A 143,550-nucleotide genomic window follows, 5' to 3' on the forward strand; every position below is an offset into this window, starting at 1 on the left:
CTTTGGAACAACTCTGTCCCCTGACCCACTATGCTATATGTGTATGTGAATCTGGAGCCAATTAGTTTTCTCACTCAGAGCTTTTTCCTTTCTCACATGTTCCAGAAATGGTAGAAGCAACCAACTAGAATCATTGTTTTCCTTTTTTCCACAAACATTTTAAGTGGTACTGAGATGTCTAAGTGGACAGGAGCACTTGGCACTCTGCAGGAGGGTTCAGAATGGATTCCCAGCTGCACACGGAGGCCCACAACCATCTGTAACTCCAGTTCCAGGTTGTCAAATGCCCTTTACTGGCATCTGCGGACAGCAGACACACACATGGTATATGAAATGCAGTTTTAAAATGTTTTAAAAGCATTATGTATAGGACCACAAAACTCATTGTTCCTCAAAAGAGGTGAGCCAGCAGCTACTAATGCATTAGCTTGGTAAGTGTTCTGGGTAGTCACACCAGGGAATTTCTCTTTGCAGAATATTTGTTTGTGCTATGAAGGGGTGACTTTGCCAGGGCACCTTCTGGTTGGTTTAATGAAGAGCTGAATGGCCAATAACTAGGCAGGAAGAGGTTAGGCAGGACTTCGGGGTTCAGAGAGGACACTGAGAAGAAAGCCAGAGTTGCCAGCCAGACGCAGAGGAAGCAGGAGGGGCAATATGAAAAGATGAGGTGACGAGTCGTGTGACAGAACACAGATTTAAATATATATATATATATACATATATATATATATGTATATATATATATATGGGTTAATTTAAGTTATAAGAACTAGATAAGAACAAGCCAATACTAAAATTGAGTTTCATAATTAGTAAGTCTACTATTTGTGCACTGTCTGCCCAAAGAAAAGTGCTGCTACATACTGCCACATGTGCTGCCTTGAATATCCAAACACAGAGCCTGAGAAAGCTAAGAAAAGTTCTGGACAAGGAGCTGGATACAGCTTCTGAGTCCTACAGTCTCTCAGGTGGACCAGTGCTAAGCATACAGAGATGGGGCTACTGGCTGCTGCCTGTGGGCCTGAGCCAGCCACCAGCACCATGTGGCAGTGCCATGTGCTAAGCTGAGCCTCAGGGTGGCAGTTCAAGATTTGTCTCACATGTTCAGAAAATGCTGCACTTAGTGAAGTGAGGTCCAAACACAGAAAACTTTAAAAAGGCAATAGTATATTTGAAAATGTGCTTAGATGCTAAAGGAAGAAATGAAAATGGGTATGAACTGTCACAGAAAAAAAAAAGTTTAAAAATAAGAAAGTCTTTAAAGGAAGAATAAAGTAACATAAAAAGAATAAGCTACATAAAGATGGGAACTATACAGGGCATCTGGATCCTATATGGCACTTCATTGACTTTGAATTTTTTAAATGCTAATATACAAAAAAATAGGTGCTGAGAGACATTGGATTGTGGAAACTGCTAAATTAAAACAACCTATATATTTTAAGAATGCCTTAATTTCAAAACGGAAGTCAGAAAATATATAATGTTGGGGGAGAGGTTATGCATTTGTTTCCACAGAAAACATAAAGCAATGGCTCTCTTCAAAATTAAAGAAGATCAGATTTGATTGCGGTGATCACCTGAAAATATTGGCTGCAGACATGAAAAGGGAAACTAAGAAAGACTATAGGACAGGTGATCCTATCCCTCTACTATGGGAACAGCCCTGAGACTGGATGAGTCATGATAAATCTTGCTGTCTCATGACTTATTATTACACAAGATCCTTTCATATGGCATGGATACAAGTTTGCTTACACAGTCCAAAAAAATTCACAAAGTTAACAGATGGTTTTTAACTGCTCAAACATAAAACAAAAAAATCATCTTTAAGTGACTTGTGCAAACCACACAAGTGGTGGGTGGATGGGGTGGGGGGTAGGTTGGGGGTGGGGGAGGAGGGATGGGGGTGAGGGGAGGGAGAGGGAGAGGGAGAGGGAGAAGGGACTTACATGTGAAACAAGCTTGTTCCCTAACTAGAACTAATACATAAATTTTTTTTAAAAATTGTGTTTTTAGGACCAGACATTAATGAAAACAAGTAGCCCAGGTGATCCAGCCTCTCAGAATGCTTCTGCTGCAGTTTTCACAAGATTCTGCATCCACATCTTTGGCATATAGGCCTAGAATATCTGACAGATTGATCTATGAAGCCTTCTCTTGGCAAAGCTTGACAGTCTTTTATTTGTGTATCTCGCTTGTCCAGTTTGTGCACCACCCTGTCAGGAGCCAAGGCAAAAAGAGTTTCTTTGACCAGTGGCTAACCATGCCACAATGAAGGCAAACTCCATATAGAGTTTCTTCGATGTGTGCTATGGGAATTCTGTCGCTGGTGTGATAGCCAACTGAGAAGAGCCTTTTGATCCAAGAGGCGGGGTTTTCATTGGGGATGGATGTGGCCAAGGAAGAGGTAGCCTTTTTAAGTAAGGAATGAGCAAAGGTGGGTGTAAGGGGTGGCTTGTGACTCTGTCCAGGTTCACCATTTATCCGTTAATATTTGTGCACAGATTTTGCTATATAATAAATGGTAAAGAGATCATTTATCATCTGGCACCCAATGTGGTCTTGCTGGAAATTGCTGGAGCATGTCCTTCCTGAACAACTACTCATTTGCATCCCGCTAGTCCAGTTTGGACAATAAACTATCAGCAACTGAGACAACGGCATTTTCTTTGCCCAAATGGCTGGCTTTTGCCATAAAGAAACAAACTCTATATGGAGTTTCTTTGATGCCCATCTTCTTTGAAGCAAACTGGTGCTGCCACGAGCAGACAAGTCTCACTGTCAAAAAAAGCTTTCTGTTATTAAAACATTTTAAATGTCATGTTCTGTAGGTCTTTGAAGTGTTTGAAGGTCACCTGTCTATCTAAAATATCTGTATGACCTTGAAAACATACCTAACATGACTATAAGTTCGATTATTATAGATGACTACTAATCTGTATTTCTTTAATACCCTAAATAACTTTCAAAGACTAAAACTTTACATAACCTTTTAAAAATGAGCTCTAAAAGTACAATGTCTTAAACAAGCATAGAAACATAGTGGCTGGAGAGAAGGCTCAGTGGTTAAGAGCACTGACTGCTCATCCAGAGGGCCCCGGTTCAATTCCTAGTATCCACATGGCAGCTCACAACTATCTCCAAATAGAGAAAGTTATGATATCCTGATACGGTGTTGCTGGTTCATAATATCAACGATTAGAGATTAGAGGCCGGGATTTCAATAATGCAAGATATTCAACTACACAGAGTTTGAGCTCCACCGGGGCTGTATGAAAATCTATCTTAAACACAGAAAAGGTTAGGTTCTTCCTACTTAAGGTACATCTGTTGAATTAATTTGTTTAATATTTTTCTATGGCAGATTTTCCAGTCTATATCTACATAAAATGTAACTCTGTGTAGTTTATTTATTTGTGTTTATGTGTTTATTTTGCTGAGTTATTTTAAAGTAGAATGGAGTCAATGTGAACTTTACACCTGGAAGTAAGATTCCATAATAAGCAGACTTTGAGCCACATACCGGCCAGAAGTAAATTGCAAACCCCTAATAAACATCACTGTCAAAGGCTGGACTCACACTCAAACATCTCCCGAAATGAAACCGGGAATTAAAACAAAACAGAAAAACAGCCCGACTCCTCGTGGCTGTTGGAGCTCAAGGCTTCTTGTTTCCTCCACTCTTCACTGGCGTGAGCTAAGAAAAGCAGAAGATACATCAATCCCCAGACCGCGTTTCCGGCGGCGCCCAGGTCTCCGCACAGACTTGTGGGAAACGTAGTCTTCCGCCGTTTCGCTCCGCCGGGAGTCATTGTGGCCAGGGCACTTCCGCATTGCGTCTGCACCAGCGCGTCTCCCAGCAAAGTTGGACGATCACCGGGTCCCGCTCGGCGCTCGGCTTGTGTCTGTGACATGGAGGTTGGTGCAGGGTGCAGCGCTGCTCTGCAGTTCGGAGGGACCGAGCGGGATGGGCGAGTTCGGCTTGGGGCGAGCGCGTGACGGGAAGACCCGACCTAGGCTGGGCCCCAGCGTCCGGACGCCCACTGGGGCTCGAGACAGGGCTTGCGGGAGGCGCTGGAAGCCAACGCTGTGCGAGCCGGGGGCAGCTGCCCGGGTCCACCGTGAGCTGCAGTTATCGCGGCTGGCTTGGCAGGGGAGGAATTAGTGTGCAACTTCCAGCATGGCCCAGGATTGCTCAGGCAGGGCGGGTCGCTGAGAGCTGCACCAGGAGGGGCCGGTGGGCGCACACACCCCCAGGTGAGCCAGGGACGCATTTTATCACCAGCTAGACCCACGCTTACCCGGCTGTGGTCAGTTTTCTCAGGAGCCCTGGGGCAAACGGAGGTCTGGCCCCTCCTGGACCTTATCACAGTCGGCCTTGTATTGTTAGAGATGATAGGAGTTCACCAAGTTAACTAGTTTCCAAGGACGGAGAGTTTTGCGCGAGAGATGTGGCCTATGGGGTGTTAATCTGGTTGTCTCTGGAATGCATCGTTAGGTTCACTAACTGCTATTTTGAACAGGAGTCCTTCGCGATCACCACTGTGACCTGACTCCTGAGACTGACACACCACTGTGACCTGACTCCTGAGACTGACACTCCACGTAGAGCCATAATAATCCCCTAAAGGGAGAGATCCGAGTTTTGCAAAAACAAATTACTGATCCTAAACTGTAGGGTGAAAAAATACTAGAGGATAATAATACTTCATCCAGTTCCACTGGGATTATGATGTCACTGGTTTGGACTCCTTTTCAGATTCACCGAATGAGTTGATGTGAGGATGTTAGTGTGTCTAGGGATTGCTAGCAAAGGGACATAGGTGCTTGAGTTTCTCTGGGAAGGAGAAATCGCCCTGCACACACAGCAAGCTGTTTATTTTGCTCTCTGCGTCACAGGCTTTTCTTCTGTCGTTGTCCACTGTCTAGTGTCTAATCTCCCTAAAACTGTCACCGAATGTGGTATTTGGGTTCCATGCTTCTCCCTGAGCAGTTCTTCTGGAAGGGTTTACCCAAGTGTTTGTACTGTGTCAAAAAGTGAAATGGGGATTTCACTCAGGGTCCTGCAATTTTTGCACAGTGGGCTCCGTGCCCTGTCTTTTGTGCTGTTTCCAATTTTGTCACGCTTCAATAAAACCAAGTGTCTATGTGCTAGAGACTGGCTTATGGCATTGAAGACTACTCAAATGAAACATGGTATTTCTTAGCTAGGCAGTGGTGGCACATGCCTTTAATCCCAGCACCTGGGAGACAGAGGCAGGTGGATCCCTGAGTTTGAGGCCAGCCTCATCTACAAAAGAGTTCCGGGACAGCCAGGGCTACCCAGAGAAACCCTGTCTCAAAAACCTAAAAAACAAAAGAACAGCAACAAAGGAGCAAGGTACTTTTTACAAAACAAATTTGAATAAGCTTTTCTATTCAAATTAGTAAATGAATGAGAAGCTCCACAGTGTCAGTTCCAATCTGCTGTTCTAACTGCAAAGAAGTTCACTGGGGTGTACCAGCTTTGGGTCTGGTTACTTTTAGTGTGTGATGTTTTATTTCTAAGTTTTGTATGAAAACATGGTCTTTAACTCACCTTGTTTTACATACCAGAATTCTCTGTGGATTTTGTAACTGTAATTAATGTACAGATACTTCTTAGATAATGTCACTGATCTGTAGGAAAATAACTATGTTTTCCCTGCTTTGTGCATCAAAGCTGTTTTCTTACAATGTAAAGGTGATGCAGCAGCATGCTCATTATAACTTTTAAATCCCTCATGTATTGATGGGAATCAAGATTCACTAGACTCAGTACAGGTTAAGTGAAGTTTATTCATAGCCAATAGGGAAGCAAGATAGCTGGGACTAGGAGAGATGGAGGATTCTGGGAAACATAGACACAGTGTGTCGCCATGTAGGAGGTCAGAGGAGTAACAGGTCCAGACCCTTTCTATGGTGTAAATACTTAGATTATTAGAAGTGGGTTAGTAATTTAGGCAGAGATAGCCAGTAAGAAGCCATAGACAGTGGCCAACAGTTTCATAATTAATATAGTGTCTGTGTGCTTCATTGGGGCAGAGAAAGGCGGAGGGACCTGCCAGCCCAAAAATACTCACGTTACACTCACGTATGTATCACCAAAAGTAAACACACCTGATTGAAGCATGTTTGAAGAATGTCCTGTGAGGTCATGAACATTGCCATCTGCATCTGGAAGGTGGAAGAAGAAAATCAGGGGTGCAAGGTTACCTACCCTCTGCTTAGAGAGTTTAAGGTCAGCCTAGGCTAATTTAGAGCCATGTCACAAAATACTTTACAAAAATAATTTATGATTGCACTAAATACTTTTTGTGGTTCCTGTCATCTGACTTAGCACCAGCAAGCAGACCGGAATTCATCCAATTGACATTTGCTAATTTTCATGTGGTTGAGAAGTTCTGTTGACTCTGTTTGACATGGAATTTAATACTTTTCTCGATAACACACTTTTATTGAAGTCATTAAGTTTTGGAGATTAGATACTTGTTTTTACTTGTTGTGTGAGGAAAAATTGTCTTCTCTGCCTTGCTTATTTGCAGAGAACATTCATTACCTTAGGATATTAATATTTGTTAGTTTCTGTTGTGACCTCATGGTGCTTGCTTCTGTTTTTTTCCTAATTTTTCCAGTCTCTGCTCCTTTCCATCTGTGCTGAGACTTCTATAATTTTCCCGTTTTTCTACTCTGCAATTGTGACTGATGCAGCCCTACATGATTTATGTTTTTCTTTCTATGCAGCTCGAATGACTTGCTGGGTTTACACAACAGGTTCAACTGCGTGTCGCATATTTCTTTATAGTTAGCCAGAACAAAACACCCGCTCTGTATGTGGACAGTGACAACCACGTCCTCCACTGTCCTTCACATCCAGCCAGTAAACTGCTAATGTGGGATTTCTTCCTCTTCTCAGGGAGGAGTTGGGTCTCCCACGGTGTGCATTCCTGCCCTTTTCCTTACAGGCTCTTGGCTTTGTATTCTAACATTTGTGTAAATAATGGTATGAGGGAAAGAGTTACTAAGGAGTTTTGCTCACTTTGGAAAAACATTTAGTGATGTTGTGTTAGACATGTTGTACTTGGGAAACTCCAGAGGGAAAGGTTGCAGGATGATGACATTCATTTTCTGGTGACCTTTGTGACATATGTTGGAGAGGAGATATAGCAGTTATTTGTGTAGATTTGAAGAGGAGACAGAAACATATGTAAGCAATGGAAATGAAAAGATTTTCATCATTTTCTCTTTGGTTTATATGCATTTCTGTCACTTGAGTCCTTCCATAGTTGTTTTCAAATTCAGTGACATACTTTGAGTTGAAAAGAAAAACTACATGTTAGATTGTCTGGCAGACTCTTTCAAATATATGTGATTACTATCGTCTTTGAGGTAGCTACATATAAATAAATGAGATGGATGAGAGTATGAAGCCCAACTGTTTACATGATGGACTGCACTTAGGGGGATCTCTGTGAGTTTGAGGCCAGCCTGGTCTCCAGAGTGAGTGCCAGGATAGGCTCCAAAGCTACACAGAGAAACTCTGTCTCGGAAAAACCAAAAAAGGGGGGGGGGATAATTTCAAAGCCGGGTGTTGGTGGTGCACGCCTTTAATCCCAGCACTCGGAAGGCAGAGGCAGGTGGATCACTGTTAGTTCAAGGCCAGCCTGGTCTCCATAGTGCCAGGATAGGCTCCAAAGCTACACAGAGAAACCCTGTCTTAAAAAACCAAAAATAAATAAACAAACAAATAAATAAATAAATAAACAAACAAGATGGACTGCACTTAATATTTCATTAGTGACAAGGAGTAACATTGTACTGTATATTTAAAATTACTGTTACCTTTGCACATTGAACTACAGAATAAAGTATGTGTTACTTCTTTAGAAGCTAATATGTTGGCTAGATATGCATTCCATGTTTCAAATAAAGACATTGGCTGTGGTCTCCCATACTATTTTCAGTGTTTCAAACATACGCTCTGAGTTGTAGTATTGTAAAAATTAATTAACAAGAATTAATGATACCTGAATGCCAAATGCATGTGGGTCAAGAGCTGGGCCAGAGATCTGTGGGTTGGCTACTTTATCATACTCCAGGTGTGTTTTAAACCTAGCATGTTCTCTAACACATAGACATTCTATGTCCAAAAATGGAATCACTAGTAGCTAGAAGTTAATTAGGAATCCAGCCCTCTCTTTGCATCTAGCTTTGACTTACCCATAAGCTCCTGGTACTGAAGATTGCTAGGTTTCCATGTCAAAATAACTCTGAGGGACACACACACACACACACACACACACACACACACACACACACACACACACACGACATGCAAAAGTTCTTATGTCTTCTTCTTCTATTCTATTCTATTGATCTAGGCATGTGTTTAGGGCCAGCCTCCATTCAAAAGAAGGAAAATTAAATTCACCTTCTGGCTGGTGACCATCCCAGAAGTAAAGAACAGTGGAGGATGAGTTTCTCATCTCTTGTGGAGATGCTTTCAAAGAGTGTCATTTTGTTTTCTTAATGACTGGGTTAGGTGACACATACCTTTAATCCCAGTGCTGGGGAGGTAGAGGCAGGGGGATTTCTGTGAGTTTAAGGCCAGCCTCATCTACATAATGAGTTCTAGGTCATGGAGAACTACATAGTGAGACCTTGTCTCAAAAAAAAAAAAAAAAAAAGAAAGGAAGAAAGAAAGAAAGAAAGAAAGAAAGAAAGAAAGAAAAAGATAAAGAAAAGAAAAAGACTGGCTTTTCAATCAACTGGTTATCTTTCATCATTCTGTTTGTGACTTAGGGGTCTGTTGGCCTCCTCATTGCTGTTCCCCTCTGCTCTTTTGCTAGAAGACTGTTTCCCATGGATAGGTTTCTCTTCCCTGCAGCTCCCCAACTGGGACAGTCCTTTTTTGACCTTCTCTGTTCCCCTGGTCTGTTAGCCAAGAAGCTTTGTTTATGTATTCATGCAGTTCTTTTCCATGCACCTTGTGCGAGGTGTCAGCTTCCCAGCTGCTGATTCTGCTGAGATAATCTAGTGAGGACTTGACTGAAGCACCTTCAGGGTGAGGAGCCAGTGTTTCACTTTCCTGTCAGAATTGTTGCTTACACCACCTGCGTAGCCTTCTGGCATTCTTCAGTGGTATCTAGACTGGAGTTGGGTGGGAGTCTTAGTTGGCGTCCATCACTTATCTCACATAATGTTAGCTTAAAAATCTCATCTCTCAAAAAATATTTTTCTCTTTTCTGCGTTTTTGGTTTTTTATAAGGGACACATTCACATATCACAAGCTAGCCATGAACTCCCTGTGTAGATGATGCTGGCCTTGAACACCTACGCCATCCAAGAACTAAGATGACAGTCATGTGGCATCATTCTGGTTTCCCCCTTTTCCTTTATTCTCTTTCTAGTGGTCCATAAATCCTTTACAGTCTCCTCAGGCTGGTTTTTCTTTTCTTTTCTTTTCTTTTTCCTGCCTATGTTTTCTTTTTCTTTCCTCATTGTGTCCGTGTGTCTGTTTAGGAGCACATGCCATGCTGTGCCTAAGCTGGAGGGAATTCAAGAACTGTTGAACCATGGTACCAGGTCCTTAGGCTGGGCTTCAGGTGCTTTTACCTGTTGAGTCATCCCACAGGCCTGCAGTATTGTTCATGTCTTTTCTTCATGCTCTTTAACCTCTGACAGGCTTCCTGTTTCCTGAGGCTTCCTTCCTGTCAGACCCTTTCTAGTGTTCTCTCCTTACTGTTTGCCACTTGATATGGCATTTGCAGCTCTGTCCTTGTGCATTTCATATTTTATTGCATGATTTCCTATTTTTCTGTGCATGCAGATATTATCTACCTTTTTGTTAGTTCTCTGAATTCTCCTTTAGATCATTAACACAAGTAGGGTGTTCATGGCATCTTTGGAATGTTTTGTTTTTCCTTTATCTGATTCATATTTCCAATTTGTATGTTTTATAATGCTTACTGATATTTGGCCTTTGGGAATAACAGTGACCTTGAGTGATCTTGAGCTTGAATTTATAGGACCTTCAACTGTGTTATAAGAAATTGAATGCCTTTCTATTCACCACCTGAGAAAGGAACCAGGAAATTGGAGGCTATCCTCCAAACCATGCCTTGCTGGTCCACACATGAGCAGTGTGTGGCAAGCAGAGCAAAATGGCTTTTCCTGAAAAATTAAGTTGGCTTCATACATGGAATCCATGCAGTAGAGGGAAATGATGAACAGAAAGTTTTCAAATTAACAAAATTGTAAAGTGAAGCTCAAAAGCAATCATAAGTAAGTAGAAGTAATACAGGAATCAATAACTATCTCATTCTTGTTCTTAAGTGCACATCTCACTGGTATCATTAAAATGAGCAAAAGTACCGTCCTCATATGATGCAGCCTCTACACAGCTGTACATTTTTCTCTTGTCAGGGCTGCCACACTTCTGGATGCTAAGGTTACTTCCTGCTTTTACTAATGCTGCAGCAAGCAAGCATAAATATTATTTCTAGGTTTGTTTTTCTGACCCCATAACAGTTTCCTGTGCTGGTTTTATTACAAAGCTGATCTCAATATTCTTTTAGCACGAATATTGAATTTTACTTTATATTCCTTTTTCTATAATTTCGAAGTCACTCAAACATGGCTGAAAACTAAGTTCTATAATTTACTTGCTTTTTTGTCAGTGAGACTGTGGTGCACATGTTTACAGTGTGAAACTGTTCAGTCACACAAAACAATGAAATCCTGTAATTTGGGTCAATATGGAAGAGTGTGTATTATTTCAGATATGGGAACACAAGTACCACATGATCTCAGACAAAGGTTAAGTTTAAGGAATTTTAACTTACAGAAGTTGGAGAAATAATGGCTTTTCTCATCAGTGACATCAGGAAAGCTAGGCTTTGGGAAACAGGGATCAGTCAGATTCTTATACAGTTGGATATAAGAAAGAAGTTTATGGGAAATGTTACCCAGAATGGTGACTGTAAGTAACCATTTTGTAATTTTATTACAGAAGACTAGAAAACAGGGTGTTTTTTAAATTTGTTTTGTTTTGTTCTATTTTTTTTTTTTTTGAGACAGGGTCTCTCTATATATCCTTGGCTGCCTAGAACTCACAGAGATCTACTTGCCTCTGCCTCTCAAGTGCTGGGATTAAAGGCACCCACCACCACACCTGGCCTAAGGACTTTGGACATTTTAACTTAAAAATTAAGTGTTGGAGGAAATGACCACTCTATAACTGATATAAAGTTACAAAATACTCCCTTTAAAATGCAAATCTCTGATTTTCTATTATTTAGCCATAAAAAGAAATATTAATGTACAGCTGTCATTGACCATTTGAGAACTTCATGCAATGAGATGGAAAGGAATAAAACATTAAAATGTAAAAAAAAATAAATAAAAATAAAAATAAGGGAAAATAGTAATTAGAATAACAAATTGTATCTCTTGAATTCCGCACACTAAGCTAATGTCATAAGTTAAACGACTGCTTATGAATATAGTAAGTACATGGATACATGTTTGATAAAGATAAACACAGACAGCAGGAAAGGGGGATATGAAAGAATGTTGGTGATATCTAATTGTTTTAAATATTAACAAAGTATTGTTATTGCTATACTTCCTAAGAATGTATTCATAAGCGCAGGATGCCTATTGGGATCTATGTTATTGATTTTAATTAACATAATCTATTATTCATTATTCTTTATTTCAGGAAATGCTGTCATTCAGGGATGTGGCCATTGATTTCTCTGCAGAGGAGTGGGAATGCCTGGGCCCTGCTCAGTGGAATCTGTACAGGGATGTGATGTTGGAGAATTACAGCAACCTTGTATTCCTGGGTGAGGATTGCATCTATAGTAAATTCTTTTTTTGTGTATGTATATGGGTTTGTTTGTTTGGTATTTTGAACCAGGGTCTCTCTATGTAGTCCTGGCTTCCTGGAACTCTGTGCAGACCAAATTGACCTTGAATACAGAGTTCTCCTGCCTGTACATCCCAAGTACTGCCACCCTGCCTGGCTCATATTGAATTCTTAATGCATAGTCAGCATTAAGTTGCTTTTATAAAACATCTCAAGGGAACTTGTACTTTCCAACAATGAGGCTCATGGGGCCTTCATCTAAGGAAGAGTTAAGGAGATTATTAATGTAACTAAGATAATTTATTTTATTTCTTCTTGTTTTTTTAACCTGGCTGTGTCTTAAAAGTATCCTTTACTCTGGTGGTAATGCTAGAAATTCATAGACATGAGGCATAACCTTAAGTTTTATTTTTTTTTCCAAATGAAGGAAATGAAGCTGAATATATCCTTTGTTTTCCCTAAGAGCACGATCCTGGAATAGACATGTTATTTCCCAGGTGAATAACACACAAAACATCTTGTTTCTTTTCCTACAAACAGGACTTGCTTTCTCTAAGCCATACCTGGTCACATTTCTAGAGCAGAGACAAGAGCCTTCAGATGTGAAGACACAAGATGCTGCCACCATGCACCCAGGTGTGTAGGAATGAGGGGTCAGAGGACAGAGTGGGCTTTCCAACAGAAAGCCAGGCCTTACCGTATGCACTGAGATGTTATGCTGTGATGGAAATCAATTTTTTGGTATCCCCATTCATTCATCTACTATATGATGCTCTAAGTGTCTAAGCTTTGTTGCCCCCCTCCCCCAGAGCTCTACTTGTGTTTACACTAACGAAAAAAGTTTGTCATTTTGCTGAGAGTCTGCATTGCAACAGACTTTTAACCTATGAAAATTTGCACATGTTTAAAAACTATGAAGCCATTATAATACAATATAATCACAATAAACTTCTTTCACATCATTTACATGTATGGTAATTTAAATCTTTTTATAATTGTTATGAATGATTGTAATGTATTCTCATAAAGTTTTTTCTCTTCATACACTCAAGTGTTACTGATTTAAAATACATGTCATTTGTGGATATGTTTTCAAAGATTAAAACCTTACATGTCTAGAATATTTTTAAAAGCTTATCAATTGTTTTTCGGAATCTAATAGGTTCAAGATTCTTTTTCTTATTTTACAACTTTATTTTCTATATTATTGAAGTCTGGGGTTGTCTAAAATCATTTGCTTACATATAAGTTATATGTTTTTTTGTGGATGGAGTATGCAATACTAAACACTTTAATAGGACAGTGTAAGATAAAAAATTGGTGAGCTCTGAAAAAAAATCAGTGAGCTTTGGTTCTGTGAACATCAGAGCTGTGTGTTTCCACTTTGGTGTACGAGTCTCATGTTTTCATGCCTTGTACATCATTCCTTCTCTGATTATTGTAAGATTGTGTTATCTTGTAAATGAATATTCTTAGAAAGTGGGCTAATTTTATCAGTTAGCCTTTGACTAATATGTGCCTCTAGCAGGTTCTATCATTATAGGTGAACTTGAGGATTTTTCTTTTTTTTTTTTTCTTTCTTTCTTTTTTTTTTTTTTCCGAGACAGGGTTTCTCTGTGTAGCTTTGGAGCCTGTCCTGGCACCCACTCTGGAGACCAGGCTGGCCTCGAACTCACAGAGATCCGCCTGCCTCTGCCTCCCAAGAGTGCTGGGACTAAAGGCGTGTGCCACCAACGCCCAGCAGGATTTTTCTCTTTTCATAATTTGATTCTTTCAGATACTTACTTGCTTGAGAAAAATACAACATATAGATTCCTGACTGAACACCCTGAAATATCATACTTAGTATTTGGGAGAATCTAATTGTTACGCAGTATGTATTTTGTGCCTTCCAAATTAAAACTATAGGATGCAAATTGTGTATTTCTACATTCTTCCAACCTTAGACAATCACTGTTATTGTAATGTTTTCCACATTTAGTTATTTATGTTTTTCATCTATGTTTGGTTATATAATTTATATATGTTTAATGGGTTCAGTTCTGTTAACATAATACCCTTCAGAGATCCCATTATTATTGATAGTATGCCTTTCTTTGCTATTTAACTGTTAATAGTATTCCATTATTTCTGTTTTCTATTTGGTCTTCCTCTTATTCTTCTTATTCCAATGGAAATATATATATATTGTTTCCATTACTGCATTTTCCATTACTGCATTTACCTATAAAAATGTGAGTAGAGGTCTCTCTATTAAAGCTAAGCATTGTAAATATAAAAATGTTACTCAGTTTTTATTCATATCTCAACTTTTACTCACCAGATATAAAGCCGTATAAATGTAAGGAATGTGGCAAAGCCTGTGATTGGAACTCACTCCTTGAAAACCAGAGAATTCATTCAGAAGAGAAAGCCTACATGTGTGAAGAATGTGGGAAGACTTCTGGTTCTTGTTCAGTACTTTCTGAACAGCAGATAATTGATACAGGAGAGAAAGCCTACAAGTGTGAAGAATGTGGCAAAGTCGTTTGCACTTGCTTAGGACATTCTAGCTACCAGGAAATTTGCATTGGCGAGAACACCTACAAGTATGAAGAATATGGAAAAGCCTTTTCTACTCATTCATGTCTTACACAGCATGAGGTAGAACACACTGAACAGAAATTCTATAACTGCGAAGAATGTGGGAAACTGTTTTATTGTCCTTCTGACCTTACAGAACATCAAATAATTCATTCTCAAGAGAATTCTTTTAAGATTGAAGTATGTAGTGAGGTCTTTTGTTCTCCCATAGAACTTTCTCAAGACCAGACATTTTGTACTGAAGAGAATCCCTACCAGTATGAAGAATGTGTTAAGGCCTTTAGTGCTTGCTCAGTGCTTTCTGAACACCCAGGAGTTCATCCAGGAGATGAAGCCTACAAGTGTGAAGAATGTGGTGATGCCTTTTGTGCACTTCATTCAGTATCTAACCACCTGAAAATTCATTGTGAAGTGAAATCCTACAAGTGTGAAGAATGTGGGAAAGCCTTCCCTAGTCATCTCTCCCTGATCCAACATAAGATAGGTCATACTAGAGAGAAACCTTACCAATGTGAAGAATGCGGCAAAATGTTTTACTGTTCTTCAAACCTTAAGCAACATCAAATAACTCATTCTCAAGAGAAACCTTACAAGTGTGAAGTATGTGGCAAGGTCTTTAGAACTTGCTGGCAACTTTCTAAACACCTGAGAATCCATTCTGGAGAGAAACCTTACAAGTGTGAAGAATGTGGCAAAGCCTTTTATACTCTCTCATACCTTACTCAGCACAAATTAGGTCACACTGGGGAGAAACCTTACAAATGTGAGGAATGTGGCAAAACCTTTTACTATCCTTCAGTTCTTAAGGAACACCAAGCAATCCATTCTGGACAGAAACCATACAGGTGTGAAGAATGTGGCAAAGACTTCTGCACTCGCTCAGGACGTTCCAGACACCAGCGAATACATACTGGAGAGAAACCTTACAAGTGTGAGCAATGTGGGAAGGCCTTCTCTACTCATTCATACCTTTCTCATCACAAGATAGTTCACACCGGCCATAAACCCTACAAGTGTGAGGAATGTGGCAAAAAGTTTTACTACCCTTCTCGCCTTAAGGAACATCAAAGGATTCACTCTCAAGAGAACCCTTACAAGTGTGAAATATGTGGCAAAGCCTTTTATACTCTCTCATACTTTACTCAGCACAAATTAGGTCACACTGGGGAGAAACCTTACAAATGTGAGGAATGTGGCAAAACCTTTTACTATCCTTCAATCCTTAGGGAACACCAAGCAGTCCATTCTGGAAAGAAACCATACAGGTGTGAAAAATGTGGCAAAGACTTCTGCACTCGCTCAGGACGTTCCAGACACCAAAGAATTCATACTGGAGAGAAACCCCACAAGTGTGAAGAATGTGGGAAGGTCTTCTCTACTCATTCATATCTTTCTCAGCACAAGGTAGTCCACTCTGGAGAGAAACCTTACAAGTGTGAGGAATGTGGCAAAAAGTTTTACTACCCTTCTCGCCTTAAGGAACATCAAAGAATTCACTCTCAAGAGAACCCTTACAAGTGTGAAATATGTGGCAATGTCTTTTGTACTCCCAAAGGACTTTCTAAACACCAGAGATTTCATACGGGAGAGAAACCCTACAAGTGTGAAGAATGTGGAAAAACGTTTTACTATCCTTCTCGCCTTAAGGAACATCAAAAAATTCACTCTCAAGAGAACCCTTACAAGTGTGAAATATGTGGCAAAGCCTTTTATACTCTCTCATACCTTACTCAGCACAAATTAGGTCACACTGGGGAGAAACCTTACAAATGTGAGGAATGTGGCAAAACCTTTTACTATCCTTCAATCCTTAGGGAACACCAAGCAATCCATTCTGGAAAGAAACCATACAGGTGTGAAGAATGTGGCAAAGACTTCTACACTCGCTCAGGACGTTCTAGACACCAGCGAATACATACTGGAGAGAAACCTTACAAGTGTGAGCAATGTGGGAAGACCTTCTCTACTCATTCATACCTTTCTCAGCACAAGGTAGTTCACTCTGGAGACAGACCTTACAAGTGTGAGAAGTGTGGCAAAATGTTTTACTACCCTTCTCGCCTTAAGGAACATCAAAGAATTCATTCTCAAGAGAATCCCTACAAGTGTGAAGTGTGTGGCAAAGTCTTTAGTGCTCACTTAGAACTTGCAACACACCTGAGTATTCATTCTGGATAAAACCCTGCAGGTGTGAAGGATGTGGGAAAGCTTTTAACTTATCCATCCTTACCTCAGGGCAAATTCCTGGAAAGAAATCTTACCCATGTGAGGAATGTGGCAAAAATGTGTTCTGTCCTCCAAACCTAAAGGAACACCAGCTAACTCATGCTGGAGAGAAATCACACAGGTGTGAGGACTGTAGGAAAGTCTTTTGTGCTCACTTAGAACTTTCTGGACATCAAAAGAATCATACTGGTGAGAAAGTCCACAAGTGTGGAAAAGCTTCTACTAAACTTTTTAATCTTACCCAGCACAAGGGAGTTCATTCTATTCAGAAACACTATTCATGGGAAAATGCTGGAAAAGTTTTTACTCTTCAATCTTTAAAAAATATCACAGAATTCATTCGGAAGAGAGACCCTACAAGTGTGAGGGATGTTTTAAAGCTTTTATCATTCAGTCTTATCAAACTCAAATGAATCCATCGTAGAGAGAAGCCAAGCCCTTGTGAAGAATGTGGCAAGGGCTTTACTAATAATTCAACACTTTGTAACTGCCATAAAATTTATACTGGGAAGAAACACTACAGATATGAACAAATTGACAAGACTTTTAAAGGTATTGGTACTGAAGAGAAACCTTACAACAGTAAAGTATATTATGAAGGTTTCATATCATTCAGCTCTATGATGAATGTCACAGAATTCACAAGTGGGAGAATCTACAAGTGTGCAGAATATAGCCAGGTGTTTAGCTGTAATTTGTCATTGCATAAGCATGAAAGAGTACCCCAGAAATGCAAAGAATATGGCAAGGCCTTTAGCTGTTTTTCTTACTTTAATTATCCTCAGAGACTTCATACTGGAGAGAATCTGCACATAAAAATAATGTGTCACATTTTAATAATATTTCAAATATTAGTCAACACCAAAGAATTCCGTAAGCATCACTGTTCAACTTCACACCTCTGCATTTTCTAAAGGAATCTCAGCTGTGTGGTTACCTAGATCTGACTGGCTTAGAGATGCGTCTATGGGATGTTGGATGGATGCTGATTAATTCCCAGTCCCACCCTTGGGTAGGTGGTCCTGGGTGAATGAGAATTCTGGCCAAGCAGAAATCCGAGGGAGCAAGCCAATAAGCAGAATTCTTCAATGGTTTCTTCTTTAGTTCCTGTCTCAAGGTTTCTCCTTGAGCTCTTGCCCTGGCTGAACTGCTTGATTAATTCCTAAATTGGAGTAAACCCTTTTCTCTCCTAAGTTGTGTTTTTAGTTATGGCATTTATCACAGCAACAGACATCAAAGTCAGACAGCATGGACATGCAAAGGCTTTTCAGTTTCTTTATACCTTGGTTATCATCAGTCTTCATACTGGAGAGAATGTCACAATGTCTTTTAGAGTGTAGAATCAGACCCCTAACCTCAGCTGAGAACATCTGAGTCCTATAGCAGAGACTCCCTTTGCTGTAATCTACAAACCTATTCTTTTAGACAATGTGTTTTCAAGGTATATCAGTTGATTGTTCTAACTATGAATGCATCCAGAAATTGTTGCCATGTTGTCAGACTGTACTTGGGTAACCTGAATCTGGATTCCCGAGCCATGATCTATATGCGGTTTCCCCTTTTGGGTCCCCCAATTGTAAGTAACCCTTCCCCTTTGGTCTGTAAGAAAACCCAATAAATTCACTTTTCTCATCAATTTGGACTGTGGTGACATCCTAGAATGGTTTCTTGTTGGGCCCCTTTGTAGTAACTAGGCATTTGTTTGTGTCTAGAGATAGATAACATAACACATGTCATTCATATATGGTTCCAAAATAAACAATGTCTCATTCCCTTTCAGGTGAGAACTGTGGTTTTTGTATAACAACACAATTCCTGTTTTCATGGAAATAGAACCATATTGAAGCAGGGACACAAGCCACACTCATTCAGTAGATAGGATGGATTTGGTTAACTGGCTACTTCTTCAAACATTAATCATGGAAGTTTCAGTTCTTTATATATATTGTCGGAAGTTGTGTTTGTGGGGCTGCATTCAGAGACAACTGAGCAGCCCAAGGTTCGTACTTGAGAGGGGAAGTGTAGACTAAAGAAAGGCTAGTTAAAGGAGTTAAAGGAAAAGATGAAGACACAGAATAGATGTCAAGAGAGCAGATTCAGTTAATACTGAATTGCCACTTTATTTTCAACACTCTTATATACCTTAACCAAAACGGGGAACATGGTGTCATGTATGCATAACAAACAGACTTTTCTTCCTCTTTTCTCCAAGGATTCAGTAACCACGACTTAGATTCAACTTCTCATTATCTGGCCTTGAGGGTCAGGAATAACCACACCTCAGACCAGATCTGTTGTTATTTAAAATAAGACAGCCAAGGCCAAGATCGAACATCCTACTGTAGCCATGCCTATGATCTTTAGGTCTTATGACCTACTGAGGACAGTTTTGAACTTTCTGCCCTTGAGCCAAGATGGAGTAGAGCCATCTTATGATCACTGACAAATTTCTCCTCCTCTGTTCAATAATACCTGCGCTTCTGCTATAGGACAGATTACTGTGTCTGTCTTAAGTTGTCTTCTTCCACCTTCCAGCCTTAACCCGTCATCGGAACACACATTCTGTCATGTGTGACCTGTCTTAGGTCGCCTGGATGCAAAAGGATCTTTCCCATCTTTGACCACCTCTGTAAATAAAAATGTTAGGGGATAGTGCATAACTCAATGCCACGTACCCCTGGGCCAACTTCTCATTGAGAGTTCACAAGCAAGCTTGACAATGCTAAGCAATGAATATACTTTTATGGCTACAGCATCTCCTGCAAGAGGAGAGGATCAATCAAGATTTAAAATTGGGATGTCCTAAGTGGCTTTAGCTGTATCAAAATCTAAATCTGCCTTTTAAATTATATTGTATCCAAAGACTCATAAGCTTCACGTAAAATTCCTGTTGGAGTGAGCTCTGACATTTTACACCCATAAACACATAGCACAGCAAAGGTTGCAAACATTAATGATTCCAGTATGATTAATAACAACAGACATACAATTGGCTGGGTTACAATTCTCATCATTTTAATTCAATCAAAGGACAATAAAATGTCATGGTGGGTAAGGTATGAATAACTCCACAATTCTGAACCTTTTCTTTTTCCCTCTCTTAAAGTCCAATGCATTGCTACTTGTAATTTCCAAAAATAAGTTTGAAATACCACAGTCCTTGAGTACTAAATATTAACTACAAAACCTTTGTCCATGTCCTGTTCAAATACTGCAGAGGGCCTTTAGCCACACATCACCTTCATTGTAGTGTTCAATTGTTCTAAATGAGTTCTTTTCCCCCCAAAGGGGAAAACTGCCAAAAAATAAGTTCTGTGTTTCAAGGTGTGGTGTGGATAACTGCTAGACATTCAGACCTTGGTTGGCTCCAGGATGAAAACTAACAGATTTGGGAAGTTGAAGCAGCAGGCTTGTTGAGAAACTGGGAATCTCCCACCAACAGTCTCCTTTCCTTCTCGGATTGTAGAATTGATGACATCAGAGGGTCAGAAACAGCTTCAGCAGATGTCACTGTAATTCGCTTGGGTGGGCTCCCGTAGTCACAGGTCTGACATTCCTCTGCTCCATACACCTCACCAGGCATTATGGCAGACATCGAGCATCGTTTTCTTCTTTTGAGAAACACAAACATGCCCTCGACCCCATATTAAAACAGGGTCGGGTCCTTTTCTGTAACCCAGTGCAAGGATCTTTCCATTTGGCTTGAGCGAAAGTCACTTGAGTTCCATCATGCCATCATCTGTCTGTGGCAGATTGCTCACAGGCATCCACATTCAGAAAATTTAAAATGAAGAGTGCATGATTTAATGCATTATATGGCAACTAGGGGTAAACTCCCCTTTACTTATATTTTGAAGTTGTGTTTTCAAGGAGCTACGAGGACACTCCACAGTTCCTTGTCTTTGAAGAGTATAGGGGATACCTGTTTTGTGTTCAATATTCCACTGGGAGCAAAATTTCTGAAATGCTTTACTAGTATAACAAGATCCATTGTCTGTTTTTATCACTTTTTTATGTGGAATTCCCACATAAACAAAACATTTTAAACAGTGACTTATTGTTAGACCCCCCGGAAAACTCAGGCCTCCAGGGTCCCAGCCCACAACCACGGTCACCCCAATCACCAGGCAGATTCGAAAACTTGCTGCAAACTGCATAAGGCTTTATTGTTGTTTAATGAGCTAACCCCATGTTAGCTCGGGTCTTTCACCCGCCCGCCATGGCAGATGGCTCGCCAAAGACAGCTCGAACCGGCTGCAGAGAGAGATCTTGTAGGGCAACGTAAGGGGAGTGTCTAGGGGTACGCACAGGCTCACGATTGGTGTGCCTCCAGGCTTGGAGGGCTTGCCCTGTGTTGATTGGCCAATTGGTTGTTATGGCCCATAGGCCCTCCCAAGGTGGTTTCTATGCTCTGTGAGTCATTGCTGTGCACTAGTCCGTAAAGCACACCCAGAGCCAGAAAGCATAGTGCCACCAGCTAACTTCTGATTGGTTCCTTGCCATTAGGCAGGCATCTGACTTCTAGTGACTAGGACAAGGTCAGACAAACGGGTGTTTATCATTATCACATGCCTAGTGACTTCTCCAGTTTGTGCAGTGTCCATTAAGAAGCCTGAGTATGTATCAACTGCTACATGCACATATTTTAATTTGCCCAACTGTGCAATGTGAGTAACATCCATTTGCCATAAATGATTAGGAAGCAGGCCTCATGGATTTACTTCTGAATTAGTTACAGGTAAATACATCACACTGTTTGACAATTTGGCAAGAAGTCTCTCTAGTTAAACAGAATTGCTTTCTTAGACTTCTGTTATTCTGATGATGAAAGTATGTGACTACTGAGCCAATTCTACCTGGGATAAAGCAACCATCATTAATCTATCAGCTAACTTACTACCTTCAGTCAGCAGGCCGGGAAGGTTTGAATGAGCTCTTTTTTTTTTTTTTTTTTTTTCAAGACAGGGTTTCTCTGTGTAGCTTTGGAGCCTATCCTGGCACTCGCTCTGGAGAACAGGCTCCCCTCGAACTCACAGAGATCCACCTGCCTCTGCCTCCCTAGTGCTGGGATTAAAGGCATGCACCACCAATGCCAGGCAGAAATTAATATATCTTTATGGTCAGTTATTGTTTAGCATCTATTACCTTGTGAGGTTCTTGTGAGATTTTGAAGTATTGAGCTATTTTTAACTATCTTAACTCTTGCTTATTAAAAGCTTTCATTACTAGACACTTACGCCCACTTTCAATGACACATGTATAGCAATGAAATTTTATTGATGGGAAAGTTTTTACTATTTGTACTTATGTGAATGATGTGAATGATTAGAAAGCTCTGTTTTTTTCCTGAGATGAGGTCATAGCTAGTGCAACCACAATACTGTTCCCCCTTGCCATAAGACAGAAGTAGGACTATGATGCATGGGACATATATAAGTGTGCCATGGTTTTGACAGTCAATATATTTGCTGATGTTGAGTCAAATTCTCCAACTATAGGAGAACATGCCTACCTTCTTTAGTTAGCTGTCTAGGTGAATTGGGATCACTATCTCCTTTTAGAATATCGCTTAAGCGTTTCAAATCACCAGTAGATGCCTTTTTAAAAAAGGTAGTAACCACTGAATATTTCCCAACAACTTCTGGAAATCATTCCTAATTTCCAATTTTTGAGGCTTAATTTCTTTAGTATATAACATATGTCCCAAAAACTTTTGAAAATCATGAAGTTTGTGAGTAGTCTTTTTTCTAATCCAACCTTTAAAGCTTTCATTAGCTGACATGATCTCATTTGCATCTTCACTGACACCTTTCTAGGTGGGGCCTAACAGGGTGGCAGCTCCCGAGGCATCTCAAAAACTATTCTCAAATCTTATATTAACCTCCATTCTCTAGATTTCTTTTTTTAACCACAAAAATGGGATTTCTGTATCTCCTCTGCTAAAGGCTATTGAACCACCCATACTGGATCTTTGGGCTCCCAGGTCATGAAATCTCTTGTAATGCAGCAACTATAGGTAATCCTTGAATTATGAGCATCCAAAATCTGAACCAATTTGAATAAAATCATTTATGTAACCTTTCTTTCTATAAGGCCTTAAAACAGTTTCTGACTGGCTGCATTAATTTTTCCATACACTTGGCTGGGCGTCAGCCATGCCAACCCCTCCCAAGGCTGTGGATGTCTAGGCTTGGCCTTCCTACCAGGGACTGGGCCATCTGGAGGCCTTGCCTTGTCTTTGTCCTCTGGGCTTGGGCTTGCCTGCTGCAGGTCATCTGTGGCTGCAGGTGCTTGAAAAGTCAAAGGCTACCATAGTAGCAACTCTGAGTTCTTGTCACCCACAGGTCCTGCTGACCTACCACATTTGTGGGGCCCCACCTTCACTTCCCCAAGCCCTGGCATAGCTCTGAGGCAGCTGTGGCAGTGACTTCTTCGAGAGGGAAGGGTCCTTACAAAATCTACAAAGTCTAAACCTTCTGTACTTGCTTCTGCTTTTCTCCAGCTCTCCTGGCTATTAGACTACACCCAAGTGAATATTCAATCATCTGGCTAATAATTTCTTTGTTTCATGTCTCCAGTTTATACATTACTCTCAATGGTTTACTCACTCACTTCTTTATCATCTGGCTAATATTTCTCTGTCTCATATCTACAATTATATATGCTTTTACTCTCAAGATTAATTCACTGCACTTCACTTCTTTGTTGTCTAATTTTTTTCTGTTTCATAACTACAATTATATACATTTTTCTTCTCAAGGATAACTAACCACATTTCACTTCTTTAGCATCTGACTAATATCTTTATGTTTCATATCCACTCATATACATTTTTACTCCTGACATTCACTCACCAGGCTTCACTTCTATTATCTGAGAGCTCTCTTCACACTTATACACCTGAAGTGTCTATTCCTCTGCAGCATCCATCACTTCTGTCACAGACACACACACACACACCCTGTGATCACTTCCACATTGCAGCTCCATATGTGGGAAGCCTGTGTTTTCAGGGCTGTGGTTGGAGCCAGATGAGCAGTCCAAGATTTATACCTGAGAGGGGGAATGTTTGGCTGGATTTATCTTGTACAGGTGTTGTGAATGTAGCTACAAGTGCTTTGAGCTAATTTGTCCAGTGACCTTGTTATCATAAGTAGATACAGTTTTACTGAAGACATCTAATAGCTCTGGATCTTACAGGCTTTCCAACCCATCTTCACTTACCCATTATCATAACAATAACTTATGGCTAGATAGCTCATAGACTCTAGGAGAGATCCAACTACTATTACTGTGTTAAGTGGACATAGTATTAAACCAACTCCTAATAACTGATAATTATGCCCGAAGATTAAGATATTTCATCCATCATCAAAGAAACTTCTGGTTGCAGTAGATCATGATCAGAACAGACCACCAATGGCCAACATGCAGAGAGAATAAATGACTGTAATTTCCAGTATTAACTGAACATGTATGCCCCAGCCTCTCCTCCAAAGACTTAGGAATCACTGTGGAGGAGGGGATGGGAAAAGTGTGAGAGCCAGAGTCACTGAATGACTAGAATGAAGCAGTGTCTTCTGGACACACAGAGCAGCTGCACATACAAACTCACAAGGGTTTTGATGCCATGCTAAGATTGCAACAGTAAACCAGACTAAATATGAGCATACACAGGGCAGTTGGCCATAAAATTCCACCACTAGCCAGGGTCCTATTGGAAATTGCTAACTACTGAGTGCCAGTGGAAGAAATACTTAGGTCAGAAGATTAAACACAGCCAAGAATGCACAGGGAACAAATAAACAATTCTTCAATATAGTGTTTAAGAAAGGTGAAATAACATATTACATAAGCAGTTTGATTAACAGATTAGAGCATAAAACAATCTCCATCTCTTTGCTGGGCTTGTTTCCCAGCTGTTGATGCACATGGACATGGAACTGACATTTCTCCTCTGAGTCAGTTTTCCCTTTCTACTTCAGCTGGACTCAGTGTTAATGCTTTGCCTCTCCCCTGGCCTCAGCTCTTTCTCTATATTTGTTTGGTTTCATTCTCAATACAGACTCTACCTGTATTTCTTTTAATTAATTTTTATTTAAATAAAAAACAATCTTATTTTACATACCAATCCCAGTTTCCTCTACCTCTCATCCTCCTGTGCCCCCAACAACTCCATCCCACTCCCATCCACTCCTCATGGAGGATGAGGCCTCTCATGGGGATGATCAAAGTCTGTCACATGATTTGGGGAAGGGCCTAGGACCACCCCCATGTATCAAGCCTAAGAGAGTATCCCTCCATAGGGAATGGGCTCCTAAAGTCCATTTGTGCACTAGGGATAAATACTGGTTTCACTGCCACAGGCCCCATAGACTGCCCAGGTCTGCCAATTGACACCCATGTTCAGGCGGACTAGTTCGGTCCTATGCTGGTTCCCCAGCTTGTAGACTGGGGTCTGTGAGCTCCCACTTGCTCAGGTCAGCTGTTTCTGTGGGTTTTCCACAGCCTGGTCTTGTCCCCTTTGATCATAAATTCCTTCCTTTCTACAACTGGATTCCAGGAGTTTGGCTCAGTGCTTAGCTGTAAATCTCTGCTTCTGGTTCCATCAGCTACTGGATGAAGGCTCTAGGATGGCATATAAGGTAGTCAGCAATCTCATTATAGGGGAAGGACATTTAAGGCAGCCTCTCCACTATTTCTTAGATTCTTAGTTGGGGGTTATCTTTGTGGATCCCTGGACAATTCCCAAGTGCCAGATAATGGCTCCCTCTATTATGGTACCTCTTTCCTTGCTCTTCTCTATTCTTCCCCCAGTTTGACCTTCCTGATCCCTCATGGTCTCCTCCCTCATCTCCTTCCCCCCTTCTCTTTCTCCTATCTCCATCCCCTTAACCCACATGCTCCCAATTTACTCAGGAGATCTTTTCCCTTTCCCCTTCTTGGGCGTCCATGTATGCCTCTCTTAGGTTCGTCCTTGTTTCCTAGCTTCTGTAGGGTTATAGATTGTAGGCTGGTTATCATTTGCTCTATGTCTAATATCCACGTATGAGTGAGTACATACCATGTTTTTCTTTCTGTGTCTGGGTTACCTCACTCAGGATGGTTTCTTCTACCTACCTGTTTTTCTGTCAGCTCACTACGAACAACTCTTTGTCTGCTTTACCCTCTTTAACTTGTATTAAATTCTTTAAAAAATGCACGTACTTAAAAATAGATATATAGAACATATGCTATGTACTATGGAATATGACATAAAATTAGAAATTAAGATAGAATAAAAGAACATATATTTACCTCAGCCAGACTGCCTAGGTAGTTTGCATTATCTGGCAAATTGATGCTTTGAAGGCATTGCTTATTGTGAATTAATGGTTCAATAAATTCTGACATAGTAGAATGACAAACATTTTCACATATGTTTCTTGCATGGTGCACTCATGACAGCACTTGTGTGAGGGTGCCTTTGAATAATGTCATTCTCAGTGTATAAAACTGCACTCCTGGGCTGGAGTGATGGCTCAGCGGTTAAGAGCATCGACTGCTCTTCCAGAGGTCCTGAGTTCAATTCCCAGCAACCACATGGTGGCTCACAACCATCGGTTATAAGATCTGGTGCCCTCTTCTGGTGTGCAGATATACATGGAAGCAGAATGTTGTATACATAAGTAAATAAATAATCTTAAAAAAACTGCACTCCAGGTATCATAACACTCAAACCCCAATTAGCAACACAATAGTAGCAAGCAACACCTCATCCCCTGATGAGGGAGGTCCTTCTGTGTATATGTTTGTCTTATTGGTTGATAAATAAAGTACTGTTGGCCAATAGGAAAACAAGATAGGTGGGACTAGGAGTCAAGGAGGATTCTGGGAAAGGTAAGAGAAGGCGCAGAGTCACCATGTGAGCCCGGGGAAGACAGGATGCTTCCTCTGGCATTCAATAAGTCTTATAAAATATATAGATTTATGATAATTAAGACTGAGCCAGCAGATGAGAAATCCTAGTCATTGGCCAAGCAGCATTTGTACCTAATATAAGTCTTTGTGTGTTACTTGGGACCATAACGTGGCGGCGGGCAGAACTTGGGTGGCCTGAAGGAAAGCGCCCACTTGGCAGCAGGACTCAGGCGGCTTGGTAGAAAGACTTATTGTTACAATCACCACTGTCCTGGAAATGTGTGGAAGCCCACAATGGAAATTCAAAGTCTCACTAGTGTTGAGGGTTTTCAGTGGTCTTCAGACCTAAACCATTCCATATCAGTATCTTCATCCCAACTATAAAATGAGGAATTCATCTGCTTCATGAGTACAAGATTCCTGTCTTCTCTGTGCCAATAACCAGATCATTTATGATGAAAAACAAGAAGCACCTATGGGCAGCTTGAACTCATTCACTTACAAAACTACTAAATGTTGGGCACATCCTGGGTCATTAAAGATACTGATATCAAAGATAGAGTTACAGTCTTCTTCAGCTGCCAGAAAATAAAGACAGGTAGTACAATTGATTGATTCCCTTATTTCTCCTAAAACAAGTAAAAAAAAAAAAAATGAAGTTCTCATTGACATCCATGCCCCTCATAAAATAATCCCACTTCCTTGAATGGCCTCTGCCAACAGCTGCTTAACTCCCCCACCACCACCATCCACATGTCACTCTATCCTCCCCATTTCTCAAACAGACTCAAGTTTATTGGCAACCGGGGCTTCTTCTGCCTATCCAAAATTCACATCTGTCCTTACTTTAGTGATGGCCCAGAAGCAGACCCTTGTGTTGAGCAGTCCCACCTTACAGTTTTCACTTTCTCAGTCAATGCTCAGCATAAATGCTACCTCCAGAAACTACAAGACTCTGGCCAGGCAAGCATGGGAGTCTCTGACACTCATCCCCACCGCTCCCCATTTGCATACACTGCATCAGCAGGTCATCACTTCACTGGGGATGCATTGCACCTACTGGATAGTTTGTTTCCTGCCTATCAGGACAGGGTGCCAGGCACAGAAAACAGGGCAGTTCCAGTGCGTGCTTCTATTTCCACTGCTTTAAAGGAACTGGACGCAATGAATATTTAACAAATCCTTGTGAGAAAACTAACTGTGAACCAGTTATTTTTAAGGGCCCATAGAATCTGTCATTGGTAATCGTGAGAGTGCCATAGGCACATAAACACAGTGAGTAGGGATTTTCTTGTAAAAGTTTGAAAGGGATGCAAGTCATTCCAAAGCAAGACGTTGAAGTAAAACACAATGAAGCAGAACACTGAGCCAGCATGGGAATCCAAAGAGTCACCTGGGACTTGATATCGGTACTCCCAGGGTTAGGAAAAATTAACGAAGAAATGGAACATTTCTGAAATATACTTTGTTATGTGAGACATGTGTAACCCTGCATTGCTTATAGATGACCTCTTATTTGTGCACGAGAAAATGAATAGATTTTCTTTACATTGGACAAAAACTGCTAGAATGATAAACGGGTATTAGTTTAACCACTGCATCAACTCTCAAAATGATCTATAGTGTTAAAATAACCAAACTACATGGGGTTATCGAAGAAATGAAAAGTGAGAAGCAATTTTGATACTAAACATCCTATTTATAAGAGCATGAACAAAATACAAAATGAAGATTGAAAACAAAATACTGAGGGACAGTGGATGGCTCAGTAGGAAAAGGTGCTGGCTAAATATGCCTTAAAGCATAGGTTTGGAAAAGGGACCGCACAGAAAGGTGGGAGGAGATGATTGACCCCACAAGGATGTCCTTTGCCTTCCACAGATGCATTGTTGCATGCCCACGTCCACATACAGTCGTGGACACTGACAAATAACATTTTTATATTCAAAACAACAAAATTAGGAAGGAATAGTAAGCATCTTACACTGGACTGGTTTCAGAAAAGGTACACTCAAACCTTGGAATGGTAAGTGAACATTCGGTACTTAAATTGATTTGCTCAGTGGGCATGCTTGGGAATGAAGTTTGTAGAATTCTGCACATTTCTGTCCATTGGGAACATGCAAAGGCCATTTCTAGGTTGGGGTACTCTAACAAATATAAGGAGTGTTACCAGGACTAGCTGCCAGGACACCTACAGCTGATGTGACCATCCCTGCTTTAGGGTGACTTTCAAACTAAATAGCCCAGAATGCATGGCTGCTCAGTTGATGAGAACTAGAATCACATTTCTGACAATGACTAGACAGAGTTTTTAGAGTCCGTTACTGAGTCAAGAAGACTCTGTAAATGTGGGTGGCACAGTGCTAGTTTTCGTTTTCACAGCTTGATAGGAGTTTTATCTGAGAAACTGTTGTGGGATATTTTTTACACCGTGTGAAGGTGCATATATCCCACAACAGTTTCTCAGATAAAACTGGTGTAATAAAAAGCTGAATGGCCAATAGCTAAGCAGGCGATATATGCAGGATTTCCATGAAGAGAAAGGAAGAGGAGGAGGAATCCAAGCACCCAGAAGATGCCAGGGACATGGAGAGGAAACAGGAAGTACAAGATGGAAGAGAGGTAATACCACATGATAGAATATAGATTAACATAAATAGGTTAATTTAAGTTATAAGTGCTAGTTAGTAGCAAGCCTAAGCTATAAGCTGAGCTTTCACAATTAATAAGAAGTCTCTGTGTTATTTTTTGTGAGCTGACAGCCCAAAGAAAAATCTTACCTCACGAAACACTCAACAGAGAGAATGTCCCTGTCAGATTAGCTTGTAGGCAAGCTAATTTGAGTGTTACCAAGCCTAGCTAAGTCATTGCGGGAGGTGTAAGAAAAGCACGTGAGCATGATCCTGGAGAGCAAGGCAGGAAGCAGCATTCCGTTATGTTTCTGCTTTAGTTCCTGCCTCCAGATTCCCAACCTGAGCTTGTGTTCTGATTTCCCTCAGTTACTGGCTGTCACCTGGGAGTGGTAAGATGAAATAGACCTTTTCTCTCATTTGCTCATGGTGTTTATCTCAGCTATAGAAAACAAAGTCCTAGAGAAACCATAATATGCAGTGGAACCTGAACTGGATTAAGAATAGAAAGGGAGCTGAACAGATGCATCCATTGCTCCCTCCATCATTACTGGAGATGGTAGACAGATCTTTTCATCAGGACTATTGTCTCCCTAATAATGACACAGAGACTTATCATTAATTATGAAAGCTCAGCAGATAAGTTAGGCTTGTTTCTAACTAGTTCTTATAACTTAAATTAACACATTCCTGCTAATTTGCATGATGCAACATGGCTCATGGCTCTTTTTTTTATTTTTTGAGACAGGGTTTCTCTGTGGCTTTGGAGGCTGTCCTGGAACTCACTCCGTAGACCTGGCTGGTCTCAAACCCACAGAGAACTGCCTGCCTCTGCCTCCCGGTGCTGGGATTAAATGCCAATGCCCACCCTAACTAAACCCTCTTATAAGAATTGTCTTCATATTTACCATACAGACTAGGTTCTTCATTCTCCACTTGCCTAATACTATACAAATGCTAGCATTCAGGGAAGTAAATATATACTTATATACTCATGCTTAAACATTGCCAGGAGAAAGACAAAACAGGAAAGAGTACATGAGTTCCTTACAGAAATGAAACAAAAAAATTACAGCAGTGAGAGCTACTGTGTCAACTCAAAAGTAGCTTCCTTGTGAGCTTCTTAAACTAGAGGTTTACACTTTGCTCTAAGGCATGATGAGTACAGGAATAAACATTCCTGAGACAAGAGAGTGACCTCATTACTCCAAGGTGACAATCTACCTTCTGCATTCCAATAAGCAAACCTAATGTTCCCTGATTGTATTTCTGACTTTCAAAATTCTGCCAGACAAAAACAATTCCAGAATCAGAGAAGAATGTAGTTGAACTTTGCTTTGGGCTGCCAGCTCACAAATAAAGACATGGAGACTTACCATTAATTATGAAAGCTGTGCCTAAGCTTAGGCTTGTCCCACTAGCTGTCCTAACTAATATTAACCCATTCATATTAATCTGCATTTTGCCTCACGGCTGTTTACCTTTTCTTCGTTCTGTATGCCCAACTCCCTCCATGTCTTGTTAGCATCTCCCTGGGCTTCAATAATCTAACCCCACACTTCCTCTCTCTGCTCAGAAGTCCCACCTATACCTCCTACCTAGCTATTGGCCATTTAGCTTCTTTATTGCAGCAATCACAGCAGTACACCTTCACACAGTGTAGAAATATCTCATGACAGAAGACAGAAGAAAACGAACCAGAAATCTCGGTGCCTAACGCAGAGAGAAATTGCACAATGGATGACCGGCCAGGTGTGGCATCAGTACACACACCACTGTGATACCATGAACTGTGTCTTCCTACTTGGGAGAGGAGCTGAGGAGGTGCCCACAGGTGCAGGAGACACCTGCTGGTGAATACTTCCCTGAGTTTGTGGTCAACCAGGAAGTGGGTGAAGTTCTGAAATGGGTGAAGTTACAGTTCTCATAAGATTAAATTAATGGACGAAAGTATAGACGACGGTCCTATGGACAGATGCAAAGATCCTCAGATGGATTCTGGGCATTCTTTACATGTAAATGTCAGGGAAAGACTTTTAACTTTGTTCAGTGACTTCTTCCTTCCTTCCTTCCTTCCTTCCTTCCTTCCTTCCTTCCTTCCTTCCTTCCTTTCTTTCTTTCTTTCTTTCTTTCTTTCTCGCCTATGTCCCTGACTTACCTCCCTTCACGGTATGGATTCCAGTGTGCGTAGGACAACTATTTTTCTTTGCAGCTGTGGAATCTGATGTTTGTATGGTTCACAAGGTTTGTCAACACAGGGGGACACGGGATATTTACCTGTTGTATTATTTACAGATGTTGGGTATTAAGCCAAGGCTTCCTTTATTTTAAGCATTTACTTTACCCCCAAGAGAGCTCCCCATTCCTCTGGGTACTTTGCATTTTTGAGACAAGGCCTCTATAAACTGCCCAGGGCCCCTTGGATTTATAATTCTTTCATGTCAAACCGGAAGAAAGGCGTGGACACCAAGACTGGTTTCCAAAATCATCTTCAAGGGATAGCCCTCCCACTTCAGCCTCTTGCTGCGTTAATTTGAAGACGCTCAACGAAGCGAATGCCACGTTTCCGTGCGGGGCGGTACGGTTTCATAACCAGTAGGCGACTTTTTAAGCGGCAGTGTGATCCGACGTAACTACTAAACTTCCCCGCGATCGACTGACTATCGAACGGGTCTTGTTTGCAACCGGACTTTAAAAGCAACCCTGAATGCCTGCAGTCGGTGCAGACTCGCCTGGTTTCTCTCCATCCTCCTCCGTAGACAGAAGCACAACACGGGATTCTGGGAAATGTAGTCCGCTTCATTGTGACGTCACGAGCGTTCGGGTCGCTTTGCGGACCGCACTTCCGCATCCCGTCTGCAGACGTCCGTCCTTTCCTAAGTTAGCTGGTGTCGAGTCCTGCTCCCTCGCCCTCGGTCGGATCTCTGACATGGAGGTTAGTGCCGAGTGCAGCGCAGCCCCAGGCTCTGTGCGGGGGGCGGGGGACTCCCGGGACAGGGCGGGCCTGGGCTGGGCCAGAGGCGGGGAGGGAAGTGGACCTGGAGATGCTGTGCTGACCTGGGCTGGGCCACTGAACCTGAATGCGGGTCTGGGCTGGGGAGGGAGAGTGGGGTGGGGGTGGAGCTGCGAGGGGAAGCTTTGTTCAAAGGACGCGCCTGTCAGAGTCCAGGGTGCGCCTCTGGGGTCGGGCAGCTGGCCCTGCAGCCCGGAGTGTGCAAGGCTGGCCCTGCAGCCCGGAGTGTGCAATGGTGCAAGGGGCAGTATTGCCCCCGGCGGGGTTGCCCAGCGCACTGCCTGCACCTGAGGTGTTACAGGAGCCCACTTGCAGCCTGCCCGGGGGAAACGTGCTCTCCCTAGCCGACCCACGCTCATTTGGCTGCTGGCAGGTGTCTCAGGACTTCTGGAACAAGTGGAGATCTGGACCCTGCTGGACTTTATGGCCGGCCTAGTACTCTGGGTTCGAGTTGATACAAGTTTCCAGGGACTGAGTTCTCTTCAGAAGATGGATGTGTGGGATGTTGGTCTCATTTTCTTTGGAATAAATAAATGATGAGATTTTTGGGCTGTTGTTTTGAAGGGGGGGGGCCTTGGTGACCGCCACTGTGATCGCAAGTCTGAGACTTAACACTCCTGTCTAGAGACTGTACAGTGTCCTAAAGGGGAAGGTTTGAGCTTCGCGTCGTTCTAGCGATCACGGATCCTATATCTCAGAGTGGAAAATAGTAGAAAATAGTACCTCATCCAATTATGTCAAGGATTGTGTGATGTCAGAAGTTTGAGCTACTTTTCAGAAACAAATGATGAGTTGATAGGAGGGTAGAAGTAGACCTAGTGACTTCAGGGAGGGGACTTGAGCGTCTCTGGGGAAGAGACGTGAACCTGCATACCTAACAGAGTCTTTACGTTGCTCTTTAGTCATGAGCTTTTCTTCTATATCAGGGTACGCTGCAGGCTCTAAACTGCCTTGAAGCTACCCTGTCACTGTCCCCCCCCCCCCCGAATGTGTCATCCAGGCTCCCTGATGCTCCCCAAACAGTCTTCTGGAAACATTTGCCCAAGTATTTATACAGGGTCAGAAAGATTGAAAGGTGAATTTGAAGAGCCATTGCTCACTCCCTGTTCTTTGATTTGTGGTAGACTCCCCAGCCTATCTTTTGTATAGTTTCATAGTTCACAACACTTTAAGTCAAACCAAGTGTTTGTGTGGCATTAAAGTCTAGTAAAAAGCAGCATGGACTTTAAAACCCATTTTATATTCAATACTAATATTTCTGTTGACTATGTAACTATGAGTAAAATACAGACACTTTTAGTTAACATCACTAGCCCCCAGGACAAGAATAGCATTGTGTTTTACATTATTTAAAATGGGAAGAGTACACTGCCGTGTGCATCAAAACTGGTTTCCTACAAGGTAGGGATGATGCAGCACTATGCGCTCACCAACTTAAGACCTTTCCGGTGTGTATAACTTAAACACACCTGTGAATGAAAACAAAAAACCAAACAAGCAAACAAAAAAAAACTGAAACCTGCTCTTGGTGCATCCTGGTCATCCCTGTATTGTGAACTGAAGTCAGGGAATTAGGAGTTCAGGGTCCTCCTTCATATCATAGATTATCCAAGATCAATTTATGCTAAATGAGATTATGTGTCAGAAAAACAAAGGTTTTTTTTTTAACATAGTTTATGGATGTACTAACTACTTATGGCTCCAGTCACTTGGCCTAGCCCCATTTAACTGATAGAAATCTGTCTAATTGACACTGACTTTCAAAGTGTATACTTGAGACGCTCTTGGCTGTATTTGAGGTGTAATTTAAAATTCTCCAAAAAACATGCTTTAGTTAGAGCCACTTAATTTTGGTGATTAGATTATTGTATTTACTTTGTGAGGGAGAATTTTGTTCTTGCTTTGCTTAAATATCCGTCCATATTTGCAGGGGATGTTAATTATCTTTGATTGTTAATTTGTTTTAGTTTATGTGAGCATCTCATGGTGTTCTCTTCTGCTTTTCCCTGAACTATTCCCATCTGAGCTCCTTAAACATCTAATGGGAAGTTTCAATCATTTCCCATTTCTCTCTTCAACTCTGGCTGATGCAGCTCTCCATGGTTGGCAGTCTTCTTTCTGTGTTACTTGGATCCTGCCCCAGTCTTTACACACCACAGGGTTAGTTGTGTATGGAATGCCTCATTACATTTAGCCGGAACAGATCTCCAGTTCAGCTTGTGGAAATGACAACTACAACTTCCACTGTCCTTCACACGTTATTGCCACAGCCAGACAGGAAACCAAACTGCTAATGTGAGATTTTTTTTCCCTCCAATATCTCATGCTGTCCTTTCCCTATCCCTTAACTTAGACTGTTTATTTTTGTTCTTAATGTTGTGAGTGACCACCCACCTGAGGGAAAGAATTGCTTCCCCCCCCCCAACTCAAGTAGTAACTTTGTTATTTTAGGCATGAAGCAAAATTATGCTGGGTGATAACATTCAGTTAGATCTCTGGGACATGTGTCAGAGGCCATAGAAAGAAGCAATAGAAGGTGTCTAGAAAGATTTAAATAGGAGTCAGTCAAAAACATATATACAAAGAATAAGAATGAGAAGTACAGGTTTTCATCATTTTCTCCATTTCCGTTGTAAATGTTTCTGTCAGTGAGCCCCTCCATAGTTGTTTTCAAATGCAGTACTGTATTGTGAGTTGAGAAATTATGTGTGTTTGTCTAGACTCCTTCAAAGACTGTAATTGTGCCCTTTGAGTTAAGTACATAAAAATCATATGGATGAGGGTATGAACCACAACTGTTTACAGGATAGACTGCACTTGATATTTCATTAGGAACATGCAATAACAGTATACTGGGTATTTTAAACATCAGTCACACTGAGGCATCTGTCATTGATATTAGAAGTCATAGTCTAAATAAATTTACAGTCAGTGTTTCTAATAAAGATATGCCATTTGGTCTCCCCTGTCTTTTTTCAGGGTTCCAGTTATATACTCTGAGTCATAGTATTGCAAACTGTGTTGAATAAAAACAAAAATTAGTGATTGCTGTGTGACACATTTATGTCATTCAGTAGCAGGAGAAAGAGAGGCCTAAGCAGCCACTCGTGAATGAATGCTTGTGTGAAGTTAAATAGGAGGAAGATGCTTATGGAGCTGTAGCCCAGAGTAGTGGTTGTAAGTAAAGTATATTTCAGATGCTTGGGAAACATTGTAAGTAGAAGAAAAAAAAAGTGTTTGACCAGATGAGCATCTGAAACTGGTTTGAAGACTATGCAAAGTACACCTGTAACAATTACTACAAAATTAAAATCAACAGTTCTCATGTTTTTGATATTTAATCATAGAAAGAAAAAAAAGGTTATCATTGCTCTCATAGATCATTTTAAGGATTCTATGTGATAAGAAAAAAACACAGAAGTGAGGAAATTTTAACATAAGAGAAAATAGCAAATAGCATAACAAATTATAATTCTTGACCTCCAGTTACCAAGGCATAGCTATCATGAACTCAAAGCCTGTTGTAGGGTTACATCAAATATACAAACACTCTCTGAAAAAGGAAAGCAAAAAAAGAGGAAAGGGGAGGCGAGACAAGTTAGAGTGTTGTCTAGTGTGTTTTCAATCACTAAGCTGACTAATTTGTAATTTTTTGAAATACATGTGATTCCATTTTGTCTGTGAGTTTGTCCTTTACTGCTTTGCCTCATGGCTGTTCCATCCCATGTCTTCTTGATGTCCTGGCTTTAGCATCACTATTGAACTCTCTACAAATTCAATAACCCAGACCTCTCCCAGAGCTGCCCCGTCAGAATCTTCGTTTTCCTTGCATTTCATATTCATGATTGATAAGTATCTTCTCCCTCACCATGACTTTCCTGGGAGAAATGTATACATGTGTGGTTATAAAACATGCACAAGACAAATGTAACATGTTCCTGTGAATGCATTTATTTCCATTTTATATTTGTTAAAAGTCAAATATCCACATGAGATAATAGGATCTTTGCATTTTGTTTGCTAGAAGATTGGTCAAGGGTGACCATTATATGACCAAAGATAAGATCCTATGACCATATCAGACAGCTCATAGGACTGTTACTTGTAGGCAGAGTTTCTCCATGTCCAGCTGCCTCTCCCAAATAACCAGTCTGAGACTTGAATTATAAATGCTTGTCTGATAGCTTAGGCTTGTCTCCAGCCAGCTCTTATAATGTAAATTCACACTTTTCTATTAATCTATGTGCTACCCAAGACTTACTCACTTCATCTATGAACTTCTTCCCATGATGCTTCTTCCAAGTTTGGCTCAAGACTCGTGAAACTCTGCCCTTCTTCCCAGCGAAAATCCTACCTAGCTATCGGCCATTCAGCTTTTTATTAATCCAATCCAAGTGGCAATTCTTCACAGTGTACAAAAGGATTATTCCACAGCAGTTACTTACCTGTGTGTGAAGCACTTCTACCTTTTGTCTTATCCTGAGCAAAATTTAGAATTGTACTCATAAGCATAAGATGGTGGTGTTTTGTATTATTATTATGGTTTTAATACATATAGTAATCATTTATTTTCATTTCAGGAAATGCTGTCATTCAGGGATGTGGCCATTGATTTTTCCGCAGAAGAATGGGAATGCCTGGACCTTGCTCAGTGGAATCTGTACAGGGATGTGATGTTGGAGAATTACAGCAACCTCGTGTTCCTTGGTGAGGACTGCATCCTTAAGTGAATTCTTATTTCACCAATCTGTGACTTCCTCCCCTTGTAGAATAACCCAAGGGAATTTGTGCCTTCCAGCAGTAACTTTTGAATACCTGCTTTAATGGAAAAATTAGGGGAATTGCTGATAGTCTTAGAAATATTATATTTCTTCTTGTGTTTTTAATGTGGCTTTTTATTGTTTTTGTTTTTTAATATGCTTCCTTCATTCTGGTTGTATTTCTGTAAACTCAGTATTGTGAGGCATGGAGCACACATGTTGAAGAGAATGTTCCACCCTTCAGATTTCATATGTACTTCGTAATTGAAGCTAAGGATCATCCGATTATAAATTATTCCTACATATTCTGTATATGTTTCTCAGGAAGCATTTAATAAACTAATTTTCTGCAATTCTTTAATCTCTTCGTGTAAGCTTAATAATGGAATAGTATGCTAATTCCCAGTAGAAAACACTAACAGTGATGTTCCCTTTTCCCATAAACAGGTCTTGCCTCCTGTAAGCCATACCTGGTCACATTTCTAGAGCAAAGACAAGGGCCTTCAGATGTGAAGAGACAAGCAGCTACGGCTATGCACCCAGGTACGTAGGAATGAGGGGGACAGAGGACAGAGTGGGAGGTCAGATGTCCAACAAAATCCAGGCTTTATCCTAAGCATTGGTGGAATCTTTTTTGAAGGATCTCCTTCTGTCTTTTGCTATCTCAGAAGGGCATCTGCCAGATGTCTATGGTAGTTTAAGTCTCTACGCTTTGGTCTTCCCCTCCAGTGAGCACTACTTGTATTTATAGTGAGTCAGAGTCCTTAATTTTGCTGAGTTTATATCGTAACTGACTTTTTTCTGTCTTCCAACCCTCTGAAAATTCCCACACATTTCCAAAGACCTGTTAAGTGCAGTAACTTTAAACATGAATTTCTTCCGTGTCATGTATATCCTTGTAAATTACAAACTTCTCATCAAGCTGTGAACGACTGTGCTGTATTCTAATGATTTCTTCCTATAACATAACTCAGTGTCAAATTAAAATGCATCCCCTTTGTGAGTATAGCATCCTAAATAAAAACTGCACATCTAGAAGCATATTTTTAATGACCATAGTAGGTTTTCAGAACTTTGTGGACTCACTAATCTTTTTCTCATTTTCAGTTCTGTTTTCTGTGTTCCTATTTTGTACTCTAAGTTCCCTTAAATTATTTCTTCACAGGCAGCCTATATATTTTTGTAAGTGGGTTGCCCAATGCTAAGCGCCTGAAGACAGTGTAAATATGTGAGCATTAGTCCTGTGAATATCAGTATTGTATACTTCCACTTCATGGGCAAATACGAGTCTTGTGTTTTCATGTCTTGGACATTGTTATTCAGTTGTTTTATCTCCTAAATGAGTACAAATTGTCTAGCTTTAAGAAATACTCATTGACGCAATGTTGCCTCTAGCAAAAGTCTGTCATTTAAACACAAACTTCAAAGTTTTTCACAATTCTGTATCAGGAATTTATTTCCTGGTTAGGCAAATGTAACATAAAATACAATCTTAGCTCTTAAACTCTATTATTTCACAGTGTTATAGATAGTAAACTTCTTAGGAAACAAATCTTTTCAAACTTCTGAAACTAAAACTCTGTTCTTAAGAAAAAACAAAAACTGTTTCTACAGCCATTCAATTGAAGACAATATTAACACACAAATACTCAAGTTTGGCTGCCATGGTTGAATGAGACTGTCTCCCCATGGATTCTTATCTTTGAATCCCTGGTCCCTAGTTGGTGGTGTAGCCTTGCTGGATGCAATACATGACTGGGAGTCATGGTAAAATCCTTTCAGAGTGAAAAGCCTCTCTCTACTGTAGGCTTGTTCTTCTGCTTCATGGTTTGAGCACACCATGAGCCACGGATTCTGCTCCAGCCACCATGCCTGCTGTTTGCTTTCATCCAGTCCCCCATGATGGACTTGTATTGTTCCAGAACCATAAGCCCAAGTTAAGTCTTCCATCTGTAAACTGCCTTGGCCATGGTACTTTTATCATAGCAACAGAAAATTACCCAATATAGACACATTAATTTTTTTTGGTCTTGTCAAACACTTTGTCTAGTGGAATTATTTCTCTTAGTATAATCCCTTAAGAAGTTTTTATTATTATTGATGGTACAACTTCCTTAGCCATTTAACTTTGGATAATGGCTTCAATATTTCAATATTCTTTGTCGCCTTCATCTTTTCAGTAGAAGTGTATATTGTTTCCATCTACAGTATTTTCTGAATTTCATTACAGTGAATATAGGGTTGGAAATGTATATTATAGTTTCTCATTTGCCTATAAAATAAGCATGAGTAACAGTCTCCATATTAAAGATAAGCACTACAAATATAAAGAATGTTACTTGGATTTTATTCATATCTCAACCTTTACTCACTAGGGGGAACACCCTATAAATGTCAAGAATTTGACAAGGCCTTTGATTGGAACTCACTCCTTCTTCAACACCAGAGAATTCATCCTGTGGAGAAACCCTACAAATGTGAAGAATGTGGCAAGGTCTTTAGTGCTCACTCAGCACTTTCTATACACCAGAGAATTCATACGGGAGAGAAACCCTACAAGTGTGAGGAGTGTGGCAAGGCCTTTAGTACTCGCTCAGCACTTTATATACACAAGAAAATTCATTCTGGAGAAAAACCCTACAAGTGTGAGGAATGTGCAAAAGCATTTTATTTCCCTTCGTTACTTAAGCAACATCAAAGAACTCATTCTGCAGAGAATCTCTGTAAGTGTGAAGAGTGTGGCAAAGCATTTTATTTACCTTCATTCCTTAAGCAACATCAAAGAATTCATTCTGCAGAAAATCCTTACAGGTGTGAAGAATGTGGTAAAGCCTTTTCATATCCCTCAACCCTAAAGCAACATCAAAGAATTCATTCTGGAGAGAAACCGTACCGTTGTGAAGAATGTGGCAAAGCCTTCCGGAGATCTACATACTTTCACCAACACCAAAGAATTCATACTGGAGAGAAACCTTACCAGTGTGAAGAATGTGGGAAAACATTTTACTATCGTTCAAACCTGAAGGGACATCAAATTATTCACTCTGGGGTGAAACCCTTCAAGTGTGAAGCATGTGGCAGCATGTTTAGAACTAGCTCGGACCTTTCAAAGCACCAGAGAATTCACGCAGAAGTGAAGCTCTACAGTTGTGAGGAATGTGGAAAAGCCTTTTCTACTCATTCATACCTCATTCGGCACAAATTAGGCCACTCTAGAGAGAAACCATACAAATGTGAAGAATGTGGCAAAACATTTTGTTATCCTTCCATCCTGAAGGAACATCAAAGAATTCATTCTGGGGTGAAGCCCTACAGCTGTGAAATATGTGGCAGTATGTTTAGAACTCGCTCAGAACTTTCTAAACACCAAAGGATTCATGCTGAAGTGAAGCTCTACAATTGTGAGGAATGTGGAAAAGCTTTTTCTACTCACTCATACCTTATGCGGCATAGACTTGGTCATTCTGGAGAGAAACCCTACAAGTGTGAAGAATGTGGGAAATCATATAGCTACCCTTCGCTCCTTAAGGAACATCAAAGAATTCATTCTCAAAATCCCTACAAGTGTGATGTGTGTGGGAAAGTCTTTTGTACTCGCTCAGGACGTTCTAAACACCAGAGAATTCATACTGGAGAGAAACCTTACAAGTGTGAAGAATGTGGAAAAGGCTTTTCTACTCATTCATACCTTACTCTACACAAATTACTCCATAGTGAAGAGAAACCATACAAATGGGAAGAATGTGGCGAGGTATTTTATACTTGCTGAAGACTTACTAAATATCAGTAAATTCACGCTGGAGAGAAACTCCACAGATGTAAATAATGTGTCAAAACATTACTTCAGGCTTTTTACAACACCAAAAAACTTAATTCTGAAGAGAAACCTTACCTTTATTAATCTTTAAGGTGTCATTAAACACAAGGTCCTTCCTACTATAGAGAAATCCTACAGATGTGAAGGATGTGGCAAAATGTTTTATTGTACTTCAAACTTTAAGAAACATCAAAGGGCTCATTCTCAAGAGAATCCCTTCAAGTGTGAAGTATGTGACAAGGTAGTGTGTGGTACCTTGAACTTTGTCTAAGGGAGTGTTTATTCTGGAGAGAAACTTTACCCGTGTGAAGAATTTGGAAAATCCTTTTTAATTCATTCATCCCTGACTCTGCTCAGTCTTGGCAAAGTTCGGGGTGTTTGTTTATTAGGATGTGGTCAGACATGTTGGCTATGGGAGAAACCACCTTTTTGGACCAGGATTCTGGATTGTATGAAAGGGGAAAGTGAACTGAGAATAACCATGCATCTGTCTTCCTCTGCTTCCTGACTGTTGAGGCGACAATAGCAGCTGCTTCCGCTACTGCTGCCCAAACTTTCTCCCCATGATTCCCAATGCCGTGGTTAGAATGAGAAATGTACCCTGTAGTCTTAGGCGTTTGAACATTTGTTCCCTATTTGGGGAGGATTTGGAGTAGGTCACTAGAGGTGAACTTTGAGAATCAAAAGCTCCCTCTACCTCCAGTTTGCTCTCTCTCTGCTTCCTGCTTGCCTTTGAGATGTGAACTCTCAGCTTCCTGCTTCAGCCACCATGCGGCTTCTTGCCATGCCCTCCCTCTATCATGGACTTTGGTCCCTTCTGAACCATAAAGTAAAGTCATTCCTCCATAAGTTGCATTGGTCATAGTGTTTAATCATGACAGAAAAGTAACTAATAAAAACATTGCCATTGTACCATAAGCAATATTAAACTGTTCCTTCTGACATTACTCATGTAAGGGTATTTTATCACAGCAAGAGAAAAAAAAAATAAGACTGCAAACCAAAGAAAACTAGCAGTTTGTTATTTAATGCTATACACCGTAATCTTTTGCTCCTGTTTCCCTATTGTCTTCTTTGTCCCTGTCTGATTACCTCATTCTTTCCCAAAAACTGTTTCATTACTTATACACACAATCCACAGATGTAGTAACTAAAAATTTACCATGATATTTTTCTTTTCCTGCAGAGTTTTGGTACCACATGTGGTATTCATGTTGGTGCAAATGTGGTATTAGTGTTTGTAACACTTTCTTGCTTAAATTTTTGATTCTCAGACAGGATTTCTCTGCGTAGCCCTGGCTATCCTAGAATTCACTCTCTAGACCAGGCTGGCCTCTATCTCACAAAAATCCACGTGTGTCTGCCTCCAAAGACTGGGATTAAAGACTGTGCCACCATTACCTAGCACTGTTCTGGATTTTTAATATTTTCTCATCAAGTTCAAATTGATTTTTCTATGGGATGAAATATACAGATCTATCGCTGCCTATCTACTTTGGCCACCTCTAATTGTTAAAAAGGCTGTTATACTACATGGTTTTGACATTTATGTATTTTTTTTTAAGTTTGTTGCCATTACATTGGTCTATATGGGTGTGTTTTTTGTTTTGTTTTAGTAATTGTGTTCTGTTTCATTTTGTATTAGTACTTTGCAGCCCCTTTCACTATGTCTGTGTTGTATAGTTTGAGGTTAAGTAATGTGATACATCTGACTATTCTTTCTGTATAAATTGTGTTGTCTGGGGTCTTCTGTGTTCCCAAATGAGTTTTTTTTTTTTCCTAGCTCTGTGTCCAATGTCACTGGAATTTTGCCCTGGATTTCATTGGGTGTGCAGATAGCTTTTATCAGTATTGCCAGTCTTTAGAGTGAGCTCTGTCAATCCATGAGATTGTGGTATCTTTCTGTCATCTAATTCTTCTCTGGAAACTGTTTGCATGTTTTAAATTTTTGCTAATAGTACTTCCAGACTTGCCAGGGCTACATAGTGACAGCTTGTCTCAGAAACAAAACAGAAAGAAATCTTTCACCACCTTCGTTAATGTTACCCCTATAAATATTTCCCCCTCCTTCTCATTTCCTGCTTCTCCTTTTCCTCTTCTTTCTTTCTTCTCCCATTATAAATGGGCATTGTTTTCTACAATTTCTTTCTCAGAAAGTCTGTTAGTTGTGTATATAAAGGCTAATGATTTTTGTATGTTAACTTTATAAGCTGCTATTTGGGGGGAAGTGTCACATTCATAAGTTTTTGGCGATGTATATGAGGTCTTTTAAATAAAGAAACATGTCATCTAAATACAGCAATAGTTTAACTTCAGATCAAATTTTTGTCCTTTTCTCTCTATAGTTTCTTAACACTCTAGTTAACAGTTAGAGCACACTATTCAATCAGAATACAGATAGTAACCCTTGTCTCATATCAGCTTTTCCAGGGACTGTTTTCATTGTTTTTCCTCTACTTACTATAGGTTGGCCATTCACTTGATATTCATTGCCTTTATTATGTTGAGAGACGTTCCATTTATTCCTAGTTTCTTCTTCAACGTGTTTTGCAATTCATGAGGTGCCTTTCCTATTGAAAGGCTCATGTGATTTCTGTCTTTTAATATGCTGCATTATATGTTGATTTACCTATGTTGAGCCAACCTATTAGTTGTGATTTATAATGTAAGTGTGAAATTCTTTGAGAAGTGTCTAGGTTTTAGGGTTTTGTTTTTTTGTGGGGGAGTATCTAAACATTTATTATAGATAATGGTGTGCTATGGTATTGGTGTGTGTGTGTGTGTGTGTGTTTTGTTATGGTTATGCCGACTCATTAGAATTAGCTTGGTAGTTCTGTTTCTTGGTTGTTTCCTTTCGGTTTTTCTTGGTAGTTTCATCTGTTTCTATTTTATGAAAGAATTTGAGTTGTGTCATTTGATCTTTAAAGCTTGGTAGAATTTTGCAGTAAATCTATCTGGTCCTGGATTTTATGGTCAGACTTAGTGACTGCTTCAGTATCTTTGTTGTTATAGGACTGGTTAGGGTATTTATATCTTCTGGCTTTATGTTCACTCAGCTGTATATATTTATAAGTATATGTTCATTCTAACAGTTCTAAATTTTTTGGAAAATAAGTTTACAAAAGCTTCAATGATGGTTTGCTGTATTCCATTGGAGTCTGTTGTAACAACTCCCTTTTGTCTTCCATTAATTTAGGTCTCCGTCTTCCTTCCTTCCTTTTCCCCTCCATTTATTCACCTTCCTCCACCATCACCCCGTCTATCTCTGATTGCTTCACTGGGAGTTACAGAATCTTGTCTATCTTATGAGATAATCTGCTATTTGTTTACTATACTGTTCTTAAGGTTTCCAGTTCATGAATTTTAGTCTTCATTTTTATTATTTTTAGTATGTATTGTTTATACTTTATGTCAACTTCTGTATTTGGGTTTGGCTTCTTTTTTTCAGCTTTGAGGTACATCATTAGGCTATTTATTTGAGCCCTCTCTTATATTCAATTAAAAATCTTAGTGTAACTTTTCTTCTTAGAACTGTCTTCCTCTTGGATTCATTCACTGAGCCACTGTTCATTTAAAGATATATATTATTTAGTCACCAATTAGTTGTCCACTTTGAGTCTTCAGATTAGTCTTCCTGTTTCTACTTTAGTGCAGTGTCCTGATATGATGTGCAGGATTCTTTCTTTCTTTCTTTCTTTCTTTCTTTCTTTCTTTCTTTCTTTCTCTCTCTTCCTTTATTTTTGTTTTGTTTTGTTTGTTTGTTTGTTTGTTTTTTCTGAGACAGGGTTTCTCTGTGTAACTTTGGAGCCTATCCTGGCACTTGCTCTGGAGACCAGGCCTGCCTCTGCCTCCCAAGTGCTGGGATTAAAGGCATGTGCCACCAACGCCCAGCCCTTTGTTTTTTTTAAGTTCAGCTGATATTTGGGCATTTACCTTTGGAGATTTTTTTTACACAACTTGGAGGTCCAGAAACCTGACTCAAAACGAATCTTGCTCCATCTGTTTTTGAGTAACTAGACACACTTCTTCCTCTGCTCTACATTTTTCTTGTTTTTTAGGTGGCTCTCTCACTTTTTGGGCGTCATTTACCTGTCAGCTTAAGTCAATTAGCTCTATCAAAGCCTTTCCACTAAAGCTACATACGAGTCTCCAGGTCCCTGAAGAATTAACCTGTTTCTTTAAGTCCTCTGTGATCCTCTGTGAACATAGTTCTGTTTATTTTCCTAATGAACTGGGGTTCAAACACAGCCTATGTTGTTCCAGGGTCCCTTGGTAGTGCCCGTGGCTGTCTGTGGTGCTCTAGACACTGGTATTTATGGGTGCCTCAGATAAGGTGACCAGGTATTTCCAATGGCTCTAGTAACCCAGTCTATCAGGGATGATTCTCCTCATTGTATGAGATAATGAACCTTTGTCTTTAAGGAAAGATCAGTAGTTGAATTGTTCTGTTTTCCTGCTTCCACAGCAGTCAGACTGAGCCAGTCTACTCAGATGTCCCACAGCGTCACAAGCCAGGTGTCACAGATTCATTTCTCATTTAAAAGTCTTCCCTAATTCCAGTACGAGTGCTGAGTATTTCTTGATTACACTACTTTCATTTATTGGCCATTACTATGCCTCCACCTACATATTGGATCACAGCTTTTGAGGTTGTTTGTTTTGTTTTTTTAACAAAGGTGGGACCTGAGGGATACAGATGATCACTTTTACCATCTCCTTTTGGCTTCCAAGCTGTAACAGAGGGCAAGCCTCTCTCATCCTCTCTTTTGTGGAGTGCTATGCTGATGTAGGCTGGGACAAAGCCTCAGGATGCCAGGTCAGAGCTGGAGAGAGGGCAATGCAAACAGTGAGGGAGGTGGGTGAATGTTTCTTTAAGACCAGGCTTGCCCAAGTCCTGCCTGCCTTTCTGAGACAGGACAGCTGGCTCCATATACCAGAAAAGAAGAGTAGAGAGTCTAAGATAGCCCTGGGAGGGTGTTTCTAGGTATGGATTACCTTACTCAATATGGTCTTTCCTATTTCTCTTTACCCACAAATTTCTTTTTTCTCTACAACTGAACAGTATTCCATAGAGTATATGTACCACATTTTTATTATCCATCCATTGAATGACACTCGAGTTGTTTCCATCCTCTAGCTGTTGTGAATAGAGCAACAATGAACATGACTGAGCTTGTGTCTCTGGAAGATGCTGCCAAGTCCTTTCATCACATGCCAGGAAGTGGTGTAGCTGGGCCATGTAGTAGCTTTAGTTTTAGCCTTTTAGAGTTTTTCACGTGGTTTCTGGAGTGGCTCCATCAGTTTTCAATCCCACCAACTACAGGTGGTATTGTTGTTTCACAACTTGTTATGTTAGACATGTTCTAGGAAAACTTTGAAGGGAAGGTGTGCTGGGTGTTGACATTCGGTTCCTAGTAGTCTGTGTGACACAGGCTAGAGGCCATAGAAAATATATAGAAGATAGTTTTTAAAAGATTTATTTATTATGTATACAGTGCTCTGTCTACATGTATGCCTACAGGCCAGAAAAGGGCACCAAATCTCATTATGGATGGTTGTGAGCCACCATGTGGTTGCTGGGAATTGAACTCAGGACCTCGGGAAGAGCAGCCAGTGCTCTTAACCTTCTGAACCATCTCTCCAGCTGACAGAAGATACTTTTAAACAGATTTGAGTAGAAGGAAAAAGATATGTAAGCAATGTACATAAGATATGTACATGTGCATCATTTTCTCCGTTACAGTTATGTTTTTGTCAGTCAGCCCATACATAGTTGTAGCAAGTGCAGTGGTGTGATTTAAGTTGAAAAGTATGTATCAAATTGTGTGGCAGACTCTTTCAAAGACTGGATTCAATTGTTCTCTTTGTAGAGGTAGCTAGATTTAAAGACAGATGATAGTATGAAGCCCAGCTATTTACAGGAGAAACTGCACCTGACATTTCAGTAAGAACAAGCAATGACTGTTGCTGCTTATTTAAAATTGACATTCAAATTTAGACATCTAGCATGCAGAATGAAGCACATGTTGCTTATTTTGAAACATTCTGTCTCAACATTACCTATGGCTTCGCATGTCTTAGTGTTCCAATGATATTCTCTGAGTCAAAGTAGTGAAAATGTACTGACTTACAAGGTTAATGATTCTTTCCTATCTCACTTAGCCTGGAGAGAGACTGGTGAGTTGGCAACTGCATCATGTTTCTGGTTTGTTTTTGTTGTTGTTGTTGTTGTTGTTGTTGTTTGTTTGGGGGTGTGTTTTGTTTTTTGTTGTTGTTTTTTGTTTTTTTTTTTTTGGCAATTTGTCCTGTATATGTTAGTTATCCAGGTTTGTAATGGAGAGTTACTACTGACTGAAGGCTCATCAGGAATCTGTCCCTGTCTTTGCAGCTAGCTTTGGCTTCTCACAATCTCCTGGAAGTCAGGTTTGTATGTATTCTCTCACAAACACCTCTGTGGAACATAGGAGATGCAAGAGTTCTTATGAGTTGTGCTCTGTCCTTTCTGCTGGTCTAGGCAGCTGTTCAGCAACAGCTTTCATTAATGGGGAGGACATTAGACTCCACCTCCCAGTTATGGGATTAGTTTCAATTTGCAGCACTTTTGTTTTTTAATGAGTCACAGTTTGCCTGACTCTATGCTAGAAATTTGTTTTTCTTCCACATGTAAATTAGACTTTGCCAATCTCAGGTGCCCCCGAACTTCTTGCCTTTAATTGTGTTGGCTAAAGCTCAAAGGAAATGAGACCCTGGTGGCATGTCTTCTGCCCTTCCCCATAGGCAGTCCATAATAAGGAGACTGGCCTGAACATCAAACACTTACCCATACAAAACTGTGGTGGCCTGTGAAGAGTATCCCACACATAGTGAGCTCCACAGTTAACTCTGCCATTGGGGTCCCATCCTCAACCTGCTCTCTGGGCTCTTAGTATTCTCCAAGCTGAGTATGCCCTGGCCAGTGGCCATCTCATAAATAAAGGAGAATGGAGGCTGTGGTTTTCATTCCCAGCTTTACAATTTGGAATGTGTGTGGATAGCTAAAAAGATGTTTTCAGTACAGTCTAATTACTCTGATTTGTGTCAATCAATCATTACTAGAGGACATGCCCTACAGGTTTGCCCTAGACAGAGTCAGCTTCTCATTTGAGGTACCTCTTCCCAGATAATTACCCTGCACCAACTACAAAACCCAACCTGGAAGTGGTCCATAACCTGTAAGTCAAATAATTGCTTTCCACCACCAAGGTACTTTCTGTCGAGGTGTTCTATGAAGAGAAGGAAACTAACCCAGAGACTAAGGCAATGAACAGGAAGGAACATGCCTCCTTTGCATGGATGTATATGATTTGAGCCAGCATATTTATGCTCTCATAGTTTCTAGTATAATGGTGAGTGATTAAATGTACTTGCTAATTCCCACTTAATGGCCTCTGTGGAACAGTGGAGTGAGGTGGCTCTTGTGACTATGAAATCTTCTTTTATTTCTTTGACTTAGAGTGTTCCCAAGCTGCACATGCTAATGAGAAACCCATATGATCCTGACTCGGAGAGAGGCCCAGCTTTATCAGCATGTGAAGCATAGGCAGATGGTTTGGAATTGAGAAAAGAATAACCACAGAAATGAGCAGAAGGTGGCCAGCCAGAAGGCACACGTTCTTGGTGAAAAAGAAATATTCCCAAGCCGGACGTTGGTGGCGCACACCTTTAATCCCAGCACTCAGGAGGCAGAGGCAGGCGGATCTCTCTGAGTTCGAGGCCAGCCTGGTCTCCAGAGTGAGTGCCAGGATAGACTCCAAAGCTACACAGAGAAACCCTGTCTCGAAAAACCAAAAACCAAAAACCAAAAAAAAAAAAGAAAGAAAGAAAGAAATATTCCCCACATGCATAAATGGATAGTAAAATCTTTGTTTTTGTCAAGCAGAGCTGGGGAAATACTTGGATGGTATTACACCATCCAATGAAGTCCATTGATCAACTTTTTTAAAGGAGTCACTGTTTGCCTTATCTTAAACTAGTTCAGTATGTCTTTAGAGAAGGTACAAAACTATACAAAGTCAGGAAATCAGGTCATGTACCTCCCTGTGAGGGATGCAGCAATAAAGCATACTGAAATATGTATGTACCTATGTATGTATATATACATAAAATGTGTGTGTGTATACACACACAGAGAAGTGGTACAGCCTCAGTGTGTAGTGGGCATGGGGCTTTGAGAACTGCACTAGTATGGAGTCGATTTCACTGGATTGTGCAGAACACTGATAAACGGAAATAGCTTTTTATATAGTCATGAGCAGATACTTGATAAATCATACACACAATATACTTCAAGCACTGATTCTTTTTCTAATATTCAAACTTGACATTACAAAAATATTTTTTTCTTTTATTGGTATGTGTACATATGTATTTCACTATGTACATGAGTCAATTGTAGGCAAAATAAAAACCCTCCGCCTACATATGTTACAAGAGGGAGTTAGATCTTCTGAAAGTGGAATTACAGGACCTTGTGAACTGACAGGTGTGTGTGTGTGTGTTGGTAAGTGAACCCTAATCTTCTACAAGAGCAGTAAGTGCTCTTGACTACTCCACTGAGCTATCTATCCAGCCCCCAAATCTGGGAGTTTAAAGTGATTCTTGCCAAAGAGCATGTTATTCACAATGCTGCAATGGAGGAAACTAACAATCTAGAAATCAGAAAAAAAATGTTTTAGAGGTGTTAAAGATAAAATTGTCAATGTGGTCTTAATAACTGTAAATAATGCTTGAGAATTCAGCTTGAAGTACACACACACACACACACACACACACACGCGCGCGCGCGCGCGCGCGCGCGCGCGCGCGCAGAAGCCTCACCATGCTAAGAAATAATATTCCCATGAAGATATTTCTGATAGCTTTACATTCAAGGAAGAATCATTTCTAGTTCCTAAATTGGGGGAAGAAAGTTTGAGGCAAACGCTAGTGGCTTTCAAAATACTGTTACACAGAACAACTTGAGGATCAGAAGAGAGAAGAAACTGAAGACAGATCAAAGTCCTGCATAGGGAATTTAATAACTAATGATGGGCCAGGAGTAATTACACACACCAGTGTGCTCCCAGGAGCCATGTGTCTCCACTTTGGAGAGGAGCAGGGGAGGTGAGCAGGAACTCATTGCACACCTAGTGGTGAATAGTCAATAAAGTTTAGGGAAAAAGTTGGGTTAGTGAAGTTCTGGTACCACTTTTACAAAAACTAAATTTCTTACCTGGACTAATAGATGTAATTGTAGACAAGGGGTATATGTATGGACAGATCCTGGAATGGATTCTGGGAATTTTGTGCAAATAAACTTCAGAGAGATGGACTTTTAACTTTGTTCAATTATTAAAACCATCTGTGTGTCCTTGGCCCAATTCCTGTGCTGTATGGGTTCCAGTGTTCACAGAAATACGGTTTTAGCCATTCTGGAATCTCACCCATGTGTGACTCACACAGGGTATCAGTATAGGAGAAGAGGTATAATTTGTGTGTGGTGCTTCGCCAAAGCCTCCATTATACACAAGGGCTTCACCACAAGATAGCTCCTTACCTGTTTTTCTACTTTTCCTTTAGGTACAAGGTCGGTATAAATTGTCCATTCAGCCTTGGACCCGGTGTCCTTCTGTCGGTAACCAATAAGCACCTGGTTGCAAACCAAGATGGGTTTCAAAAATGATCTTTAAAAGAAATTCGCGGTGGTGGCACACGCCTTTAAAACCAGCACTCAGAAGGCCGAGGCAGGCGGATCTCCGAGTTGGAGGTCACCGTGGTCTGAGCTATTGAGCAAATTCCAAGAAACCCTGTCTCGTTTAAAAACAAGACAAAGCTAAAAAAGGAGGAGGAGTTAGAGGAAGGAAGGAAGGAAGGAAGGAAGGAAGGAAGGAAGGAAGGAAGGAAGGAAGGAAGATAAAGAAATTCTCATTTTAACATTAGCGTCTTGCTTCCTTATTTCAAAGTAAAACTGAGTCAACGTGATATTTTTTTAGGATGTAGGAAGATTGGAATCAGAACATATGAACCAGGACTGACCAGCAAGCCTAACATTTCTGTCCGAGGCTCCACTCACATCCACCCATCTCGTGTTGTGGATCCGAAGTTGAACACCAGCCTCACTGCGCATGGCTGTCTTGTTTGCAAACCCAGCTTCTCCCTCCCATAACGCGGGTTCACCTGGACAAGTTCAGGAACTGAAGAAACCGTCACGCCTGGGTTTCCGGAACTCCTTCGCTCAGGCTTGTGGGAAATGTAGTCCGGCCATTGTGATGCCGCAGGGTCCCGCTCCGGAAACAGTTTTTGTCCATTCTGCCTGCAAGTGTGCTCTTTCCCCAAAGTTGGGCGCGAGTCCTGCACCGCTGCGTTTCCTGCTGCGTCTCTGACTTGGAGGTTGGTCCAGGGTGCAGCGCAACCTGAGGCTCTGTGCGGGGTGCGGGCTCCGTCTTGTAGGGAGCGGACCTGGCGGGGGAGGGGGGGGAGGAGCTGCCTGGGAGGTGCTAGGCTGAACTGGCTGGGACTTGGAAGGTTGCAGGTCAGGACTGGGAGAGGGCGATGGGACTGTGCCCTGAGTGACGGTTTCCTTAGGATGTGCAGCCCCAGTCCGCCTTGGGCTCCTGAGACAGGAGAGGTGCTGTGCTGACCTTATGTGCTGGTCCAGAAGGATTCAGGCCAGGGCTGGGGAGAGGGCGTGTCTGATGCTGCCAAGTGATGCTTTTGTTAGGACACTGCCCAAGTCTATCATGGGCTTCTGGGACAGGAGAGCTGCCTGGGAACGCAGGAGTGGTGTTTGGTATAGGGCTCTGGATTCCCGGGCTTGATGGGTCAGCTGGGAGCTTGGCTGGGGATGCATTCTCTCACTAGCTGACCCACTCTCAGATGAATGTTGACGGTTTTCTTGGTGCACCCAGAGTAGGCGGGTTTTCCATAGCAGGCCTAGTTATAATCTTGGGGCCTTGAATGTCTTCGTTTTTTGTTTTGTTATGTTTCCAGCCAGTTGATGAATTAAAAGGGAAACAAAAATCTGAGACATAACAGTTTGCAGCTGGGAAATTCTGGAACACTGCAGACAAGTTTGCCAGAATCAGCTGGTAAAGAAAAGCTTTGACGACCAGGGGTGAGGGAACAGACACACACAGAGAGAAGGACCCATTGCAAAGCGGAGCAGGGACTGGGGTAGCAGGTGCCCAGCTTTGCTTTGAATGCTGGGGTGCTTAAGCCTTTGAAGGGTCTTCCATCCCTAAGCTATGGTTGATTACTTTCAAGAAAGGCAGGATGTGTGCTGTGTGAACATGCCTTGAGCTGGCCTTGACTTGTTGAGCCGATCCCTCAGCAGGGGCCCTGGGGGCAGGTGAAAAAGCTCACCTTGTTTAGAGTGCCAGGCTTTTGTGTCAGGTAAGCAGGATGAGGAAGAACTCACAGACCTTTAGGTGTTCGTGTAATGTGAACTAAGCAGACCTCATTCTCTCTCTGGACTTGACAGACACAGCTCATGGGGGTTTACATTCTTCTCTGCCCCTTGGATGCCTTCTCCTCCCTTAGACCAGAGGTGAAAGCATCTGTGCAATGCTTCTCTACTGTTACCCATAGTAGAACCCCACTCTGCATGTGCGGAATGACAGCTGCCTCCTCCACTGTCACTCACATGGGGCCTTGTGTCATCTAACCAGCAAAGCAAAGTTCTGTTTATTACTCTTCCATGGGGAGGAGTTTAGTTCTCTATAGTGTCCAGTCCTGCCTAGTCCAGGATCTTTTTATTGAATGCTTAATGTTTGTGTAAGTGATGGTATGAAGGAAGGAGTTACTGGTCTTTACAGACTCATGCACTAATCTTGCAGTGTTAGACATGTCATTCTTGGAAAACTCTGAAGGGAAAGTACGTTGGATGGCATTGAGTTTTTGGTCTTGTTATGTAAGAGATCACCGAGAGAAATTACAGAGGATATTTGGACATAATTAAATAGAAGCCAAACAGAATAAACTTGAGAAGCAGAGGTTTTCGTTCCTCTGTCTTTTGGAGTCATGGAAGTTTCTGTCATTGAGTCCATCCATCCAAAATTATTTTCAAAGGCAGTGACGTATTTTGAGTTGAAAAGTATGTGTCAAATTGACTAGCCAGCTGTTTAAATCCTGCATTTCATTGTCCTTTCCTTTGTGGTAACTACATTAAAAATAAGTCCGTGGATGAGAATGTGAGTCCCAACTGTCTGTGGGATATCCACCGCTTACTACTGTGATAAGATTTAGTAACAGTATACTGATTATTTAAATTCCAGATACATATAGACCTTCTGTCATACAGGGCAAAGCATGTGACTTTTAAGTTGAAGCTAAAATTCTAATTGCTCATTCCTGATGGTGGATGTCCTTCTGTGGATGTTTATCTTATTGGTTGTTGAATGAAGCACGGTTGGCCAATAGGGGAGCAATATAGGTGGGACTAGGGGTCTAGGAGGATTCTGGGAAATGTAGTAAAGACAGGAGTCACCATGTGACTGCCAGGAAGACAGGACGCAAGGCCAGCATCCTCTATAAGTCTTATAAATATATAGATTGATAGTTATGGTTGATAATCAAGACTGATCTAGCAGATAAGAAAGCCTAGTCATTGGCCAGCAGCATTGTACCTAATATAAGTCTCTGTGTGTTATTTTGGCCGCCCATGTGGCAGCAGGGCTTAGGCGGCTTGTCAGAAAGAGTTATCATTACAAAATGGTGTCAGGACATTGTTTTACGAACTTCCACATAAAAACTTCACAACAGCTTAAAAAGGGATTTTAGAAGCAAAAGAACAGAGACAAGCACTTCTTGGTAGCAGCATTTTCTCGTGTTGTCTCTGTTTTGCTAGAGACATGCAGAGACTTGAGCAGCTCCTTTAAGAGAGGCTTCCTGACTCGGCATGTTAGACCCCCGGAAAACTCAGTTATCCAGGGTCCCAGGCCACGACCTCAGTCACCCCAATCACCAGGCAGATTCAAGAGCTTGATGCAAACTGCATGAGGCTTTATTGTAATTTAACGAGCTAACCCCATGTTAGTTTGGGTCTTTCACCCACCCGCCGTGGCGGATGGCTCGCAAAGACAGCTCAAACCGCTTCGTACAGATCTTGTAGGGCAGCGTAAGGGGAGTGTCTAGGGGTACGTACAGGCTCACTATTGGTGTGCCTTCAGCCTTAGAGGGTTTGCCCTGTGTTGATTGGCCAACTGGTTGTTATGGCCCATAGGCCCTCCCAGGGTGGTTGCTATGCTCTGCGTCATTGTTGTGTGCTTGTCCGTAAAGTACCAGCTAACTTCTGATTGGTTCCTTGTCACGAGGCAGGCATCAGCCTTCTAGTGTCTAGGACAAGGTCAGACAAGCACATGTTTGGCTGTTATGACTGCCGAAAGGGGAGCTGGTCCCTTCAAGCATAAGAGGCAAAACCCATAAGGCTCTTTAGAGGCCCTGCTAACAATTCAATGATGTGTACAAGCAGGTGGCAGTGGCAGTGACCACATCTCCAAGCCGGCAGTGTGCTCCTTGATGGCAACATAGACCAAGGTAGTAAGCATGCTCTCAGTGCTGTCGATAAACATACCCCCACCATCTTGGAAAGACAGTGGCTAAAGCAGCCACTGCTTTCATTTTAGCAGATAAAACACTGTGTGGGCACAAAAAGGTAAAATTTACCCTAAAGACATATTCAGATGAAGAAAAACCTCTAAAGGTTTATAGTGTATTTAAAACTATATGTAGGCTTGTGAGAGAAAAGAAACAGGTTAAAGTAGTTAAAAGAAAGAAAGAAACAGAAGCCAGTGGCAGTGGCACACTCCAGTAGGATTAGCTGAAGAAAGCACAGGTAGGCGGATTTCCACAGAGAAACTCTGCCTCAGGAAAAAAGAAGAAAAAAGTAGAAGAAATAGAGTAATGAAAAAGCCACGTAAAGATGGAAAATACACAGAAAGTCTGGATACTATATGCTATATTGATATCTTTAAATTGTTTGATTGCCCAGGAAAGAGCTGCGGCTGCTGAAATATATTTGGCTATAAGTGCTGCTAAATTAATCCAACTTATATATTTTAAAAATGCTTTGACTTCTAAATTTAAATGTAAGGACAGGTTACTTGGGAAAGGAGTTTTTGCTTGTGTTTCCACAGAAAATGGAAAGCTATGGATTCCTTCCAGACAAATATAGTTTGATCAAGCAAGACACCCTGAAGCAGTGGCCCAACTGATGCTACTTCCAAAACAGCTGAGATGATGAAAACACTACAAAGACTCAATGAAACAAAAAGTTGGTTCAATCTACAGATTCAATGCAATTCCCATCAAAATCCCAACACAATTCTTCACACACCTTGAAAGAATAGTACTGAACTTCATATGGAAAAACAAAAATCCTAGGATAGCCAAAAGAATCCTGTACAATAAAGGAACTTCCAGAGGCATCACCATCCTGGACTTCAAGCTTTATTATAGAGTCATAGTCCTGAAAACAGCTTGATTGGTATTGGCACAAAAATAGACAGGTTGACAATGGAACCGAACTGAAAACCCTATTATTAACCAACACACCTACGAACACCTGATTTTGACATAGAAGCTAAAATTATTCAGTGGAAAAAAGAAAGAATCTTCAACAAATGGTGTTGGCATAACTGGATTCGAACATGTAGAAGATTGCAGATAGTTCCCTATCTGTTGCCATGCACAAAACTTAAGTCCAAATGGATCAAAGATCTCAATATAAATTCAGCCACTCTGGACCTCCTATAAAAGAAGGTAGCTGGTACCCTGGAACAAATTGGTACAGGTGACCACTTTCTAAACATAACACCAGTAGCACAAACATTGAGATCAATAATTAATAAATGGGACCTCCTGAAACTGAGAAGCTTCTGTAAGGCAAAGGACACAGTGAGCAAGACAAAACACCAAGCCACAGAATGGGAAAAGATATTCACAACCCCACATCTGACAGAGGGCTGATCACCACAATATACAAAGAATTTAAGAAGCTAGCACCAAAACACCAAACAATGCAATTAAGAAGTGGAGTGCAGAACTAAATAGAGAGTTTTCAACAGAGGAGTCTAAAATGGCTGAAAGACACTTGAGAAAGTGCTCAACATTCTTAGCCGTCAGGGAAATGCAGCTCAAAACCACTCAGGGATACCATCATACTATCAGAATGGCTAAAATCAGTAACACCAATGATAGTCTATGCTGGAGAGGATGTGGAGAAAGAGGAACACTCCTCCATTGCTGGTGGGAGTGCAAACTTGTACAACCACTTTGGAAATCAGTATGGCAGGTTTCTCTGGAAAATGGGAATCAACCTACTTCAAGATGCAGCAATTCCTCTCTTGGGCATATACCCAAAGAATTCACATTCACACAATAAGGTCATATGTTCATAGCAGCATTATTTGTAATAGCCAGAACCTGGAAGCAACCTAGATGCCCCTACACTGAAGAATGGATACAGAAAATGTGGTATATATACACAATGGAGTACTACTCAGCAGAAAGGAAAAAAAAAATGGAATCTTGAAATTTGAAGGCAAATGAATGGAACTAGAAGAAACCATCTTGAGTGAGGTAACCCAGTCACAAAAAAGATAAAAATGATATGTACTCACTCATTTATGATTTTTAGACATAGAGTAAAGGATTACCAGCCTACAATCCACACTACCAGAGGAGCTAGGAAACAAAGAGGACCCCTAGAGAAGATTCCATAGTCCCTCAAAGAAGGGGAGGAGGACAAGAACCCTTGAACAAAGTGGGATCACGAGGGGTGGAGAGGAAGGAGGTGGGAAGGGAAGAAGGGGGGAGAACAAGAAGACTGAGACGGGAGTAAGAGAGGAGGGCAAGAAAGGAGATGCCTTGACAGAGAGAGACAGTATAGGTTTTTAGAGAGGTCTGGCACAGGGGAAATGTAAGGGGTTCCACAGGGATGACCCCAACTAAGAATCCAAGCAGTGGTGGAAAAGATGCCATTGATGACCTTCCCCTATAATGAGATTGATGAATACCTAGGTTACCATTCCTAGATCTCTCATCCAGTAGCTGTTTGAAGCAGAAACAGGCACCCACAGCTAAGCACTGAACCATACTCCTGGAATCCAGTTGTGGAGAGGGAGGAGGGATGAGCAAAGGAGCCAAGATGGTGCTGCAGAAACAGTTGACCTGACCTAGTGAGATCATGAAGACCCTAGTCATAAAGTTGGGGAAACAGCATTGGACCAAACCAAGCCCTCTGAATGTGGGTGCCAGCTAGGAGGCCAAGACAGTCTATGGGACCTCCAACAGTGGAGCCAGTCTTTAACCCTAGAGCACAAATGGACTTTGGTGGCCCATTCCCTATGGAGAGATACTATTGCAGCCCAGATACAGCAAGGGGAATGTAGGCCCTTCCCCATATGATATGACAGACTGTGAAGGTCCCTGGTGGAGGGCCTCATTATTCCTGGGGATGAGTTGGTGGATGGGTTGGGGGGGTTGATGGGTGGGAAACTTGAGAGGATGGAGGGCAAGGGAATGGGGGAGATAGATATGTAAATCTGAGTAGTGATTAAAACATTTAAATAAAAAATAAAAAATAAATGTTTGTTTTCATTTAAATGGGGTTGGTTATAAATGGTAATGATCACAGTCAATCTCTTTTTAAAGGAAAGAGGGAATAGGATATAGAAATGAATACTTTGCATTGATATTGATTTTCATTAATGATATAACTTTAAGGTCAATTTTGTGATATGCATTTCCCCCCTTGCTTAGGTATTGTGTTTATAGTGATCTTTTAAAATATAATGCATAATTAAATACAGATTATATAGCCACGTATAATAGCCAGAACTTATAATTAGGTTAGTGAGGCTTTCTAGATATACAGAGATGTATTTGAGATGGATAAATATTCTTCAAACCTTTCAAAGACCTACAGAATATGTGGCATTTAAATGGTTTAGGGTTTTTCTTTGGAGACACAACTGCTCCTGGCACACCAATTACATCTGAGAGGAAGATGGCCATCAAAGAAGCTCATTATGGAGTTTGCTTTCAACATGGCAAGATTAGCCATTTTTGCAAGAAACTGCTCTTGCTTGGACTGTTTATTGCTGATAAACTGAACATGCCGGACCCACAGGAAAGTGGCTGCTGAACTTGCAAAACAAGACAGTCCTGAAGGGTTCCTGCTTCATGGAAAAGTCTGCCAGACACACTGTGACCTATAGGCTGAAGATGGATGCCCCAACGTTACAGAGGAACTTTGGGTGACTGTTCAGCTAGCGAGATGTCTCTGTCAGATCTTGAGTTATATATTATGCTTCTGTGGTATTTGATGGAGTTGAAGACAGATAGTTACGATTATAGTTTTCTTTAGTTATTACAAAAGATAAGGTACATGTAAGACTTTAGACTCACAAAGATAAAATAGATGATAGAATATTTTCTTTAAAATATTGCTAAATGTTTATGGACTAAATATTGGAAGTATAGTTCTTACTTGATAACTGTTTTGTTATATATTTTACTATGTTAATGTTAAAACCCTTCTTTTTATTTAGACAGAAAAGAGGAGGTGATGGGGGAAGTCCTTCTGTGTATATATTTGTCTTATTGGTTGATAAATAAAGTACTATTGGCCAATAGGAAAGCAAGTTAGGTGGGACTAGGAGAGAAGGAGGATTCTGGGATATGTAGTAAAAAGAAGTCTTGTGATCCAGGCAGGAAGTGACATAGCAGGCAGACTCAGAATATAAGCAGGGACAAGCAGGAAATTGCTCTCTTCTTCCTCCTCCTCTCAGAGGAGCCACCATGTGATCCCAGCAAGAGAAGATGCCTGCTTCTGGCATCTGATAAGATATGTCTTTATTAAAATATATAGATTAAGAAATCTCTTGAGGGCCCTACCCAGCATGGGGAGTGTAGGGTGGAGGGGGTTGGGGGGGCAGGTGGAAGGTTGGGGGGAGGGTTGGGGGAAGGGGAGGGAGAGGGAGAAGGGATTGACATGTGAAGCAAGCTTGTTCCTAATTTGAACTGATTAAAAAAATTACAAAAAAAAGAGAAAGAAATCCTAGTCATTGGCCAGCAGCATTGTACCTAATATAAGTCTCTGTGTGTTACTTGGAGCCCTAATGTGGCGGCGGGCAGAATTCAAGTGGTTGGCAGAAAGTTTTGTTACACATTCCATTTTTTTCAATAAATACATTGCATATGGTCTATCATGTTCTTTGTAAGATTCCAATTTTAATGAGTCGTTACATTGCAAAAATGTGTTAAGTTAAAGCAATTATTAATGATTGGTGTGTGCCGCACTTATGTATGTCAAGGGCCAGTACAGGTCAGGTCGGGACAGGTCAGTACATTAGCATTGGTACTGAACCCTGTACAAATTAAAAAATCCAGACCTCAGCCCAGAGCTGCTACATCAGAAACTACATTTCATATTCATATGTATTTCATATTCACCATTGTGTATGTTAAAGGTGGAGAAGTGTCTTCTCTCTGAGAAGTTCTCCTGTGGGAAATATATATATATATGTGTGTGTGTGTGTGTGTGTGTGTGTGTGTGTGTGTGTGTGTGTTATGTAAAACAAGCATGTGGTACTAAATGAATGTTTTTCTATGGAAACATTCATCTTACCTTTCATCTGTCTTAAGTTTCCACGATGGACTTACAGGATCTTCTGCCTTCTCTTTCCTTGATGGGTCCAGTGTGAGATCATATGACCATATCTGAGGAGTGTGACTCGCCTTGTTAGAAGCATGCCTTTCATGCCTAGTGCTCTTTTTATCCTAGGCAAAATATAGAGTTGTGTAAACAAGTACAAGGTACCCATGTTGAGGGCTTTTTTAAAACATTGATAAAGACTGTGACCAAAGCAACTCAGAGAAGAATGGTTGTATTTCAGCTTATAGCTTCAGGTAACAGTCTGTCACTGAGGGCAGTCAAGGCAGGAACCTGTAGCATAGGCCATGAAAGAACACTGCTTACTGGCTTGCTTTCCATGGCTTGCTCATCCTGCTTCCATTTACCATCTAAGACCATCTAAGGTGCCCAGGGTTGCACCTTCCCCAGTGAACTGAGTTAGCAGATATTAATGACTGATTAAGAGCAGCCTCCTATAGGGTTGCATACAGGACATTCTTATGGAATGCCCAATGTCAATTGAAGTTGCTTCTTCTCAAAAGACCCTCACTTGTGGCACATTGACAGAGAACTAGCCCCCAAATGCCTGTTATTAATGGCTTGAATTATTTAAAAGTGAGGTCTCATTCATTGACCTTTGTTTCAGGAAATGCTGTCCTTCCGGGATGTGGCCATTGATTTCTCTCCAGAAGAAAGGGAATATCTGGAGCCTGCTCAGTGGAATCTGTACAGGGATGTGATGTTGGAGAATTACAGCAACCTTGATTTCCTTGGTGAGGATCTCATCCACTGTGAATTCTTATTTCACTTATGTCGCTATGTGACTTCCTCACACTATACATTATCTCATGGGAGCTTGTGCTTTCCACCAAAGTGTCTCATAGTTTTTTGTTTTTTGTTTTTTAAACAAACAAACAAACAAACAAGCCAGGTTTGCTCTGCTCACTTTCTTCCTGGTTTTTGTTTGGTTGGTTTTGTTTTTTGTTTTAGTGCTGGAGAAATTTTTTATTTATTTATTATGTATACAACATTCTGCCTCCATGTATGCCTGCAGGCCAGAGGAGGGCACCAGATCTCATTAAAGATGGTTGTGTGCCACCATGTGGGTGCTGGGAATTGAACTCATGACCTTTAGAAGAGCAGCCAGTGCTCTTAACCTCTGAGCCATCTCTCCAGCCCCATAGTTTTGGTTTTAAAGAAAAATTAGGGAATATGTTTGGCTAAGAAACATTGCTTTCTTTTTTGTGTGTTTAACCTGTCTGTGTTGGACGAATGCATCCTTCACACTAGTGGAAACAATAGAAACTCAATCGCAATGGGCATGTACCTTACATATTAATGAAAATGTTTCACAATTCAGTTTTACTGTTTTTCCATTTAAATGAAACTCAGAATCTGGATGTTGTAAATTCCTTTCTGTACTGTAGTTGTCCTGTCAGAAAACATTTAAGGATCTGATTGTAGTCATTTATTACATCATCTCTTTTCTTATAAACAGTGTCCTGGAAGGGAATATGTGAATTCCCAGTAGAAAAACACTTAATCTTGTTCCCTTTCATACAAACAGGTCTTGTTCTCTCTAAGCCACATTTGGTGACATTTCTGGAGCAAAGACAAGGGTCTGCAGGTGTGAAGAAACAAGAGGCAGCTACTGTGATTACAGGTGTGTAAGAGTAAGGGGGGTGAAGAACAGAGTTGAGGTGCACATATTCAACAGAAAGGCAGGCTTTCCTGTCTGCCTTGAATGGTGATATTATGAAGATAATTTTTTTTCTTTTCAGATTTTTTTTATTTGAATTAGAAACAAGATTGTTTTACATCTCCCTCCCGTCCTCCCCTACCACACCCCCCCAACTAAAACCCTACCTATCACATATCCTTATGAAGATAATTTTTAGGTCTCTTGTTTTTGTTGTCAGATGTTTATGATGGTCTCTCTCTCTCTCTCTCTCTCTCTCTCTCTCTCTCTCTCTCTATGTCTCTCTCTCTTTCTCTCTCTTTGAGGCAGGGTTTCTCTGTTGCTTTGGAGGCTGTCCTGGAAGTAGCTCTTGTAGACCAGGCTGGTCTCAAACTCACAGAGATCTGCTGGCCTCTGCCTCCAGAGTGTTGGGATTAAAGGTGTGCACCCCCACCACCCGGCTGGTTTAAGTCTGTTAAGCTTTGTAATTACCCAATAGTGAGCTATGCTTTTATTTACAATGACTTCCAAAGGTCATTCTTTTGAGTTTACATCATAAATTTGCACTGTTTTCTAAACCTCTGAAAATTTGCAAACATTTCTAAAGACCTAAGACAGTACCTTTACACAGATATACTCATGCTGATCAAAATCACCTCATCAGAGTTCTTCATGAATGATGAGAAGGTATTCTCATTTTTATCACACACTTATTAAGGACTTAGAATGCATACCCTTTGTGGATATATAGTTATAGATTAAAACTGTCCAAAACTAGAAGAATTTTAATAGCTTTAATCAGAAAGTCTTCAGAATATTTAGAATTCAAAATTCTTTTGTCCTAACTTGGCAGTTTGATTTTGTGCTGTTCCTTGACAGTGGATAGCCTATAATTGGTTGTTTATATGTAACCTATATAATTTTGTGGATAGATTATCCAATTATAAACACTCCAGGACCGTGTAAGATAGCAGTATGTATGAGCTTTAGTTACGTGACCATGAGAACTGTGTATTTCCACTTCATCTGTAAACATAAGTGCCATGTTTTCACAAATTGAACATTGTCTCTTTTCATTGCTCAGTGGTTGTTTCATCTTGTAAATTAAAAATTTGTAGCAAGTCAGCTAATTTTAACGCCTTTTCATTGGCAACATGTTGTCTTTGGAAGAAGTTGTTATTCATAAGTGAACATAATTTTTTTCATAATTTTGATATCATTGACATATTTGTCATCCAAATAGAACATAAAATGCTGTCTGAAATTTGTGAGGTGCGTTATTTAAGGTTTTGTGGACATACTTGTAATGCACATTTTCATTCATGCCTAAAAATCCTAAATTTCATACTTAGGATAAATATGGTGTTTCTATATGGCTCCACTCTCCCACAATTACCATTAGTTTCCCCCTTTCTCAGTTGATAATGCCATCAATGTCTACGTAGAATACCTATGTTTGTTTAAGATGTTTATCTCTCTTTGTGTAATACCCTTAACAGATTACTTTATCATAGATAATTATTACTTAGCTACTTAACTTTAAATAATGTGCCATTCTTTCTTCTTCTTCCCCTTCCTCCTCTTCTTTCTGGTTTTTTTCAAGGCAGGGTTTCTCTGTGTAGCTCTGGCTGTCCTGGAACTCACTATGTAGACCAGGCTGGCTTCAAACTCATAGATATCCACTCGTCTCTGCCTCTCCATTGCTGAGATTAAAGGTGTGCACTACCACTGCCTGCCATGCCATTATTTCTATATTCAATTTGATCAGACTTTTACTTGAGTAGAAGTTTAGATTTGTATTTTCTGAGTTATTCTCAGTTAACATAGATATAAAAATATAGTTTTATTTCTGATTTACCAATGAGAATGTAAGTATGGGTAAATGCCTTCATTTTAAAGGTAAACGTGAATATAAAGAATGTGCAAAGCTTTTGTTCATGTCTCAACTTTTGGTCAACAGGAAAAACAGTCAATAAATGCAAAGATTACAGCAAGGCCTTTCATTGTAATTCACTGCCTATTCAACACCAGACAGCTCATTTAGGGGAGAAACCCTACAAATGTGAGGTATGTGGTAAAGCCTTTCGTATTCGCTCAAGACTTTCAGTACACCAGAAAATTCATACTGGAGAAAAAGCCTATAATTGTGAAGAATGTGGTAAGGCCTTTAATACTCATTCAAAACTTTCTGTACACCAGAGAATTCATACTGGAGAAAAGCCCTACAAGTGTGAAGAATGTGGTAAGTCTTTTAGTTCTCACTCAACACGTTATAGACACCGGAAAAATCATACTGGAGAAAAACCCTACAAGTGTAAAGAATGTGCCAAAGTATTTTCCTACCCTTCGTTGCTTAAGGTACACCAAAGAATTCATTCTGCAGAGAGACCCTACAAATGTGAAGAATGTGGGAAATTATTTTACTGTCCTTTATTACTCAAGAAACATCAAATAATTCATTCTACAGAGAAACCCTACAAGTGTGCAGAGTGTGGTAAAGCCTTTCACTATCCTTCTTTGCTTAAGCGGCATCAGAGAATTCATGGTGGAGAGAAGCCCTATAAGTGTAAAGACTGTGACAAAGCCTTTTACTCTTCTGCCTTCCTGAAGCGTCATCAAAGAATTCATTCTGAAGAGAATTCCTACAAGTGTGAAGAGTGTGGCAAAAGGTTTTACTCTTTCCCACAACTTCAGGATCACCAAAGACTCCATTCTGGAGTGAAACCATACAAATGTGAAGAGTGTGGGAAAACATTTTCTACTCTTTCATACCTTCCTTGGCACAAATTGCGCCATTCTGGGGAGAAATCTTACAAATGTGATGTATGTGGCAAAATGTTTTATTCTACTTTAGACCTTAAAAAACACCACAAAATCCATACATATAAGTGTGGGGAATGTCACTATACGTTTACAAGTTACTCAGCTCTTACTGAACACCAGAGAGTTCATACTGGAGAGAAACCCCACATATGTGAACAGTGTGGAAAAATCTTTTCTAGGCTTGATAGCCTCAATCAGCACCAGATTGTTCATACTGGAGAGAAACCCTATAAATGTGAAAAGTGTGGCAAAAGTTTTTTCCGATCCTCGTCCCTTAGAAGACATAAAGGGACTCATTCCTAATAGGAATTTAACAAGTATGCACAATGTGATAAAATCTTGCTAAATATCCATACCTTATCCAAGGCAAATGAATCCATTGGATAGAGAAGTCATACACTTGTGAAGAATGGTGAATGCTGTACCGCTCAGTCAACACTGTCTACCATCAATAAAGTTCATTCTGGAGAGCAAAAGTCCAATTCTGAATGGAGTGACAGGCTTTTGGTGTTATTTTATATCTTAAGTAACACAACAATGTTCATCCTGAACATCAAAGCTGTAATGTGAAGGGTGTGGTGAGGGTTTCAGTTATCGTTCAGTCATGATGCAACCTCAATAATTCTTATTGGAGAGAAGCCCTCCTCATATGCAGAAAGGGACCAGGTTTAGCTGTTCCTCATGTCTATATAAGCTTTGGAGAATTCATTCTGATGAGGAATCCTACAAAGGCAATCAGTGTGGCAAGTTCTCTTCCTGTACGTCACACTGTAAGTATCTGCTGCAGTAGATACTTCATCCTGCAGAGACACTCTACATGTACAATCACTGTCAATACTTGAACAATACTTCAGTCTTCAGCAACACCAACACATTGATACAGGTGAGAAACCCTGCAGATGCAAATGTCCTCTTTAGCATCAGCTGTCAACTTCACCTAGCCCAGCATTATCCGAGTGTGTGCTTTCCTGGATCAGAGTGCCTTATGGGCATATCTGGGGACCATTTTCTTGATTGGTAAGTGATGTAGGGGAGTACAATCAGGACAGGCAGCACCACCTTTGGGGGGTGTTCTGGGTCAAGAATTGTGGGTGGGCAGGAGGCAGAGAAACATGTTAGGAACCATGGTTTTTTCTTCCCTTCTTGTCCTAGCATCCCTGGAAGAGGAACTCTGAGCCTAATGTTGAAATAAAATATTTCCTCCCCAAAGCTGTTTTTGGTCATGCCATTCATGACTTCAATAAATTAATGTAAGACAGCAAAGGACACAGGGAGGCATTTCTCTCTACTTCATACCTCTGTTGCCATCAGACTCTGTACTAGATACAGTGTCACAAAGCCTTTAGGTGTGTCTGCCTCTATTGGACACCAGAGCTTTCATGCTGCATAAAAGTCCTATTGATACAAAGAATATGACAAAGAATTTTATGTATCCCTTACTTAACACCAAATATTTCATACTGTAGATGAATTTTGTAAAAGCAAAGACAGTAGCTAATGTTGAACAGTTGCTGCAAACTCAACATGAGAAATTTAGCCAAGAATGAACTTAACATACTTGATAAGCAATTTATTCTACTCTTCATACCTTAACATCAAAACAATATATTTTGTATAGAAAATCCTACAAATTAAATAGTAACAAAGCCTTAAATACTTAGGGCCTATGAGTGAATTCATATTGTAGAGAAACCTTCTACATAAATGGCCAGATCCATTTTTAGTATACAAATCTCAGATTAGCAAATGAACCACACTAATATCTATAGTGTTGCAATGTCTTTTCTTATAACTTATGTAGAAATGGATATAATTCTAAGCGGAGTTTTCCTGTCCTGCATCCTCTCTCAATCACTCAGAGGCTTCTATTAATTATAAATGCTCAGCCGGTAGCTCAGGCTTATCACTAACTAGCTCTTACACTTTAAGTTAATCAGTATTCCTTATATACACTCTATCATGCTGTGGTACCTTTATTAGCACGGCACATTCTTGTCCTGCTCCCTGTGCATCTGGCTGGTGACCCCTCAGACTCTGCCCTTCTTCCTTAGTTTGGTTGCCCAGCCTGGCTACTGGCCAGTCAGCATCTTATTATACCAATTCAAGTGACAAAACTTTACAGTGTACAAGAAGATTATTCCATAGCATTTGCCCCTTTTGTATAATTAAAAGAGAAGGTTTTAACTTTAACATAGTGAGATTTTATCCAACAAACACAGTTATCAAGTAACAATTACAATTATAATATCCAGTATATTTGTATTTGGCAAAATCAGAGAAAATACTCTGCTATGTATCTTATCTTTGTGAGTCCAAAGTTTTCAAACTAATTTATCTTTTATCATAATTAAAGAAAACTATAACTGTCTAGTCTTCAATTCCATCAAAGACCACAGAAGGGTGAAATGTTATCTAATGACAGGGACATTGGGCCTGGACAGTCACTCAATGTTCCTCTGCAATGTTGGGGCATCCATCTTTGGCCTATAGGCCTAACATTTCTGACAGACAATTTTGAGAAGTGGGGAATTTTGAAGGGCTGTCCTATATCATCTTGGCAAATTTTGGCACAAATTTTTTGTGTCCTGCTTGTCCTGTTTGGATAGCATACTGTCATCAGTTAAGGCAAGGGCAATTTCTTTGCCCATGTGTCTAGCTTTTGCCAAGAAAACAAACTCCATATGGAGTTTCTTCGATGCCTGTCATCTTCTCTGAAATAGATTGGTGCTACCAGGAACAGACATGCCTACTGTCATGAAAAGCCTTAGGTTATATCAGATGCCATATGCTGTAGGTCTTTGAAGTGGTTGAAGACCATCAATCTAAATACATTGGTGTATGACCTTGAAAACATACCTAATATGACTATAATTTTAACTATTACAGATGACTATTAATCTGTATTTCTTAATTATAATTACTTTTCAAATAAGCTGCATGAACACAATAATTTAAACAAGAGCAGAAGTATATATATGCAGTATATCAAAATTAAATTTAAATTTAAATCAGTAAGCCAAGATCCATACCAGTGTAAAATATGTAAAATTAATGGTTGTCTTTCAATTCAAGTAGATTAAATAATCTACCCTTTTATCCTATCATTTCTATATCATATCTCCCTTTCTTCATTTAGAAAGAGATCTCTGAATTTAACTTTTGTTTAGCCTTTAAAAAAAAAAAAAGCTATGACCAAAACCAATTTGTAACCAACCCCCTAAACTAAGACAAATGTCCATAATCCATTGGGGGGTGGGGATGTGGGTGTAGCTCTCTAGATTACTTTCTGTTGATTTGGGGGGTGAGGACTTAGCTTTCTAGACTACTTCCTGTTGATGGGGGGGGACTAGTAATCTTTGGGGGGGGGACCCTGAGAAAATTTAGGATAATGGTCAAGTCCTGACTAGAGTATTCTGTGAGGCTGTATCATCTCAGTCAGCAGCCTTGAAACTGTTCTGGATGTAGAATTCTGAGGAGACTGTAGAGGCATTTTGAAATGATGGATCACCTGGGCCATCCATTGTCATTGTTGTTTGGTCCTCTTGGTCTGAAAATTCATAAACGTACATACTTGCAGCAATACAAACTGCATTGTATACACATCAGCCAAAGATGATTTTTTTGTTGTTGTTATATGTTTGAGCAGGTAAAATATACATCATATGTTTTGTAATTCTTCCAGGTTTATTTATGTCTGCAGTCAGTATTTCAGAGGGTCTTCCTTGATCAAATCCAATTTTCTTGATACCAGAATAAATCCACAGCCTCTCATTTTCTGTGGAAATAAAAACAGAACCTCTTCCCTAAAGTAACATCTTTTGACTTAAATTTTGAAGTCAAGATATTTTTAAAATGCATAGGTTGGGTTAATCCAGCAACTTTTATAATCCAATATTTCTTAGCAAAAATGGCTGCTTCCTCAGCAATCAAACAATTCAAAGACAGCACAATAACATACAGTATCCAGACTATGTGTGTATTTTCTATCTTTATGTGGCTTTTTTGTATCACTTCCTTTTTAGGATTTCATTATTGTAAAACTGTATATTTCATTTTTATGACTGCCTATACCTTCTCTTTTCTCTCCCAAGCCTGTGTGTATTTTTAAACACACTGTAATCCATTTAGAGGGCTTTCCCACCTTAATCTGTATTTTCTGCATCTCTCTCTCTTTCTGACAACATGAGTCGTTAACTGCTAAGTGGTGTGGCTAGGACCAAAACAGTGACATTGGTGCCTGGCTCTGCCCAGCTCCTTGGTCTGTGAGAGCTTAGCTTCATGGTAGAGTCACCAGTGGAAGCCACATGTATTGCCCCAACTCTGGGGGGAGTTTCTGGGTCCATGTCATCACTGAGTAACATGCCACCTGATGCTCATAAACTCCATTTAAGTGTTTGGTAGCAGGACCTGCCAAAAGCCATCTGTGCCTCCAGCTTGAACCAGGAAGCTACATTTGAAAGGAGCCGTGTCTCTGCTTGCCGCCATCAAACAGTGCCCACCCGAGGAAAGACCGTTACCAAGAAGCCTTCCTTAACTGTTCTTTTGTGTGTTTAGAATCCTTTTCTTAAGATTTCTCAGGTTTTATGTGGAAATTCTTGCCAAATGTTTGGGCACCATATGTAGTTGGAAGTTTCTGTGTCTTGCAGCCGCTCTCAAATAAACCCTCAGATGCTTATATTAATTATAAATGCTTTGGCTATACCTCAGTCTTATTACTAACTAGCTCTTACATTTTTTAAACATTTATTTATTTATTTATTTATTTATTTGTTTGTTTATGACTGCAAGCCAGAAGAGGGCACCAGATCTTGACGGATGGTTGAGAGCCACCATTTGGTTGCTGGGAATTGAACTCAGGACCTCTGGTAGAGCAGACAGTGCTCTTAACTTCTGAGCCATCTCTCCAGCCCCTAGCTCTTATATTTTAACTTAACCTGTATTCCTTATTTACACTCTACTGTGCTGTGGTTCTTTTATTAGCATGGCACATTCATCTCCTGCTACCTCTGTATCTGGCTAGTGACCCCTCAGACTCTGCGCTTCTACATCATTCTTAGTTTGGTAATCCTGCCTATACCTCCTGCCTGACTACTGGCTGATCAGCATTTTTATTATACCATTTTGAGTGACAAATCTTTACAGAGTATTAGCATTTATCCTTGGGTCTTATTTGACATTGCATTGGTCCGTACATTTGTTTTTTGTGAATCTCATTCGGTCCTTCTCATTATAGCTCTGTAGTAGAATTGGAGGTAACTGTTGGCCACTGTTGTAGGAATTTAGCAGAATCACTGTATGGGGTAGATATTAGAATGAACAGCTGTTTTTCAGAAGTACTTTGGCCTGGAAGAATCCTTGTGAAAACAGTGATTGTTTTGCTGAAGGGGCATTGCAGCCATCCCAGGACTTTGGTCACAAGACATCTCAGGCACACCTGAGGGTCTTGTGTAGGGTCTTGTGTAGTGTAAATGATACACAATAAAGGATGAGAAATGACGGCATGTGATTCTCTCCTTTAGTAAGACATGTAAATTAAGATCAGGGAGCTTGGTATTAAGAAATACTTTGTGTAAATTTCAATAAATACTCCTTTGTATGGCTGTTCAGGGTTCATTCCATCTGAAGAGGATGGGCCTTCCTGCTGCCACATAGGCCTTAAAATTTCACCTTGGAGTCCCTTCTTCAACTGACCCACACCATATGGTGCATCCTGACAGGTCACATTGCATATACCGTCATGACAGAGAAAACAGCTCGACTCCCTGTTGCTTGTCCATGAGTTGACTCAGCTTTTGCTCACCATCCTCTGGCATGGTTAAGGAAAACTCCGTTTTGTGCTGGGCAATCACTCTAAATCCCTAAGACAAGACACTCTAAATCCCAGCAACTCTGACTTTCTCCCTTCTGCAGAGTGTAAAACTGTTGAGAGACAACTAAAGCTTGGTCTGGTTTCCGTAGACTAGCTTACTGCCGCTTAGTGGGGAGGAGGCAGTTCCTCAAGTAGCTGTAAATTCCACAGAAATGAAGTAATGGTGGCTGTTATGGTGAAAGCTTCACCACAGCCCCTGGCACTCATACCCAAAGAGTCTGGGATGTTAGGGTGGAAGTTCCACCCAAACCCCTTGCCCCATCTCCCTCCGAACCCTGCTGCTTCTCAGAAAGCCGACCAAATGATGACCCCTCCCCCAGGGATGCTCAAGACCACTCCCACCGGGCATGCTAACTGCCTCCCAGAAAATCCACTCATAGTTTTCTGGTCTCACTTTTCTGTCTCCTCTCTGTGGGGCTGGAAGGCCATCTGGGAGCTTGTATCCATGACACTTAGGTTTTTGTTTTTGTTTTTGCTAATTTGGTTTGATTTGGTCTTATTTGGATTGCTGCATCAGTGAAGAAGCATATCAAGGTGTATAAACTTTTCACTGACCTTTGCCTTTAACAAGCCCCCAGCCCCGCCCCCCCTTTAAGCTGGGCCACGGTAACTGATGACAGTCACATGATACATAAAAATTTGACTCATTACACCCCGATACATACAGTTCGTTTTCTCCATGTTTCCTAAATGTGAGAAGCTACCGCGAAGACACCAGGACGGAACCCAGGAATGGTACAAAACCCTCTCCCTGGCTTCCTGGAACTCCGTCGCCCACACTTGTGGGAAATGTAGTCCTAGTCCCTGTGACGCCACAGGCCGGGACTTTGGAAAACACTGTTGGGCTTTTGGTTGTCACATGAGTATTGATCCTGCCCAAAATTGGGCGAGAGTCTGGTCCTCCACCTCTCTCCACTTTGCATCTTTGACATGGAGGTTGGTCTAGGTTTCAGTGCAGCTTGAGGGACTGCATGGGATGCGGGGATCCGGAGGGATTCTGTTTCCTCAGGCACTGGCTCCATCACTGCCTCTAAAGCTGTAACTTTACCTCGATCTCCATCCCTCTGTAGAACTCAGGATTCAAAGATTGAAGGGGAATCTGCAAGCTCAGAGAGTCAGAATAACAAGTAGGTAACCTCTTCTCCTAGCTCCTCTGCAACCACCCTCCTGCCCCGCCCCACCTCAGAACACTGGCTCCTCCTGGCCCCTCCCCACTGCTTCCTGTCAGTTGCTGACTCAACCTCCTGACCACGGGTTAATTTTATTTAATGAAACCATGCAACACGTCTTCGAATCATTAGGCACATATTTCCCAGCATAAACAAATGTAATACATCTTGAATTCGTATTCTACAGCAGGTCAGGGCTGGGGAGAGAGATGGCCATGGGGATCTCTAGTGGAGGGAGTAACTGCTTTCTTGGAATGTGTTTAGCTGCCTGGGATTCAACTTGTGCTTCTGAGATAGAGAAGTTGGCTTGGTACTTCAGGAATGGAGAAGCTTGAGAGAACCAGGATTGCCTGGGCGGTGTGGGCTGCCTGAAGGTCCTTGCCTGGAGGTCGTGCTGGGCGTGCCCACTCGGTTTTGGCGGTGGAAGCATTAGCTCCTTAGCTGGGCCATTCTCATGTGGCTTATTTGGTTTCTCAGTACTTTTACTCAAGGGAAGTGGGAGGGATAAGGGCCTTTCTGTAATTTATGGCCATCTGTTACAGACCTCAAGACCACTGAACAAAACTAGGAATTAAGAAAACAAAAGAAACAAATAAAAATAACCTTTGATTTAGAACCAGAGTCTCCGCCAAGTTGAGAACTGCTGCAAAGGGGCAAGACAGGAGCTGGATTTTTTTTAAAGGCACAAACCACAGTTGTTCTTTTGCTGCAGGGACAAAACGCGAACCATGAGTCAACAAACCCATGTGGAGTTTATTGAAGGGAAAGGGAAGGCGGGAGTGTTGGCCAACCGGGAGCAGAGAGAAAGAGAGAAGTGGAGAAGAGGGGCAGAGAAGGGAGGGGGTGAAGAGAGAGAAATGAAGTGTGAGAGAGCGAGGGCACTTGGAGGTGCTCGAATATTCGTACTGAGTCCTTAGGCAGCCAGGTAACTCCTGATGTAGCCATGATGTGGCCATGCAACACATGACCCTTTGAGCTGCCTAAGTATTTGCCTGAATACTGATATGCGTGTCCCACCCATTGTCAGGGGGCGGGGTCAGCATAATACTAGGTTCCAACAACAGTTGTCTCAACTCTGGGGATTTTCTGCTACATAAGGCATTTTATGGTTTTGGCTTAGGTTTTATTTTCTGATGAAGCAGTAATTGAGAGAGATTATGGAAGCAGAATATGCATCTGGTTAACATTTTACCATAACATTTATGTAATAAGGGGAAGAGGGAACGATTCTGGGAAGTGAGCCAAGAGACTCTGAGATCAGTCTCCTCTCCAGATTGCACTGAAGACACAACTGCTGGTCTGTGGAATTTAGCGTCCTCATTAACAGCCTAAGGCTAAGAGTAAATCCTTCTGTGCCCCAGGTTTTTTCTTTGTTTTACACAACAGCTTAGTTTGAAATAGAGCTGGTTTTTACTCATTGCACATCCAATTGCTCTTGTCTTGCTTTGAGTTGACACAAGTTGCTAGGTTCCAGGGACAGAGTCCAGTGGAGGAGACTGGTGTAAGTGGTTTATCCCACTAACTTTGAATGAATTGTGGGTTTAAGGGTGATTCACTCTAAATAGGAATCCCCCGTGAATTCTCACACTACCACTCCCATCAAGAAGTAAGAACCATGCCATACTGGAGATAGGCTGAGCTTTGCATTGTTCCAGTAAAGTTGATCCTGGGATGAAAAATAATAGAAAATAACAACTCATCCTGTTCAACCAGAGACTGTGTGATATTGGAAGTGTGGACACTCTTCAGGATAGAGACTTGAGTTGCTGTGAGGACAGACTAGGCACTTTTGGTGACTGGAGAAACCATAGCCCTGCACACTTGCAAGTCTGTGTGCACCACTCTCCATTCACACCTTCCTCCATGCTTCAGAATACTCTGATGTTTCTGTTCAACTGTCACTGAATGTGGCATGTAATTTGGGTGATGTCCTCATGGAGTTCTTGTGGAAGTGTGAAAGTACTTACACTATGTCATAAACACTAAAAGATAGAAGAGAAGAGCTCTGGCTCACTCGGGGTAGGCTCCTCATTCTGTCCTTGTGTGGTTTAAAATTTTGTCACTTTTCAAACAAACTGTGAGCTGGAGACTGACTTATGACATTGAAATGCACTCTTAGGAAGCATGGACTTCCAACCACCTCACCTTAAATACAAGCATTTTCTGGTGTGTGGTGTGTGACTATCATTAAAATAATAGACACTGTTCATCACAAAAAAAATGGTAACATTGGGCTTCACATCTTAGGACAGAAAAAGAACACTCTCCTGTCTGTCAACACTGATTTATTTCTTTATCTGTAGAGATGATGCAAAGCATGCTCACTAATAATGAACAGTCCTTTAAATGTTCCTGGGATTTGTAGTAAACAGACCTATGAGAGAAAAGAAACTTCACCCTACTCTGTAGCACATTCCCTTCATCTTTGCATTTGTGAGGGAGTGGCAGCACCCTCTGGTTCATTTAAAGCCAGCCAAGGCTGACTTGGTCTGTGTCAGAAAACATGGAAACATTCTATGGGCACGGTGAATGTTTTCTGTGTTTCATTTCCTGATCCTTACAGTGAGCACCATGACAAATCCACAGGAGCAACACTCATTGTCTTAAGAACTTCCTGTGTTTAGCCTCTGGCCATCCACTCCAGGCATAATTGAAATTTTGTCACTAGCAGACTTTTCTTACAGACATTACAATTGCAGATCAGATACATGTTTGCATTTCCTCTTCTTTGGGTTGCTTGAATACTCTTCCTTAGTTTCAGGGAATGTCATTCTTTTTGAATAATCTGTGTTAGTTCTGGTCATGACCTGTTTGTTGGTGGTGGTCTCATTAGTACAGAAGAGTGGAATCTGTGGTTTTCATTTACAAGTAAACACAGTAAAGTGTTCTACTAGCTACAGAGAAACCTTCCACAGAGTCCAATTGCTTTTTCTTGAGAAATTACTGGGCTTTCTATTCACTGACTTTCCTCAGTGTACTATGACTTGGGGATCCTTTTCCCTCACAGTGCTGCTTCACTCTGCCCCCTAGATAAAAGACATTTTTCAGTTTAATCATTCTTTCCAAAGCACCTTTTCCTCCGTACCAAAAGTCTTTTGACTGTATCTGTTCTCCTCCTGATGCCAAAAACACCGTTTGCACTTCAGACATAAGGCTCAGAGGGTTGCAGCTGGCTCTGACCTTAAAGTCTCCTACCTAAGGACAAATGTTCATAGTGATGGGAGGTGCTTTGCAAGCTCACAAGAGAGAGGAGTGATAAACAGGTTTATATAGCTGTTATACCTATGAACCACACTAATGGCCCGTATGGCAAGATATCCAGAAGGGTGCATTGAGTAGGGAAGCCATGCACAGGTGAAGAATGACAAGAGTTTTGCCACTCAATCAATGCCATCTACTGTAAGTAACGTTCATTCTGCAGTGAGAAAACCCAAACATGAAGGGAGTGAAAGGTTTTTAGTGTTCCCCTGTACCTCAAATAACACAACAATCTTTATCCTGAATATTACAGCTATAAATTGGAGGCGGTGGTGAAGGTTTCAGTTATCATTCAGTCATGGTTCTCCTTCAGTAATTTACACCTGAGAGAAGCTCTACTCATATGCAGAAAAGGACCAGGGTTAGCTGTTCTTCATGTCTATATACGCTTTGGAGAATTCATTCTGATGAGGAAGCCAACAAAAGCAATCAGTGTGGCAAGTTCTCTACCTGTTATTCACTTCGTTTTTGTAGATACTTCATATTGCAGAGACACTCTACACATACAAAAGCTGTCCTAAGCCTTTAACAACTCAAGTCTTCATCAACAACAAACTATTGACTCTGTGGATGCATAGGCCTCATTAGGTTCCACTGTCAACTTCTCAGACCCCAGCATTATCTGAGATACTCTCAATTGGGTATTTGTTCCCATCAAATTAGTTTACAGGCATATTTGGTGTGGGAGCATTTTCTTGATTTATTTCTACATGATGTAGAAGAATCCAGCCAGGACAGGGAGCATCACACCTTGGTTGCATTAAAAATTGCAGGTAAACTTGAACTATAAGGAACAAATCGAGATACAGAATTACTTCATTGTTTTTGCCTCACTGGTTTTCTTGGCTTCCCTTAATGAGAAACATACGTTAAAATAAACTTTTTACTTCCCCAAGGTAGTTTTGGTCATGCCACTTATCAGTCTAACATAAGTCAAGCTAGGTCTACTGTTTGCTGCTCTCAAAGCAGGGTGATCTAGGAGAATGGAGCCTACACATGAAACAGGCTAATATGTCCTGCTAGTCTTTATTCAGTGCATTATATAATTTATGCTCTGAGGGTTAAAAAAAATCACATGAGTAAAGGGTACAAGGACAAATTGCACATGTTAGACAAGCCGCATGTGTCAAAACATGTTTTTCCATAGAGGCTTATAAACAAATAATAGTAGCCAGCTGTAATGAATATTTGAAGTAAACTCACCCCTATCTGAAGGGCATGAAGGCATATTCCAAGAAATATTACATGTTTTTGAAGACATGGGTCACAGCCTGCTTTCTTGGAATTTTCTCACACATACTTAGACTTCTTGAATGATTTCATTCTTTGACCTTGTTCCATCCAACAGAAAGTAACGGCTATGTGGAGTTTGACTCTTCTTTATACTTCCATTGCCACCAGATGGCATACTAAAGATGGTGTCACAGAACCTGTAGATATGTTCAGCTCAGCTCCACACCTGAGAACCACACTGCAGAGAAACCCTAATGATGCAAAGAACAAGCCGAAGAATGTTACCCTGTTTTCCTAAATTTTTATACCAGAGAGGTGCCTTGTGAAATCAAAGACAGTAGCTATATGCTGAGAAATTGTTCCAAACTTAGCAAGAGAAATTTAGGCATGAAGGAAACTAACATACTCAATTGTTAAGAGAAATTGATTTTTCTTCATGCCTTTTTTTTTAAAGAGAATTTGTTTGATTTAGAAGCCCTCCTGATTAAATAATATGACAAGATTTTAAGAACTATCCCCAGGACCCATGAGTAAATTCTTATGATAATGAATCATTCTATCTATAATGACTCTGGCATAATTATTTTCCACTATGTACACCTCATAGTAGCACATTAGCTATCATGTAAAGCATATCATACATGTAAATAGTTTAGCAGTTTTTCTTTAAAACTTACATAGTAATAGATCCATTGAAGTATAGTAGACACGTGCTATTAATACAGAATATAAATGAACATGAGTCATTGCTTACAACCAATATGCTATGACTGATGTGATTGAAACAAGTTATTACAGTCATTAGGATCCTACAGATCACTCAAGCCTGAAGATAGCAATTCAATATACAAATTAGTACATGGCCCAGGATACTGGAGATACAAGAGTATGGAGCAAGAACAGGGTCTGTTGAAATATATGTGGAATCAACTTCGCATCAAAAATAGGGGAACCAACTTGGTCTTGATACACGAGTATGAATTTAGCGTTGTGTGTAGTTTTTAAATCTATATTCTTTAGGAATGTAACGTCAATGTGTGAGCATGCATGTATGTGTGTTTATGTCTGTGTGTTTAGTTTTAGGATTATACTACCTCCTTAGATTGAGTTTTGTAGCATCCTTCACTTTCTGTCTTATGGAAGAGTTTGAGAGGTGATGGTATTATATCTCTCTTTACTACTTCATAGAATTCAGCTGTAAGTCCATCTGGGCCCAGACTTTACATTGTGGTGGGTGTTTTAATTATGGATTCAATCTCCTCATTGTTGTGTTTTTTGTTCATTGGCTTCTTTCTTTTTTATTTGACTTTTTCATTTTGTTACATATATTTTATAAGTGTTCCATTTTGTGTAAATTTTCTAATATTTTGGAGTATGTTTACAAAATATTTCCTGATGGACTTCTAGGATTCTGGAGTCTGTTGTGGCAACTCCTCATCTTCTAAATTTTATATTGTAGGTTTTGTGTATGTGTCTCTTTCTCTGTCTCACTCTCGAACACATACATACTGCTTCTCTCTTTGTCTCTGTCTCTGTCTTTTGTTAGTTTGACTATGCATTGGAGAAATCTCTTAACCTATTAAAAGAACTAATTGGATAATTTTACATGTTGTTCTTATATCTCTAGTTCATTAATTTTTTCCTAATTTTTATTATTTACTGTTTACTATTTGTTTCAACCTCTGTATTTCATTTTGCCTTTCTAGTTTTCTCCATTGTTCAGATATGTCATTAAATTATTTATTTTAGAACATTCTAGTATTTAAACTAAGCATTCAGTATAAGGAATCTTCTTTGGAATGGCTTCCTCTCTGTTATTCTATGATCCACCATTCATTCAAAGGTACCACTTAGTCACCTAATATGTCCTCTCTTTTGAGTTATATATTTTTATTTCTGCCATCTGTGCAGTGGGCTCTGATAGGAATACACGGTTATTTCTCTGTTCTCTATTTATCAGCTTGGTTTCTGTCCTGGAAGGCGGTCTGAGAAGAATGTGTTCCCTATGTGTTCTGTGTGATGTTGTGTAGATATCTTTAGTCCAGTTGATAATTGAGCTACTTATTGTTGAGGATTTTTTGCAATTACTGATTTGGACACACTGCTCAGATGTGAGAATGTAGATTGAAGTGTCCGGTTATTACCATGTCTGAAACTATGTAATCTTCCATGCCTTTAATGGAGACCTCATGATTTGATGCATCAATATTTACAATAAGCCAGACACTGGTGATGCACACCTTTAATCCCAGCACTCAGGAGGCAGAGACAGGCAGATCTCTTTGAGTTTGAGACCAGCCTGGTCTACAAGAGTGAGTTCCAGGACAACATCCAAAGCCACGGAGAAATCCTGTCTCAAAAAACCAAAAACCAAAACCAAAACCAAACAAAAAAAACAACAAAAACTCCAAAAAACAAATGTCTAATGTCCACCAGCATAAGCATAAATGTTATCAGAAAACACACACACATATCTTTGATATAATTTTGCCACCACTTTGTTAAAACAGTGTGTTGGGAGCATGCCATAATTGATAAATTTATCCTTCTGAAACTCCCAATGTACCATGAAACTGTTACAGAGTTCTTTAGGTGACCTGAGTCTGAGTGATGAACCATACTATAGTTACTGTTGTTTACCCTGTGAGGTCACCTAAGCTCCTCTAAATAACATATGCCCTGGGTATGTAAGAAGCTCTATAAACTCCCATTTATCACAATAGTGAACTTTGGTGAAATGGTCTGTTTTTGGTGCCAACCTGAAGATAATGAGCATTTGTGTTTGTCTCCCCATGAAAAGTTAACAGAACACATTGTCAGTCATAGTTGGGTCTAGAATAAAGACTCTCTTATCCTCTTTAAGTTCAGATCAGAGTTTCGTTTTGTTGCTGTTCTTTTGTATCAATAACCTCATCGTTGCCATAGCAACAAGGACCCATACTGTAATAAGGACCAAAACTACATGCACTCACTGAGAATAGAGGATGGGTTTGATTGTCAGATACCTGATGGACAAGCAAGAAACATTATTAATCTAGTTCTTTATATATATATATATATATATATATATATATATATATATAATTTCATTTTTCAACATACTGAGACTGTTGCTACCTAGACAATACTTACACAGGCTAAACCCTGGCATACAATAAGCATGGTTGCCTAAGGGCCTCACAATGTTTCACTCTGAGTCTAGAACCTATCGGTAATTGATGGCTCCTGAGGGAGAGAGAAAATCGGAGAGACTTCCAGGGTTCAGTCAACTGTCCTACACCCCTACACATAGTAGGAGCACTAAGTGGGATGAAGAAATAAAGCAAGCCCACCAAGCTGGGAGAGTAAAGTGCTTTTAAGGGTAAGAAATAATAGGTGAAGGAATGTGGAGATTTGAATAAAACATGCCCTATACATGTATTAAATTCTCCCCCAAATAAATATCATTTTAAAACTGTTGGTTTGGGACATATCCAAACTTGTTGGCAAATCTGTTAGTGGTGATTACGGCACACGAATCTGGCTGTCATAAAAGTTTACAGGACAACATCTTACTGGTAAGGCCTCATGAATGAGCAAGTGAGTGGACTCCCAGAATGGCTCAGATGCTGGGGCCTAAGGGGCCCCCAGCAGTGTAACCTCTAGGAAGAGATAGGACTGGCTTTGCAGAGATGAGATGTGGCCAGACCTTGTATCTTCCAGTTGGCTTTGCCATGAGTACAACAGAGGAATGATGAGCAGTGGCCTTCCCACCTATCTTTCCCTCCCTGCTACATCCATAGATGTTTTTGTTCCTGGTCATCCATCATTATTAGAGTTAGGAAGGAAGTGTAGCAGTCAACTGATTTTGCTGTGTAGAAAGTTAGAAGGTAACACATCACATACCTTCTACCCTTGAGTTAAAAAAGTTTGTTAACATGTAAATGTCATGTGCACATTGGAGAAAACAGACAAATGAATAAACCTCTACATTACATCACAATGAAACAGTCTAAGCTTCAGGCTTTAAATACCATCCTAGTCAATAACAAAGAATGGCTGCTGTGTGGGAAGGTTCTGTTTCTTAAAAATTTCTAAGATGTGGTCAGCAAAGCACCTTGAACAAAGATCAGGTTTGCTGTGCATATGTGAGTCTATGTTTTTGTCCTGGTTGGAGTCTCTGCAGACCTAGTTCCTCAGAACACAGAGGGAGCTTTTCTTGTGAATGGAGATGGCCTTAATGGATATACACTTGTTCTACAAGAGCATGTTTTTTACAGCTATAGTCTGTGCAGGAAGACTCTCAAGGGCCCAGATTAAATGAATATTGTAGCAGAGAGTCACACTCTTAGGTGGTATTGCTCATTGCTCTCTCTTTTTTAAAAAAATTTTAAACCCTACTAAAATTGTGAAATAGAAAAAAATGAATCAAAATGAATGAGATCTGAAGACTGCCAAGCCCACGATCTTCTGTACAGTGAAAACTGGCAATGAGAGCAGCAGCTGAGACACTGATATTCAATTTAACACGGTCTTTACTGGATATGTAATACGCACTTATACATCACCAAATACAAAATCCATGAGAGTCGGAACCTGAAAATCATTTGTCAACTTTCACAACTCTTGTGGGGAGGGGCTCCTTAATTTTAGGTAAATTCTAAGAGATATCTCTGTCTTCCTCTCTCTCTCACACACAAATGAATTTCTTATATAGATTAACAGCTGACATTTTCAAGGGACAGAAGGACAGGTGAAAAATCCTGAGATTGGTTATGGGAGTTCTTTTCAAGTAAATGTTGGAGAGTTGGACATTTAGCTTTGTTCAGTGACTGTATCATCTGTGTCCCTCACCAATTCTCTACACTGTAGAATTCCAATATTCACACAAAACTGTTTTTACAAGGCATGGAGTGAGATCCATGCATGGCTCACACAGAGTGTCAGTACAGAGGAACAAGGATTATTTATTTATTTATTTATTTATTTGTAGGAATGCATACTAAGACAAAGCCTGCATTATACTCAACTGGTTTACCCCTTGTAAGCACACGGTTTTCATTCGTTTTGTTCTTATTTTTCACTTTTTATTTAGAAAGGTCTCTAAATTGTCCATTTGCCAGTAACCACTGAGCAGCTAGAAGCACATCCAGGGACACCAAGTCTGGTTTTGAAACCACCTTACAACCACAATTCTCATTCCCACATCAGTGTGTTGCTTCTCTACTTTAAAGTAAAAGTGAATTGCCTTGGATATGATTTACAAATGTGTATTATGTGTACTTACATACATTAAATTACTTCAGATATAGTTAAAAAGTCACCTAAATTGCCTTAAATATAATTAAAAAGAGCATCCAATCAGCCCCATTGACTTAGGGGCAAAGGGGGATCTATATGGACAATTCTATGAAATTTGACAGAGGAGAGGATACAAAAATCCTCCTAAATTTTTAATGTCAGCTAGTAAAAAGTTTAACAAGATGGATTAGAAAAGGCTGCTCAAAAACCTTTAAGTAAAATTTCAAAAATTGTTTGGGACATATGCTAAGTTCTAAAGAATTTAAGGCTTAAAGATAAAAAAAATTATGTTACTTATGTCAAGCAACAAGTTGATTGGTTATTTCTAAATAATGATTCATTGGGTAATTGTTTTTGCTAAATTTTCAGGGAACATTGATAATCAATTACAGCTCATAGGCTGTTACAGTTTATACTAATATATTTTCCAAAAAAATAGTGAGAAATAATCTCATAAAATACTATGTCAATTTTTACTAATGGTTCTTCTAATATATTATAAATGGTAAAAAATATACAGAACAGACTGCTCCAACCACAGCTCAGGTCATCAAGTTACTAGCTGTTACAATGGTCTTTCAGCATCTAATAAAGTGATTCCTTTAATTTGTATACTAATAATCATGTTTTTAAGGCTCTTTAAGTAATAGAGACAATTCTATAGATAAAAACTATGACTATCAGCTTAAAAATGTTATTTAAACAAATTCAAAATACTATTCACCTACAAAAATTGCTGTGTTTCGTGGGTCACATTAGGGAGCCCATTCAGGCCTTTCCCTACCTACTGGCTAAAGGGAACTTATCAATGGTTCGATTAATAAAATTGGTTAATTTGTCTTAGATAAAGAGAACTCTACAGCCTCATAACTTTCATCACTAAAATAACAAAAACTCTAAGAAAACAATTTGGTTTAACTAGAGAGACTACTCGTCAAAATTGCCAAACAATAAGGTGTACTTACAATGTTTATCTGTAACTAATTTAGCAATAAACCCTAGAGGTCCACTTCCTAATCATCCATGGCAAATAGATGTTACTCATATTACAAAATTTGACAAATTAAAATATATACACATGACAATTGATAGATATTTAAATTTCTAAACATATGACAACTAATAAACCTATACACCAAACTGTAAAAAAGACCCAATTTGGGGTGGAGGAAATGTTTGTGCTTTCTTATAGGGAAACAATAAAACAAGATGGCTATTGGACCATTTGGAGATATGCATGGAGAAGAGGAAAACTGGCATGCTGAGATAAAATAGCCACCCCTCTCCTCCTCCTGAAAACCCCACCTCCAAACTCACCCTTAGCCAGCTCATGAGTTCTGGACTCTGTGTGACACCCCCCACTTTCAATTCCCTTAACCCATTCTTATCTCTGCACCCTTACCATGTCCCCTGCTGATTCCTCCTAACAATGCCTGGTGGGCCTGCCTCAATGGCCTCACTCCCAGCTTTTCCACCTATATCTTTGAGAAGGTGGCATTCTGAGCTCTTGTGCAGATTATTACCGAGCTCTCGTCTCGCTTATTACCAGCCTGACAAATTCTTTGACTTCTAGGAACAATCCCAAGGGACCTCCACCCTTTCCCATCCTCACAAAGGCAAGGAACCTATATCAGCAATTAAAATTGCAGTCCTCCTCTGCTTGGGAGCTGTAGGAGCAGGTACTGGGATCTCTTCCCTCATCATTGGCCGATCCAGCCATTCTGAGCTCAGTGACACTATAGACTGAGATGTTAAGGAACTTCAAAACCAGGTAGCCTACTTAGAAGAATCCCTACAATCTCTAGTTGAGGTATTCCTACAAAACAGAAGAGGCCTAGATCTATTCCTCTTCCAACAAGGGGACCTCTACCCCACCCTCAGAGAGGAATGTTGTTTTTATGTTAAACGTTCAGGAGTCATTAAAGATAGCATGGCTAGAGTCAGAGAGGGCTTAAAACAAAACAAAACAAAACACCCCAAAAGGCAAGAGAATAACAGGAAGCCTGGTACCAAAACTGGTTCTCCACTTCCCCATGGCTTAGCACCCTCCTACCTTCTCTCCTGGGACCCCTTGTGGGACTTCTGCTATTGGTATCCTTTGGCCCTTGGGCCTTTAAATGACTAGTGGCCTTTATCAAACAGCAGGTAGAATCTGCCACTAGGCCTATTCAGGTTCATTATCATAAACTCTCCTCCAGGAGGATGACCTTGGCTACCCCAACACCACTCGCCTTGGCTGGTCCCCCGGAAAGGTAACTAACCTTATGACCCCCATGGCCAGCTTCAGAGGTGCAGAGCCGGATGGTACTGCGGAAAGATTAAGATCACATCTTTCAAGGAAAATGCCTGCGTGCAACCGGATCAATGTTCCATCTCCCTGCCCCCACAAAAGAACATGGGGCTATCAAACCCCCAGGATGGATACCTGTCCTGAGGGTCACAAGAGTCTACCCTGCCCAATCTGCTAGGGGGCCAGGTCTCTATCACCCTCTGTTGCAAAACTTGGCCTTTTCCTTTAATACAAGGAAGGCAGAATATGTTGGGAGCCATACAGTTTGGCATGGACCTTTAGGCCAAACTTGGCAAGCCACAGGGTTACAGAACTATCTTTTGATTATAAATGGCTTCTAGAAGCATGAGCACCCAGAAGGAACAACATGACCCAGACATCAATCCTTTGTTCCAACCACAGGCCCACTTACCTAAGCAACCCTCCCGCATCCCACCACTTACCTAGGTAACCCTCCCTCTCCCTACCACCCATGAACTTTTTACCCTGCCAACATCCTCCTTCTATAGTTTTCTAACATCCTGCTTAAACTAACACCTGGCTCTTGGCATCTTCTCCCCCTCCCCTTTACCCCACTCTATTGACTATATAAGCTAGCCTGGGAAAAATAAAATTTGCCACTTGATCAGAATCCTGTCTTGTGGTCATTCTCTCGAATCTGTTGTCCCCATTCCCCTCCCTGGACTTCTTGCTCTAGGTTGCTGTCCCTCGAGTTGGGACAACTACAAGTCAGGGTGATTTTTTTTTTTTTTCTCCCAAGATTGGATCGGAACATTTAGACCAGGAATGACCAGCAAGCCTTCTATTTCTGTCAAAGGCTGGACTCATGCTCGCACATCTGAGGATCTTGAGGTGGACGCCAGCCTCACTGCCCATGGCTGTCCTGTGACAGGCTCCTGAGAGCCCTGTTGGAGAGCAGCCCTCATTTTCTGTTTACTGGGACTTGGGAAAATCAAACTCAGGGACAAGGAATCTACAGGCTTCCCACAGCCTTCTGCTAGCTCAAGACAGTTTTCTCCAACCTGTGGCTGGAAAGTCCCTAACCACCAGGGAAACGATCAACCCTGCGGCAACATGTAAACTTTTCCTTTAAACCCACTAGTCAACCCCCAGACTTCCTGCAATTCCCCCAACGTTTCTTAAGAGTAGCCGGAGAGCTTCTCTCGGGGTCACCATTTTGTAACTTAGTCAGATGCCTGGACCGCTGCATGCTGGATTAAACACGCTTGCTGATTGTATGTTATCTGGTAGTATTTCGTTGGATTTCTCCTGGACCCTAACTTCCTGCAAGACTGACTTCTTCCTTCCACACTCTGCTGCTGCTTCTGGGCACAAATACAGGAACTATATAAATCATCTAATTAGGTTTCAGGACTCCCGTCGCGCAGACTTCTGGGAAATGTAGTCTCTGCGACTGTGATGTCACAGAGAGCCGTTCCGGAAATCGCGATCAGGTTGTTGGTCTCTACAAGTGGGTCTTCCGCAAACTTGGGTGCCAGTCCTGTCTCGCTGCGTCTCCTGCTCCGTCTCTGACTTGGAGGTTGGTCCAGGGTGCAGCGAAGCCTGAGGCTCTGTGCGGGGTGCGGGTTCCGACTTGGAGGGAGAGGACCTGGGAGGGGGGGGACGGGGGGGGGAGGTCGGAGAAGTTGCTTGGGAATTCCTGGGCTGAACTGGCTGGGACTCGGGAGGTTGCAGGTCTGGGCTGGGAGAGGGCGATGGGACTGTGCCCAGAGAGATGGTTTCCTTAGGACGTGCAGCCCGAGTCCGCCTTGGGCTTCTGGGACAGGAGAGCTGCCTGGGAGCGAGGAGTAGATGATAGCGCAAGGTCCAGGACTGCAAGCTAGTGATGGTCAGCTGAGGTGACCAGGATGCAAGCTAATTATGGTGAGCTGACTGCCTGCTCCTGAGGTGGAGGTGGCAGCTCACTGAGCAGCTTTGGTACGGAAGCAGGCTTCACAAGCTGAGCCATTCTCACATGGCTGCTGTCAGATTTCTCAGTGTCTTAGAGCAAACGGGGTTTCTGACCCCTCCTGTACTCTAAACTGCCTAGTGTAAGGGTCTTGATGTCTTGGTTGTGTTCATTTTCTCTGCCAGTTAAAGAATTAAGTGAGGAAATACTCGAGACACAATGGTTCGCTAGTATGAAATTCTGAAGTGTATGTGTGTGTGGTGTATGGGTGGACATGGCACTAAATGCATGTTTTGTGGATGCATTCATTTTACACTTCCTCTGTCTTAGTTAGATTGTGTGTTCAACTGGGCTTATAGGATTTTTTTGTCATGTCTTTCATTGAACATGTGTACAGTTTGAAATCAAGTGACCACTTCAGACATGTCTGAGGACTATTACTCAACTATGCAAAAAAACATTTCTAGCTGTTATGGTGGGAAAAATCTAGCTTTGTATCCATAGACACACAATGCCTGTGTTCGGGTTTCTATTGCTGTGTTAAAGACCTTGAAGAAAGACAGGTTGGAGAAGAAGGGGTTTATTGTAGACTGCAACTTCAGGTAACTGTCCATCCCTGAGGGAAGTCAAGGCTGTAACCTGAGGCAAGAGCTGGAGCAGAGGCCCCTGGAGAACACTGCTTACCGACTTGCCCAGCCTGCTTTTCTACACCATATAGGATCGCCTGCCCAGGGTGGGTACCACCCATAGTGGACTGTGCTGTCTCATATCAATCACTAATTTAAAAATACCCTCTAGGCTTGGAGCAGGTCAGTCTTAGGTAGACATTTTCTCTATTATGTTTCTCTTTTCTCAGATGACCCTAGCTAATGTCAAGTTGACAGAAGAACTATCCATATCCAGCCCAATGCATCTTGGTATTTATATCATTACTGGTTTAAATTAAATTAAAGTGTGTTATCGTCCATTGGTCTTTATTTCAGGAAATGCTGTCCTTCTGGGATGTGGCCATTGAGTTCTCTCCAGAAGAGAGGAAATGCCTGGATCCTGCTCAGTGGAATCTGTACAGGAATGTGATGTTGGAGAATTACAGCAACCTTGAGTTCCTAGGTAAGGAACTCATCCATAGTGAATTCTTATTTCACCCTCAACATATATCTCACTCACTTATGTACTGTATCTCATGGTAACATTTCAACGTCAAGTTGCATATGATTCATTTTCAGAAAAATAAAGAGTTTTTCTGTATTAAGAATACTTTTAGTACTGGAGAGATGGCTTAGTGAAAAAGAGCACTGACTGCCCTTCTAGAAGACAGGGGTTCAATTCCAGCATCCACATGGCAACTTATAGATGTCTGTAGTTCTAAGGTCTGACACCTTTACAGAGACATACATGCAGGAAAAACCTCAGTGCACATAAAAAATAAAGTTAAATTATTTTTAAAAAGAATCATTTCACTGTTTTTCTGTTTTTGTGTTTAACGTTTGTATGTTGCATGTATATTTACTTCACTCTTGTGGGACTGTTAGAAATTCACTGGCATGAGACTTGGAGTACAGTTATTAATGAAAGTCTTTCACAATTCAGTTTTTGTGTTTTCTCCCTTTACATGAAACAGAGAATCTCGATGTTGTAAATTTCTTTATGTACTGTAGTGATCCTGACAGAAAACATTTATTTTTTTGAACTGATTGTCTGGAGTCATTTATTACATCACCATGCACTAGAAGGGACATGTCAATTCCCAATAGAAGAACACCTGAACAATCTTGTTCCTTTTTCTGTAACAGGTCTTGCTGTCCCTAAGCCACACCTGGTGACATTTCTGGAGCAAAAACAAGAGCCTTCAGGAGTGAAGAGACAAGCAGCAGCCACCGTGTATCCAGGTGTGTAGGAATGAGGGGTCAGGGGCAGAGTTAGGTCCAAATATCCCACAGAAAGACAGACTTTCCCATGTGCCTAGAAACATGATTCTATGGGAATCATTCTATAGGTCTCTCTTCATGTCTTTCTTGTCAAAGCACATCTCTCAAAAGTTTATGATGGTTTAAGTCTCTTCTGCTTCTCATTTGTCAACAAAGAGCTGGGCTTCTATTTATAGGGAACTCCAAGGTTTCTTTTTTTGTTCAGTCTGTACTATAGTGTAAGTCTCAGGGAAAGAGAAGTCAGTGCTAGTCAGACTGAGAGTCATTTCATCATTCCTTTGCAGAGTTTGACAGCAGACTCCTGCCAGGAGGATCTCTACATCAATGTGAGCATGGTTGGCTTCATAAAGCCAAACCCACAATTCCATCATAGAGATCCAGGCATGACAGAGGCTCACCAGTTTCAGTTCTGATGATCAGAACAATTTGGGAGTGAGTAGCAGTTGAATGAAGATCAGACACACTTTGGATAGTTCATTCCCCACTGAACTTAGGGAAGATTCAAAGCATTAACATACTGTAAAAGGGATTCTGTTGGGACATTGGGTACACTAATTTAAGGGATGCTGTTTTCTTTTTCAACACTTTTACCACTAGTTGGTTCAGTAGGGCCTGTCCATTTACCTAGGAGGAGTAGGACAGGATGACCAACAAGTCCCTACACTGTTGATTCAGGGATGCCCATCAACCACTTTGGATATAGTGATTGTGTGCATCTTGTTCATGACAGTAGAGTTGGATCTTTTAGCTAGTCATAAGGCTCCCTCTACAATGATTGAAATTTTTGCTGGGTATAGTAGTCTGTGTTGGCATCCTTAGTCTCTTAGGGTCTGTAGAACATATATCCAGGGCCTTCTGTCAATATTTAGAAGGCAGCAAATGGCCAAAAACACTTAAGCCATTTGCCTTAGCCATCAGGGAAATGCCAATCAAAACAACTGTGAGATACCATCTTACCCCTGTACTGAAGATCAAAAACACTGATGACAGCTTATGCTGGAGAGGATGTGGAGAAAGGGAAACAATCCTCCATTGTTGGTGGGACTGCAAACTTGTACAACCTCTGTGAAAATCAGTAGAGCCAATTCCCAGAAAATTGGGACTCAATCTACCTCAAGACCCAGCAATACCACTCTTGGGCATATGCCCAAAGGAGGCACACTCATACCGAGAGGACATTTGCACAACTGTGTTCATAGCAGCATTATTTCTAATAGCCGGAACCTGGAAACAACATAGATAACTCCCAACTGAAAAATGGGTAAGGAAAATGGATTACATTTACATAATGGAGTACTGCTCAGTGGGGGGAAAAATAACAAAAACAATGGCATCTTGAAATTTGTAGGCAAATGGATCAAACTAGAAAAAAAACATCCTGAGTTAGGCAAGCCAGACCCAGAAAGAAAGACTGTATACACTCGTTCATAAGTGGATATTAGACATAAAGCAAAGGATAACCAGCTTACAGTCCACAACCCCAGAGAAACTAGGTAACATGGAGGACCCTAAAAGAGACATATGTAGATCCCCCTGGGAAGGGGAAATAGACAAGATCTCCTGTATCATGTTAAGAGAGCCACCTTATATGGCACAAAATAAAAACCAAATTTGGGGACTATATCATTTCCACCTATCTCACTTTGTTTTGATTTTGAATCTTTAATACTTTTCTTAAGGTGTAAATATTATCTCAAAATGTACTATACATATATATATACATATATATATGTATATATATATATATATATTAAACTTTTGTCATGCTATTAATGATCATATAGAGTACTACTTCTAGAAAAAAAAGCTTCATCTAGCTTCTTGTACATAATTTCAGGTTTGAGTATCAGGTAACTAGGAATTAAGTTTTTGTACTCTGCATATACATAAAAAATTATGGTCCTTTAACCTCTGTGAGATCTGCTGCATATGACATTTAAAATGTTTAAGTTACTTACAGTGAAAGATAACCTTTTCTAACATTGACCACTGAGATCTCCAAATGGATGATGGGGCCGCACAATGAATGTGGGTGCCCTGTATTTGGGGCATTAGGTATTCAGAATTGATACTTCTTCATGGATTTTTCCTGTGATGAATATAAAATGCCCTTATTGATCTCTTTTCATTGATTTTACTTTGAAGTCTATTTGTTAGATATTAGGATTGCTAGACCAGCTTGTTTCTTAGGTTCTTTTTTTTTTTTTTTTGGAAAATCTTTTCCAATCCTTTCCTCTGAAGTAATGTCAGTCCTTGAAGTTGAGATGTGTTTCTTATATGCAGCTGAAGGATGGATCCTGTTCTCATATCCATTCTGTTAGCCAGGGTCTTTGTATAGGTGAATTGAAACTATTGATATTAAGAAATATTAATGACCAGGGATTGATATTTCCCTGACAAGGAGTGTCAGGGCAAGTGATAAAATGTTAGGCACAGAAAAATAGCAGAGAGAGAAGAAATGGTGTAGATTATGCAATCACTCATTGAGCATCTACAGGAATAATGTAACATGTGGAATCAACTTAAAACTTTGTCCATTACTTCTCCAGTCAACATCTTTACTCTTAGAAGGAGACCCAGGGAAGGAGTTCCTATCAGGTCCCCCCCCCCCAGAATCTGGACCAGAGAAAAATACCCACACCTACCCCATTGTAGGTCCAGAAGGACAAGGTTGGGTTTTCTATCAGGAAATACATTGGTCATTCCAGCGCTCTCTAACCCTAGTTTCATTGAGTTTATGAAGCCAAGTCCACAATAACATCATACCACATACAAGCCAGGATCTTAAAAATCTAAAAGAGTGAGTTCAGTTCTATTGATTCAAACAATTTATTTCATGATGTAAACAAGTGGCTCTTCCAAAGTTGCCAGTGAATATGTGTGAGAACATTTTCTCAGCAGATTGTTGAGTTGGGGGAGCAGTTGGATAAACCTTAAGCAAAATAGAGTTATGTACGGCAGTCAGTAACAAACTCTGTAGTGTTTCCTACCCATCTGAAAAAGTTCACACATTTCCAAATAACTAGGTGTGAAACCATTGAAAGAAACTGAATTCACACATGAGTTTCTTTTGTGTCACTTGCACTCATGTCGATGAACATGATCCCATCACAGTTATCTTTGATGAAGATATCTTGAAATTTTTTCTTTATCAGATACTCAGTAATGAGGATTTAAATGCATGGCGAGCACACACGTGCGCTGGCGTTTGCGTGAGTGTGTGTGTGTGTGTGTGTGTGTGTGTGTGTGTCCTCAAAAATTAAAACTGTAACAATGAGTATGCACTTAATAGCTCACCAAGTTCTCAATTTTATAGATTCAAATCTTTTTCTTTAGTTTGGAATTTTGTATTATTTTGGAGGTGTGTATAACTTACTATCATTTGTTATACATTCCTTGTATATTCCCTTGGATGGGTAGAACACGTTGATAAAGTACATAAGAGCAAAAGATTAAATTTTCTATGAGTTGTGTTCTATTTTTAAGCCTTGTTTGTTGTCCCTCTACTTTAATGTTCAAAAGCTGTTAAGTCTTATAAATACATAATTTTATGCCTGAGCTTGGTGGACTACTTCATTGATCCCAGTACTTGAGGGGCAGAAGTAGATCTCTAATTTTTGGGCCTACCCTGTTTAGATAGTGACTTCCAGGAAAGCAAGGTCTACATAAGAAAACTTGTCTTTAAAAAAGCAAAACAAATAAACAATAGAAATAAGTCATTTTTCATCTACTCAGTGACAAATATGTTGTCTCAGCAAAATTTGTGCAATGCCCAGTGAACCTGAAGTTTTTTTTTATTATTATTATGAATCAGTGTTTCAGGTATATTCTTGTTATCCAAATTAAACATAAAATATTGTCCTGAATTTTTGAGCTATGAATTTCGTTTTAGGCCATCTACTTCTTGTGCAGCATATCTTTTGTATCCTCCAAAATAAATCTCTATGCGGAGGACAAAAATTTTGTATTTAGGTGGAGGCTGAAATTCAGACAGTCACAATTAACTTTCTTCTGTCCCTGATTTTTTGCTCCGGCCCTTGGGGTCAGTTTATAGGTACCCTAAGGGAGGGAGCGAGGATGAAAGGGCAAGAGACACAAGAGATGGAGACAAGACAGTATTCTGATCACATCTCGTTTATTAAGCACACATGTAGGGTGAGGGAATCAGGAAGCAGTGGAAGGTGCTAGCCACCTGCAGGATGTGTTGCCAGGAAGTTTGGACAACTCGGCCAAGTAGAATGTGGGGAAAGGTGGCTGTTAGCCAGGCAGGATGTGCTTGCTAGGGGATAAGGCTCCAACTGGGGCTCTCCTGACCCCAGAGATGGACATATGCTTTACAAGAAGATAAGCAGATGCAAAGAGCCCAAAACTTAAATGGGTGTTAGTTCCTAAAATAGTAATAGAAGGCACAAGATGACAATTATTATGCTATCTTCATTCAGGGTCCTCTACAAGTCCCCCTTTTCTTTAATATAATTAGAGGGACATACGTTGGGATTTACTTGAAGGGACTATTTTTGTCTTAGGTCAGTAGGAATGGTGGGCCGAGAGTGTGAACAACTCTACCCGTCATTGCAGATGGTATTGCATGATGGTCATTCCTGTCTTAGGGGGTCATGGTGAACAAACACACTCATCCCTCCCTCAGTTCCCCATCATTGGCTATCCAGCCCAGCTCACCAAGGAAAGAATGAACTCAATAATCTTGAAGATGACTTGTTCATAAGACTTAAGATTAGAGTTCATCACAGCTGTCTCCCATTTCAGCCAAATCAAGATGATGATGATAGTGCACCTGGATAGGCTGCATTTTGATAGCATCTATCTGTTTCTTAATGAAGGCCATCAATTTATTAAAGAGAAAAGGTCCTAGCGATAGAAGAATTAATAAGCCGAACAAGGGGCCTAACGGGGGAAGAAGATAGGGCAGCAATCCACAGTCTTTGAAGGGATGTGACTTGAAGTCAGGGCATGTAGGGTCCCCCCTCTACATTCACATGGGGGTCCATACAGAGATGCTAGCAACTCATCTGGATTGATGGATCCTTGATCAAACCCTTCTTCTGAATGAGACACCAACAGCAAGACAGGCCAGAGTGTGATGTGAATCTTCATTTCTGTAAAACAGAAAGGAATAAAATTCTCAGGAGGGGCAATTCCCCCTGGAATGACGTATATTATTATCTATTTGTTTAATCTTTCAGGAAGCCATCTGGCACATTTCATTTCTTCAGAGTATATGCATACTGATCCTCGTCCCCATATTAGGACTGGGTCAGGTCCATGCCAAGTGTTGTCTCAGGGGTCTTTCCACATAACTGTGGCCAAAGTTTTCTGTGTATCAGAGTGCCAAAATCGTGTGGTGGCAGATTTTCCATCATCATCCAAATTTTAAAAATTAATAATGAAGAGAGCATGTGTCAGGATATTCCTTGGCATGCCTTTGGTGTGATACCAAGTCCCCCTTTTTAATTTATTAATAATTTATTAATAGTCAGCTTGAGTGGAAGATTAGCTCTTTCCACTGTTCCTTGTCCCTGAGGATTATATGGGATTCCAGTAAAATGGTTGATTAGCAAGTTGTTTGCTGAAATCCTTGAAATTGACACTGGTATATCCAGGTCTATTATCAGACTTCATTTGTTGGGGAGTGCCCATGACAGAAAATGCAGCTAACAAATGGCTGACTACATGTTTAGTAGTTTCTCCGGTCTGAAGAGAAGCAAAAATGAATCCACTATATGTATCTGTATTAACATGAATATATTTAAGGTGACCAAATTCTAAAAGATGGGTAACATCCATTTGCCAGATAGCGTTGGGCACAAGTTCCCCGGGGATTAACTCCCAGATGGGGTACAGGTAAATGCTGGATACATTCTGAGCAATTTTTAACTATCTGTCTAGCTTATTCCCTAGTAATTTGATACGTAAGGTGTAAAGTGTTAGCATTGAGATGATGTAATGAATATCCTTTACTCGCTGCTTCAATGCCTGTGTTCTGGATGGAATCGACGGGCAAAGCTATAAGGCATCTGGTATCTTGATCAACCAGATGATTACCTTTGGATAAAGGTCCAGAGAGGCCTGAATGAGCATGAAGGTGCCACAAAAAAAAGAAAAACTTTCTAGTTCTTATGATAGAAGTTAGTTGTCTAAACAAATTACCAGTCTCAGAGGCATTTTTAATTTGACTTATAGTTCCTAAAAGTGGTACTGAGTGGGCAATATAGCACTGTCAGTATAAATGTTAAATGATTGATCAGGAAAGCAATAAAGGTGGCTATAACTGCATATAATTCTGTTATTTAAGCAGATGAAGCTCCAGTTAGAAAACTAGTAACCTCATTATTCCAAGCATAAGCAGCTATTCCAGTGGAGGAACCATCAGTAAACACAGTTAATGCATTTGGAATGGGGTCTGAGAATATTTTTTGGAAAAATGAATTCTTGGCGATTAGCAAAATCAATTAACCTATTGGGAGGATAGTGGTTATCTATTTTTCCTATGTAGTTAGCCAAGGCTTTGGGCCAGCCTTCTATAGTTTGCATAAGCCAGTCAACCTGCTCTTTGGTGTAAGGTTGAACAATAAGGTCTGGCTCAGACCCAAAGTAGGCCTTAGCTTGTCTTCTGCCTCTAAGAATAATATCTGAGATTAGTTGAAAATAAGGGTTTAATACCTTCTTTGGGCTTATTGGTAGACGGAACCATAATAGGAGAGCAGTTTGCCAGAAAACAGCTGTAGGCGTTTGTGCTGTTTTACAGATAATATACCATAATGGACGGCTATTGTCCATGTATGTAATTTGTTGTGTTTGGATTGCCTTTTCTACAATAGTTATAGCCTCACATCTTTCAGGGGAGAGTTGTCAAGGTGAAGCTGGATCAGGGTTGCCAGGGAGAATGACATACAAACACTTTAATTCATCTTTACTAATTCTTAGTTAGGGTAATAACCAATTATTATCCCTTAATAATTTTTGAAAATCATTGAGGGTGCAAAGCCTATCCAGTCTTAATTTTTTTGAGACAGGATTTTATCCTCAAACCTTTGAAAATCTAAGTAGGTATAGGGATTCTTTAACTGTACCTTATCTGGAGCTATCTATAGTCCTTTTACTTTTAAAACATCACCTAATTCTTTATAACACTTATCCCTTTTGTCCTGCTAAGAGGATATCATCCATATAATGAATGATAAACATTTGGGACTACGAATCTCCAACTGTTTGGATGGCAGCTGCCATGAAGGACTGGCAGAGTGTGGGACTATTAGCCATGCCTTGAGGAAGTACATGCCATGGGTTCCTGAAAATTTGGAGAGGGAAGGCTGAAGGCAAAGCATTTCTGATCATCTGGATGTAAGGGTATAGTAAAGAAACAATCCTTTAAATCAAGTATGCTTTTAAAGTATCCTAAAGAAACTGCAACAGGAGAAGGGAGACCAGGTTGTAAGGCTCCCATTAAAACCATGGTTTTATTTACAGCTCTAAGGTCTTGTAGAAGACGCCATTTCCCAGATTTCTTTTTGATGACTAAAATAGCGATATTCCAAGGGGAGGTACTAGGCAGGATATGGCCAGCCTCAAGCTGTTCCTGTACCAGCTGTTGAGCAGCACCAAGTTTTTCTGAGGAAAGGGTCCATTGATCAACCCAGATGGCTTCATCAGAAAGCCATGTGATTTTTTTCTGCGTGGGCCACAGGACAGCCAATGATCCCTAAGAGAAATACCCTAAGCCTGTGTGATCATTCTTAGGTACAGCAGAAATAGGCTGTCTAATGCCAGTCTCATGCTTGCCCAGGCTCTTACCCAGGCTCTTGCCGAGTGTGAAGCCAGTTTTAAGCATTTGCATGGTTACGACTTCATTAGGGCTGCACATGATGATTCCCATTTGGGGTAGCAGATCTCAACCCCATAAGTAGACTAGGAGTCCAGCAATGACATATGGCTGGATTTGCCCAGAGTGGCCTTTAGAATCTTTTCAGGTCAATAGCTTGGTGCTCCATTTGGGGTTTTTACTCTGTCCTATGCCTCTTAGGTGTGTTAGAATTTCCTCTAGAGGCCAGATGGATGGCCATTCTTCCTCTTTGATGATAGTGACATCTGCACCTGTGTCTACCAGCCCTGAGAAAAAAAGTTATCTAATTTTAAGACCATGGTGGGGCTTATTATAGATAAAACCTCTATCTAATAGGCATCTGAAGATCCAAAGCCATCAGTTCCTCTTTTATTAGCCATGTTTTTATTACCAGTATGCAGCAAGGGAAGTATCAATAGCTGAGCAAAGTGTTGTCCAGATGGAAGATTAATTATAGTTGGGGAGGCTACTGTGACCTTGATCTCACCTTCATAGTCATTGTCAATTATTCCTAGAAAAATTTGTAACCTGTGCACCATTATGCTGCTGCAGCCAACAATTAGTCTGAATGTATTTGGTAGTAGGGGGTCAAAGACCCCTGTGGGAATGGCTTGTACACTAGTAGGTAGTGGAACTGAGGTCCAGTCCTGCACTGCCTGGTGTTGCTCTATAGAGGATGGAAATAGATTGTTTCCTGCTGGAACAAAGATGACTGCCCCATAAACTTGTTTGGGTTTGGGGGCCTGGGGCTGGCCCCTGTACCCATTTCCCTGGTTGTTATTGGGGAGCAGAGGCTGGCCTTGTGCATCAGTTTTAGACCGGCATTTGTTAGCCCAGTGTTTTCCTCGTTTATATTTTGGGAAGAGTGCTGGGGCAGGGGCCTTTTGAGGCATGCCTCTTTGTTTTTGTGGACAAGTTTTTGCAAAATGGCCAGATCCTCCACAATTGAAACATTTGTTTCTGCTTTGATTAGATAAGAATTGTTTAACAGTAGTACCTTGCATGGCTGCTGCCATGGCAAGGCCCTGCTGATAAGCTATACCTATTTCAGCACAGAGGCGAATGTAGCCTGAGAGGTCTTTGCCCCGCCCCCCAACGCATATGGCCAAATAGCCTCTTGACAGGCAGAATTTGCATTGCATTTTTGGAAGCTGTTTGACAAAATTGGTACCTGAATCAGTGTTTCCAAAAATCCTTCCTGCAGCTATTAGAAGGCGATGAACAACAGGTCCTTGTTTAACTTTAGTAAGGGAAGAGCTCATATCTCCCTTAGTGAACAGTCTCTTCCATGCTTTGGTGGCAGCCACTTGGATTTGGGCATATAGCCCAGGGTCATACTCCATTTGTACATCCTCTGCCTCATAATCTCCTTCTCCCATTACTATGTGTACATTCCAGCCATTATTGTATTGAGCATTTATTTTTGCAGTTTATTTACAGGCCTCTGCAAATTCTGATTTCCTTAACAGGTAGTCCCCCCCTGCCAAGGTTGCTCTGGTCAGAGTATACCAATCAGAGGGAATGAGCCATTTATTGGCAATTGATTCTATAATGGCAGTAGTGTATGGGGCTGTGGCACCATACTGCGAGACTGCAGTTTTGACTTCCTTAATAAAATGGAAGTCAAAATTGGAATGTTGTTGCCAAATTTTGCCTTGGTTGTCTGTAGTCTCTGCCACTGGAAAAGCACTTAGATTGTCAAAGTCTATCTGTTGCTGGGTCTTAAGGGGTATCTTAGGGGAAGCTCCCCTAGGGGGTGGCCTAATGGTGCGCTTTTGTGAAGTCTCAGCAGCTTTGCCAGTTTTTAAGCTTTCCAGCTGTGTTATCAAATCCTGATGCTCCTTTTCTAGGTGAATCTGTTCTTTAAGATATAGAATTTTGTCCTATAACTCCTTTTGAGGAGTTAGAACAGGGTAAGCTAAGGAAGGAGCCATTGGGGGAGGCATGTATGGAGGCCTATGTTCAAAGGGAGGCCAGTCCTCCTCATATTTAGCCGCCTCTTCCTCCAAATCTTCCTAATCTGTATCACTCAGACTGTCTTCTGTAGGGTGTGGATTTTTTGAAAATTTTTTTAGATATGGGTATATTTTCTTGATTTTAGGCTTGGCTTCTAAATCCTTTTTAATTTGAGGCTTAGAGGGAGGGTTTTACTTAATTTCTCTATCTTGAGTCAGTGGGTTAGTTTTTTTTTTTTTTTTTAATTCTGAGTCACTCTCAAAAGACATGAGGTCCTTTTCCTCACTGAATTGTTCTAAGTTTTTGACCTCTAATTTTTTTGATCTCCGTGGGTTTCATTTTTCTCCCTCTTTAATCAGATCAGCCACAATAGGATCACATTGTTTTTGAGATATATTTTCATCACTTAAATTCCAATAGGAAAAGACAGTAATGGGAATTTTCTCAGGTTCAAACATCCTATAATAATCTTTTAAAGCATCCCCCACTCTTTTCCATCTTTTTTCATCTATGGTCCCTTCAGTGGGGTGAAAAGGAACACAACCATACACAAGATATGGCTATTGATGGTGTATTATAAATGAGAACAACTCACACAGGCACTCCGAGCTGCCAAGATCCCAAATGCCTCCAAGACCTTGCCTGAACCCCGAGAGAGGGCGAGCCCTTCTTCTCGCCCTTTATCCTACTCCTCTGCATACCTGTGACCACACCCAAATGGGCGTGTTCAGCCGTACTGGTATCCAGGTCTCTCCCTACAGTGGGGAACCAAGGACAAACTTCCTTAAAAAATTTTAACAAACCCTGCATCTTAAGTGCCTTTTTGAGGCCTTCAACAAGTAACTCATGTTGGCTTATTTCTTGCCCCATAATCGTCGCTGACTTACCCAGGTCTCATCATAGCGGCAAGCTCCCATCTAATGCCTTCCTCTATTCTGTCTTCATTACTGATGTAGCCAGCTTTCCTCAGTGACATTCTTCACTGATGCCCTTGTACCCAAGGCCACGTTAGGCACCAATTGCCTCAGGCCAAGGGGTTAGTCAATGGGTACCCTGAGGGAGGTAGTGAGGATGAAAGGGCAAGAGATGGAGACAAGACAGTATTCTGATCATGTCTCATTTTTTAAGCACACAAGCAGGGCTTAAGTAGGGTGAGAGGATAAGGAAGTAGGGGAAAGTGGCAAGCCACCTGCAGGATGTGTTGCCAGGATGTTTGGACAACTCCTGGCCAAGCAGGATGTGGGTGAAAGTGGCCGTTATCCAGGAAGGATGTGTTTGCTAGGAGATAAGGCTGCAGCTGACCATGGACATGGGCATATGCTTTACAAGAAGATAAACAGATTTGAAGATCCCAAAAATTAAATGGGTGTTAGTTCCTAAAATAGTAATAGAAGGCACAAGATGGCAATTATTATGCTACCTTCATTCAGGATCCTCTACAATTTTTTACTTTATACTTTTATGCATGTCAGGCTATATAAAATCTGTGTTTAATGTACTTATTTCTCTTAGAAAAATGCACTTACAACCTACTTAGCTATTAAACTTCAAATAATATTATGTGTATGTTCTATGGCTGTGCCCTTATTCTAGTAGAAGTATATATAATTTCTACCTAGAATATTTTATCAACTATGCTTAGTGCCAATAGGGTTTGCAGTGTACTATAGGTTCTCACTGATGCTTCAATACGTATGAGTAAATGTTTCCTTTATAAAAGATTGAGAATAGAGAATATTTCCTAACTTTTGTTCCTATCTCAACTTTTGCTCAACAGGAACAACAACCAATAATTACAATGTTTACAACAAGACCATTGATTGTAACTCAGTAAGCATTCAACACAAGAGAATTTATACAAAGGAAAAACCATGCAAGTGCAAAGAATGTGGTAAAGGCCTTAGTTCTTATAGAACACTTTCTATACACCAGAGACTTCATAGGAGGAAGAAAACTTACAAGTGTGAGGAGTGTGGTAAGGTCCTTAGATCTTCTAAAACACTTTCTATACACCAGAGACTTCACACTGGAGAAAAACCCTACAAGTGTAAAGAATGTCATAAGGCCTTCAGTACATGCTCATCACTTTTTATACACCAGAAAAATCATACTGATGAAAAACCCTATAAGTGTGAAGAATGTGGCAGATCATTTTACTATCCTTCAATGCTGAAGCAACATCAAAGAATTCATTCTGGAGAGAAACCCTACAAGTGTGAAGAATGTGGCAGAGCTTTTTATGATCCTTCGTTCCTTAAGAGTCACCAAAAGATTCATAATGGAGAGAAACCCTACAAGTGTGATGAATGTGGCAGAGCCTTTCGTTATCACTCAAACCTTAAGAACCACAAGGCAGTGCACACTGGAGAGAAACTCTACCATCGTAAACTGAGTAGAAAAGGATTTGAGAACAAGCCAGCTCGTATTGCAGAGAAAACCTACAAGTGTGGAGAGTGTGGCAAGTGTTTTGCACTTTCTGCGTCCCTTTCACGACATCAAAGAATACACTCTGAAGACAAGTCCCACAAATGTGCAGAGTGTGGCAAAACGTTTTACCTCTTTTCAATCCTTCAAGAACATCAGAGAGTCCATACTGGAGAGAAACCATATAAGTGTGATGAGTGTGGCAAATGTTTTTTCTCAGCTTCATCCCTTAAACGACATCAAAGAATTCACTGTGATGACAATCCTTACAAGTGTGAAGAGTGTGGCAGGTGTTTTCACTCATGGTCAGCCCTTAGAGTTCATCATCTAGTTCATTCTGGAGAGAAACCATACAAGTGTGAAGAATGTCACAAAGCCTTTCGTTATCACGTAAGCCTTAAGAACCACAGGGCTGCTCATACTAGAGAGAAAATCTACAAGTGTGAACTGAGTAGAAAAGGATTTACTAACCCTGCTCTGCTCATTGAGGACAAGACAGCTCATACTGCAGAGAAAGCCTACAAGTGTGAAGAGTGTGGTAAATGTTTTGCATCTTCTGCATCCCTTACACACCATCAAAAAATACACTCTGAAGACAAGTCCCACAAGTGTGCAGAGTGTGGCAAAAGGTTTTGTTCCTTTTCACACTTTCAAGATCACCAGAGAGTCCATACTGGGGTGAAACCATACAAGTGTGAGGAGTGTGACAAATGTTTTTTCTCATCGTCATCCCTTAGAAAACATCAAAGAATTCACTGTGATGACAATCCTTACAAGTGTGAAGTGTGTGGCAGGTGTTATCACTCATGGTCAGACCTTAGAGGACACGAGACAGTTCATACTGGAGAGAAACCATACAAGTGTGAAGAATGTCACAAAGCCTATGGGCATATATCATCCCTTAGGAGACACAGGAGAGTTCACACTGCAGAGAAACCCTGCAGTAATGACTTCTCTTTGCAGTAACCCCCAACAGTTTGTTTCAGCAGTGTGTTTGAAACATGTCTTGATTAGTGAGTCTCTTTCTTCTGTAACTGTAAATATTCCATGAAACCATTACCGAGTCACAATTATGTCTATTGTTTGTCTGGAATCTTGGCTGTGGCATACTTCCTGTTGTTTTTCCCAGTGGAGTCAATAGAACTCTTGGAATATCTCCCCTGGTGTGTAGGAAGGTCTTGTCTCTCTGAGGTAGCAGGTTTTCACCGCGAATCTGGCTCCTGAATTCTTATTGGTAAAATAAAAAGATAGACCTTAGTTACCCCAACCTGAAAGACCTTGGGTCTTAGGTGTCAGGAGCAAAGCAGCAGCAGCTGCAGAGGACCAGTCATCAGGTGAGGCAGCGAGAGTGTCAATTGCAGCTGCTGTGCCTTAGATAAAAACAACAGTGTCTGTAATGCAATAATGGCAGAAAGTTATGAGACTAATCAGTCATTTTCTGACTGGATTTAAAACTCATTCCACAAACGGTAACTGATGTGATACTAATTTGGTGAGATACTTCTGCCTGGCTAGGTGGTAAGCCCTAGGAAGAATGTAATGTTAATTAAAATTAATTCTACTAAGTAGATACAGTAAATGAACCTAAGTTCTCATCTTTATAACCACATAGTTAGGCACCTCTCAGCACCCACCAGAAAATATTGTGCTGTAGATGAAGAATAAACAGAGATGCAAATTAGTCAAAATACACACAATATTAGCCTGTGGAGAGCCTCAATCTAAAAGTGACACCTGTGTCACACAATGTAAAAGAAGTTCCTTCCACACATCTAAAGCCCAAAGTCATAGATTCCTGAGGAAATAGAGGGAGAAAGACTGTCAGAGCCAGATATAGTAGATGTCTGCTGTGTGACTGTAGAAATGTTGAAACATTTCTAGAACACTGAAACATTGCTAGACATGTCAGTACCATCTCATGCTTACACATGCTGTGGCTGTTACTACCTAGACAACACTTACAATAAGCATGGTTGCATAAGTCTTCACTGTATTTCACTCTGAGTGGAGAAGCTATTGGCAGTTGATGGCTTCTGAGTGAGAGAGTCCTCTGAGAGTATTCCAGGGTCCTGTCAACTGTCCTACATCCCTACACATGGAGGGAGCACTAAGTGGAATAAAGAAACAAACAAAAAAAAAAAGAACAAAAACAAAAAAATTAGCCAAATATGTTGGGAGACTTAAGTGCTTTTAAGGGTTATGCCTAATAAGTGAAAGAATGTGGAGATTTGAATAAGACATTCAACACCTATGTATTAAATTTTTCCAATAATATCATTTTAAACCCTGTTGCTTTTACACATACCCAGCTTAATCTGTTTTAACAGTGATTACAGCTCATGGTTGTGGCTGGCATAAAGTTTACAGAACAAAAGCATCCTTCTGGGAAGGCCTTGTAATCTGTTTTAGCAGTGATTACAGCTCATGGTTGTGGCTGGCATAAAGTTTACAGAGCAAAAGCATCCTTCTGGGAAGGCCTTGTGAAGTGGCAAGTGAGAAGACTTCCAGTATGGCTCCGATGCTTGGGACTAAGGGGCCCCCACTGTCATGTAACTTCAAGGAAGAGACAAGTATGGCTATGCCAAGAGATGTGTGACCAGACTCACCTTGTATGTTCCAGTTGGCTTTGCCATGAGTGTAACAGAGGAATGATGAGCAGTGGCCTCCTTACCCTCCCTTCCCTCCCTCCTGCATTCATAGAGATCACAGCTTTTTTTGTTGCTCATTTTAGAGTTGGAAGGAAGTGTACCAGTCAACTGATTTTGCTGTGTAGAAAGTTAGAAGACCACACAACCATACCTTCCATCATTGAGTTTTTTAAAAAAGTCTATTAACATGTAAATGTCATATGCACATTAGAGAAAACAGAGACATGAATAAACCTCTAGATTACATGGCAAAGAGAGTATGCTTCCAGCTTTCATTTCCATCATAGATAATAACAGAGATGGACTGCTGTGAGGGAAGTTTCTGTTTTTCAAAAATGTCTAAGATGTGGTCAGCAATGCACCTTGAACAAAGATCAGTTTGCTGTGTGTGTTAGATTTCTGCTTAAAGGCACACTCTATGAAACATGAACCATGGAGAGCATTAGTTCCTCCTGCCTGTGGCAGCCTGAGATGCCAGAACTCTGTACACTTCAACTCACCACTTTTCAAACTAAGGATCTTTGGAACCCACTCATCTCCCTGTTCACTGCAATTGGAAAGATATCCCTTGAATTTCCCGAGGATCAGTTTAGGAATCCCACTCCAGGATCGGGGCTTTTTGGCTTGTCAGTTCGGACCACTGGATCCTTTTAGGTTTTGGGACAGCTGAGTCCCATTCGGGGCCAGGCCCCTGGCAACAATCCCAGGCCGACGGGCTTCCAGAGAGGAGCTTTTTGCCGGTGTTTTCACTTGCCTCTCCCTTGGGAAATACATTTATGGGACCTTTTCCGGTTACTGCCAGCGAAGAGGTAAATGGGAGGAGTTCTTCACCTCTCTGTGGGAACTTCCTTTCACCTGAGAATGTCCTGTTTCGCTAAAACTCTTATGTACCATCCAAGCTTTCTTCTACCTCTCTGTGGGAACTTTCTTTCACCTGGTAATGTCCCTCACTCTTCTGTTTGTTACTCCTGCCAGCAGTTGGAAACGTGCCTATGGTCGCCACCATCTTGGCCATATGGTCTGACCTGGGTGCCGCCATCTTGACCATGTGATATACCTGTAGGCACGTCCACCCCAGCCTCCTGTGCCAGCAAACCTGGCTGCCGGACATTTTGCTTTTTTTTTTTTTTTTTTTGTCTCTTGATTTCTTTCACTGGCCCTGTTGCACATGGCTCATTTATGGAATACTGTGTCTTTCCAGGCCCCCTGTTTAAGACTACTCTGTCTCATTAAATCTGATGTGTCTGCCTGTCTCTGTACTGTGATTTAAATTTACTTTATATTTAGCTAACTCTATATGCAACTTAAACTGTGCTAAGTCTCATATTTCTAAATTGTTATGTATCTTTAAATGATGATTAACATTCAAAATCATAAAGGTCTATTTCAAATTAACAAAATATTTATACCACTTAGTCCATCCTGTAAGCCAACTCTATATGCAACTTAAATTAAAATTGCTAAGTCTCATATTTCTAAATTGTTATGTATCTTTAAATGATGATTAACATTCAAAATCATAAAGGTCTATTTCAAATTAACAAAATATTTATACCACTCAGTCCATCCTGTAAGCCATTTACAAAGGTACAGCTTTTTACTACAAAATGGGATTTTTCTCTAACTAAAGGCAAATTTTTGACTGCTGAGATACTAAACAGACAGCCCTCAAATGCTCAGTTATCTAGAGAACATGGCATTTAAAATGTTTTATTAAAAAGCTTTTGAAGGGACCAGCTTCCCTTTCAGCAGCCATAACGCCGAACACGTGCTCTATGACCTTGTCTTAGACATTAGAAAGTCAGATGCCTGCCTTGTGACAAGGAACCAATCAGAAGTTAGCTGGTGGTGCTATGCTTTACAGCCCTGGGTGTACTTTATGGACAAGCGCACAGCAATGACGCACAAAGCATAGCAACCACCCTGGGAGGGCCTCTGAGCCAAAACAACCAGTTGGCCAATCAACACAGGGCAAGCCCTCCAAGCCTGGAGGCACACCAATCATGAGCCTGTGCGTACCCCTAGACACTTCCCCTTATGTTGTCCTATAAGATCTCTCGGGAGGCCCTAGGAGCTGTCTCTTCAAGCCATCCACCATGGCGGGTGGGTGAAAGACCCGAGCTAACATGGGGTTACATGTTACAATAAAGCCTCATGCAGTTTGCAGCAAGCTCTTGAATCCGCCTGGTGATTGGGGTGACTGCAGTCGTGGCCTGGGACCCCGGATACCTCATTTTTCTGAGGGTCTAACACTTTCTATAACAGAGAGATAGGCCAGAGGCTGGCTCCATCCCATTTCCTCCAAGAAGACTGATGAGCACTGAAGAAACTTCATCTTGACTCAATGGCAATGCTGGCCACTGAGCAACCCTGCTCTTCACCTCAACTGCTACAAAGTACTCCAGACCAAGGACAAGAGGATAGTGGAATGGACTTTCCCTGCGTTGCTTGGATCAACAGTCGGCAAGCCTTCCTGTAGTCATTAATCCATGGGTCACATGCTATCAGCAAGAAGGCAGGTGTCCTGCAGCCCACTATCATGGATGGAGGACCTTGTGGGTGGCTGTCTATACAGCCTGCTGGCAAGCCTCTATTATTCTTTAATCATTAATTCAGGTAAAATCTTATCCTTCTCAATGCTTTTGACAGCTGGTTGTCTTGCCAGCTTAAAGCAAAACAAATTTCAGGAACAGGTATTTTAGGGTTTATCTGTGTGAAGATAGGAAAGTGTAAGGTGTATGAAGATCTGGGGGTGTAGTTACAAAGGTCTGAGGATGGAAAAGTCTAACACCGTGGATAAATACAAGTTATGAAGGTCTGAGAATGGAAGGTCTAAGATGGTAATGTAAGATATATGAATTAAAGTTATGAAGGTCTGAGGATAAAAAGGCTTAAGTGATGATAAAGTGAGTTGAGACATTAAAAAGAGTGAAATATGTTTCAGATTTCTCTATTTCTCATGCTACTGTTCATAGTCAGTAAAGTTCTACAATACCACCATACGATCATAACTACAAGGTCAAGATTAAGATGCTTTTCATTGTCCTAAAAAACATCTGTCAATTTTAAAATGTTAATTTTTTTCAGCCAAGACACTTCTAACATAAATATGATGCTAATGTGTCTAATGCTTATGTTTTCACAAATTCTAAGGATTCTTGTAAGTTCCAGGGAGCTGAATTGGATCCAAAAAAACAGGTCCGATTCACTCCAAATAAATATTATTCAGTCTTTCCCTGATCCCAGGACTCCCTTCCCTCATGTTGGGACCCCTTGGGAACCCTTCCCTCATCTTACAATCTTAACCTTGTCCTCAGCTCTGCCAACATCTTGCCAGGTCTAAGAGGCACCAGGGAGTTGCATACAGCCTGGACTGTGATGAAACAAGCAGCTACCCCAGGACGTGGCAGCACCCCAACTGTCTCCAGTCCCCCAAAGATGGTCAACGCCCCCATGTCAGCAGGAAGCAGTCTTGAGAACTTGATGCCCTTATTCCTTAATCTGCCTTATCTAACACTGCACCTTTTTAATAATAAGTAAAGGTGGGATTAAAAGGTTCAGGCATTATGCTGGCCTGCCCCTGTTACCTGGCAGAATCCACTCAGGCAGTACCCTGGTCAGCCCACGGTTCCATGGGAACTAAGTCTTCATGCAGGTGTAGAGGACCCCTTTAAAAGACAGACCCCTGCCCACTTATGCTCTCTGCTTCTTCTCTCTGCCTCTTCACTTACGCTCTCTTTTCTTCCCTCTGCCTCTTCACTTATGCTCTCTTCTCTTCTCTCTCTGCCCTACTCTATTCTATCTCTCGCTCTCCATTGTAATAAACTCTATGATTAATATACTCCTTGTGCTCTCCATGGTTCATGTTCCATAAGCAGAAATCTAACAGTGTGTATGTGAGTCTATGTTTTTGTCCTGCTTGTAGTCTTTGAAGACCTAGTTAGTAATTTCCTCAGAACACAAAAGGGAGATTTCCTTATGAATGGAAGTAACCTTAATGGATATACATTCATGTTGTGTGGTATTTTTGCTCTTTGGGAGGCCTACCACCCAGTCCTCAAACCAATCACACATGGAAACAATATTCTCTATCAATGTCTGGCCTTATTTTTACTTGCTTCCTGCCAGGTTTTCTTAATTTACATTATCCAGTCTACCTTTTGCCTTTGGGCTTTTCCCTTTAGTTTGTTTTTATCATTGCTACTAAAAGTCTATGGTTTGCTATGTGCCAAGGTGGCTGGCCCCTGATAGCTTCTTCTCTGGCTACTTCTCTCTTCCTCCACCTCCCTTTCTTTCCTTCTATAGATTCTCTCTGCCTGCCAGCCCTGCCTATCCTTCTTTTCTCCTGCCTTACTATTGGCTGTTCAATTCATTATTAGACCATAAGGTGTTCTAGACAGAGCATCACAGCTTCATAGAGTTAAACAAATGCAACATGAAGAAAAGGAACACACTTTAACTTAATATTTGCTAACACATTTGCTCTACAAGACAATGGTTTATTAGAGCTACAGTCTGTGGGAAGCAGAGACACTCTCAAGAGTAGACAGTATAGCAGAGATTCACAAGCCCAGGAGTAAATAATATAGCAAAGGCTCAAACTATGAAGGGCAGATAGTATAGCCGAGTGAGACACACTCAGGAGCAAATAATAGAGCAAAGGCATCTGTTGGACAATGCCTAGGGCTTCTTATTGGCCAGCTCTGTCTTAAATATTAACCCATTGATATTAATCTAAGTATTTCCACGTAGTCTTACCTTACCAGACAAGCGTCAAGAACTGTTAATACTTCTTCCACTACATGGCATCTCTTTCTGCCTCTCCCCCATCATTCTTGTCTCCTAGCCCCGCCTATCTTCCTGCCTCTACTAGCCAATCAGTGTTTATTCATCAACCAAGAAGAGCAAGATAGATACAGAAGGACATCCCCCCATCAATGTGGTGCATGTATGTCTGCTGCCTTTGTTAATGATGGGAACTTTTAAAGATGTGTTGCATTTGTTTCATCTTGCCTGCCTAAGGCACCTGATTGGCCTAATAAAAAGCTGAATGGCCAAGCCCTAGGCAGGAGACGATAGGTGGGGCTAGACAACAGAGACAATGAATAGGAAGAGAAACCTGGGCTGTAGGAAAAGGTGAAGGGAACAAGGAAGAGAGGGACAAGGCAGGGCCAGAAGCCAGGCAGTTTCCAGACAGTCATGGAGACAGCAGCAAAGCAAGTCTAACAGAGAAAAAGAAGGGTAAAGAGCCCCCGGGGAAAATGTAGATGAAGAGAAACAGGTTAAGTTGTACTGGGTTCCTTGAAGGTTTCTGGCCCCCCTAATAGTGGTTGTGACCTCATGAGTAAAAGAGTCTGGGATAACTAATAACTGGGAACTGTTTAGTAATAGGAGCTGTTATCAGGATAACATGATGGATAGTGAGTTTCAAGAGAATGTAATGTGCTAAAACTGAAAAGCCAGTAGGTGGTGGTCTTACAAATATCTTATAAATTTGTCAGTTTGGGGCCCTTTTCAGGCTGAGAGATTAGTGTAAGGGGGGTCTTGTGGAATATTCTTTTTGTACACTGTGAAGATGTGTGCTTGCAAAGACAACTTGTGATTGCTTCAGCAAAAACCTAAATGGCCAATATCCCAGACTTCTGTACAGAGACAGGTGTCAGAAGAAGAAAGGCAGGGAGACTGCAAGGGAGAAAGAATTGTGGGAGGAGAGGTAAAAACCATAAGTCACTTGGCAATGTATAGATACAGAGAAGTAGATTAAGTTGTAAGAGCAATTGGGGTAAACATTAGGTGTAGGCTGAACTCTCCTAATTGATAATAAGTCTCCATATCGGGTTTTGACTTTTTCTTTTTCTTTCTTTTTTTTTTTTTTTTTGAGCTGGCAGCCCTAAGAACAATCCATCTACAGAGTTGAGTCAGCACATTCTGAGTGAGCAATGACAACTGAAAGAGACATGAGTGCCACTCTTGACTACCCTGGAATTTAGAACATGTTAATGCACACATAGACTTCTCCCACACCTACTAAGTTATGTTACAAGTTAAAGACCAACCTGTGTTAGCCAGGCAGTGGTGGTGCACACCTTTACTCCCAGCACTCGGGAGGCAGAGGCAGGCAGATCTCTGAGTTTGAGGTCAGCCTGGTCCACAGAACAAGTTCCAAGACAACCTCCAAGGCAATACAGAGAAACCCTGTCTCGAATAACCAAAAAATACAACAAAAAACACTAACCTCTGTCTCTATACTTTGGATGGACTGGTCCTTTAGATATGGCTAAGGATTAAATTTGCCTTTAAACAAATCAGGGTCGTGAGATTGGGCGCCACGTGTAAGATTAATGCCTCTTTATTCCAGAAGACACCAAGGTAAAACACAGGCCAGAGCTAGGTTATAGAATCCAGCCAGCGCGGCCAGAACAAAAGGGCCCCGGGTCCCCACGTGCAGCCCCTTAAGAAGCTCCCTTATGTCACCCGGGCTTTCCTTCACCACGCCCTTCTGGGCGAGTCCCCGGGTCCACCTGGTACCTGCCCCAGGACTATTGGGCGGGGCTAGGGTGACTCCCTACATGACGCCTTCACCCAAAAATAACAGAAAGACTTCTTTTTAAATTTTATTTCATTTAATTAACATTTTCACGTATTTTACATGACACATTTACCCCTTCCTTTTCCCTTCCCCCAGTGCCCACTTGCCATCTATCCCCCAACCCATCTAATTACCTTCAGTCTCCAAGGGTTTCAACAAAGCATGACACACCAAGTATAGGTAGTACCTAGCTCATCCTCCCCCTGCATAAAAGTGGAAGAGGTAATGCAGCATGGAAAACATGTTTAGAAAGACTTCTAAATATTTATGAACTCTTGGCCTTAGCTTAGGCTTTCCTCCAAGTAGCTCGTATAATTTGATTTAACCTCCCATTATTAATCTACTATCTGCCACATGGCATTTTTTTCCTCTCCACCATTCTGTGTGCCCAACTTCGCGCCAGTGTAGCTGGTGTCTTTGGGCAGCTAGATTCATCTATTCTGCTCTCTCCCAGGAAACCTAACCTCTCTTCTCCTGCCTAGCTATTGGCCATTCAGCTGTATTAAACCAAACAGAGGGGCCTTGGCAAAGACAGATCTTCACAGTGTACAAAAAGATTACTCCTCACAGTATTGCTTCATCATTTTAAAATGATTTAATGCTGTAGTAAGATTAAATCAGAACATACGGATCAGAAATGACCTCTGAGCCTAATATTTATGTCAAAGTCATGATTGAAATTCACACATGTCCTGCTGCAGATATGGAGGTGAACACCAGACTGAGGGCCGATGGCTGTTTGAAACCAAACAGTAGCCACATTGTTGTTTAGAAACCACACGCCTTTAATCCCAGCACTCAGGAGGCAGAGGCAGGCAGATCTCTGTGAGTTCGAGGACAGCCTGGTCTCCAGAGCAAGTGCCAGGATAGGATCCAAAGCTACTCAAAAAAAACAAAAAAAAAAAGAAAAAGAAAAAGGAAACCACAGTTTTATACACTGTTTTTAAATCTCCATGGCTTAGTAGTATAAGTTTCTTTTTCCTAAGCCTAATGTAACCTGCAAACCATGTTCCAATGAAGGGACCAGCTCCCCATTTCGCAGCCATGACAGTAACACGTGCTTGCCATGACCTTGCCTTGGTCACTAAGAGGTCAAATGCCTGCCTCGTGGCAAGGAACCAATCAGAAGTTAGCTAGTGGTGCTATGCTTCATGGCTCTGGGTGTGCTTTACGGACAAGTGCACAGCAATGACTAGAAGAGCATAGCAACCACCCTGGGAGGGCCTATGGGCCATAACAACTAGTTGACCAATCAACACAGGGCAAGCTCTCCAAGCCTGGAGCCATACCAATCGTGAGCCTGTGCGTATCCCTAGACACTCCCCTTACGCTGCCCTACAAGATTTCTATGCAGCCGGTTGGAGCTGTCTTTCCTAGCCATCTGCCATGGCGAGTGGATGAAAGACCCGAGCTAACATGGGATTAGCTCGTTAAACAACAATAAAGCCTCGTGCAGTTTGCATCAAGCTTTCGACTCCACATGGTGATTGGGGTGGCCTCGGTCCTGGGCTAAGGTCCTGGAGTTCTGAGCTTTCCGAGGTTCTTACACCAATCAATGCTAAAGTTGTGACCCCATGATGTATGGTCACTGTGTGCCTTATAAAAATAACCTGTGATGTGATTGTGAAGGAACCAGCTTCCCTTTTGGCAGCCATAACGGCCAAACACGTGCTTCTATGACCTTGTCCCAGACACTAGAAAGTCAAATGCCTGTCTCGTGACAAGGAACCAATCAGAAGTTAGCTGGTGGCGCTATGCTTTATGGCTCTGGGTGTGCTTTACGGACAAGCGCACAGCAATGACGTAGAGAGCATAGCAACCACCCTGGGAGGGCCTATGGGCCATAACAACCAGTTGACCAATCAACACAGGGCAAGCCCTCCAAGCCTGGAGGCACACCAATCGTGAGCCTGTGCATACCCCTAGACACTCCCCTTACGCTGCCCTATAAGATCTTTTGGGAGCCCCTAGGACCCGTCTTTTCTGGCCATCCGCCATGGCAGGTGGGTGAAAGACCCGAGCTAACATGGGGTTAGCTCGTTAAATTACAATAAAGCCTAGTGCAGTTTAAAGCAAGCTCTCGAATCTGCCTGGTGATTGGGGTGACCGCGAACGTGGCCTGGGACCCCGGATACTTGAGTTTTCGGGGGTCTAACAATTGCACTTTTGCCTTAAGAAAATGTTTTTCTAGATAGTTTTATGAGTCCCCTCCTACATGATGGATTAATGAATTTGAGATTTTTAAAATTCATCCTATCAAACAGCCAATGATTTTGATAGCTCTTTTCTATAACACATTTTCCCTTTTTATTTCATCCTTTCTAATGGCCAATTATCAGGACAGCTGTTTTCTATGAACCTGAACACTTCCCCAAATGGGACCACAAAAGGCAATGAAGGGCTGCTCTCTGAATACTGACTTTGGAAGAGAAAGCCAACTGGCCACTTCCTGGTGTTCCTGTAAAATAAAGCTTGCTTTGGAAGGGACCAGACCTTCACCCAGCTCCCTGCTTTAGCAGCCATGACAGGCTTCAGAAAAGACATGTAGGCCTCTGACTCAGCACATGTCACAAAAGAACTACCAGCACCCTTCTCCCCCGCCCCCCTTAGACTCTAGGATTCTTAGTTCCTGGAGATTGTATTTTATGCAAAAGGCATGGGGCCAAAAATGAACACAAAGAACCTCCAGACCTCTCCAGTCTCCTGGAACCTAGGGCCAAACTGAACACAAAGGAATTCCAGACCCTCCTCCTGGATACTTAGTTCCTGGAAACTGTGTTTGGCCACAAAAAAAAAAAAAAAAAAAAAAAACTTCAGCAGAGACCAAACTCTCCCCTTCAGTCTCCAGGATACTCAGTTCCTGAAAACTATTGGTATCTATGTACAACAGGCCACCTGCAAGTAACAAGACAAAGCCATTGAAACCACAGAATGTTCCCTTCTACAGCCAGCCAATGAGAATAGCCAATAAACAAGTATTTCATGCCAAAATGAGACTTTGAAAAAATTCCCCTAAATGTCAACCAATCAGGAAGCAACCCGTACCTTTCCCCTCCTGCTGATGTAACCCTGCAGGTTTTTTCCTTTAAAAAAACCTCGCAGTATACAAGGAACTCACTCCCTCTGGAGACTGAAGCCTCAGCTTGCTGGACTGAGTACCTACCCCAGTGGGACAGAAAAATAAACCTTATGCAGTTACAACGGTGAGTCTGTCTTCCTGGTGGTCCTAGGGAATTGTCCCTACGTGGACACAACACTTTAATCAGACATTCGTGCAATTGGTATTTCTCAGGTCAACAGCTGTCCAGCCGACTCTGTTTCTTCCTACTATCCTCTACAGCAGGTCAGAAACAAGTCCAAAAACAATGAATATCACTACTCAGGCTTCAGGAATTCCTTCGCTCAGACTTCTGGGAAATGTAGTCAAAGAGACTGTGACGTCACAGGCAGACGTCCAGGAACTCCCGATCCAGTTGTTGGTCTCTAAAAGTGCCTCTTCCCCAAACTTGGGCACCAGTCTGCCCTGCTGCGTCTCCTGCTGCGTCTCTGACTTGGAGGTTGGTCCAGGGTGCAGCGCAGCCTGAGGTTCTGTGCCGGGTGCGGGTTCCGTCTTGGAGGGAGCGGACCTGGGCTGCGGGGAGGGCGGAGAAGCTGCCTGGGAGGTACTGGGCTGAACTGGCTGGGACTTGGGAGGTTGCAGGTCAGGGCTTGGAGAGGACGATGGGACTGTGCCCTGAGAGATGGTTACTTAGGACGTGCAGCCCGAGTCCGCCTTGGGCTTCTGGGACAGGAGAGCTGCCTGGGAGCAGATGATAACGCAAGGTTCAGGACTGCAAGTTAGTGATGGTCAGCTGAGGTGACCAGGACTGCAAGCCAATGATGATCAGCTGAGCAAACAGGGTTTCTGACTCATCCTGTACACTATCCTGACTAGTGATAGGGCCTTGAGTCTTGATTGTGTTCATTTTCTCTTCAAGATAAACAATTAAGAGAGGAAATACCTGAGACCCAACGGTTCACCGGTGTGAAATTCTGAAGTGTATGTGTGTGTGGTGTATGGGTGGACATGGCACTAAATGCATGTTTTGTGGATGCATTCATTTTACAGTTCATCTGTCTTAATTGGATTGTGTGTTCAACTGGGCTTACAGGATTTTTTCTTGCCTTGTCTTTCATTAAACATGTATACAGTTTAAAATCATGTGACCACTTCAGACATGTCTGAGGACTATTACTCAACTATGCAGAAAACATTTTAGCTCTCTTTCATGATGGGGAAAATCTAGCTTTGTATCCATAGACACACAATGCCTGTGTTAGGGTTTCTATTGCTGTGATAAACCTTGAAGAAAGACAGGTTGGAGAAGAAGGGGTTTATTGTAGACTGCAACTTCAGGTAACTGTCCATCCCTGAGGGAAGTCAAGGCTGTAACCTGAGGCAAGAGCTGGAGCAGAGGCCACAGAAGAACACTGCTTACTGACTTGCCCAGCCTGCTTTTCTACACCATATAGGATCACCTGCCCAGGGTGGCTACCACCCATAGTGAACTGTGCTGTCTCATATCAATCACTAATTACAAAATGCCCTCCAGGCTTGGCTACAGGACAGTATTAGGAAGACATTTTCTCTATTATGTTTCTCTCTTCTCAAATTGCCCTAGCTAATGTCAAGTTGACAGAAGAACTATCCAGCCCAATGCATCTTGGTATTTATATTATTACTGGCTTTAATTAAATTAATGTGTGTTTTCATAAATTGGTGTTTGTTTCAGGAAATGCTGTCCTTCTGGGACGTGGCCATTGAGTTCTCTCCAGAAGAGAGGGAATGCCTGGAGCCTGCTCAGTGGAATCTGTACAGGGATGTGATGTTGGAGAATTACAGCCACCTTGATTTCCTGGGTGAGGATCTCATCCACAGTGAATTCTTATTTCACCATCAACATGTGTCTTACTAACTTCATACTGTATCTCATGGGAACATTTCAACAGCAAGTTTCAATTCCTTCATTTTCAGAAAAATTAAGGGTTTTTTCTTTATTAAGAATACTTTTGGTGCTGGAGACATGGCTTAGTGAACAGAGGTTCAATTCCAGCAGCCGCACGGCAGCTTATAGCTGTCTGTAATTCCAAGGTCTGACACCTTCACAGAGAAATACATGCAGGAAAAACACCAATGCACATATAAAATAAAATTAAATTATTTTAAAAAAGAATCATTTCAGTTTTTCTCTTTTTGTGTTTAACCTTTGTATGTTGCATGTTTATTTCTCTCAGTCTAGTGGGACTGTTAGAAATTAAATGGCATGAGACAAAGAACAGTTATTAATGAAAGCCTTTCCTAATTCAATTTTCATGTTTTTTCCCTTTAAATGAAACAGAGAATCTGGATGTTTTAAATTTCTTTTTGTACTGTAGTGATCCTGCCAAAAAACAGTTAAGGAACTGATTGTCTGGAGTCATTTATTACATCCACTCCTTAGGAGCCATGCACTGGAAGGGACATGTCAATTCCCAGTAGAACACTCAACCAATCCTGTTCCCTTTTCTACAAACAGGTCTTGCTGTGCCTAAGCCACACCTGGTGACATTTCTGGAGCAAAAACAAGAGCCTTCAGGTGTAAAGAGACAAGCAGCAGCCACTGTGCACCCAGGTATGTAGGAATGAGGGGTCAGGGGCAGAGTTAGGTCCAAATATCCCACAGAAAGGCAGGCTTTCCCATGTGCCTAGATTCTTTTTTTTTTTTTTTTTTGAAGATTTTATTTATTATGTATACAACATTCTGCTTCCATGTATATCTGCACACCAGAAGAGGGCACCAGATCTCATAACGGATGGTTGTGAGCCACCATGTGGTTGCTGGGAATTGAACTCAGGACCTCTGAAAGAGCAGTCAGTGCTCTTAAACTCTGAGCCATCTCTCCAGCCTGAAACATGATTCTATGGGAATCATTCTTTAGGTCTCTCTTTATGTCTTGTCAAAGCACATCTCTCAGATGTTCATGATGGTTTAAGTCTCTTCAGCTTCTCATTTGTCAACAGAGAGCTGGGCTTCTATTTACAGGGACCTCCAAGGTTTTTCTTTTTGTTGAGCCTCCACTGTAGTGTAAGTCTCAGGGAAAGAGAAGTCAGTGCTGGTCAGACTGAGAGCCATTTCATCATTTCTTTACAGAGGTTGACAGCAGACTCATGCCAGGAGGATCTCTACACCAATGTGAGCAATGTTGGGTTCATAAAGCCAAACCCACAATTGCATCATAGAGATCCAGGCATGACAGAGGCTCACCAGTTTCAGTTCTGATGATGAGAACAATTTGAGGGTGGGGGAAGTTAGATGAAACTCAGACAAACTGGTGTCACTTTGGATAGTTCATTCCCCACTGATCTTAGGGAAGATTCAAAGCATTAACATTATAGAAGAAATTCTATTGGGGCATTGGGTACAATAATTTAACAGATGCTGTTTCCTTTTGTCATCACTTTTTTTTTTTAAACTAGAAACAAGCTTTTTTTTACATGTCAATCCCAGTTCCCTCTCCCTCCTTTCCTCCCCTGCCCCCCCTCCATTCCAATCCCGTTCTTCTCCCCAGGGAGAGTGAGGCCTTCCATGGGGTATCTTCAAAGTCTGTCATATCATTTGGAGCAGGGCCTAGGCTGAGAGAGTATCCCTCTATGTGGAGTGGGCTCCCAAAGTCCATTCCTATACTAGGGATAAATACTGATCCACTACCAGAGGCCCCATAGATTGCCCAGACCTCCAAACTGACATCTTAGTTCAGGGGATGTGGATCAGTCCTATGCTTGTTTCCTAGCTATCAGTCTGGGTTCCATGAGCAACCCCTTGTTCAGGTCAGCTGTCCCTGTGGGTTTCTCCAGCCTGGTCCTGACCCCCTTGCTCATCACTCCTCCCTCTCTGCAACTGGATTCCAGAGTTCAGCTCATGTTTAGCTGTGGGTGTCTGCCTCTGGTTCCATCAGCTACTGGATGAAGGCTCTAGGATGGCATGTAAGGTAGTCATCAATCTCATTATCGGAGAAGGGCATTTAAGGTAGCTTCTCAACCACTGCTTAGATTGTTAGTTGGGGTCAAACTTGTAGATCTCTGGACAGTTCCATAGTGCCAGAATTCTCTTTAAACCTATAATGGCTCCCTCTATCATGGTATCTCTTTTCTTGCTCACCTCAATTCTTCCCCTGACTAAATCTTCCTGCTCTCTCATGTCCTCCTCTCCCCTCCTCTTCTCTCCTTCTCTTTCTTCTAGCTCCCTCTTCCATACCTCCATGCTCCCCATTAGCTCAGGAGATTTTGTCCATTTCCCCTTCTTCGTGAGACCATGTATGTCTCTCTTAGGGTCCTCCTTGTTTTCTAGCTTCTCTGGCAGTGTGGATTGTAGGCTGGTAATCCTTTGCTCTAGGTCTAAAATCCATATATGAGTGAGTATATACCATGTTTGTCTTTTTGTGACTGGGTTACCTCACCCAGGGTGATTTCTTCTAGTTCCATCCATTTTCCTGCAAATTTCAAGATTCCATTGTTTTTTTCTCTGAGTAGTACTCCATTGTATAAATGTACCACATTTTCTCCATCCATCTTCAGTTGAGGGGCATCTAGGTTGCTTCCAGGTTCTGGCTATTACAGATAATGATGCTATGAACATAGTTGAACAGATGTCCTTGTTGTATGAATGTGCTTCTTTTGAGTATATGCCTAAGAGTGGAATTGCTGCATCTTGTGGTAAACTGACTCCCATTTTCCTGAGGAATCGCCATACTGATTTCCAAAGCAGCTGCACAAGTTGGCACTCCCATCAGCAGTGGAGGAGTGTTCCTCTTTCTCCACATCCTCTCCAGCATAAGCTATCATTGGTGTTTTTGATTTTGGCCATTCTGACAGGAGTAAGATGCTATCTCAGAGTTGTTTTGATTTGCATTTCCCTGATGGCTAAGGATGTTGAATACTTCCATATGTGTCTTTCAGCCATTTTAGATTCTTCCATTGAGAATTCTCTATTTAGTTCTGTACCACACTTTTTTTTTTTTTTAAAGAGACAGGGTTTCTCTGTATTGCTTTGGAGGCTGTCCTGGAACTCACTCTGAAGACCAGGCTGGCCTCAAGCTCACAGAAATCCACCTACCTCTGCCTCCCAAGTGCTGGGAGTAAAGATGTGCACCACCAATGCCCAGCTGTACCCAACTTTTTAATTGGATTATTTGGTGTTTTGGGGACTAGCTTCTTGAGTTCTTTGTATATTTTGTAAATCAGCCTCTGTCAGATGTAGGGTTGGTGAAGATCTTTTCCCATTCTGTGGGCTGCCGTTTTGTCTCGCTGTGTCCTTTGCCTTGCAGAAGCTTCTCAGTTTCTGGAGGTCCCATTTATTAATTGTCGATCTCAGTGTCTGTGCTACTGGTGTTATGTTCAGAAAGCAGTCTCCTGTACCAATTCATTCAAGGATATCTCCTACTTTCTCTTCTAAGAGGTTCAGTGTGGCTGGATTTATGTTGATCCATTTGTACTTAAGTTTTGAGCATGGCGATGGATACGAATCTATCTTCAGTCTTCTACACGCCTGCATCCAGTCATGCCAGCACCATTTGTTGAATTTGCTTTCTTTTTTCCATTGTATAATTTTAGTTTCTTTGTCAAAATTCAGATGTTTGAAAGTGTGTGGGTTAATATTAGGATTTTCAATTAGATTCCATTGGTCTACTTGTCTATTTTTGTGCCAATACCAAGCTGTTTTCAGGACTGTAGCTCTATAATAGAGCTTGAGGTCAGGGATGGTGATGCCTCTGGAAGTTCCTTTATTGTACAGGGTTCTTTTAGCTATCCTGGGTCTTTTGTTTCTCCATATATAGTTGAGAATTATTCTTTCCAGATTTGTGAAGAACTGTACTGGGATTTCGATGGGGATTGCATTGAATCTGTAGATTGCTTTTGGTAAGATTGCAATTTTTACTATGTTGATCCTACCTATCCAAGAGCATGGGAGATCTTTCCATTTTCTGGTACCTTCTTTAATTTCTTTCTTTAAAGACTCAAAGTTCTTTGATACAGGTCTTTCACTTGTTTGGTTAACATTACCCCGAGGTATTTTATGTTTATGTGGCAATTGTAAAGGGTGATGTTTCTCTCATTTCTTTCGTAGCCTATTTATCATCTGTATATAGTAGGGCTACTGATTTTTTTGAGTTAATCTTGTATCCTGCCACTTTGCTGAAGGTGTTTATTAGCTGTAGGAGTTCCCTGGCAGAGTTTTTCAGGTCATTTATGTAAACTATCATATCATCTGCAAATAATGAAAGTTTGACTTCTTCTTTTCCAGTTTGTATCCCCTTTATCTCCTTTTGTTGTCTAATTGCTCTAGGTAGAAATTCAAGTACAATATTGAAGAGGTATGGAGAGAGTGGACAGCCTTGTCTTGTTCCTTGTTTAAGAGGAATCATGTTGAGTTTCTGTCCATTTAGTTTGATGCTGGCTGTTGGTTTACTGTATATTGCTTTTATTATTTTTAGGTATGTTCCTGTTATTCCTTATCTCTCCAAGACCTTTATCATGAAGGGGTGTTGGATTTTGTCAAAGGTTTTTTCAGCATCTAGTGAAATGATCATGTGATTTTTTTTCTTTCTCTGTTTATATGGTGGATTACATTGATGGATTTTTGTATGTTGAAACATCCCTGCATCCCTGGTATGAAGCCTACTTGATCATGGTTGTATGATTTTTCTGATGTGTTCTTGGATTCGATTTGCCAGTATTTTATTGAGTATTTTTGCATCAATGTTCATGCGGGATATTGGTCTGTAGTTCTCTTTCTTAGTTGTGTCTTTGTGTGGCTTGAGTACCAAGGTTATTGAAGCCTGGTAAAACGAGTTTGGCAATGACCCTTCTGCTTCTGTTGTGTGGAGGAGAATAGGTATTAGCATTTCTTTGAATTTCTGGTAGAATTCTGCACTGAAGCCATCTGGCCTTGGGCTTTTTTGGTTTGCTTTTATTATGTTAAGGTATGTTCCTGTTATCCTTGATCTCTCCAAGACCTTTATCATGAAGGGGTGTTAGATGTTGTCAAAAGCTTTTTTGGCATCTAGTGAGATGAACATGTTTTTTTCCCAGTCTGTTTATATAGTGGATTACATTGATGGATTTTCGTATGTTGACACACCCTTGCATCCCTGGGATGAAGCCTACTTGATCATGGTGGATGATGTCTCTGATATGTCCTTGGATTCGATTTGCCATTATTTTATTGAGTATTTTTTATCAAGGTTCATGAGGGATATTGGTCTGTAGTTCTCTTTGTTGGTTGTGTCTTTGTGTGGCTTGGGTATCAAGGTTATTGAAGCCTCGTAAAAACAGTTTGGCCATGACCCTTCTGCTTCTATTGTGTGGAATACTTTGAGAATTGGTATTAGCTGTTCCTTGAATTTCTGATAGAATTCTGCACTGAAGCCATCTAGTCCTGGGCTTTTTTTGGTTGGGAGACTTTTGATGACTGCTTCTATTTCATTAGGGGTTATAGGTCTATTTAAATTGCTTATCTGTTCTTGATTTAATTTTGGTAAGTGATATCTATCCAGAAAATTGTCCATTTACTTTAGATTTTCAAATTTTGAGTAGTACAGGTTTTCAAAATATGACCTGATGATTATCTGGATTTCCTCTGTGTCTGTTGTTATGTCCCCCTTTTCATTTCTGATTTTGTTAATGTACATGTTCATTCTCTGCTCTTTGGTAAGTTTGGCTAGAGGTTTGTCTATTTTGTTGATTTTCTCAAAGAACCAACTCTTCATTACATTGATTCTTTGGATTGTTTTCCTAGTTTGATTGATTTCAGCCCTCAATTTGATTATTTTCTGGCATCTACTCCTCTGGGGTGAGTTTTCTGCTTTTTGTTGTAGAGCTTTTAGTTGTGCTGTCAATTCTGTAGTGTGACTATTCTCCAGTTTCTTCATGTGTGCACTTAGTGCTATGAACTTTCCTCAGCACTGCTTTCAAAGTGTCCCATAAGTTTGGTTCTATTGTGTCTTCATTCTCATTGAATTCTAGGAAGTCTTTAATTTCTTTTTTTATTTCTTCCTTGACCCAGGAATGGTGCAATTGTGCAATATTCATTTTCCATGAGTTTGTAGGTTTTCTGAAATTTGTGTTGTTGTTAAATTCTAACTTTAAAGCATGATGGTCTGATAAGATACAGGGGGTTATTCCAATTTTTTGGTATCTGTTGAGGTTGCCAAGTATGTGGTCGATTTTAGAAAAGGTTCCATGTAGTGCTGAGAAGAATGTATATTCTTTTGTGTTTGGATAGAATGTTCTATAGATGTCTGTTAAAACAAAATGGGTCATAACTTATATTAGTTCCTTTGTTTCTTAAGTTTCTGCCTGATAGTCCTGTCTAGTGGTGAGAGTGGGGTGTTGGAAGTCTCCCATTATAAGTGTGTCGGATTTTATGTGTTCTTTGTATTTTAGTAATGTTTCTTTTATGAATGCAGATGCCTTTGTATTTGGGACATGGATGTTCAGAATTGAGACTTCATTTAGATGAATTTCTCCTTTGATGAATATGAAATGACCTTCTTCATCTCTTTTGATTAATTTTAGTTTAAAATCTAATTTGTTAGCTAATAGGATTGCTACCCCTGCTTGTTTCTTGGGTTCATTTGATTGGATAATCTTTTCCCAACCCTTAACTCTGAGGTACCATCTGTCTTTGAAGTTGAGGTGTGTTTCTTGTATGCAGCAGAAGGATGGATTCTGTCTTCATATTTATTCTGTTAGCCTGTGTCTTTTTATAGGCAAGTTAAGACAGTTAATATTGGGGGATATTAATGACCATTGATTGTTCATTCTTGTTTGTTTTGGATTTGTTGGTGGTAGTGGAATTGTGTGTGGATTTTCTCCCCTTTTTTTCTTTTGGCTGTTGGTAAAGTGGGATTATCTATTGCCTATGTTTTTGTGGGTGTAGTTAACTTCCTTCGTTTGGAGTTTTCCTCCCTGTAGGGCTGGATTAGTGTATATGTATTGTTTAAATCTGGTTTTGTCATGGAATATTTTGTTTTCTGCATCTATAGTGATTGAAAGCTTTGCTGGGTATAGTAATCTGGGCTGGCATCCGTGTTCTCTTAGAGTTGGTAGAATATCTATCCAGGACCTTCTGGCTTTCAGGGTTTCCATGGAGAAGTCAGGTGTAATTCTGATAGGTTTACCTTTATATGTTACTTGATCTTTTTCCTTAGCTACTCTTAATATACTTCCTTTATTCTGTATTTTTGGGGTTTTGATTATTATGTGGCAATGGGACTTTTTTGTGGTCCATTCTATTTGGTGTTCTGTAAGCTACTTGTACTTTCACTGGCATGTCTTTCTTTAGGTTGTGAAAGTTTTCTTGTATTTTTTTTTGTTTGGTTGTTTGTTTTGTTTTTCAAGACAGGGTTTCTCTGTGGCTTTGGAGGCTGTCCTGAACTAGCTCTTGTAGACCAGGCTTGTCTTGAACTCACAGAAATCCACCTGCCTCTGCCTCCCGAGTGCTGGTATTAAAGGCGTATGCCACCAATGCCCGGCTTCTACTATGATTTTGTTGTATGTGTTTTCTGCCTTTGAGATGGGTTTCTTCTCCCTCTTCTATACCTATTATTCTTAGGTTTGTTCTTTTCATGGTGTCCCATATTTCCTGGATATTTTGTGTTAGGGATTTGTTGGACTTAAGATTTTCTTTGGTAGATGAATCTATTTCTCCTAATGTATCTTCAATTTCTGAGATTCTCTCTTCCATCTCTTATATTCTGTTGGTTATGCTTGCATCTGTAGTTCCTGAAGTTTACCAAGATTTTTCATTTCCAGGATTCCCTAAGTTTATGTTTTCTTTATTGTCTCTATTTCAGTTTTCATGTCTTGAACTGTTTGAATTGCTTCCTTCATCTGTTTTTTTTTTTTTTTTCTTGGCTTTCCTTAAGCAATTTGTTGATTTCTTGTAATTTTTGGTTTGTTTTTTCTTCCATTTCTTTAAGGGTTTTTCTCATATCCTCTTTGAGGGCCTCTATCATTTTCATGAAGTTGTTTTTAAGGTCATTCTCTTCTGCTTTATCTGTGTTGGGATGTTCAGGTCTTGCTGGTTTAGAGTCCCTAGACTCTGGTGGTGTCATATTTGTTTTTCTGTTGTTGAATGTGTTTTTATATTGTCTTTTTCCCATCCCTTCTTCCAATGGGTGCAGAAGGAGTCTCTTCCTCTCCTGGTGGGTATGGGACCAACTTTCCCTTCCACTGTGTGCAAACAAGTCCAATACTCTAGATGACTCTCCTCTTCTTCATCCCATGGGCAGAGAAAGGGACTATGTTCCTGGCTGGCAGTCTCTGGGTAGTATGTACTCCACCTGGATGGGATCCACAGTCCTGAGCCTAAGGTGGCTGTGAGCAGGGTACTGGAGGGCAGGCCAGAAACAGGGCTAAGCTTACTAGTCCCATGGGCAGAGAAAGTGACTATAGCAATGGCTGGCAGTCTCTGGCTGGGCTAGACCCCACAGGGATGGGATCCACAGCACACAGTCTCCAGGCTGCAGGGAGCTCCAAGCAGGGCCTGGAAGGCAGATTTTTTCAACACTTTTACCACCAGTTGGTTCAGCACGGCCTTACAATTTTACCTAGGAAGAGTGGGACAGCATGACCAACAAGGTCCTACGCTGTTGATTTAGAGATTCTCATCAACCAGTTTGTGTACAGTGATTGTGTGCCTCTCTTTCATGGCAGTTAGTACAGTTAGTTCTTTTAATGAGTCATAAGGCTCTGTCTACAGTGATTGAAAGCTTTGCTGGGTATAGTAGTCTGTGTTGGCATCCTTAGTCTCTTAGTGTCTGCAGAACACTATCCAGGACCTTCTGTCAATATTTAGAAGGCAGCAATGGCCAAAAACACTTAAGCCATTTGCCTCAGCCATCAGGGAAATGCCAATCAAAACAACTGTGAGATACCATCTTACCCCTGTACTGAAGATGAAAACCACTGATGACAGCTTATGCTGGAGAGGATGTGGAGAAAGGGGAACAGTCCTCCATTGTTGGTGGGACTGCAAACTTGTACAACCTCTGTGAAAATCAGTAGAGCCAATTCCCAGAAAATTGGGACTCAATCTACCTCAAGACCCAGCAATACCACTCTTGTGCATAACCCAAAGGAGGCACACTCATACCGCAAGGACATTTGAAAAACTGTGTTCATAGCAGCATTATTCCTAATAGCCAGAACCAGGAAATAATGCAGATGCCCCCCAGTTGAAGAATGGATAAGGAAAATGTGTTACATTTCACAATGGAGTACTGTTCAGTGGTAAGGAAAAACAACAACAACAAAAACAATGGCATCTTGAAATTTGTCAGCAAATGGATGAAACTAGAAAAAACCCATACTGAGAGAGGTAAGCCAGACCCAGAAAGAAAGATTGTATATACTCACTCATAAGTGGATATTCGACATAAAGCAAAGGATAACCAGCCTACAGTCCACAACCCCAGAGAAACTAGGTAACATGGAGAACCCTAAAAGAGACATATGTGGATCCCCCCTGGGAAGGGGAAATAGACAAGATCTCCTCTATCATGTTAAGAGAGCCACCTTATATGGGACAGAAGAAAAACCAAATTTAGGGATTATTTCATTTCCACTAATCTCACTATCCTTTGGTTTGATTTTAAATCAGTAACACTTTTCTTAAGGTGTAAATATTATCTCAAAATGTATAATATATGTACATATCTATTAAACTTTTGTCATGATATTAATGACCATATAGAGAACTAATTCTAGAAAAAAGCTTCATCTAGCTTCCTGTACATCACTTCAGGTTTGATTCTGTATCAGGTAACTAAGAATTAAGTTTTTATAATCTGGATGTACATACAAAATATGGCCCTTTAACCTCTGTGAGATCTGCTGCATATGACAGTTAAAATGTTTATGTTACAGTGAAGGATAACCTTTTCTAACAACGACCACTGAGGTCTCCAAATATATGATGGGGCCCCACAACGAATGTGGGTGCCTCTGTATTGGGGGCATTAGATATTCAGAATTGATTTTTCATCTTGATGGATATTAGGATAGCTACACTAGCTTGTTTCTTAGGTTCATTTATTTGGAAAATCTTTTCCAACCCTTTCCTCTGAGGTAATGTCAGTCTTTGAAGTTGAGGTACTTTTCTTATATGCAGCAGAAGGATGGATCCTGTTGTCCCATCCATTCTGTTAACAATGTTCTATTTACAAGTAAATTAAAACTATTAAAATTGAGGGATATTAATGACCAGGGATTGATATTTTTCTGACAAAGAGTGTCAGGGAAAGTGATAAAATGTAAGGCACAGAACAATAGCAGAGAGAGACGAGATGGTGTGGACTATGCAATCACTCATTCAGCATCCACAGAAATGATGTAAGATGTGAATTTAAATGAAAAATCTGTCCATTAATTCTTTAGTCAACATCTTTACTCTTGGAAGGAGACCCTGGGAGGAGTTCCTGTCAGGGTTTTTGTTTTGTTTTGTTTGTTTGTTTGTTTTTTCACCAGAATTTGTACCAAACAAAAATACCCACACCTACCCTATTGGAAGTTCAGAAGGACAAGGTTGGGTTTTGTGTCAGGAAATACATTGGTCATTCCAGTACTCTCTAAGCCTAGTTTAATTGGGTTTAAAAGCCAAATTCACAGTTACATCATACCACATACAAGTCCAGGACATAAAATCTTTTAGATTAAAAGAGTTAGTTCCATTGATTCAGACTATTTATTTTATGATATAAAACACAGGCTCTTCCAAAGTTGCCAGTGAATATGTGTGAGAACATTTTCTCAGCAGGATTGTTGAGCTGGGGGAGCAGTTGGATAAAACTCAAGCAAAATAGAGTTATTGTGGGCAGTTCAGTAACAGACTCTGTAGTATTTCCTACCCATCTGAAAAACTTAACACATTTCCAAATAAGTAGCTGTGAAACCATTGGAAGAAAATGAAATCACACATGAGTTTCTTCTTTAAAGTTTTTCTTTACCAGATATTCAGCAATGAGGATTTAAATGCATGGCCTGTGTGTGTGTGTGTGTGTGTGTGTGTGTGTGTGTGTGTGTGTGTGTGTGTCCTCAAAGATTAAAACTGTAATAGTGGGTATGTACTTAATAGCTCACCAAGTTCTCAATTTTATGGGTTCAAAATCTTTTTCTTTAGTTTGGAATTTGGTATTATTTTGGAGGTGTGTATAACCTATAATTATTTGTTATACATTCCCTATGTATTCTGGTGGATGGATAAAACACACTGATAAAGTACATAGGAAGAAAAGATTAGAATTTCTATTAGCTGTGCTCTGTTTTCAAGCCTTGTTCATTGTCCCTCTACTTAGTGTTCAATAGCTATTTAGTCTTAGAAATACATAGTTTTATTGCCTGGGCATGTTGGACTACTTCATTGATCAAAGTACTTAGGAGGCAGAAGTAGGTGCATCTCTAATTTTTGGGACTACCCTGTTTAGATAGTGACTTCCAGGATAGCAAGTTCTACATGGAGAAACCTTGTCTTAAAAAAGCAAAAACAAGCAGCAAAGGAAATAAATCATTTTTCATTGATCCAGTGACAAATATGTTGTCTCAGCAAAATTTGTGCAATGCACAGGTGAACCCCAAGGCGTTTTTTTTTTTAATTATTGTTATGAATCAGTGTTTCCAGGTATATATTTTCTTGTTAGCCAAATAAAACATAAAATATTGTCTTGAATTTTTCAGCTATGAATTTCATTTTAGATCATCTATTTCTTGTGCAGCATATCTTTGTACTCTTCAAAGTAAAACTCTATGTGGAGGACAAAAATATGGTATTTAGATGGAGGCTGAAATTCAGACAGTCACAATTAACTTTCTCCTGTCCCTGATATTTGACTTTATAATTTCATTCATGTCAGGCTCCATAAAATCTCTATTTAATGCACTTATTTCTGTCAGAAAAATGCATTTACATCCTACTTAGCTATTAAACTTCAAATAATGTGCCATTATGTGTATGTTCTATGGTTGTGCCCTTATTCTAGGAAGTATATATCATTTTTAGCTACAATATTTTATCAATTATGCTTAGTGCCTTTAGGGTTGTAAGTGTACTGTAGTTTCTCGCTGATGCTTCAATACATATGAGTAAATGTTTCCTTTATAAAAGATTAAGTATGGAGAGTATTTGTGAGCTTTTGTTCATATCTCAACTTTTGCTCAACAGGAACAACACCCAATGATTATAATGTTTACAACAAGACCATTGAATGTAACTCAGTGAGTATTCAACACCAGAGAATTTATACAAAGGAGAAACCATGCAAGTGCAAAGAATGTGGTAAGGCCCTTAGTTCTAATAGGACACTTTCTATACACCAGAGACTTCATAGGAGGAAGAAAACTTACAAGTGTGAGGAGTGTGGAAAGGTCCTTAGATCTTCTAAAACACTTTCTATACACCAGAGACTTCACACTGGAGAAAAACCCTACAAATGTAAAGAATGTCATAAGGCCTTCAGTACACGCTCATCACTTTTTATACACCAGAAAAATCATACTGATGAAAAACCCTATAAGTGTGAAGAGTGTGGCAGATCATTTTACTATCCTTCAATGCTGAAGCAACATCAAAGAATTCATTCTGGAGAGAAACCCTACAAGTGTGAAGAATGTGGCAGAGCTTTTTATGATCCTTCATTCCTTAAAAATCACCAAAAGATTCATTGTGGAGAGAAACCGTACAAGTGTGAAGAATGTCACAGAGCTTTTCGTTATCACTCAAACCTTAAGAACCACAAGGCAGTGCACACTGGAGAGAAACTTTACCATCGTAAACTGAGTAGAAAAGGATTTACTAAGCCTGCTCTCCTCAGTGAGAACAAGCCAGCTCGTATTGCAGAGAAAGCCTACAAGTGTGAAGAGTGTGGCAAGTGTTTTGCATCTTCTGCATCCCTCTCACGACATCAAAGAATACACTCTGAAGACAAGTCCCACAAGTGTGCAGAGTGTGGCAAAACGTTTTCCCTCTTTTCAGTCCTTCAAGAGCATCAGAGAGTCCATACTGGAGAGAAACCATACAAGTGTGATGAGTGTGGCAAATGTTTTTTCTCATCTTCATCCCTTAAACGACATCAAAGAATTCACTGTGATGACAATCCTTATAAGTGTGAAGAGTGTGGCAGGTGTTTTCACTCATGGTCAGCCCTTAGAGGACATCATATAGTTCATTCTGGAGAGAAACCATACAAGTGTGAAGAATGTCACAAAGCTTTTCGTTATCATGCAAGCCTTAAGGACCACAAGGCTACTCATACTAGAGAGAAAATCTACAAGTGTGAACTGAGTAGAAAAGGATTTACTAAGCCTGCTCTCCTCATTGAGAAGAAGACAGCTCATACTACAGAGCAAACCCATGAGGGTGAAGAGTGTGGCAAATGTTTTTTCTCATCTTCATCCCTTAGAAAACATCAAAGGAATCACTGTGAGGACACTCCTTACAAGTGTGCAGAGTGTGGCAGGTGTTATCACTCATGGTCAGACCTTAGAGGACATCAAACAGTTCACACTGGAGAGAAACCATATAAGTGTGAAGAATGTCACAAAGCTTATCGGCATGTATCATCCTTTAGGAAACACAGGAGAGTTCACACCGGAGAGAAATCCTGCAGTAATGACTTCTCTTTGCAGTAACCCCCAACCCTTTGTTCAAGTAGTGTGTTTGAACCATGTCTTGATTAGTGAGTCTCTTTCTTCTGTAACTATAAATGTTCTATGAAACCGTTGCTGTGTTATAACTATGTCTATTGTTTGTCTAGAATCTGGAATCTGATCTGTGGCATAGTTCGTGACATAGTTCCTGTTGATTTTCCCAGAGGAGTCAATTGAGTTCCTGGAATATCTCCCCTGTTGTAGGAAGCTCTGTCTCTCTGAGGTAGCAGGTTTTCACTCAGCATCTGGCTTCTGAATTCTTATTGGTAAAATAAAAAGACAGACCTTAGTTAACCAACCTGAAGTTCCTCAGTCTAAGGCCTCAGGAGCAAGGCCGCAGCAGCAGCTGCAGAGGCCCAGTCATCAGGTGAGGCAGGGAGTATAAGGTGCAGCTTCTGTGCCTCATATAAACAACAGTGTCTGTAACACAACAATGGAAGGAAAGTTATGAGAGTAATCAGTCATTTTCTGACTGGATTTAAAACTTATTACACAAAGGGTAACTGATGTGATATTAATTTGGTGAGATACTTCTGCCTGGCTAGGTGGTAAGCTCTAGGAAGAATGTTAATTAAAATTAATTCTAAATAGTGCATACACTAAATGAACCCAAGTTCTCATCTTTATAACCACATAGTTAGGCACCTCTCAGCACCCACCAGAAAATAATGTGTTGTAGATGGAGAATAAATACAGATGCAAATTAGTCAAAATATAGAGAATATTAGCCTGTGGAGAGCCCCAATCTAAAAGTGGCACATTGTAATAGAAGTTCCTTACACACACCTAAAGGCCAAAGTCATGGATTCCTGAGGAAAAAGAGCGAGAAAGACTGTCAGAGCCAGATATAGTAGATGTCTGCAGTGTGACATTAGAAATGCTGAAACATTTCTAGAACACTGAAACATTGCTAGACATGTCAGTACCATTTCATGCTTACATATGCTGTGGCTGTTACTACCTAGACAACACTTACACAGGCTAAAACCCACCATACAATAAGCATGTTTGCATAATTGCCCACTAGGTCTCATGCTGAGTGGAGAACCTATTGGCCATTGATGGCTCCTGAGGGTGACAGTCATCTGAGTGTCTTCCAGGGTCCAGTGAACTGTCTTTAACCCCTACTGGTGATGGAAGCTCTAAGTGGAATAAATAAATAACCCCCCCAAAAATAAATAAAGCCCAACAAGTTGGAGTAAAGTACTTTTAAGGTTATAAGTAATAGGTGAAAGAATGTGGGGATTTGAATAAAATAATCAATACATATGTATTGAATTCTCCCAATAATATCATTTGGTTTTAGACATATCACAACTTAATCTGTTTCAGCAGTGATTACAGCACATGACTGTGTCTGTCAAAAAGTTTACAGAGCAACAGCATCCTACTGGGAAGGCCTCATCAGGGAGCAAGTGAGAAGACTTCCAGAATGGCTCAGATACTGGGGAGTAAGGAGCTCCACAGCAGTGTAACCTCAGGGAAGAGGCTGGGATGGCTTTGCCGATATGATATGTGACCAGACTCACTTTGTATCTTCCACTCTGCTTTGTCATGAGTGTATCAGAGGAATGATGAGCAGTGGCCTCCCCACCCCCTCTTCCCTCCCTCCTACATCAATGGTGATCACACCTGTTTTTGCTCCATTATTAGAGTTAAGAAGGAAGTGTAGGAGTCAATTGATTTTTCTGTGTAGAAAGTTAGAAGACCATATATCACATACCTTCCATCACTGAGTTTTCTTAAAAATAGTTTATTAACATGTAAATGCCATATTCACATTAGAGAAAACAGAGACATGAATAAACCTCAAGATTACATGGCAAAGAGAGTATGCTTCCAGCTTTAATTTCAATCATAGATAATAACAATGAGGGGCTTCGGTGAAGGAAGTTTCTGTTTTTTTTTTTTAAGACTTTGTTTGTTTATTTATTATGTATACAACATTCTGCTTCCATGTATATCTGCACACCAGAAGAGGGCACCAGCTCTCATAAGGGATGGTTGTGAGCCACTATGTGGTTGCTGGGGATTAAACTCAGGACCTCTGGAAGAGCAGTCTTTGCTCTTAACCTCTGAGCCATCTCTCCAGCCCGAAGTTTCTGGTTTTTAAAACTGTCTTAAGATGTGGACAGCAAAGCACCTTGAACAAAGATCAGTTTGCTGTGTGTATGTGAGTCTATGTTTTTGTCCTGTTTGAGTCTTTGCAGACCTTGTTAGTAATTTCCTCAGAACACAAGAAGGAGATTTCCTTGTGAATGGAAGTAACATTAATGGATACACATTTGTGTTATATTGTGTTTTTGCTCTTTGGCAGGCCTACCACCCAGCACTCAATCAATCAATGCCCTGCCTTAGTTTGACTTGCTTCTTGCCAGCTTTTTTTTTTTTTTTTTTTCTTTCTTTCTTTTTTTTTTTTTTTTTTTTTTCGAGACAGGGTTTCTCTGTGTAGCTTTGGAGCCTATCCTGGCAGTCATTCTGGAGACCAGGCTGGCCTCGAACTCACAGAGATCTGCCTGCCTCTGCCTCCCAAGTGCTGGGATTAAAGGCGTGTGCCACCAACGCCTGTCTCCTGCCAGCTTTTCTTAATTTACATTTTCCAGTCTACTTTTTGCCTTTGGGCTTTTCCCTTTCTCTTGCTTCTATCATTGTTACTTTTTGTCTTTGTTTTGGTGTATGGCAAGGTGGCTGGCTCCTTATAGCTTCCCTCTTTGGGTACTTCTCTCTTCCTCCACCTCCCTTTCTTTCCTCCTATACATCCTCTCTGCCTGCCATCCTGCCTATCCTTCTTTTCTGCTGCCTTATTATTGGCTGTTCAGTTCTTTATTAGACCATCAGGTGTTCTACACAGTATCACAGCTAAACAAAGTTAAACAAATGCAACATAAACAAAAGGAACACTCCTTAACTTAATTTGTTAACACATTTGTTCTACAAGAGAAATGGTTTGTTAGAGCTACAGTCTGTGGGAAGCAGAGACACACACTCAAGAGTAGACAGTATAGCAGAGACTCACAAGCTCAGGACTAAATAATATAGCAAAGACTCATAATGTGAAGGGCAGATAGAATAGTAGAAAGAGACATACTCAGGAGCAAATAATAGAGCAAAGACAATGTTGACTGATGGCTATAGCTTCTTATTGGCCAGCTCTGTCTTAAATATTAACCCATTGCTATTAATCTAAGTATTTGCAGATGGTCTTAACCAGACAAAGGTCTAGACCTATTAGTTCTTCTTGGCTATGTGGTGTCTCTTTCTGCCTCTCCCCCATCATTCTCATCACCGCCTATGTTCTTGCCACTACTAGCCAATCAGTGTTTATTCATCAACCAAGAAGAGCAAGATAGATACAGAAGGACATCCCCCATCAATGTGGTGCATGTATGTCTGCTGCCTTTGTTAATGATGGGAACTTTTAAAGATGTGTTGCATTTGTTTCATCTTGCCTGCCTAAGACACCTGATTGGCTTAATAAAAAGCTGAATGGCCAAGCCCTAGGCAGGAGACGGATATGTGGGGCTAGACAACAGAGACAATGAATAGGAAGAGAAACCTGGGCTGTAGGAAAAAGTGAAGAGAACAAGGGAGAGAGGGACAAGGCAGGGCCAGAAGCCAGGCAGTTTCCAGACAGTCATGGAGACAGCAGCAAAGTAAGTCTAACAGAGAAAAAGAAGGGTAAAGAGCCCCCAGGGAAAATGTAGATGAAGAGAAACAGGTTAAGTTGTACTGGGTTCCTTGAAGGTTTCTGGCCCCCCTAATAGTGGTTGTGACCTCATGAGTAAAAGAGTCTGGGATAACTAATAACTGGGAACTGTTTAGTAATAGGAGCTGTTTTCATGATAACATGAGGATAGTGAGTTTCAAGAGAATGTAAAATGTGCTAAAACTGAAAAGCCAATAGGTGGTGGTCTTAAAAATATCTTATAAATTTGTCAGTTTGGGGCCCTTTTCAGGCTGAGAGATTAGTGTAAGGGAGGTGTTGTGGAATATTCTTTTTGTACACTGTGAAGATGTGTGCTTGCAAAGACAACTTGTGATTGCTTCAGTAAAAACCTAAATGGCCAATATCCTAGACTTCTGTACAGAGACAGGTGTCAGAAGAAGAAAGGCAGAGAGACACCAAAGGAGAAAGAATTGCGAGAGGACAGGTAAAAACCACAAGTCACTTGGCAATATGTAGACAAAGAGAAGTAGATTAAGTTATAAGAGCTATGGGATAAACCTTAGGTATAGACTGATATCTCCTAATTAATAAGTGTCCATGTTGGGTTGTTTTTGTTTTTGTTTTTGTTTTTGTTTTTGTTTTTGTTTGAGCTGGCAGCCCTAAGAACAATCCATCTACAGAGTTGAGTCAGCACATTCTGAGTGAACAATGACAACTCAAAGAGATATCGAGTACCACTCTGACTACCCCGGAATTTAGAACATGTTAATGCACACATAGACTTCTCCCACACCTACTAAGTTATGTTACAAGTTAAAGACCAACCTGTGTTAGCCAGGCAGTGGTGGCGCACACCTTTATTCCCAGCACTCGGGAGACAGAGGCAGGCAGATCTCTGAGTTTGAGGTCAGCCTGGTTCACAGAGCGAGTTCCAGGATAACCTCCAAAGCAATACAGAGAAACCCTGATCAAAAAAACAAAAAAGAGAAAAAAAAAAGCCAACCTGTGTCTCTAAACTTTTGATAGACTGGTTCTTTATATATGGCTGAGGATTGAATTTGTCTTTAAACAAATCAGGAACTGATATGATGTTATATATCTATAGGCCAAGTTACAGCCTCAGGTATAACAATGACATGTATATGAATGTATGTATGTATGTATATGTGTCCATATGCAAATACCAATACTGACAGTATTTCCACAACAAATGACTGATACTGCAGAAAGTAGGAAACAATAAAGACTAGTAATCAATGTATTTCTTTTTTAAGTAAATTAATGATTTTCTTTTTTAAATTTAAATTAGAAATAATCTTATTTTACATATCAATCCCAGAAACCTCTCCCTCCCATCCTCCCATGCCCCCCACTGACTCCACCATCCCATCCCACTTCTGCTCCCCAGAGTAGGTGAGGCCTTCCATGGGAAATCATCAAACTGTCATATCAGTTGGGGCAGGGCCTAGGCCCTCTCTGGTGTGTCTAGGCTGAGACAGTATTGCTCTATGGGGAATGGGCTCCCAAAGTCCACCAGGATAAACAATGTGTAAAATGCAGAGGAATTAAGACTGCAAACAAGATGTCAAGGAACAGGCACAGGCTGATATGGAGAAGTACTTATCCCACAAGATTAATACGTGGTTTATGAACACAAGAATCTTTGTAAGTGTGAAAGAAGGGTAGAGGACTGAGAAGTGGTTAAGCAAACACAAAGGGAATCACCACATGATGGGCATTAGTCATTTAAGTATCACCTGATATTCAGATTGATCTTTGGGGATTCTACAAATTCCTATCCTTCATGTCCATGGAAAGTCCGTGTTCCAAGGTAAGGTGTGTTAAGAACAAGTACATCTCTAATTCACTCCCAGGACACCTATATCTGATGATATCACCTATGCTGTACCTGGCTTCAAACTCAGTCATCCAGGATGCATGACAGTCTACTTGATGAGATCTCAAATGACCTAGGAGACAAACTTCTGCTAATGTCTGTTAGGGAGATTTAGCAGTGGATTACTGAGGAAATCAGATCCTCTCTAAATGTGTGTAGCTCTGAACTTTGGAGGATTACCCTTGACAGTATTTCAAGTGCTGAATAGAAGCATACATTTTTCTCTCCGTTGAGACTGTGTATGCAATGTGACCAGAAGCAGTATCCTGAAGGAATCATTACATCCTGGAGGGGGCCTCATCAACTCTTGAGAAGGATGAATGTGATTGGCCTGGAAATTTCCCCACAACTACAAGATTCACCTGGCAGTCCCTGCTGAAAACATTATAATCAGGAAAGATTGTAAGGGGAGGAGACCCCTTATCAGTGGAGCTGCCTGCAAGTCATACACTGAGCTATAAGTTTGAACCTTACCTGAGTGTTTACCTAATATTCAGTCAGATTATTAGTATTGTTATTCCTACTAAGTGTAAGGTATCCCTGTTTCTATTTAATCCTTCAGTCATACTTCTGTCAACAACCACCATAAAAACACTGATTCATGAAGATAGTGACTCAAGTGGAAACTTGGCTGTGCCTGTCATTAGAGCCCTGTCTAAAGTGAGTGGACATTCCTTCTCTCTTCCATTGAAAAAAATCACAGAACTGAGTGTCTTCTTAATTGCTGTGAAAGAATACATTAATAATTTGGGTGTTGAGGACTAGTGTGGAGCTGTGGTCAGGACCAGCTGATCAGCCCCGGGTCCATTCCTGAGTGGGGGAGTGTGGATGAGGGAAAGGCTCACTATAGACATTAAAGGAAAGACTGAAACTAGGATAATGTCAGGAGGGAAGTTTCAGTTCATACTGAATGAGCCTCTGTTTATTCATACTTCATTCTAAGTAACCAACCAAAGGTGGGCTCAATGGCATAAGACTTCTATTATCAGTTTAAAGGGCAAATAACAATTACTTCCCTTAATCCTAAAGACACTCCAAAGCTTCAGGTACTACTTGACCTTCAGGTGCTTCATACCTCCACGAATCACCTAGCCTTTAGAATGAGTACAAACTGACCTGTGCCCAAGTCTGTTGTTATTTAGATAGGAGCCATTCACCACCAAGACCAGGGCATCCTGTAGTTGCTAAGCTAGTATCTTAAAGACAATAGAAGTGATTTTGAGCTCTCTGAACTTGTAGTAAGATGGAATGGACTTGGTCTTTTGTAGCCAACCGCCATGGTGGGTGGACAAAAGACCCGAGCTAACATGGGGTTAGCTCGTTAAATTACAATAAAGCCTCATGCAGTTTGCAGCAAGCTCTTGAATCCGCCTGGTGATTGGGATGACCGTGGTTGTGGCCTGGGTCCCCGGATACCTGAGTTTTCTGGGGGTCTAACATTTTAGGGGCTCGTCCTCGATTTGTGACCACCCCTCACCTGAGTGGATTCGATCTTGGAGGTAAGATGATTAAAACACCAAAGAAAGGCTGACTGACGAGAGAAAGAACATATGCAATGTCACAAAAGATATGCTACTGGTTTCATACTCTAAAGGTGACACTGGTTCTCATATTGAATCCAAGAAACCTAGATCTTCTGCTGAAGAAACTCTTCCAAAATCTGGTGTTAGCAAGGACTTTCCAGTTGAAGTTAAGGGATCTGATACAAGGAACGAGAGTCTGTTAGGCCACTATCTACCTGGTTTAATTGATGATGAGGAATGGAATGAACAAGAATTGCAGAAGCTTCATCGTGCTTTTACGTCTCTTCCAAAGCACAAGCCTGGCTTTTGGTCAGATGTAGCTATGGCAGTAGGTTCTCGAACTGCTGAGGAATGCCAGAGGAAATACATAGAAAAACCCCAAGACAAAAGATCCCAAAAACATGTCTCAAAGAAAAAGCAAGCCAATTTCAAAGTCCAAAATGGTGAGGAAGACAATGCTGATGAGAAAAAGACTATTAAGATCACTGCTAGAGTGGGAACTCTTAAAAGGAAACGACAAGTGAGGGATTGCCTGGAGCAGTTGCCAAAAGATAACCATGATGATTTTTTCACTGCAACACCCTTGCAGAAACAAAGAGTACTGTTGCCGAGCTTTCAATACAGTCAAGATGATGATTTTCTGCTAGATATGGACAGGAATCCAGTATCTCCATTATCAATTACTTTGCCATTGACAGACACTTCACAGTGTCAGCATGTCAGTCCTGGTATGCTAGCCTCTGTAAAAAGTGATGATTATGATAAATGTTTTCCATATGCAAAAAAATGCTAAAAAATTTGGCAGGCGTAAAGGAGGCCTTGCCTGGGGCAACATTAGGAAAAAAACAGTTGAAAATGATTTGTCATCTCCAACATCAATACGAAAAGCCCTGTTTAACAAAGATTTAGGTGATAACACTGCTATTTCAAAGTATTCCGTTGATGCTATAGAATCAGATGAAGAAGAGAAAGATTATTATTTTTCAAATTCTGACTGATAGTAGGACTTTTACCATCAAGCAGAGCATACTTGTATTGTCATTTGAAGAATGGGTATTGTCCTTGTAATAAGGGAATGCAGATTTGTTTCCCAAATATGTCTTATATTTGTGTGCAAGGTTAACATCCTATAGAATATTCCTTAGTGTTGCAATAAAACACAAGTAAAACTTCTTTGCCTGTGTATGTATTTATTTTATTTTTGTAATAGGAAAGTATGTAAAGCTTAAGTTTCTTGAACACCCAAGTCTGTGTACTTTAGTAATCATGTCTCAAATAGGTTTTTAAATAAATTGTTAAAAACATAGAAGTCAGGAGAGAGAAGGGGCTGGAGTTAAAGAGCTTGGATTGGTGGATACTTGAAAGAAAACTTGTAGTATCTTGCCACCTGGTATTATAAGCCAGAGTTCATTGACTATTTAAATTATGTTATTCAAATTGTTTTATTTTTTTGTGTTCTATATGTTTTCTTCTAATAGGTTTTCTTAAAATTTACCTTAAGTTGGTCTGTTTGTGAAACCTTTATCTCTAATTTATTACTCTCTATTATTTTGTGAAGGGTACCAGAGGACAGCTTCTGTTGTATTCTTCAGCCTTGTTATGTATAGTTGATAGATCCACTGTTATAAGGAATTACTAGGCCATAATAACCAGGTTTTCCCTTTCCGATAGCTCCTTTAGAAGCTAACTTTTATTCTGCCATTGTTTTAAAGTTTGAAATAAGTTATTTGTCCTCAGGTTACACTAGATATTCATTTATCCTTTGTGCTCAGACTGTTCAAATAAAATTTTAGATTTGTGTAGAAAAAAAAAAAAAGATGGAATGGACTTTCATATACAGTTCCTGACCTTTGGGGCTCCTTGTTTGACTGTAAAAATGTCCTCTGCTGGAGAGTATAGTATCAGGTGGAAATGCATGGTCCTTGAGCAGTAGCAGACAGCTTTCATATTTATCCACACTAGGAGGCAGATAATCCTAACTGAGATGGCTTGGGATTCTGCATATGCAAAGCCCACCCCCAGTGACACATCTCTATGACAAGCCACACCTTAGAATCCTTCCCAAACTGTTCCTACTAACTGGTGGCCAAACATACCATTGTATGAGCCTACAGGGGCCATTCTCATTCTAACTACAGTGACTTTGAAATTATAGACCATGTGAAATCTGCTGTAATTGTTAGAGTAAGGTCAATCAATATTGGCAATCCTGGTACTTTGAGCCCACAATACTTGCGCTCTGAGCCAAGAGCTCATCCATGGAATTCTCTCTCTTGTGGAAGTGCAATTTCATTTGAAAGGAGAGGGACAATTTATTCTGGACTGATGTCTTCAGGACTGTGAACAGAGCCAGCTATAGAGTCCCAGGTCTGATTCTGAGTGGAGGTGTGTGGACTAGGGAAGTTTAATTACCCAATGATGCTAATGACGAGACAGGAAACACCATATCATCTCAGGAGGGCTCCCAGCTGATGCCAAGCAGTCACAGTTTATTGAGAAGTCCATTTAAATAGTCCTCCAAGGGCTGGGACAACATCAGGAAAATCTATTATAATGTATATAGCTAACATTAAGTGATTCTATTGATTCAAGCATTACCTAAACAACTCTTGGTCACTAGGCAGAGTCCTCAGCCCAGGCATGGGCCTACTCAAAGCTTAAGCCACAGAGATACAAATCAGGAGGCATATTACCCTGAGGCCATGGTAAATAGTAGCCCTACTGGCAATTAACAATACAATGGTGAGGCGGAGCTTTCTGGTGCTCCATGTTTTCAGGAGCTGGAGGCTGGGCTCCAAAATATTCCATGACAGTATTATTTGGTCCTCCATAATACTTCTCTCTTAAATTAATAAAAAGAAACCTGTGCCTCTGCACCGGGACAGATAACTGCGCCTGTCTTAGGGGGTTCCCTTCAACCTACCAGGGGTGCCCGTCATGGAATCACACATTCCGTCATGTGTGTTCTGTCTTAGGATTCCCTGAAGGCAAGGAAAACCATACCCGTCTTTGGCTGGAATCAGCCTCTGTAAAACAAATAGGGTTAGTGGGGGATGAGCCATGATCCAGCTCCAAGCGTTCTGAATCAGCAAGAAACCTCCAGGAGAATAGCACCTCAGCTCCCATGTCTGCAAAAGTTCTCCTGCGGATGAAGACATGTAAAGGTTAAAATGGCCTTTTAAAATCTGTGTGGCAATGCCTCTAGTGCCTCTGATATGGACCTTATTAAAGTTTGCTCCCTAAAACATACTTCTGTCCTAAGGCTTGTAAATTACATGTTATATTGCTGTTAGAATGAACTTTGACTTCTAATATCTAGTAACAATTACATAACACATATAGGAAGATTACAGACATAAACAACCTCATGAACATACATTAGGGTGAGTTACAATACAATCACAAGACAGTAAGATATTCTCACAATCTGTGGGGTGTGAACAATTTCACAATTCTAAACCTTTTTTCTTTATTCCCTGCCTGGGACTCAATGCCCCTTGAACCTTCCTATTTCTTGCTCAAAGTCCGAAGTTCTAACATCAGTTTTGTAATATCAGTCTTTGAAAGTTAACTAAAAAGTCTTTTGTCCATGTCTTGTTTAAGCATTGTGAAGGAGCTTCTGCCACTCTGGTTTATGCCAGTATCCGACTGTCCTAAATGGGTCCTTTTTCCCAAAGGGAAAACTGGCAAAACAGTTTTGTGTGTCTGTTTGTGGCAAGAAAGCAAGCTGTTTGTTGTCAAGTTCTTAGCCTGCTCCTGGATGAGCACTCACGGATTCAGAGAGGTCTAAGTATTCCATCTGTAGGGCAGCTGAGGCTCTGAACAGCATCTCAAAACTGGAACTGGGTGTGTCTTCTTTTTTTCCTCCAGCTGTAGGTCAGATGTCCTCAAGGTTCGGGAAATACAGGTCCAGTGTTTCACTCCAGCTGTTTCAGACGGTTTCCTGTGGGCCCAGGTCGCGTTTCTCTGTTCCACACATCTCACCAATTGTTCCAGTAGCCAGCGCGCCTAGTTCTCCTCCTGCAAGAAAACACAGACATGCCCTCGGCCCCAGAGAATTATGGGGTCAGGTCCCCTCCACTGCCTGGTACATGAATCTCTCCATATGACCAGAGCAAAATTCGCTCGAGTTCCATCATGCCAGAATCTGTCTGCAGCAGATTGCTCACTGGCATCCACATTTAACAAGTTTAAGATAAACAGTGCGTGGTTTAATGCATCGTGTGGAGACTGAGGGCACAGCTCCCCCCTTTTTATCTTTTTCAGCTGTGTTTTTAGGGGACTATGGGCCTGCTCTACTATTCCTTGTCCTTGGGGATTATAAGGAATACCTGTTTTGTGATCAGTTTTCCATTGAGCACAAAATTGCTGGAAAGCTTTGCTAGTATATCCAGACCCATTTTCTGATTTTATAACTTTTGGCACTCCCATGTAAGCAAAACATCTTAAACAGTGACTTATAACATGTCTGGTGGCCTCTCCTGTTTGTGGAGTGGCCATTAAGAAACCTGAATATGTGTCAATTGCCATGTGCATGTATTTCAACCTGCCAAAACACCGAGATGTGAATCACATCCATTTGCCATAAATGGTTGGGGATCAGGCCTCGAGGAGTTACCCCTAAATTAGCCACAGGCAGACACTGTGGGCACACTCCGCATTGTTTGATGATTTGGCGAGCAGTCTCTCTGGTTAGGCCAAATTGTTTTCTCAAACTCCTGCTATTCTGATGGTGAAAGTCATGAGACTGCCCTTGCTCTCTCTACCTGAGACAGAGCAACTAGTTTCATTAGTTTATCTGCAGATCTGTTTCCTTCGGATAGTGGCCCTGGAAGGTTCAAGTGGGCTCTTATATGACTCACAAAACATGGCAATTTTCTCAGGTGAATTGCATTTTGAATTTGTTCAAATAACATTCTGACTTGACTATTACTAGACCCTATGCATGGAACTGTCTCTATTACCTGGAGAGGCTTAAAGACATAATGACTCTCAGTGTACAAATTAAATGAATTATTTACTAGGAGCTGAAAGACCATCGCAACAGCTCACAATTAGACTATTTGAGCTGAAGCCGGAGTTATCTGCTCCACATATTTCTTTCCATCAATAATATAGGCGGCTCTCCCATTGGATGAGCCATCAATAAAAACTAACAGCATTTTTTACAGGATTGCTTTTTCAATTTTTGAAAATATAAAAGGATGCATTAGCGTAAATTGCAACAGTCCATGAGCTGGAAACTGATTATCAATTCTCCCTGAAAACTTAGCAAAGGCAATCACCCAAGAATCACTGTTCTGGAACAACCAGTTAACCTGTTGCTTGATATAAGGGACATGTATTATATTGACTCTTTGCCAAAATACTTCCTAGATTCCACACAGCATTTTTGTACCATGCAGGCTACTGCTTCAAAATAAGGGTCTAATACTTTGGCTGGAGAGACTGGTAGGTGTAGCCAGAGTAATGGTCCCTCCTGCCACAGAAGTCGGACTATGCCTTGTGGGGAGTACATAAGCCTCCCATGTCTTTGCATAGTCAATATAACATATTTGTTGATGCTGAATCGCCTCCTCCAATTGTAGGACTCGTCTACCTTCTTCTGTTAGCTTTCTAGGTGAATTTGGATCACTATCTCCCTTTAAAATATCACACAGAGGTTTCAAACCACTAATAGGCTCTCTTAAAAAAAGGGTGTAACCATTGAATATTCCCTATTAATTTTTGAAAATCATTTAAGGACTGTAAGCTATCTTTTCTAATCTCTAACTTCTGAGGTCTAATCTCTTTAGGATATAACATATGACCCAAATATTGAAAAGGTGGCTGTCTCTGTACCTTCTCTGGAGCAATCACTAAGCCTGCTCTCTTGAGACTTTGCTGTAGCTGTCCTTATGTCTCAAGCAGAACCTCTTCACATTTATGGGCAAGCAAAATATCATCTATATAATGAACAATATAGACCTGTGGAAATCTGTCCCTAACCATTTGTATAGCTTGAGACATAAACTTTTGGCATAAAGTTGCACTATTGGCCATGCCCTGGGGCAAAACCTTCCAATGGTACCTCCTCATGGGTTCTTTAAAATTAACTGAAGGAATGCTAAATGCAAACCTATGACAGTCCTGAGGAGCCAGGGGAATAGCATAAAAACAATCTTTTAAGTCCCTAACAATCTTATAAGTAACCTTTGGGACAGCTGCAGGAATGGGTAATCCTGGCTGTAATGCTCCCATCAACTGCATGGTTTCGTTAACTTTTCTCAAATCTTGTATCAGCCTCCATTTCCCTGATTTCTTTCTAATCACGAAAATAGGAGAATTCCATGGGGAATTTGAAGGCTCAATATGACCACTGTCCAGCTGTTCCTGCACTAACTGCTGAGCAGCCTGTATTTTTTCTTCTGTTAGAGACCACTGATCTACCCATACTGACTCATCACTTTTCCATATGATGGGATTTGCATGGAGTGCAGGCTTCTCAATGACCTCTGCTAAAAATGTCCTAACCCTGCATTGGGATGTCTCCTGCTGGCTAAGGCGGGAACAACCTTTCTCTCACTGTCCTGGCCCCCTCCTAGATGGGGCGACAATCCTTGCTGAGATACCTGATTAGCAACAATTGCACTTGGGCTATACAAGTACACTCCCATCCGGGCCATAACATCTTGGCCCCACAAGTTCACAGGCAAATGAGGAACAATGAACGGCTGAAAAGTCCCTTTATGACCTTCCTCATCTCTCCAATAAAGCTCATCACTACTCTGTTCAGGATTCTGCGTCTGACCAATTCCTTGTAACTTCGTAATAGTCACCATTTTAGGCCATGTGGAAGGCCATTGACTGGCTGTAATAACTGACCTGTCCATGCCAGTGTCCAAAAGGCTGGAAAAGGCCCTGCCATTTTCATATAAAATAATCTCTGGGTGCTGAGGACTGATAGCCTGCAACCAACAGGCATCAGAAGAACCAAACCCAGGCCGGGCGTTGGTGGCGCATGCCTTTAATCACAGCACCAGAGAGGCAGAGAGGCAGGCGGAGCTCTGTGAGTTTGAGGCCAGTCTGGTGCCAGGATAGGCTCCAAAGCTACACAGAGAAACCCTGTCTCGGGAAAAAAAAAAAAAAAAACAAAAAAAAACAACAACAAAAAAAAAACCTACAAAAAAAACCCAAACCCAGAATCTCCTCTCTTAACTCTCTTAACCTGATTGTTCTCACCTGGGGAAGCAAAATCAACTGAGCAAGCCTCTATCCTGAACTTATCACCGAAACTCCATCGGGAGAATGAATCATAACCTTTATCTCTCCTTCAAAATCAGCATCAATCACTCCTGGAACAACAAAAATTCCCTGCATCATTGTGCTACTTGTCCCTAGCAACAATCCAACAGTCCCATTCGGCAAAGGATCATAAACACCAGTGGGCAACGCTGATATCCCCATCTCTGGCGTTAAAACCCGTCTGTGGCTGAACAGAGGTCCAGTCCAGGGCTCCCTGTCGTGGCTCTGTAGAGGTACTGGATGGACCTTCTAGGGCAGGAAACCTCAGTTGAGTTGCCCCATAGATTTGTCTCGGGGCCTGAGGCAGGCCCCCATAGTAGTTTCCCTGCAGGGGATTTCCCTGGACATCTCTCTTAGATCTACATTCGTATGCCCAGTGCCTACCCCGCATATACCTCGGTTCCCTATTCTCTCCCCTGTTAGGACATTGCCTAACTCGATGTCCCTTTTGACCACATCCAAAGCAACCTCCAGAAGGCTTCATGCCTTTCTTTTTCACTGCATCTTGCTTTTTCTGCGGAAACAACATATCCTTAACTGAAGTCCCTTGCAGGGCAGCTGCCAACGCCAGTCCCTGAGTGTAAGCTGGTCCGATATCTGCACAAATCTTAATGAATTCATCTATGTCACCCTTCTTCCTGTGAGGCTTTAGCACTGCCTGGCATGCTGCATTGGCATTCTTATAAGCTAGCTGCTTTACAACCAAAAGTCCAGCCTCTGTATCTCCCATTATTCTAGACTCGCTTGCATTAGTCTAGAGACAAAGTCCTGAAACAGTTTGTCTGGCCCCAGTTTGATTTTCGTCAAATCCTCCATGTGCGCCCCAGCAGTTGGAAGTTTATTCCAAGCTCTTTTGGCCACTGCGCCAATCTGTGTGTACACCAACATCTCAAAATTTAACTGCTGATCTATATCCTTGTACTCCCCTTCACCAGCAAGCATCTCATAAGAAACAGGAAGTCCTTGGGCACTATTTTTCTCAGCTGCGACCTGACACTGCTCTGCAAACTCTGTCTTCCACAACAGATAATTTCCCCTAGACAGGCAGGCTTTGGCTATCTGCTTCCAATCCTGTCGTGACCCAGCATGTCTCAGCCTTAGTCCATGAGGTTCTACCTGAGTGGGGGTGTGTGGACCTGGAAGCTCCGAGCAACCCAACGGCGATAAAGACCAAACACAGGCATCTTGTCATCTTCAGAGAGCTCTCAGTTCCATGTTGTGGAACTAGAGTCATTTCTTTATTAGCCATATTTTCTGGTGTTTCTTAACCATCCTGCTTATATCACGAGGCAACCATGTCTCTCTTTGTTCCCTCGCTGCTCTGGCTGCTTGCCTCTTAACTCCTAACCTTCTCTCCTCACAAGTTACTCACACCTCAGATCTCTCTGCCCAGGTGCAGGCCTAGTCAGATGCTTAGGTGCATAGATATGCAAATAAGGAGGCATATTACCCTGAGACCATGGTAAACAAAAGTAGCCCTACTGACATTAACAATACAATAGTGGGCTGGAGCTTTCCAGTGCTCCAGGTTTAGTGAGACCCAAGGTTGAATCTCAAAATATTCCAAAGCAGAAACACTTTGGTCCCCCACACAATCCCCTGGGGGTGGAGCTTCTACAGCCATATTCTCTACCAGCATCTGGGTAAAAATTGCTGGTCCATACTGAACACAGGCCATCTTTAGTTCCCTTGAGCTGCTTGAACTTGCTTGAACTTGCTTTCTGCTTGTGTTCCCTTGACTATCTGGGAACCCTTTTATGCCCTTTCCTCTGTCAGCTGACTCTCTAACATAGCCTGCACTGGAGATATCTGCCCTGTTGCAGCTGCCTGTCCTGGCTTGAGGGACGCTTGCAACTTGGGCTGATCTGTGTTTGCTGCAGTTGCAGACAAAGGCACCTTTCCCTGACCTGAGGAAACCTGCAAGGTTTTCTCCTCTTGTGACAGGGATTCCACTAAGTCTTTCAAGCCTCTTAATTCTTGCTGCATCTTGCCTTTAGGTCTCTGCTCATCTGTATTCCTAGTCAGAAATGAGAGAGGTGAAGATTCTTGGCCATGGTGTTCAGTAA

At 41.0% G+C, this 143,550-nt stretch overlaps 5 protein-coding genes and 1 long non-coding RNA gene across 15 annotated transcripts; all 6 read left to right on the forward strand.

Annotated features, from left to right (window-relative positions):
• Window positions 1-3,798: 3,798 nt before the first annotated feature.
• LOC107977129 (zinc finger protein 11) lies at window positions 3,799-18,481 on the forward strand. 2 transcript variants are annotated; one of them, XM_027400083.2, is made up of 4 exons: window positions 3,799-3,921; window positions 11,744-11,870; window positions 12,434-12,529; window positions 14,217-18,481. In XM_027400083.2, the coding sequence occupies exons 1-4, from the start codon at window positions 3,916-3,918 to the stop codon at window positions 16,652-16,654; spliced, it is 2,667 nt and encodes an 888-aa protein (XP_027255884.1). In that variant the 5' UTR covers window positions 3,799-3,915; the 3' UTR covers window positions 16,655-18,481. The 2 variants fall into 2 exon arrangements, with proteins under 2 accessions (XP_027255884.1, XP_027255883.1); XM_027400082.2 differs by lacking the exon at window positions 3,799-3,921 and adding an exon at window positions 4,790-6,262.
• Window positions 18,482-31,758: 13,277 nt separating this feature from the next.
• Window positions 31,759-61,141, forward strand: LOC100750719 (zinc finger protein 58). Of its 4 annotated transcripts, XR_003482133.2 has the most exons (5): window positions 31,763-32,170; window positions 36,829-36,955; window positions 37,456-37,551; window positions 60,124-60,250; window positions 61,045-61,141. XR_003482133.2 is itself a non-coding variant. In XM_035440630.1 (4 exons), exons 1-4 carry the CDS (start codon window positions 31,943-31,945, stop codon window positions 51,006-51,008), a joined length of 624 nt encoding a protein of 207 aa, XP_035296521.1. In that variant the 5' UTR covers window positions 31,759-31,942; the 3' UTR covers window positions 51,009-51,133. The 4 variants fall into 4 exon arrangements, 3 of the variants coding, with proteins under 3 accessions (XP_035296521.1, XP_027255892.1, XP_027255891.1); XM_035440630.1 differs by lacking the exons at window positions 60,124-60,250; window positions 61,045-61,141 and adding an exon at window positions 50,836-51,133 and having other exon boundaries at window positions 31,759-32,170; XM_027400091.2 differs by lacking the exons at window positions 60,124-60,250; window positions 61,045-61,141 and adding an exon at window positions 38,816-39,361 and having other exon boundaries at window positions 31,762-32,170.
• Window positions 51,098-67,646, forward strand: LOC113830730 (zinc finger protein 58-like). The gene is made up of 4 exons (XM_027400098.2): window positions 51,098-51,232; window positions 60,124-60,250; window positions 61,045-61,140; window positions 63,116-67,646. Exons 2-4 carry the CDS (start codon window positions 60,127-60,129, stop codon window positions 64,279-64,281), a joined length of 1,386 nt encoding a protein of 461 aa, XP_027255899.1. The 5' UTR covers window positions 51,098-51,232; window positions 60,124-60,126; the 3' UTR covers window positions 64,282-67,646.
• A 16,841-nt stretch (window positions 67,647-84,487) lies between these two features.
• LOC100751304 (zinc finger protein 58) lies at window positions 84,488-102,060 on the forward strand. Of its 2 annotated transcripts, none has more exons than XM_027400092.2 (4): window positions 84,488-84,617; window positions 85,970-86,096; window positions 86,780-86,875; window positions 98,509-102,060. In XM_027400092.2, exons 2-4 carry the CDS (start codon window positions 85,973-85,975, stop codon window positions 100,119-100,121), a joined length of 1,833 nt encoding a protein of 610 aa, XP_027255893.1. In that variant the 5' UTR covers window positions 84,488-84,617; window positions 85,970-85,972; the 3' UTR covers window positions 100,122-102,060. The 2 variants fall into 2 exon arrangements, with proteins under 2 accessions (XP_027255893.1, XP_027255894.1); XM_027400093.2 differs by lacking the exon at window positions 84,488-84,617 and adding an exon at window positions 87,199-88,175 and having other exon boundaries at window positions 86,050-86,096.
• Window positions 102,061-111,449: 9,389 nt separating this feature from the next.
• On the forward strand, window positions 111,450-127,187 carry LOC100751600 (zinc finger protein 58). Of its 5 annotated transcripts, none has more exons than XM_027400086.2 (5): window positions 111,453-111,595; window positions 111,733-111,949; window positions 113,165-113,291; window positions 113,948-114,043; window positions 125,630-127,187. In XM_027400086.2, exons 1-5 carry the CDS (start codon window positions 111,582-111,584, stop codon window positions 127,093-127,095), a joined length of 1,920 nt encoding a protein of 639 aa, XP_027255887.1. In that variant the 5' UTR covers window positions 111,453-111,581; the 3' UTR covers window positions 127,096-127,187. The 5 variants fall into 5 exon arrangements, with proteins under 5 accessions (XP_027255890.1, XP_027255887.1, XP_027255889.1 ...); XM_027400085.2 differs by having other exon boundaries at window positions 111,466-111,595; window positions 111,685-111,949; XM_027400087.2 differs by having other exon boundaries at window positions 111,466-111,595; window positions 111,736-111,949.
• A 2,363-nt stretch (window positions 127,188-129,550) lies between these two features.
• On the forward strand, window positions 129,551-132,041 carry LOC118238406. The gene is made up of 2 exons (XR_004768589.1): window positions 129,551-129,585; window positions 131,687-132,041. It is a non-coding gene; the product is annotated as an uncharacterized LOC118238406 (long non-coding RNA).
• The last annotated feature ends 11,509 nt before the right edge of the window (window positions 132,042-143,550 follow it).

Source organism: Cricetulus griseus, chromosome 2 (genome assembly GCF_003668045.3).
Source record: "Cricetulus griseus strain 17A/GY chromosome 2, alternate assembly CriGri-PICRH-1.0, whole genome shotgun sequence".
In the NCBI taxonomy this organism is placed as follows: Eukaryota; Metazoa; Chordata; class Mammalia; order Rodentia; family Cricetidae; genus Cricetulus; species Cricetulus griseus.

What these genes read in the sequence shown, in the direction of transcription:
- LOC107977129 (XM_027400082.2), top strand. Translation starts at nt 6,164, where the DNA reads ATGTCCTGTGAGGTCATGAACATTGCCATCTGCATCTGGAAGGTGGAA. An exon ending in CTCTGCTTAGAGAGTTTAAG is followed by an intron (nt 6,263 to 11,743) that starts GTCAGCCTAGGC and finishes TCTTTATTTCAG; the next exon opens with GAAATGCTGTCATTCAGGGA. An exon ending in CAGCAACCTTGTATTCCTGG is followed by an intron (nt 11,871 to 12,433) that starts GTGAGGATTGCA and finishes TCCTACAAACAG; the next exon opens with GACTTGCTTTCTCTAAGCCA.
- LOC100750719 (XM_027400090.2), top strand. Translation starts at nt 31,943, where the DNA reads ATGCCTGCAGTCGGTGCAGACTCGCCTGGTTTCTCTCCATCCTCCTCC. An exon ending in CAGCAACCTCGTGTTCCTTG is followed by an intron (nt 36,956 to 37,455) that starts GTGAGGACTGCA and finishes TCCCATAAACAG; the next exon opens with GTCTTGCCTCCTGTAAGCCA. An exon ending in AGCTACGGCTATGCACCCAG is followed by an intron (nt 37,552 to 39,383) that starts GTACGTAGGAAT and finishes TTTACTCACTAG; the next exon opens with GGGGAACACCCTATAAATGT.
- LOC113830730 (XM_027400098.2), top strand. Translation starts at nt 60,127, where the DNA reads ATGCTGTCCTTCCGGGATGTGGCCATTGATTTCTCTCCAGAAGAAAGG. An exon ending in CAGCAACCTTGATTTCCTTG is followed by an intron (nt 60,251 to 61,044) that starts GTGAGGATCTCA and finishes TCATACAAACAG; the next exon opens with GTCTTGTTCTCTCTAAGCCA. An exon ending in GGCAGCTACTGTGATTACAG is followed by an intron (nt 61,141 to 63,115) that starts GTGTGTAAGAGT and finishes TTTGGTCAACAG; the next exon opens with GAAAAACAGTCAATAAATGC.
- LOC100751304 (XM_027400092.2), top strand. Translation starts at nt 85,973, where the DNA reads ATGCTGTCCTTCTGGGATGTGGCCATTGAGTTCTCTCCAGAAGAGAGG. An exon ending in CAGCAACCTTGAGTTCCTAG is followed by an intron (nt 86,097 to 86,779) that starts GTAAGGAACTCA and finishes TTTCTGTAACAG; the next exon opens with GTCTTGCTGTCCCTAAGCCA. An exon ending in AGCAGCCACCGTGTATCCAG is followed by an intron (nt 86,876 to 98,508) that starts GTGTGTAGGAAT and finishes TTTGCTCAACAG; the next exon opens with GAACAACAACCAATAATTAC.
- LOC100751600 (XM_027400085.2), top strand. An exon ending in GCTGCGTCTCTGACTTGGAG is followed by an intron (nt 111,950 to 113,164) that starts GTTGGTCCAGGG and finishes TGTTTGTTTCAG; the next exon opens with GAAATGCTGTCCTTCTGGGA. An exon ending in AGCAGCCACTGTGCACCCAG is followed by an intron (nt 114,044 to 125,629) that starts GTATGTAGGAAT and finishes TTTGCTCAACAG; the next exon opens with GAACAACACCCAATGATTAT.